At 45.4% G+C, this 118,050-nt stretch overlaps 4 protein-coding genes, 1 long non-coding RNA gene and 7 pseudogenes across 5 annotated transcripts; 6 read left to right on the plus strand and 6 right to left on the minus strand.

The window, feature by feature from the left end:
• The first annotated feature begins 758 nt into the window (after positions 1-758).
• Positions 759-2,044, plus strand: LOC105714434 (beta-1,3-galactosyl-O-glycosyl-glycoprotein beta-1,6-N-acetylglucosaminyltransferase-like). The gene is given in 2 exon segments (XM_021671280.2): positions 759-873; positions 876-2,044. Coding segments are annotated over 2 exon segments (1,284 nt in total).
• Positions 2,045-14,327: 12,283 nt separating this feature from the next.
• On the plus strand, positions 14,328-15,266 carry LOC105714461 (olfactory receptor 1D2). Its single transcript, XM_012448408.2, has one exon. The coding sequence runs from the start codon at positions 14,328-14,330 to the stop codon at positions 15,264-15,266; it is 939 nt and encodes a 312-aa protein (XP_012303831.2).
• A 2,961-nt stretch (positions 15,267-18,227) lies between these two features.
• LOC105714459 (AN1-type zinc finger protein 5-like) lies at positions 18,228-19,013 on the minus strand (annotated as a pseudogene).
• Positions 19,014-20,458: 1,445 nt separating this feature from the next.
• On the plus strand, positions 20,459-21,620 carry LOC105709349 (centromere protein U-like; annotated as a pseudogene).
• A 363-nt stretch (positions 21,621-21,983) lies between these two features.
• LOC105714458 (SH3 domain-binding protein 5-like) lies at positions 21,984-23,935 on the plus strand (annotated as a pseudogene).
• Positions 23,936-25,323: 1,388 nt separating this feature from the next.
• Positions 25,324-34,764, minus strand: LOC105714433 (L-lactate dehydrogenase A-like 6A; annotated as a pseudogene).
• Positions 34,765-36,218: 1,454 nt separating this feature from the next.
• Positions 36,219-36,552, minus strand: LOC105714431 (heat shock protein beta-6-like; annotated as a pseudogene).
• Positions 36,553-40,258: 3,706 nt separating this feature from the next.
• LOC105714457 (collagen alpha-1(XVIII) chain-like) lies at positions 40,259-41,212 on the plus strand (annotated as a pseudogene).
• Positions 41,213-42,825: 1,613 nt separating this feature from the next.
• On the plus strand, positions 42,826-47,204 carry LOC105714430 (B-cell CLL/lymphoma 9 protein-like; the record flags this gene model as incomplete). The annotated part of the gene is given in 7 exon segments (XM_064378088.1): positions 42,826-44,356; positions 44,359-44,973; positions 44,976-45,456; positions 45,458-45,725; positions 45,727-46,519; positions 46,522-46,998; positions 47,001-47,204. Coding segments are annotated over 7 exon segments (4,260 nt in total), but the record flags the coding sequence as incomplete, so codon positions are not given.
• A 5,854-nt stretch (positions 47,205-53,058) lies between these two features.
• On the minus strand, positions 53,059-63,082 carry LOC105714392 (FH1/FH2 domain-containing protein 3-like; annotated as a pseudogene).
• Positions 53,059-81,152, minus strand: LOC105714393 (putative coiled-coil domain-containing protein 144C). Its single transcript, XM_064377998.1, has 7 exons — positions 81,027-81,152; positions 80,848-80,930; positions 80,250-80,405; positions 78,788-78,989; positions 72,737-72,779; positions 66,992-67,130; positions 53,059-63,737 (listed from the first exon to the last, which is right to left on the minus strand). Exons 1-6 carry the CDS (start codon positions 81,138-81,140, stop codon positions 66,994-66,996), a joined length of 735 nt encoding a protein of 244 aa, XP_064234068.1. The 5' UTR covers positions 81,141-81,152; the 3' UTR covers positions 53,059-63,737; positions 66,992-66,993.
• A 60-nt stretch (positions 81,153-81,212) lies between these two features.
• Positions 81,213-108,149, minus strand: LOC135275711 (uncharacterized). The gene is made up of 2 exons (XR_010343280.1): positions 107,973-108,149; positions 81,213-81,312 (listed from the first exon to the last, which is right to left on the minus strand). It is a non-coding gene; the product is annotated as an uncharacterized LOC135275711 (long non-coding RNA).
• Positions 108,150-118,050: the final 9,901 nt, after the last annotated feature.

Raw genomic sequence — 118,050 nt, forward strand, 5'->3', positions numbered from 1 at the left:
AAATATTTAAGACGATATATATATCCCAATGACATTGATTTGATCTTGACAAATTTTGTGAAGATATTAAGTTATCACATATACCTCTATTATGTATCATATTTAAAAATTTCAACCATGCTGAGATACCACTATACTCACCATCATAGCTAAAATGAAAAGCATGAAAAATACTAAATCATGTTAAGGTATTTATTGAGCAACTAGAACTCCCATACACTGCTGGAGGTAGGGAAAATGTATGAATACAAGTTCAGTACTTGGAAAAGTGTTTAGCACTGGCTACAAAAACTACACATAGGCCTGTCACATGATTCATAAATCCAAGAGAGATGTGTGGCTACCTGACTCAAAGCCAAAAACCAGATATTACTTATGCCCATAAGTGAATTTTTAGTGGTATATTCACACAATAGAATACCATATAGCAATGAGCATGAAAACTCTACAACCACATACAACCATGTGGCTGAATCTCACATATACAATGAGTGAAAAACACAGAGGGCTGCAGGCGCAGCTCCCCAGCGCCTAGAGCGCTGGCGGGGCGGGAGCTTGGCGGACGAGGAGCGGCAGGGCATCTTCCTGCGCCTCCAGCCCGGACGCCCACTCCAGTGATGTTCTTAATTTCAAGATGTCATTGCAGTTCTGATAAATGCAAACTGACAACGTTCAAGGCCACAACGGAGGAAAAATCATGGGTGCTTGGAGCGTAGAAGACTGCCCTTCACAAAGGAAATCCCTGATTATTGTTTGAAATGCTGAGGAAGTTGCAGCGAAGGAGACTTTTTTCTTATCCCGCTAAATACTACTTTGTGGTTCTTGTTTTTTCCCTAATCACCTTCTCCGTTTTAAGGATTCATCAGAAGCCCGAATTGTAAGTGTCAGACACTTGGAGCTTGCTGAGGAGAATCCTAGTAGCGATATTAACTGCACCAAACTTTTACAGGGTGATGTAAATGAAATCCAAAAGGTAAAGCTTGAGATCCTAACAGTGAAATTTAATAAGCGCCCTCCGTGGACACCTGATGACTATATAAACATGACCAGTGACTGTAATTCTTTCATCAAGAGGCGCAAATATATTGTAGAGCCCCTTTGTAAAGAAGAGGCAGAGTTTCCAATAGCATATTCTACAGTGGTTCATCACAAGATCGAAATGCTTGACAGGCTACTGAGGGCCATCTATATGCCTCAGAATTTCTATTGCATTCATGTGGACAAAAAATCCGAGGATTCCTATTTAGCTGCAGTGATGGGCATTGCTTCCTGTTTCAGTAATGTCTTTGTGGCCAGCCGATTGGAGAGTGTGGTTTATGCATCGTGGAGCCGGGTTCAGGCTGACCTCAACTGCATGAAGGACCTCTGTGCAACGAGGGCAAACTGGAAGTACTTGATAAATCTTTGCGGTATGGATTTTCCTATTAAAACCAACCTAGAAATTGTCAGGAAGCTCAAGTTGTTGATGGGAGAAAACAACCCGGAAACGGAGAGGATGCCATCCAATAAAGAAGAAAGGTGGAAAAAGCGGTATGAGGTCATTAGTGGAAAGCTGACAAACACAGGGACTGTCAAAATGCTTCCTCCGCTGGAAACACCCCTTTTTTCTAGCAGTGCCTACTTTGTGGTGAGTAGAGAGTATGTGGGGTGTGTACTACAGGATGAAAAAATCCAGAAGTTTATGGAGTGGGCGCAAGACACATATAGCCCTGATGAGTATCTCTGGGCTGCCATCCAGAGGATTCCTGAAGTCCCGGGCTCACTCTCTGCCAGCCATAAGTACGATTTATCTGACATGCACGCTGTTGCCAGGTTTGTCAAGTGGCAGTACTTGGAGGGTGATGTCTCCAAGGATGCTCCCTACCCACCCTGCGACGGGGTGCACGTGCGCTCGGTGTGCATTTTCGGAGCTGGCGACTTGAACTGGATGCTGCGCAAGCACCACTCGTTTGCCAATAAGTTTGACGTGGATGTTGACCTCTTTGCCATCCATTGTTTGGATGAGCATCTGAGACATAAAGCTTTGGAGACATTAAAACACTGACCATTACAGGCAATTTTATGAATAATATGAAGGATACACAAAACGTACCCTTCTCTGGTTCCCCTTCCCTGTCATTAAGCGTCGGGAAGATGGTATGAGGTCCATTTTGGGGCAGGGACTCTAGGTCTTCTTGTCAGAGATGCTGCATGGTTTCTGCAGAGCACCATTGGCTAGAAAGGTGATAGCATGAAATGTTCATCTAGAGTTAATGGTGGGAAGAGTAAAAGTAGCCTCGAGGCCAGGGCAGGTAGCAAGGCATTCTGGGGAGAGGACCAGGCTGTCTGGGGAAGCGCCTGATGCATAAGGTCAGCCTGTTCAAAGCGCTCAGGGACTTCGCAAAATGAGAAGATGTGACCTGTGCCAAAACTATTTTAAGAATTTTAAATGTGACAATTTTTCTGGTATGAATAAACGTATAGCAACAGATAATCAAAGATACAATTAATTTGATGATATATTTGTTGAAATAGAAATTTGATTTTACTCTAAATGATTTTTGTAAATTATTTTCTGCTCTAATACTGTACTGTGTAGTGTGTCTCTGTATGTCATCTCAGGGAGCTTAAAATGGGCTCGATTTAACATTGTTTTGTGTTATTTTTGCTTGCAACAATGCACCTTCCAAAAACCAAAAAATAACAATTTCTAATTTAGTGAATTTCCACAAGTCATCTTAGGTTATTAGCAAAGTTAAGGCATCTTTTTTAAAAAAAATTATTATAGCTTCTACAAAGAGAAACACTCATTTTTTCTAGAGATTTGCCTCTATCTTCCTTTCCTCAGTCTCCCAAGACTCTGCTATCAAGCTGTGTTACTTTCACTGGACCCTAAATTATTGTCTGTGCGATCTGACTGCCAGTAATTAGTGCAGAGAACTAAGAGAGGATGCCACAGGTTTGAGGGGCCGGGGAGTGGGAGGGGGAGGAAAAGAGTTTATTTAAACAATTTCTGAGGCCCATAATGAGTTTAAAAACCAGCAATTGACACTATTCTCAAAATTAAGGCTGTTGTTCATTAAATTCACTTGTGTCCCACCTCCCAGGATTTTTTCATCCTAATGTCACCTGTGTCTTCATTTAAACGGACCTGGCCCTGTCCTTGGGTCTTCCCGGTATCTGCCCCTGAGTTGTAAGTTTCTCAGTCTTCCATGAGGAGGAAGGAAGTGTGCAGTCATTCCATGTGACCCGTTGGAAGACCTGGGAAGGGAACTTCAGGTTTGGGACAGATTTTTCTTGTTGGTGGTATCATTCACACCATACGATTTTTACTCCCTCCATTTTCACCATAAGCCAGATAATTTGGGGATGCTGTAGTGCTGTCTCACATCTCAAAAAGTAAATTCAAATCTTAAAAAGAAAGTCTTGTAATTTCGCCGTGTTGATACTGTTCCGCCAACAAGCTACCAGGGAACTGTGAGGCCTTGTCTTTAGCGTTAGACTTTAAACAAGAATTAAAACCACGTGCTGTATTTTTAAAACATAGCCAAATTAAATGGTACATGAGAAATTCAGAGTATTAGACAGTTTTAAGGCATTCAACTGGGAAAACCTTTTTTATTCCTCAAAGTCGGAAAACATTTTCATTTATCAAGAGATGCGTTTTTAAACTTCATCATTTGTAAACGTGGAAGTTGGTGGATTGCTGTGTTTTTGCACGATTAGCATGGGAGTTTGTGTTGGAGCAGGAGGAACATGTTTGTTTTGAAAACTCAAGAGATGATATTGATGAGGGGGTACATGCAGTGTGTTCTCTCTTTATTGGCTTCTAAACCAGTTTTTTCCTTTAATGCATGTCAAATATTTCTCCCACACTTCTTTCAGCAGAAAAGTTTTTTGCCTATAAGACAGGGCACTTTTTAACTCTAAAACTAGTGATACTCAGTGACATACACTTTGTCTTATAAACATTTTTTCATTTTTTATGTTAAAAAATTGCTAATCTACATCAAAAGTAAAACAGCAGTAGAGCGAACAGCATACAACCCTCACCTGGTGTTAACATTCTGCCCTATTTGCTTTAAGTTGTATGTATTTTTGAATTTAGCAAAATTGGAAATTAAATGTTTTAAAAAAATTACAAATATACAAAGTTATTTATCTCAGCATATTTATTACAGTGTGACTGCATCTGATTTATATTTAGATTGTCAGGTTTTGAGGGTTTTCTTCTTCCTCATAAATGTAAAAATAGGATTTTAGAATCTATTTCCCCAAGCCTCACATTAAAACTGTAGACCTACTATCCTCTATGTAGCTGTGATATCTCATCTTTCTAGAATGACACTTGTTAAGAAGTGTTCGAACGCTCTACCTAATGCCTGTGGCAGAGATTATATACGATCCATTCATTGGGGCTCAAAGTATCTCACTTTTAAACTTTTTAGAATAATTTACAGCAAATGAGACTTATGATGCTGTGACAAGAAATTTAAAGAATCAAAACGATGGTTTGAAAAGGAAGCCTGTGAGGCAGGAGAATTGCCTGAACCCGGGAGGCGGAGGTTGCGGTGAGCCGAGATCGCGCCATTGCACTCCAGCCTGGGTAACAAGAGCGAAACTCCGTCTCAAAAAAAAAAAAAGAAAAAGAAAAGGAAGCCTGTGATACATGCAGAAGAAGCAAAACCCAAGTGATTTGTGAGAAATATAGAAATTATCTAAATTACTTTCTAGTAATTATTAAACACTAATTTATTTGTACTGTAAAAAAAAAGAAAAAAACACAAAATAGTACAAACTGTATATGTCCATTTAAATAAAGTGTGAAAATAGATAAGCCAACTTTATGCTATTAGCAGTTAGGATAGTGAGCACCCATGCAGGAACAGTGACTAGAAAGGAATACAAGGTGATTTCTGTATCAGGGTCAGTAATGTGTTTTTCACTGGAGTGCTGGTTACTCATGCCTGGTCTGTTTGTAAAAACTCCTGATAAAATTTTCAGGCTTCATTTTATTTCCTAAAGCAACATGAGCATCATCATTTTCCATCTATGTCTAATAACTGTATTATCTGGAGTCTCTATATGTCTCCCCTCTGTTGGTTCTTGCTATTGGAATCTTCCTTCCTTGTGTATCTTTTTTATCTTTGGGTTTATGTTGAATATTGTGCCAGAAAAATTATTAAGAGAAATAATTTGAGCTCTAAGGTGACATTATGTTTCTCCAAATAGGATTTTTTTTTTTTTATTGCTTTTGCTTAGTACTTTGGGTCATAGAAATCTGGATTCATTCTAGTTGAAGTTTAATCCTTTAAATTTGCCAGAGCTCTTTCTAATCAAAGCCATCTGCAATATATGTAGAGTCAGCTTTAGCTTTGGCTGTTACTTTGGCTTCCTGTTATACATATATATATATATGTATATATTTATGTACACATGTACATATGGAGACTCCATCTCAAAATGTGTATATTTTGGCTTTCTGTTATACATATACATATACATATACATATACATATACATATACATATACATGCTGGAGTGCAATGGCGCCATCTTGGCTCACTACAACCTCCACCTCCCAGGTTCAAGTGATCCTCCTGCCTCAGCCTCCCAAGTAGTTGGGACTGCAGGCATGTGCCACAACACTCAGCTAATTTTTGAATTTTTAGTGAGACAGAGTTTTGCCATGTTGGCCAAGCTGGTTTTGAACTCTTGACCTCAGGTGATCTGCCTGCCTCACCCTCCCAAAGTGCTGGGATTACAGGTGTGAGCCACTGCGCCTGGCATTCCTAGGTTATGTTTTAGGATAGCTGCACAATAAGGAGCTGGTCTACTTCTTGTAAATAAGACTCATTTCCCAAGACCCTCACCTCTAGGGAATAACATTGGAGCAATTATCCATATTCATCTCAAGAAACTATCTTGGGATTGCATCCCCAAGTTACCTCCACAATGGATAAGCAGACCTGATGCTCTCCCTGTTCAGCCCATTTCTTCATGAATCTAGGATTCAAGACTTGGTTCTCAGATCCCACAAGTCTCATCACGGCATAAATAGCCTTAAATCCTGTCTCCTTTTTTACAGAAACTGAAGACACAGGCAACAAGTTCTCTGCTCTGTACCTTTAGCCAAGAGGATGAGTCTCCACGACCTATTCAGAAAATAATGCATTATAGACTTTTATGTCCTGGCTGTGTTTTCATCCTATAGAGCTGGAACGTGGAGGAAGCAAAACCAGTGAGCTCCGAGAGCAGCACAGAGCAGTGGGTAACGTCTGTGCGTCTCAGCCTCATGCTATCTCTCTTCTCTCTTCCTTATCTTCTCTCTTCTCCATTTTCTCTTTCACACAAACATACTCATGTAATCTCACCTCTTAGTTTTTAAAGGTAATATAGCAATCCTTTGAATCTTATAAGCATGCCACACTTTTCAAAGTACTTTCACATTCTCTGTTGCATGTAATTCTCACAACCTGTGGGAATGGCTACCTAGGTTAAGAAGAGGGGATCTAGGCAGGTCGTGTGCCCTACTCAAGTCATACAGCTAGGAGGTAACAGAAGAGGTACAGAGCCCAGTGTTTCCCCTGCAAGCTCAGAGCCCTTTTCCATATTTCCCCTACAATCTCCCCCCTTACACCCCAGCAACACAACAGAGGGGTTTGTGTCTCCGCAACCACCTGACCACACCAGGGTTCAGAACCCACTGACTCTTACAAACTCAGAGCAGTTGCCCAAAGTGTAGCATCGAAACTGCTGCATGCTTGCTAAAAAGAACTTGGTTTTCAGAACAGAACTAGGACTTCAAGAGAGCGAGTCAGAAAGTCAGCTTTTTGTTTTGAAGCATCACAGGTGATCATGATGTGCACGGTGCTGGAGAGGCTTGCCTTGTGGGTTAGAAAGCAGAGGTATCAATTTCTCTGGGAGTCTTCTGGCTTTCCTCATCTTATCATCGGCAGGTGTCCCATAGAGTCCAAGCTATGCGAACCAGAATATGGAAGGAAGTCATTTCTGATGGGGCCTTGAGGAGGTGGCAGGACTTTCTTTCCATGGCAGAAACAGAGGTGGTGGCTGAGTGCGCTCAGGGTTTGGGTCCCCACAGGGAGTCATCACAGCACTTTTTTTCATACTCAGGTTACTTAGGGGGTCTTGAAGTGGTCTTGGGGATGAACCCATCGGCTCCCCTTTCTTTTTCAATTCTTCATTTTACTAGGTGGCAAGCAACACCCCTTTTCTTGACCCCAACTTTCCGTGTTTTCTCCTTCCTCTCAGCGGTAGCCTGACACAAACATACAGCCTCATGGATTTGTCTTTGCCATCAAATTGCACTATGACTTTGAGCCGATCTTTCTGCTCAAAGCTGCACATAAGCACTCTGAAAATAAATGAGCTAATTCATGGTATAGAACCATAGGGGAACTATGTGGGTAACAAATAACAGATGTGGCAAGCTGGGCACACAAGTCATCTCTAGAGCATGTCCTAAAGGTTACTCTAGGTTTCACTCAAAAGCCAAAAGACTATCACATAGTTACTATGTCATTTTGTTTTGAGATGGAGTTTTGCTCTTGTTGCCCAGCCTGGAGTGCAATGGCGTCATCTCAGCTCACTGCAACCTCAACCTCCCTGGTTCAAGTGGTTCTCTTGCCTCAGCCTCCTGAGTAGCTGGGATTACAGGTGCCTGCCACCACACCTGGCTAATTTTTATATTTTATTTCTCCTTCACTTATGAAGCTTAGTTTGGCTGGATATGAAATTTTGGGTTGAAAATTCTTTTCTTTCAGGATGTTGAATATTGGCCCCTACTCTCTTCTGGCTTTTAGGGTTTCTGCAGAGAGATCTGCTGTTAGTCTGATGGGTTCCCCTTTGTATGCAGCCTGACTTTTCTCTCTGGCTGCCCTTAACATTTTTTCCTTCATTTTGACCCTGGAGAATCTGATGATTATGTGTTCTGGGGTTGATCTTCTTGTGGAATATCTTAGTGGTGTTCTCTATATTTCCTGAATTTGCATGTTGGCCTGTCCTGCTAGACTGAGGAAGTTCTCCTGGATAACATCCTGAAGTGTGTTTTCCAGCATGTTTCCACTCTTCCTGTCTCCTTCAGGTACTCCAATAAATCGTAGGTTCAGTATTTTTATGTAGTGCCATATTTCTTGAAGGCTTTGTTCATTCCTTCATATTCTTTTTTCTCTAATCTTGTCTGCATGCATTATTTCATCAAGGTGGTCTTTAAACTGATATCCTTTCTTCCACTTGGTCAATTCAGCTATTGGTACTTGTGTACGCTTCATGAAGTTTGCATGCTGTGTTTTTCAGCTCCATCAGTTCATTTATGTTCCTCTCTAAACTGGTTATTCTAGTTAGCAGCTCCTCTCGCCTTTTATCAAGGTCCTTATCTTCTTTGCATTTGGTTAGAACATGCTCCTTTAGCTTGGAGGAGATTTTTTATTACCCATCTTCCGAAGCCTGTTTCTGTCAATTCATCCATCTCACCCTCCATCCAGTTCTGCTTCCTTGATGGAGAGGCATGGCAATTATTTGGAGAAGCAACAGCACTCTGGCCTTTTGGGTTTTCAGTGGATTTTTTTGTTGATTCTTTCTCATCTTCATTGTTTGTCTAGTTTTGATCTTGGAGGCTGCTGCCCCTTGTGGGGGCTTTTTGTCATTGCCTTCTGTTTGTTTTTCTTTCAACGGTCAGGTCCCTCTTCTTTAGGGCTGGGGGCTCATTTCAGGCCCTATTCATCTGATTCACTCCCGTGCCTGGAGATGTCACTCAAGGAGGCTGGAGAATGGCAAACATGGACACCTGCTCCTTCTTCTGGGATCTCTGATCTAGAGGGGCACCAACCTGATGCCAGTAGGATCAGTCCTATACAGGGTGTCTGACAACTCCTGTTGGAGGGTCTCACCCAGTTGGGCGGCATAGGGAAAGGACTTGTTTAATGAAGAACTTTGACTGTCCTTTGGTGGAGGGGTTATGCTTCACTAAGGGAAACACGCTTGTCTGGGCTGTGTGGATTCCTCAGAACTACCAGGAGGAAAAGCTAAGTCAGCTGGTCTGCAGAGACTGAAGCCTCCCCTCCCACTAGGTGCTCAGGCCCAGGCTGGAGTTGTAGTTCCTGCATTGAAGCCCCACCTGATGGGTCAGGGTCAGGCCTGAAGAGGCATGCTGGCCACAGTCTGTCATAGCTGATGTGTTGGGCTATGTGGGACACCTCTTGGGACCAAGTCAACCATCCTCCCTGGCTCCAGCAGGGAAAAAGTGCGGCCTGGAGCTACAGAGATGGCTGCTGCTCTTCCCCTACCCAGGGAGCTAGGCAGGTATCGGTCCCAATGTTGGGTGCTGCCCCTCCCGAAAGGAGCTCAAACAGCTTAGACAGCAGGCAGCTGCAACTGTGCTGCCAGTTGCCCCTTCCCCCAGGAACTTAAGCAGATTCTAGCTGAGAGGCTATTGAGAATCTGCACAACTCCAGGGTTGGTACCCCAGGCCCCAGTGGTGTGGGTTCATGCGTAGAATCTTCTGATCCATGGGTTGCACAGTTCTGTGGAAAAAGCATGATTTCCCTGGCAGGGTAGCATGCTCACTCGCCACCTCCTTCATTGGGGGGTGGGGACTCATATTAGGGTTTTCTAGGCATACGATCATACCATTGGCAAACGGCACTAATTGGACTTTCTCTTTTCCGATTTGGATGCCCTGTATTTCTTTCTCTTATTGCTCTGGGTAGGGCTTCTAGTACTATGTTGAATAGAAGTGATGAGAGTGGGCATCTTTGTCTTGTTCCGTTTCTCAGTGAGAATGCTTTCAAGTTTCTTTCAAGTCCACTGTAAAAGGGACACCACAGAAATGAAAGATCATTCAAGACTACTGTGAACACCTCTATGCACACAAACTGGAACATTTAGCAGATATGGATAAATTGCTGGAAGAACTTTCTTGGAAGTATAATCCTCCACAATACGGAAATGAAGTAACATATGGAAATGAAACATGTTTTTCAATTTTTTCTGCTATTCATTGCTAATTTCATTCCATTGTAGCTGGAAAACATACTTTGTATTTTTTCTAGCCTTTTAATATCATTGCGGTTTATGACCTAGCATATGGTCTATCATAGAGAATGTTCCAGTGACACTTGGAAATAATTTTCTTTTTTTTGTTGTTGTTGGGCAGAGTGTTGCATAGACATCTGTTAGGTGCAGTTAATTTACAGTGTTGATCTTTATTTCCTTGTTGATCTTTTGTCTAGTTGTTCTACCCATTATTGAAAGTGGTGTATTGAATTCTCCAATTACTGTTGTTGAATTACGTATTTCTGTCTTCATTTCCATGAGTTCCCTTCATGTATTGGGGTACATATATGTTTGTAATTGTTATATCTTCGTCATAGATTGATCCACTTGTCGTTATAAAATGTCTCACTTTATCTCTAGTAAGACTTTTTGACTTAAACTCGTTTTTACTAGATGGAATCCTCGCTATGTTGCTCAGGCTGGTCTTGAGCTCTTGACCTCAGGCAGTTCTACCTCAGCCTTCCAAAGTGGTGAGATAACAGGCATGAGCCACCAGGTCAGTGTAAACTCTATTTTAATCTTTAAAAGGCATTTTATATTTTAAGGCTAAAGTGTAGCCATTCTGTTTTTCCTGTGGTTCCTGATTGCATATCTTTTCCCATCTTCTTGCTTTCAACCTTGTTGTATCTTTGAATCAAGTAGGTTTTCTGTAGAATGCATATGAATGGATCATGTTTTTACCCACTCTGACAGTCTCTGCCTTTTGAGTGAATTGTTTTATGCAGTCACACTTAATGTTACGATTGATATCATTAGATTTATGTCTGCCATTTTACTTTTTGTTTTCTGTGTGTTCCATGTCCTTTTGTTCCTTTATTTTCCTTTACCACCTTCTTTTCCATTAGGTGGATATTTTCTCGTGTTGCATTTTAATAATTTTTTCACTCTATTCTTGCAGGTGTATTTTAGTGGTTGTTCTATAGTCTACCTCACACATCTTATCAGAATCAGCTTCAGGTTTCTAACAACTTAAGCCCAGTGATATATAGGAAAATGATTTCTATATAATTCTATTGTTTTCTTTTTGTAGTATTATTGTTACAGATGTGACATCCATTAATCCTGATAATGCATGGTTATAATTCACTACTCTACCTTCTGTAGTCATTTTCTTAGTCCAATTCAACTTTGCCTCCGCCTAGCTCCTTTATGCTGTAATTGACAAACATATTATACATATATTTCTATATGCTGTAGCCTCAACAGTACATCATATACATATTTTATATAATTGGTGTTTAAGTTATAAGAAAAAACAAGAAAATATGCATATATATTGTCATATTTAATAGATATATGCAAAATATTACTTAGAGCTTATATCAATATATGTGATTTTTTACATATTTACACACATTTATACCATCACCTTTTCATACTTTACCACTGTTCTTTGCTTTTTGTGTGTGCGGATTCGAATTATCATCTGAGGTAACTTACTTGCAACCTAAAGAAATTTCTTTAGTAGTTTTTATAAGATAGGTCTGCTAGCAAAAAATTCTCTTTGTTTTTGTTTACCTGAGATAATCTTTATTTGGCCTTCATTTTTTTAAAGATACTTTTGCTGAATATTAGACTTTAACTTGAAGGGTTTTTTCTTCAACCATTTTGAATGTTATGCAACTGTCTTAGAGCCTCCTTAGTCTCTGTTGAGAAGTCTGTTGTTCCTTTTATTAGACTTCCCTTGTAAGTAAAAAATCTTTATCTGCTGATTTCAAGATTTTCTCCTTGTCTTTGCCTTTTAGCTTTTTTACTGTTTGTATTTATTCTGCTTAAAGTTTGTTGAGTTTCTTATATGTAGGTTAATTTCTTAAAGAAATTTGCCAAGTTTTCAGCCATTCTTTGAAAAAAAATTTTTCCTGATTTTTCTCTCTCCTCTCCTTCAGCGTTTCCACTCTGTGTGTGCTGGTATGCTTAATGGTGCTCCAGATTTTTCCGAGTCTCTGTTCATTTTTCTTCATTCTTTCTCTTCCTCTCTTTTTCAGCTTACATAATTGATATCAATTCAAGATTACTATTCTTTTTTTCTGCTAGTTTAAAACTACTATTCAGCCCCACTAATAAAATGTTCATTTCAGTTATTGTACATTTTGACTGCAGGATTTCTATTTAGCTCTTTTTTATACGTTCTATCTTTTTATTGATATTCTCCATTTGACATGACATTGTCACTATACCTTCCTTTACTCCTTTAATCATGCTTTCTCTTCGTTTTGTGAAAATATTTTTAATGGTTACTTTGAGATCTTTTCAATGAAAGCTGACATCACATCGTTCTCATAGGTAGCTTCCGTTGCCCGATTTTCCTCACATGTGGATCATACTTTGCTTCTTTTCATGGTTCACAAATGTTGTTGGAATATGGACATTTTAGGTAATTTCTTGTAACAACTCGGGGTACTAGTCTCCCCTAATGCGGCTGGCTATTGTTATCTACTTGTTTGCTGAGTTCCCACAGTCACTGAGAACCGTCAGTAGTATTGGGAGAGATCTTACTCTCTTTCCCTGACCACATCCAGCTGTTTTACATATGCTACATATTTTTTCATATTTTACATATATGCATGTTTCTTTATTTTTTGGACTTTTTTTTTTTTTTTTTTTTTTTGAGACGGAGTTTCTCTCTTGTTACCCAGGCTGGAGTGCAATGGCGCAATCTCGGCTCACCGCAACCTCCGCCTCCTGGGTTCAGGCAATTCTGCTGCCTCAGCCTCCTGAGTAGCTGGGATTACAGGCACGCGCCACCATGCCCAGCTAATTTTTTGTATTTTTAGTAGAGACGGGGTTTCACCATGTTGACCAGGATGGTCTCGATCTCTTGACCTCGTGATCCACCTGCCTCGGCCTCCCAAAGTGCTGGGATTACAGGCTTGAGCCACCGCTCCTGGCCCTATTTTTTTGATTTTTTTAAACATTTTATTCCATGCACATCAAGCTTTTGAAGAAAAAAGGCACACGATAGTATTTTAATTTTTAGCATGTTTTAAATGTGTTTGATACAAAATATTGATCAAACTAGTCCTCCAAAAATAATTATGCAGTCATCTCAATGTGCAATTTCTTGAATAATGCAGACTTTACCTGCTAATATAGAATGCAACCATGTAGAATTTACCAGCTAATATAGAGTGCACCATATTAACTGATCGAGTTCCACCTGTTTTTGTGTCTGTGAAGTTTCTACTGATGTGTTCATTCCAACGTTACTATTGTATTCCTTTAGAATTCTTAGTGTTTGATAGAGCAAGCATCGCCTTGTTACTCTTTTATTCAACATTTTTTCCTGGCTTATCTACATACTTATTTTTGGGTGAAATTTAGAACAGCTTTATTTCTTTAAAACCCTGTTATAATTTTGATATCCAGTAGATTAAACTTTCAATTAATTCCAAAGAATATATAGCTGTGCAACATTTGTCTTCATATTGGAAACCTTGATATGTTTATCAATTTATTTTTCACTTTGTTCCTCACTGGAGAATTTGAAATTTTTTTCTGATTCTTGTTAACATCTCAGTGCCATGATTTATTTGTTGACAGTGGGGATTAGATTGTTTCGCATTGTATTTGGACATTTTTCCTGATTATTGTTAAATATAACAATAAGGGCAACATTTCTGAGTGCTAGTTGTATGCCAGCTTCTTGTGTTAGGCACTTTATTACTTCATTTTGCCCCACCCCACAACTGATGTTTCACACGAAGAAACTGAGTCTTAAAGAACTCCGGTACTCCACCTGAGGTTTCACAGCAAGTGGCAGTGCTTACTGTCTTACTAGCTGTGAAAGACTTGATTTCAAGTATGCCAAACTCTCTTTATTTCTAATAGTCTTTCAACTGATAGTCCTACTTTTTCCAGATAGATCATCATATCCACAAATGGTTCGTACTCCTTTCAAATATTTGTGTTTTCTCCCTTTTATTTTTGAACTGTTTCTTATACTGCATATATCTGTACTAAACATTATTTTAAAACATATACAGAAGATAACATGCTAATCACTAAAAACTTCAAGAATAGTATGGCATAATTGAAAACAAGAATTACACATTACTCCTTTAACATTGAGTATACCAGCTTTGAAGTTACAGAAATAATTACATCGCATAAAAACTTTTTTTTTACTTTCTTATTTTCAAAAATTATAAAATTGGGTGTAAGATATTCTTTCTTAATTCTAAGAAAATGTTGATTTTGCTTATCTTCTTGTTTTTATTCAATTAAGGACACTTGATAAATACTTGTTGGTGTGAATGCTGCAGAGAGTTGGGGAAATGGATGGAGGTAACCAGAGTAAAGGTTCAGATTTCCTACTCCTGGGGATGTCAGAGAGTCCTGAGCAGCAGAGGATCCTGTTTTGGATGTTCCTGTCCATGTACCTGGTCACGGTAGTGGGAAATGTGCTTATCATCCTGGCCATCAGCTCTGATTCCCGCCTGCACAATCCTATGTACTTCTTCCTGGCCAACCTCTCCTTCACTGACCTCTTCTTTGTCACCAACACAATCCCCAAGATGCTGGTGAACCTCCAGTCCCAGAACAAAGCCATCTCCTATGCAGGGTGTCTGACGCAGCTCTACTTCCTGGTCTCCTTGGTGGCCCTGGACAACCTCATCCTGGCTGTGATGGCTTATGACCGCTATGTGGCCATCTGCTGCCCCCTCCACTACACCACAGCCATGAGCCCTAAGCTCTGTATCTTACTCCTTTCCTTATGTTGGGTCCTATCTGTTCTCTATGGCCTAATACATACCCTCCTCATGACCAGAGTGACGTTCTGTGGGTCACGAAAAATCCACTACATCTTCTGTGAGATGTATGTATTGCTGAGGCTGGCATGTTCCATCATTCAGATACATCACACAGTGCTGATTGCCACAGGCTGCTTTATCTTCCTCATTCCCTTTGGATTCATGATCATTTCCTATGTGTTGATTGTCAGAGCCATCCTCAGAATACCCTCAGTCTCTAAGAAATACAAAGCCTTCTCCACCTGTGCCTCCCATTTGGGTGTGGTCTCCCTCTTCTATGGAACACTTTGTATGGTATACCTGAAGCCCCTCCATACCTACTCTGTGAAGGACTCAGTAGCCACAGTGATGTATGCTGTGGTGACCCCTATGATGAACCCTTTCATCTACAGCCTGAGGAACAAGGACATGCATGGGGCTCTGGGAAGACTCCTAGATAAACACTTTCAGAGGCTTACATGAGGGCAATTTGGAAAGAGAGCTTTAAAGTGGAGACTGGGAATATCCTTCACCCTGTGTAAGGGATCGCCCTTTGTGTTATACAGCAGTGACTGGGATATAGCTCCAGCTCAGAGAGAGCATATATACATGTGGTGATAAAAAAGACTTATTTGTAACCTGGTGTCCCCCAGGTCTCATCAGCCTTGGCTATAAATAAGGTCACACTAATGCCAATGCTAGAATGTTGCAGGGTCAAATTATTCAATGTACTTGACTGCAGGACTACATTCTTGGTCTTATCTGACTATATCCAGTTAAAACCTAGAGATGTGTCATCTAGCACACATCCAAAGTAAAGAAAGTAAATAGTAGCTGATAAGAAAGTTAGTCACTTGGCTGTGGTGATTTAAAAGAGATTGCAATCATATATAGTTGAATCAGCTGAGCCAGCACTTTACATAGACTTTGATGGGGGTGGGGGTGGTGGGCAGGGAGGAGTTCAATTCGTTTGACATTCATGCAGCCATTAATCAACTCATTCTATTTATAATGAATGTCTACAGAGGCCTCAAACTGGGTTACAAACATGAGGTTATAATCTACTGGGGGAAGTACATAAATTTACATTAAACATAAATGGACATAACTCATCAATTAAAAGGCAATGTTCAACATACTGATTAAAAAATAAAATATAGATAGATGTATTTAAAGAGACATCCTGAAAGCACAGGAATATACAATGCCTGAAATTAAAAAGAGAAACAGACATATTTGGAAAATACTAAATATTTTAAGTGAAATATTGCTGCAATGACATCAGGTAAAAGGGACTTCAAAACAGAGGTGAAAGGAGTGATGTCAACAAGATGGTGGAACAGACAGTTACATCTCTCATCCACCAACATACAGACTAATTTATCAACCATCCACAGATGAAAATACCTTTGTGAGAGCTCCAGAATCCAAATGAAAGTTTACAGCACCCTGGGAGTGCACAGAAGTGAAAAAAAAAACAACAACAACAGCAAAACACTGTATTGGACATTGTAGAAAAAAGCTCTTATGTTACCTGAATCACCCTTCACCCAAGACAGCATAGAACAGCACAAAGAGAGATCCCCTCATCTCATGTGTTCTTGCATAAGTAAAAAAGAAAATGAAACACATATACAACTTCTCCAGCCTTTCAGGATGCTAGCCAAAAGGACCACTTCTATCATGCTTCACTAAGAATATGGAAGGAATCAACATGGGCAGACCCCTCTGAGTAGCTAAGAACAAAAAAAAATAATAATAATAAGAAAATGGTTGGGAGCTCTTAATAGTCAGTGTGTGTATTTCAACAACTGGAACCTTGCACCCTATAGTGGGCCTGTGCATGGTGCCCAGAAGCTGGCCCATCCACCCACATTCCCAAGCACCAGGCCTGCCTACCCATAGACCCTGCCAACTGGCTAGCCCAGAATATCTGGCTAAGCTGACTGGTGAAGAACATTTTCTATCAAATTGGACTTTAACTATCAAAACCGGCCTATAAAGACTCAAAGAGATGAAGGCTTCTTCAAATGTGCAAATACAAATGTGAAGCTACAGGAAACACAAGGAATCAAGGAAACATAACAACACCAAAGGAACAAAATGAAGGTTCAGTAACCATCAAAGAAATGGAGAACTATGAACTGCCTGACAAAGAATTCAAGTAATCATTTGAAGAAACTTCCAAACTCATTCTAGGAGGCCAGAACTACCCTGATGCCAAAACCAGACAAAAACACATCAAAAAAAGAAAAACCACAGGCCAACTTCTCTCATGAATATTGACACAAAAATCCTCAACAAAATACTAGCAAACCAGAAAGATCATCCATTATGACCAAGTGGGATTTATCCCTTAGATGCAAGGATGGTTCAACATATGCAAATCAATCAACCTGATACATCATATCAACAAAATGAAGAATAAAAACCAAATGATCATTTCAATGGATGGTGAAAAAGAATTTGGTAAAATTCAACATCCCTTCATAATAAACACCCTCAAAAAACTTGATATAGAAAGAGCATATCTCAGCATAATGAAAGCCATGTAAGACAGATCCACAGATAGTATCATACTGAATGGAGAAAAACTGAAAAAGCCTTTCTTCTAAGATCTGGAACACAACAAAGATGCACACGGTCACCACTGTTGTTCAACACGGTCCTGGAAGTCCCAGCTAAAGCAATTAGACAAGAGAAAATAATAGCACCATCCAAATAGGAAAGAAAGAAGTCGAATGATCCTTGCTTGCTGATGATATAATCTTATATTAGAAAAACCTAAAGTCTCCACAAGAAAACTGTTAGAACTGATAAACAAATTCAGTAAAGTTACAGAATACAAAATCAACATACAAAAATCAGTAGCAGCCGGGCGTGGTGGCTCACGCCTGTAATCCTAACACTTTGGGAGGCTGAGGAGGGTGGATCAGCTGAGGTCAGGAGTTCAAGACCAGCCCCCAGGGGAGACGCTGCGCCGCCGCCGCCGGGAGATGCTGTGCAGGATCAGGACTACGACTACCTCAGGGACCCTGGTCTTCTTCCCCGACTCCCTGCTCATCGTAGTTGAGGACATTGTCTCAAAGGTCGTCCTGGGGGCTCCCCAGAAGCCCCTTGCCCCGAGACTGCTGCTGGAACCGTGCCCGGAGCGCCACAAGCAGGACTAGCAGCAGCAGCAGGAGGACGCTGGCCAGCACGATGACCAGCGCGCCCAGGCTGACGCCCGCGCCCCCCGCCCGCAGGGCGGTGGCCCCCGGCAGGCAGACACCATCCTGGCTACAGCGGCACACGGTCACGTTCAGCGGCTGCTCGCCTGCTGGGGCGGCTGCCCGGAGTCCCGGGGCAGCAGGTTGAGGCGGTGCAGGCCTTCGGGGACCTGGTGTCGCGGCCGCAGGCGCGCGTGGCTCACGTTGACCTGGCTGAGGCTCCAGTTCCGGCTGAGCTCTGGGAGCCTGGGGCTTAGCTGGAAGTTTTTTGTTTGTTTGTTTTTGTTTGGGCCGTGCATCTGCTCTTTAATGTTTTCCTACGATATATTAAAATAAAAACAAAGTTTCAGTCTCTTCACAAGTAGTAATTTATATTCTCTGAATTTTTTCAGCCACAACAACTGGATTCTCTTTTCTGATTTTTGCTGCAGCTTCTGCTTTGTAATCATACGGACAGTTGTGGTTGTCAGAGTAACGGTGAAGTCCACAAAACAAATTTCCACATCGGCAGTCAAACCCTGTAAGACCAACTTTCTTTCTGCACATGAAACATCTGTTTTTCTTTGGTTTGGGCAATTCAGGAGCTTTTTCTTCACTCTGAGAAGTACTGCGCTGAGAAACTGATGGGCTGGGCTGAGTGACAACTGGCTCTGACACCTCCGTTTTCGGGATATTTTGTCCTCTCTTGAAATGCTCATTTCTGTCCTTTGCTGAGTTACAGGCAAGGCAGCCACAGGCACATTTCTTGATTTTTCAGATGTGCTGCCAGCAGCACCTTCACAGCTGTTTAAGCTAGTGTCTGCTCTTTGTACAGATGCAGAATCTGAGGTAGGACTGTTGGAACCACTAGCTGTCCCCATTGGGCTCATTCTGCCACTATTCTGCTGTCTCTGAAGATGTTCTTTGTAGCAAACTGAACACATTCCATTTGTCCTAGGATTTCCATAAAAGCCACATCCTGTGCTACACAGCATGGGCCCCGGGGTCTGGTTAGTCTCCTGAGCCATATTTTCCTGCCTGCGGGGCCCCAAATGCGAAAGCCGGGTTCGCGCGCGAAGCCGGCACGGTGAGGCCGGGCTGAGGCCTCCGGGGAGGCTGAGCCGGGCGCCCTGGTGCCGCCGCCGCGGGCCGGGAGCGGGTCGGAGCCGCAGGCGGAGGTGGCTCTGCCGCTGCCGCCGCGGGGTCTTCCTTTGTTCCTGCAGCAGCGACGAGCGTGGCCGGGACACGCCGGGACACGCCGGAGCTCGGTAAGTGGGAGGAGGGAAGCGGGGGGTGGAGGCGAGGAGGAGCGGAGGGAGGACCGGAGGCCGCAGCGGCTAAGGCTTAACTAGGCGCTCGCCCGTCGTCGTCTCACGCCCCCACAGGCGGCAGGTTGGGCGGACAAGGGGGAGCGGAGCGCGCGCCGCGAGGCCTGGGGCCGTAAGAGCCCGCTGATGGCGCTCTACGCCGCCTCTGCCACTGCTGGGGAAGCTGCGCGGCTCCCGGGAGCGAACAAGCCCGCGTAGGAGATGCGCACAGCTTCGCGTCTCGGCCGACTAACGCGCTCTTTGCAGGGAGTCCTTCATCACTTGGAGTGGACTCCAAATAATTGGAGTCCCTCTGATTATTTCTCTGAATAATTCTCTGTCGCGCGGAGTTGGGAGGTCCGTCCGGGAATCGGGTGGGCAGCTCCTCCGCGGGGCAGCGGGGCAGGGAGCAGAGACGGGGTCTGTACAGTCCCCCACCCGAGACGGGGCGGCAGCCGCCTGCCTGGTTCTGCAGGAGGAACGGGCCTGGCGAGGGCACGACTGGGCAGCCCCAGCAGAAAGCGGTGCCGGCGTTCGGGAGTGGGACGCAGCCGGCCCGGGGTCGTTGCGCTTGGGGACCCGGCTAAGGGAGCCTTCAACCCAGGGAGCGAGGAGGAGGCGCAGGGGCGCGGCGGGGAGAGGGGCAGGTCATCCACCGGGGTCTTGGGGAGGGCTGGGGTCCACGGGGGAGGGAAGCCCGGGCCGGGGCGCGGTGACGCGGCGCGATCACCGCTTGAAGCGGTAGGTGATGGGCAGCAGCATGCTCTTCTTGAGCGCCTGCACCTTGAGCGTCTCATCGTCCAGGACCAGGAAGCAGCGGCTGGAGTACTCGAGCAGGCGCTCCTTGGAGGGGTCGAACTCGCCCACGTCGGCCAGCTTCTCGGGGGCCACGATGAGCAGCTCGGCGATGGGCGTGGTCAGCGCCACAGTGTTCCTGTCCACGCGGTGGTGCTCGAAGGCCCGCGATATGCTCTTGAGCTTCTGGAAGGTGCCCAGGATCTGGGCAGAGGACCCCATCAGCGTCCTTCACTGCGGGGGGAGGTGGGGACACGGAAGTGAGGGGCAGGGGGCAAGACACGGGGGGGCGGACACGGGAAGGGAAACGGCCATGGGAAGGGAAACGGCCATGGGAAGGATCCCGGCGGGTAGAGGCACGGGCCGGTGCAGAACAGGAGGCCGAGGAGAGGAGGGGAAAAGTGCATCAGAATTTGGACCAGTGGGAAGTGAGAAGAGGCAGGCCCAGGGAAGAGGGTGAGGAGAGAAAATGAGCCGAGAGACTGAGTTACACCGACAGGGTCCCAGGCCCGGGCGGCGCCCTCACCCTGGCGATCTTGTCAGAGCAGGACATAGTGACCAGCTGCTCCCCCAGCAGGACGCCATCCCAGGTCTGCACTGCACTGGAACCGCGCTGCCAGGAATTGATGTAAGAAGAAAAGTTAAATCAGCAGAGAAAATAAGTACACAGCGACATGAGGCTGTTCCAACTACAGCATCTTCAGATCTTTTAGAGAAGCCAGTTGAGTCGGTCGCTTCTAGAAAGATAGGACCCCTTAGTGCTCAGCCTTCTGTTGAAAAAGAACTTGGCAATAGAAAGTCAATCGAAAACTCAGAAAAAAGGGAAGATGTCTTATGACAAGAGGAAGAAATCAGGAAGTGACGCCATAGATTCAGATACTTCCAACACTATACACGTGTCTAGACGGAAAGAAAACCAGTGACATCATGGAGATGAATGTTGTTTTGCCTGAATTTGGGAAAGTCCACCAAGAGTATGCAAGACGAATAGACTCTAAAATTTATAAGGCAACCATGGACACATTTATTATAATGTAAAAGAACAAATGACCAAATTGCTTCAAGAAAGCCAGATGTTGAGCAATCTGAAAAGGAAGAATGCTAAGATGATTTCAGATATCGAAAAGAAAAGGCAGCGTATGATTGAAGTCCAGGATGAACTGCTTCGGATGGAGCCACAGCTGAAAAAACTACAAACCAAATATGATGAACTTAAAGAGAGAAAGTCTTCCCTTAGGCATACAGCATATTTCTTATCTAATTTAAAACAGCCCTATCAAGATTATTCAGATGTTCAAGCGAAAGAACCAAATGTAAAGGAAATGTATGATTCATCCAGTCTTCCAGCTCTGTTATTTAAAGCAATAACAGTTCTGGGAGCCGAAAGCCATCTGCAAAATATCAACCATCAGTTAGAGAAGCTCCTTGACCAGGAATAAGAAGAGCAGTCTACTAAAACGTGCCTGTAGGAAGACTAGTCTCATGCTGTTACCTTCTGAAACTGTATTTTATTAAATAGTTTTGCGAAGCAGTTAAGGCCTACTTACCAGAATCTAAAATTTGTTATTCAAATTAAATGGTTGTGAACAATGTTAAATGCCATCAATAGTTTGAGGCCATAATCTTTTCTGGTTAATATCTTCAGTAATAAATTTTAAAATGTTGACACCTTGTTTAATCAGCCCCAGATATAAGTTGTAATAAACTTGTAAAATTTAAAAAAAAAAAAAAAAAAGGCTCCGCCACGGCCGGAGGGATCCGCATCGGCGAGCTGCGCCTCCCGCGTGTCGGCCCCGGCGGCTCCCCCACAGTGCCCGGCTGTGGCGAGGCGGCTCCAGCCGAGCCTGTGGCGGCCGCGATCCCCGGGGCGCTCCGGAACCCAGGGCGCGGCGCGCGTGCCGGCTGCCCGCATGGACGCGGCGCTGAAGCGGAGCGGCTCGGAGGAGCCAGCCCAGCTTCTGCCGCCTGCCCAGGACGAGGAGGAAGAAGAGGGGATGGAGCAGGGGCTGGAGGAGGAAGAAGAGGTGGACCCCCAGATCCAGGGAGAACTGGAGAAGTTAAATCAGTCCACAGATGCTATCAACAGACGGGAGACTGAACTTGAGGATGCTCGTCAGAAGTTCCGCTCTGTTCTGGTTGAAGCGACAGTGAAACTGGACGAACTGGTGAAGAAAATTGGCAAAGCCGTGGAAGACTCCAAGCCCTACTGGGAGGCATGGAGGGTAGTGAGGCAGGCTCAGCTGTAAGCTCAGAAAGCCACACAGGACTTCCAGAGGGCCACGGAGGTGCTCCGCGCCGCCAAGAAGACCATCTCTCCGGCCGAGCAGCGGCTGCTGGAGGATGACAAGCAGCAGTTTGACTCCGCCTGGCAGGAGTTGCTTAATCACGCCACTCAGAGGGTCATGGAGGCGGAGGAGACCCAAGACCAGGAGCGAGCTGGTGCATAAGGAGACGGCGGCCAGGTACAACGCCGCCATGGGCCGCATGTGGCAGCTGAAGAAACTCAAGAGAGCCATCAACAAGTCCAAGCCTTATTTTGAACTCAAGGCAAAGTACTACGTGCAGCTTGAGCAACTGAAGAAGACTGTGGATGACCTGCAGGCCAAACTGACCCTGGCAAAAGGGGAGTACAAGACGGCCCTGAAGAACCTAGAGATGATCTCAGATGAGATCCATGAGCAGCGGCGCTCCAGTGCCACCGGGCCTCGGTGCTGCAGTGTTGGGGCTGAGGGTAGCAGCACATCTGTGGAGGATCTGTCAGGGAGCAAACCTCAGCCTGATGCCATTTCTGTGGCCTCGGAGGCCTTTGAAGATGACAGCTGTGGCAACTTTGTATCTGAAGATGACTCGGAAACCCAGTCTGTGTCCGGCTTTAGTTCAGGACCAACAAGCCCGTCTGAGATGCCTGACCAGTCCCCTGCGGTTGTGAGGCCTGGCAGCCTGGATTTGCCCAGCCCTGTGTCCCTGTCAGAGTGTGGGATGATGTTCCCAGTGTTGGGCCCCTGAAGTGAATGCAGTGGGGCCTCCTGCCCTGAATGTGAAGTAGAACGAGGAGACAGGGCAGAAGGGGCAGAAAATAAAACAAGTGACAAAGCCAACAACAACCGGGGCCTTGGCAATAGCAGCGGCGGTGGTGGCACCAGGAAGAACCACAGCGGCACCTCCCCTGAGGGCCAGGCCTCGGAGAACCAGGAAGCAGCTCTCCCTACAGCGCTCAAAGGGAAGAGATGGGATTATTGCTGACATAAAAACGGTGCAGATTGGCTGATTCATCCTGGGCCCTGCCCATGTGCATATCAACATTTATACACGGAACTGGAGAACATTGTGCCAGTAATCATTTAATATATGCCAAATCTTACGCGTCTAAACTGCACTAATGAAGTTTCGGTGACCCTGAGGGCTGAAGATTGTCCTGGGTAAGAGCCTTGAGCTGGTTTGTTTTTCAGAGCAGAGTTGTCGCAGGCAGACTGTGACCAGGTTCACAGCCTTTGTGGAACATTCCGTGTAACGGCACTGTGCAAGCAATAACTAGTTCTTATGAAAGAACCAGAGCTGGGAGGATGGCTGGGAAACTAAGTCAAAGTGGGGCCAACAGCTGGCTTCTCTTTCTCTTCTCACCCTCAATTTGTGTGGGAAAATGGAGATGTTCTCTCCACTGTTACCCCATGATATCTAAATGATAAGGAAAACCCACACGCAAAGCAAAAACTCAAGTATTGAGAGCACATTTTTGACCCGGTGGAGGCTTAAAAAAATCCAAGAACACAACTCATTTTCATCACTTCTGGTGTTCAGAGGGGGCTTTTTTAAAAGCGTGTATACTAAAATACCCATTAAAACCATTTCTAGAAAGGCTACCATGAACTGCACTTTTTGGGGGTGGGGAAGGTGAATGCCAGTGGGGATGGGGGGTTGAGGGTAGGAGGGACTTACCATAGAAGGGAATTTGTGGCTGTGGGGGAGAAGGTTCTACAGCATAAGCCTTATTCTGCCAGCTAAGGGGATTTATTCTAAGAGAAGTGCATGTGAAGAATGGTTGCCACTGTTATTAGATTGACAAGGTGTTAATTTCTCTGTAGGTTGTAACTTTAAAAATAAGCGAAATTATTTAAGGGTTATGCTGCACTAGTATTGTAAGGTTGGCCAGGTCGTGGAGAGTTCGGACACGCCTCCTCCCCTCGCCGGGAGCTCGGACACGCCCCCTCCCCTCACCGGGAGCTCAGACACGCCTCCTTCCATCCGGGTCCCACTCCCCTCCATTTTGTCCCACCCACTTTGGCCACAGCCAATCGGATGCCTCCACTCCCTATAAAACCCCGTGCCTGAGAGGAGTCCGCGCGACTTCTCCGGCCCTTCCTGTCCGGACCGCAGAACCTCGTCCGGGAGCCTGAATAAATTCCCTTGCATTGGATTATTTTCGTGCTGGCCTCAGTTTCTCTGTTTCGTCTTCGGTGAAAACAGACCTTACAAGTATTCCTTAGAGGAAACTCTTCTTTAAAGCTAGGAAAGGGAGTAGGCGTGTGTCGGCAAAGGCTGTTAAATAGAAGCAATGGAGTCTGTTATGTTAATAGTAGTAAGTGTTAAGACTGCTTTTCTTTAATGTTTTCGTGGTAATGCATATTTAGAGCGCTGTATTTTTGTCTCGTTTTGTTAAGAAAATATAGCATTTCTAAAAAAAAAAAAAACCCTTTCAAATTGTTAATTCTGTCACAGCCTGTATATTTTAGTCATTTGTAAATCTCTTCATACAACAGTGACTTCTCCTTTTTTGACTGATATAGTATCCTAATTACAAGGTTATTTTGTACTTGTCTTAATACATTGAGTGTAATAAAAACCGCTTGAGAAAAAAAAAAAAATGTGACTGACAGCAAGGCGGGAAGGAACGCTAGGGCGAGCGCCCTGGAGGACGAGGTCCGGACACTGTTTGTCAGTGCATTCAGCTGCTTTTTCTGAATCTATCTACATAATTGTTTTTGACCCCATTATATTTTAGCATTTTAATTCTCTCCTCCTATTTATTGACTTTGACAATTATTCAGGTTTGAGAAAAAGGAAAAAAAGAAAACAGCAACAGTTTCTTCCAGCCAGCACGGGTGTAATGCACCAGTTTGTCCATCCTGAGACGGCGAGGCTGTCAGTGTGCGGACAGTTTCCGGTGGGATTTTGAACTGGTCATTAATGTGTCCACTGAGTTGGAGCTCATTCTCTTTTCTCTTTTGCTTTTTGTTTCTTAAGGGCATATATATATATATATTCCAACTTTTAGAATTCAAATTTATTCAAAAGTTTGACATATACAATTCCATAACGACTATTTCATCTTCAATCTACAGAATGATAACTTTAAGCAACTTTAAAGCTTGAGCTCCTTCTGAATTTCCCAAAGTATTTCTGCACTCTTTTGCAAGCAGGCCTGCTCTTCAAGGGTCAGTTTTACTTGTATAAGGTCTGCGATACCATTCTCTCCCAGGATACATGGGACACTAAGGAATATTTCTTCATTTATTCCATAGAGGCCCTGGAAACCACTTTTTTGTGGACATTTTCCCACTGCTCGGGATCTTTATCAGTTCCTATATCTGGGTTCAGATCCTTCAGAGGGACACCGGCAATGTTCACACCACTCCACACAGGAACACTTGAGTCGCCATGCTTTCCAAGGACCAGCCCATGACAGCTTTCAGAGTGGACGCCAAGCCTTCGCCCAATAAAGTAACAAAAATGAGCAGAGTCCAGATTACAGCCACTTCCAATAACACCGTTTTTGGGAAATGCACTCAATTTCCAGGCTACGTAAGTTAAGATATCCACTGGATTAGTAACAATAAGCAGTTTGCAGTGAGGACTGTATTGGGTAATACTGGGAATTATTAATTTAAAGTGTCTGGTAGAGAACTTTTGGCCTCGTTCCCCAGTCATGCAGAAAAGGCCTAATTCCCAATAAAGGAGGCCCTTCCTCCCCCGCAGGGAGGGTCCCTTATCTCACTCTATCCTGGCCGGGCCCAAGGCCAGCAACCTTTCCGCCCAGCAACCCCCCAAGCCAATCACCATCCGCCCCCGTAGCCTCTCGTCCCACAAGCTCCTGCCCGGCAGGTTTTCTGCCCAGCAACCAACCCAGCCAATCGCTAGATCAGCTGTCCTACCGCTTTTCTGCCCAGCAACCAACCTGGCCAATCGCTGCCTGCCAGGTCAGCCTTCCTACTGCCCCAGGCCCTCAGTCCCTATAAAACCGACCGAACAAAGCAAGTGCGCACGATTCCTCCCTTCCCGCTTGAGTCGCCCGGAGATCCCAATAAAGCTGGTACCGGTCACCACGCATCCTGCCTCGTGTCTATCGCGTGCCTGCCTCCGTGGGTCGGGGTCCCACAGCCGGGGTTGCACAAGTGGTGCCGAAACCCGGGAGCACGGGCTGCCGGCCTGGCGGCAGCCCCCTCCTCCAGCAACCCTTTTGGATTCGACATCTCTACACTCCGAATAAGGTAAGTTCATTTTTTTCTTCTTACCTTTCCTTCCACGTGGTGTGCACAGTAGTCCCTCCCAACTCTCCGGACCCCTCGCCTAGCATCGGCCGACCCAAGGAAGGTCCTCCGTTCCGGCTCCAGGAGCCCTTCCGGGAACTGCCAGACAGGGGACGCCCTCTCTGACTCTTCCCTCTGTTAATTCTCTGGGTATCGGCAGTGCTAGGGGGACGCCTCTTCCTGCATCTGCCCAGCCGTTGGCAGGGAACCACTGCTGCGCACACCATGGGGAACACGGAGTCCAAAATACCCCCTAACACCTCTCTTGGGTGTTTATTGCAAAACTTCTTCAAATTGGGATACTCGCAAACCTTGAGGCGAAAGAAACTTATTTTCTTGTCTCAAGTGGCATGGCCTCAGTACCAGCTCGATAACCAGTCACATTGGCCCCCGACTGGCACTTTCGATTTCAACATCCTTCGTGACCTTGACGATTTCTGCCGCCGTACAGGCAAAGATCGCGAGGTGCCTTATGTACTGGCTTTTTGGGATCTCCGTACCCACCCGGACCTTTGTTCCACTTGCTCTACTCATCAGATTCTTTTAGCTCAGGTCCCTCGCAACACCTCCTCCACTATCTCCATTACCTCTCCCCTACCTTACTCAACACAGGAAGAGCTGCCTGAACATCTGTCTCCTCCCCCTGCACTTCCTGCCTCAGAGGCCTCGCCTCGCCCTTCCCCCACTCCCCCTGCACTTCCTGCCTCAGAGGCCTCGCCTCGCCCTTCCCCCACTCCCCCTGCACTTCCTGCCTCAGAGGCCTCGCCTCGCCCTTCCCCCACTCCCCCTGCACTTCCTGCCTCAGAGGCCTCGCCTCGCCCTTCCCCCACTCCCCCTGCACTTCCTGCCTCAGAGGCCTCGCCTCGCCCTTCCCCCACTCCCCCTGCACTTCCTGCCTCAGAGGCCTCGCCTCGCCCTTCCCCCACTCCCCCTGCACTTCCTGCCTCAGAGGCCTCGCCTCGCCCTTCCCCCACTCCCTCCGCGCCTCCTCCTTTGGAGACCGCACCCTTAAGATGGCGGCAGCTTTCTATTTTTAACTCTACTTTCTCCTGCTTTCTATTTTTAACTCTACCATCTCCCGCTTTCTACTTTAACTCTATTTTTCTCCTTTCTTCCTAATTCTGGTGTGAGGGAGTAAGTTTATGTGTAGTCCCATGGCCTAACAGCTATGGGGCTTGTGTGGGCCTCAACCCGCAGTTCCACAGGGACGTGGCCGGGAAGACATCACACTGGTCTCCCACCTGGGGGGCACCCACCCTTTGTCCGTCAGTCTTACATGTGGTGCTGTCTTTATTGTAGCCTCTAATTTTGCCATGTGGCAAATAGCACTAGCCCTATCTCTTTTTATTTTCTTCCTTATTATAATCATTATAGCCTGCAGGTTTTCTCAGCCACCCCCTCCGGGAAAGGAACTCTTCTGCCCGTGTTGGGTGTAGTACTTGTTCCTATTCCTTCCTCGCCTCCGACTGACCCACAAAAGTCAACTATGGGGAACCAGAAGTCCCGCTTAGATCCCAAGTCATCATTAGGATGCCTAGCCCAAAACCTACCCAAACTAGGGCTTTCCATACAGAAAAGAAAAAAATGCCTTCTTTACCATTCCTCTACACTCTAAGTCTTACTTTCTCTTTAAAAATCCTTCAGTCAACTTGGCTACTTTGTTTCCTCTTCCATCCCATTCCCCCTCCCCAGCCCATTCCTGTCCTAAGCTAATGGATACATTTGTTACACCTTGGGAGGGCCTGTCTAATCTTTCTCTCTCTAGCCCAGACCTTGTGTTTTTGTAAATAGTTCAATAGTGACAGCAGAGGGGTAGCGAAAAGCGGCCTATGCAGCCTATGCAGTAGTTACAGATTCAGCCACCCTCAAGGCACATCGCCCCCCCAGTGGACCTACCGAATAAGGCCACCTTAGCTAACCAACTCGGGCCCTTGAAATGAAGGTGACTGTTAATAATGGTGCTGGTAATGAAAGTGGTAATGATGATGAAGGTTATGGTAATGGTGATGATGGTAACGATAGTGATGGTAAAGGTGATGATGCTAAAGGTAGTAATGATAAAGATTGTAGTAATGACAGTAGTAATAATAAGGGTAATAATAAAGGTGCAACAATCCCCCCCAGTTCCTCCATCTCCTGAATCCAACCTAGCCTCTCCCGTTAGTGCACACACCGGCTTGCGCAGTGCTCCTAGCGATGAAGCCTCCCTCCTTTGCCCCCTCCGCGAGGTGGCCAGAGCAGAGGGTATTGTCTGAGTGCACATTCCCTTCTCCCTCTCTGATCTGTCAGCCATTAAGAAACGCCTAGGATCTGTCTCCACCAATCCTACTACTTACACCAAAGAATTCCGCTACCTTACTCAAGCATATAATTTAACCTGGCATGACACATTTGTAATCCTATCCTCCACCCTTACCCTAGATGAGCGTGACCGGATTTTTACAGCAGCCTGGGAATATGCTAATCAGATACATCTGACTAACAACCAGATGCCAGTAGGCACGGCAGCGGTCCCCGAGGCCGACCCTAACTGGGATTATCAGGACGGTCGGGATGGCCACCGCCGTCGAGACCAAATGCTACAGTGCCTCCTGGCGGGCATGCAAAGTGCAGCCCAAAAGGTAGTCAATTATGATAGGTTAAGGGAAATAACTCAGGGACCCGATGAAAACCCATATGATCCTCCATACCCGGCTGGATCCGGCCTCCTTAGCAGGAGCTACAGTCCTAGCCACCCACTTTATCTCCCAGTCAGCGGCTGACATAAGGAGGAAGCTTAAAGAAGCTGAGGAAGGCCCCCAGACTCCCATACGAGACCTGGTAAACATGGCATTTAAGGTTTTTAATGCCCGAGAGGATACGGCGGAAGCTGCACGCCAAGCCTGCCTAAAGCAGAAGGTGACACTTCAAACTCAGGCCCTAGCGGTGGCCCTGCGGCCTGCAGGGCCCCAAAGGCTCAAATCTGAACCCCGCACCCCCCCGGGGGCCTGCTTTAAGTGCGGGAAGGAGGGTCACTGGTCTAGGGTCTGCCCCCAGCCACGGGCCCCAATGAAGCCTTGCCCTATTTGCCAACTCGAGGGACACTGGAAATCGGACTGTCCTAACTTCCCCAGGGTACCGGTTCCTCAAAACCAGTGCGTCGGGCGGAAGCAGTCGATGGCCGTCCCCGGATGGGAGACGCCTGTAAGTCAGGAGTCTACCTCTGGGGAGTCTCCACTTCCCCATTTGATGGGCCTGTTGGACAATTAGTGGGGCCCTGGCTCTTTAACCCCAGTTACCCTCGCGGAGCCTAGAGTCACTCTACAGGTAGCGGGTAAAAGTGTCTCCTTCTTGCTGGACACGGGGGCTACCTTTTCTGTCCTCCCCTCTTTTTCGGGCCCCATTATCCCTTCCCAGGTCTCAGTCGTGGGAGTTGACGGAACCCCCCAAGTCCCTAGCCAAACTCTGCCACTCACATGCTCTTATGGCTCTATTCCATTTACACACTCCTTCCTGGTAATTCCAGCCTGTCCAGTGCCCTTACTAGGACGGGACATTCTCTCCAAGCTAAATGCCAATATTACCCTCTCCCCCACTGCCCAGTATAACCTCCTTCTTTTAGCACATGTCCCAGAGCACACACCCACAGCGGATTTGGCCACACTACTCCCTAAAGTAAGTCCCCAAGTCTGGAATATCAACAGCCCCACCGTGGCCGCCCACCATCGGCCTGTTAAAATTTTCCTCAAGGAATCCGCTCCCAGGTTCTTATCTCGTCCCCAATTCCCCATCTCCAAAGCCCATTGCCTCGGACTCCACCCTATAATTGAACGGCTCAAAAGTCGAGGCCTTTTAATCCCCACCAATTCCCCATGCAATGCCCCCATCCTTCCTGTCCGCAAACCTTCAGGACAATATAGGTTGGTTCAGGACTTGCGTCTCATTAATGAGGCAGTCATACCTATACATCCAGTCGTTCCGAACCCCTATACACTACTCTCTCATGTCCCTCCAGACACCACGTACTTCTCAGTTTTAGATCTTAAGGATGCTTTTTTTTACCATTCCTCTCGACCCAAGCTCATACTTTATCTTTGCCTTCACTTGGGATGATCCCCTCACAGGCGTTTCCCAGCAGCTCACGTGGACAGTCCTCCCCCAGGGATTCCGGGACAGCCCCCACTTGTTTGGGCAAGCGCTAGCCTCAGACCTACTCAACTGTAACCTCACACCCTCTTCTGTCCTCCAATATGTAGATGATTTACTGGTCTGCTCCCCCAGTCACCCCGAATGTATATGGGCCACCACCATCCTCCTCAATTTCCTACATGACAAGGGGTATCGAGTGTCCCCTAGCAAGGCCCAGGTAGCCTCATCTTCAGTCACCTACCTAGGCTTACAGCTCACGCCTGGGAAAAAATCCATCACGGTCGATCGGGTACAGGCTCTTAAGGCCCTCCAGGTCCCACAGTCAGCTCAGGAGATACTTTCCTTTTTGGGACTAGTTGGGTTCTTCCGCCACTGAGTCCCTAATTATGCCGTCTTAGCCAAGCCCCTATATCAGGCCACAACCGAAACCCCTACGGGACCGCTCTCTTCCCAGGGTACAGTTAATCAGGCCTTCCGGGCACTCCTTAAAGTTCTATGCGCATCCACCAGCCTGGCTTTGCCCAACCCCAACCTACCCTTTCATCTGTATACAGATGAGAAATCTCATACCGCAATAGGGGTCCTAGCACAACCAGTAGGAGGCACTCTTCTACCTCTAGTCTACCTGTCCAAACAACTAGACCCCACTGAAAGGGGGTGGCAGCCTTGTCTCTGTGCCTTAGCTACAGTGGCTACCCTCACCACTGAGGCCCTTAAAATTAATCTGCAGCTTCCACTTTGGGTGTTCTCCACCCATAAGCTTACTGAACTTCTAACACACCGATCTCTACCTCACCTGGGACCGTCTAGAGTTCAATTAATACATCTGCTTTTTATTGAGAACCCCAACATCACACTTTCACACTGCCCCGCCCTAAACCCTGCCACCCTTTTTCCTTGCCCAACGAGCCCTGTGTCAGAACACCATTGTCCAGAAGTACTAGCCGAGACACAAACACCCCGCTTTGATCTACAGTCTCAACCTCTGCCGTTGGCCCTCATCTTATTTGTCGATGGCAGTTCCATCTCACACCCCTCCGGTCCCCGAACAGCTGCCTATGCTGTGGTTACACAAACTGACATTATTGAGACCCACTCCCTGCCCTTAGGGACCACCTCACAACAGGCTGAACTGGTAGCACTTACTCGAGCCCTAATATGGTCTAAGGACAAGGAAGTTAACATCTACATGGACTCCAAATATGCCTTTCTCATAGCCCACTCCCATTGTATGATCTGGAAGGAATGGGGTTTCCTCACTACTAAGGGCACCCCTGTTCTAAATGGGAAACTTATTGCTGACCTTATTCAGGCTGTCCAACTCCCTAGCAAAGTTGCCATCATCCACTGTAGGGGACATCAAACCATTGGCTCCACAGTGGCTATGGGCAATGCCTTGGCAGATAGAGTGGCAAAGGACACAGCAAGAACTCACCCACCCCCTGCCTGCCTCTATTTCCTGTCCAGGTCATACAAACCACGTTACTCAGACCTAGAAAAACAAACTCTCCAAAGCACCCCAGGAGTGACGTTCAAAGACGAATGGGCCTTTAAGCACAACCTTCTCATTCTCCCAAAACAGCAACAAACCCAGATAATCCGGGATATTCATAACTCTCTTCACATTGGGCCTAAGGCCCTGCTCCACTTCCTTAGTCCACTCCTACATCCAGACGGCCTTTCTCAAACCATCCATAAGGTCCATACAGAATGTCTCACCTGTGCCAAAGTTAACCCCCAGAGGTCCTGTCACCCCCACAAACATCTCCATCAATTACGGGGATTCCTCCCCGGCCAAGACTGGCAAATCGACTTCACCCATATGCCAAAGCATAAACAGTATCGGTATCTGTTAACCATTGTTGATACCTTTTCAGGCTGGATTGAGGCTTACCCTACAGCGTCAGAGTCTGCAGGAACGGTGGCCACTCATCTTATCCAAGACATCATTCCGCACTTCGGATTGCCAGCCACCATACAATCTGACAATGGTCCAGCCTTTATTTCCAAAGTTACTAACAGTGTTTGCACTTCCCTAGGAATCCAGTGGAAACTACACGCGGCCTATCACCCGCAGTCCTCGGGTAAGGTAGAGAGAGCCAATGGCCTCCTCAAAGAACATTTAACTAAACTAATGCTTGAGCTCCGCCAATCCTGGGTTACTCTGCTTCCCATCGCCCTCGCCAGACTGAGAGCCAGCCCTCGGGGCCCCTCACAGCTTAGTCCATTTGAGCTGCTGTACGGTCGCCCTTTTCTGCTCTCAATCCCACCACCTCCTGGCGCTGCTCCTTTAGAAGGATACCTCCCCTATTTCACCCTTCTCCAAAGCCTTCTTCCTGAGCACGCCAACGTCTCTCTTCCTCATCCCACACAATCTTCTGAAAACCCCCCAGCAATTTCCCCCAGAGACTCGGTTCTCATTAAAAATCTCACCCCAAAACCTCTCACTCCAAGGTGGGAAGGCCCGTACACGGTCATCCTCACCACCCTTTCTGCCATTAAAATAGCTGAGGTCTCGTCCTGGATTCACCTTTCGTGGGTTAAAAAGGCTCTCCATGGCACCCCTCCCAGCTGGAGGGCCACCCCTACTGGCCCTCTATCTCTTAAACTTACCAAAACCTAACTCTCTCGTCAAGTAATTAATTATGTTAATCTGTTCTCATTTACCATTCAAGTTGTCCAGGACCAGCTTAATTCCCTTGCAGAAGTCGTCTTACAAAACCGCCAAGGTCTGGACCTGCTCACGGCCGAAAAAGGAGGCCTGTGCCTTGCCCTACCAACCGGTCGGGCACCGTCAGGGACAAAATCACAACTCTCCAGGAGAACTTGGCCAAACGACAGAAGGCTCTTCAGGATAACCCTCTGTGGAGCGGACTTAATGGACTTTTCCCCTACCTCCTTCCTCTTCTTGGACCCGTTCTCAGCCTCTGCCTAATTCTGTTTTTTTTTTACCCTGTCTCTTCCAGTTTCTTCAAAAGCAGTTCCAAGAGCTCACTAGAGCTTACTAGAGTCACCATCCATCAAGTGATGCTCCAACTGATGCCTAACCTCCATTGGCCGGAATACCATTATACACCTCTCCAGACGGCCTAAACTCCTACCCTCTCCCTTTTGCCGCCCCAAAGTCAGCAGGAAGTAGCCAGAAAGACTGCCGCCGCCCTTTTTCCTTTTTAAGGAGTTGGGAATGTCTGGTAGAGAACTTTTGGCCTCGTTCCCCAGTCATGCAGAAAAGGCCTAATTCCCAATAAAGGAGGCCCTTCCTCCCCCACAGGGAGGGTCCCTTATCTCACTCTATCCTGGCCCAGCCTGAGGCCAGCAACCTTTCCGCCCAGCAACCTTTCCGCCCAGCAACCCCCCGAGCCAATCACCATCCGCCCCCGTAGCCTCCCGTCCCACAAGCTCCCGCCCGGCAGGTTTTCTGCCCAGCAACCAACCCAGCCAATCGCTAGATCAGCTCTCCTACCACTTTTCTGCCCAGCAACCAACCTGGCCAATCGCTACCTGCCAGGTCAGCCTTCCTACCACCCCAGGCCCTCAGTCCCTATAAAACTGACCGAACAAAGCAAGCGCGTGCGATTCCTCCCTTCCCGCTTGAGTCGCCCGGAGATCCCAATAAAGCCGGTACCGGTCACCACGCGTCCTGCCTCGTGTCTATCAAGCGCCTGCCTCCGTGGGTCGGGGTCCCACAGCCGGGGTCACACATAAAGATGGACACATTTCGCTGGACTAAATCAAGGCATGTTTCTCCTTTTTTCTGGCGTGTACCTGCCGTGATAATTATTAGATTGGAGTTTGCACTGACCAGGTAATCTTTGCTGGAGACAATTTTTGGCATTTTCATAAAGGGGCCGCCATGTTGAAGATCCATCGTCTCACCCTTCAGTTTGCCTTCATCATCAGTGCCTCAAGTGGTGGGCTGAGGTACTGCCATTTGACGTAGTCAATTTGGGTAAAAAAGGGTAATCACTTCCGGATTGTTTTTACCCATCTTCTGTTTAATATTACTTTTTTACTTTACCTCACAGTAATCATCAGGCATCCTCAATAACCCTGTGAGGTTACTCAGACATTAGCTGATATTTTCTATTCACATTTGTCTTTTTCAAGCCACATCTTCCTCTAACAAATCTCTCAGTATGCAACTGGTCTCAAGTAAATATATCACAAGGATAATTCGGAGGAAGGAAAAATTGGTGCCAGTTGGAATAGGACAGAGAAGCTTCCCAAAATAGATGATGGAAGGAGGGTCTTGGAGGAGACAAATAATTTATATAATGTCCTTATCACTATTTAATACATAGAATACTATTTGATACATTTACCAGGCATTGTCTGATTTCCATATATTGTCTTATTTACTCCACTCAACAACATAAGGTAAAAACTACAATTATCCCTATTCTGTAAATAAAAACAGTTCTTACTTGAAAAACTCCTTTTTCAGGAGAGAGTTTGGTTAAGCAGCATAGTGAGTAAGTGAGGGTTATCATGGTTGGCTCAGGCACCTCTTTTATGCCAATAATTGTGCTTTTTTTTTTTTTTTTTAGAGCTCCAGCAAATTTATTGGGAGAGTGAGCCTGGGAAAGTGACACAGTGGTGGCAGGGAGAACGGCTGTGGGGAATCAGAGTGGGTGCTCGGTTGGGTCTCAAAGGAGAAGAGGAGGGTGGGAGGTGGGTTGCCAAGGAGATTTCGTGTTGGAGACTTGGAGATCAAGACAAAGGGATGGGGTGGGGGGATCTAGTCAGAGTTGGGGAGGGGGCCTAGGACATCCATGCAGAGTCTGGGAAGGTTGAGGCAGGAGAGTCTGTACAATTTGGGGTTGGATGTTCTGGTTGGCCTGGGATAGGTGTCCAAGAGTTGGGGCGGTCAGAAAAGAGTTCCAGAGCCTGGTGTGGCTGGCTGGAGTTTTATGGCAGAAAATGGGCTGGAGGGGCCAGTTGTGGATTGCCTGGTTGCAGGGGAAGGATTAGGTCTTGGGAACCAGGCCCGGATGGTCTGGAGGAGTGGGAGGTCTGTGCAGTCCGGGACATTTGTGGCATGGAAGGATTGTGCCTGACTGTCCTGGGGTTGAGGGAGAGCTGTCTACACCATAATTTGGTGTCAAAGTAGGGAAGGGATGGAAATGTGGTACCCGGATATCTTTGTAGAGTACTCGGAAGTAGAGCAGCGGTTTTAAGTGGGGCTATATGCCAAGAAAGTGGGTCGGTGGGGCTGAGACTGTCCGTCGAGGGTTAGGGGAGTGCTGGTAGGGTCTGGAAGCCAGGGAGGTGTCGGTGTGAAGTCTGAAAGCTAGAGGGGGTGTGACAGTGAGGGTGTCAGAGGAAGGGGCTAGGTTATCAAGGTAGTATCTAGGGTGGAGGTCAGGGCAGAATCCAGGAGTGGCTGAGAGGACAGTCCTGGGCATGATCAGGACATCTGGCTGGGCGGAGTCAGATCAGCTTTAAAAGAGGGAGCCTGAGGAAGCTCCCAGGGTGCAGGCGTGGCCCCGCCCCCTACTTGGCGGTGGCCAGTGGCGGTAATGGGGCCTGGGCCGACACTGGTGTGACCTGGATGGACAGGACGCCCTCGGGGGACAGCGCGGACGTCACGGCAGCCGGATCCACGCCAGGCGGCAGACAGTAGCGGCGGTGGAACTCGCGTGAGATGAATCCGTGCTCATCCGGACGCTTCTCGTCATGCCTCCACGTGTTCGCCCACCACTTTGACAGCGATTTGCTCCAGCGAGAAGTGCTTCACGTCTAGCAGCACCGAGATATGTCCGGGGTCCGTCGGCACCTGGGCAACCGGCAGCGCCACGCTGGGTGCGTGCAGGTAGTAGGGGTCAGGTGATCCCCAAGACGGTGAGGGTTAAGCAGATCCAGTTGGAGCAAGACAGTGGCAAAAGCCTCCATGACAACCTGAGATCTCAGACGCTCCCCAGAGTGACGGGGAGTCTATATTAATTTCCCAGGCATTATTCCTTCACCTCCCCAACATCCCACTGAGCCCTTCCCCCAAATAACGGCACAGTCAACTACACCACCCACACGCAGACCAACAAGACGTCCAGCTTCTGCTGCAGCGTGCGGCGCCAAGCAGGGCCCCCTTAACCGGTGACCATCATTGCTCTGCCGGGCCACACGGGTGTCGCTTGCTCTTGCCACCAGTGCCTCAGCAGCAGCAGAACTGTCCCCGTGTCAGGCCACTACTGCCACTCCATGACCAACCTCCCTGCATACCCTGTCCCCCAGCACCCCCAACACGGGACCACTTTTGTGTTTGGGACGCACCAGGCCTTTGTGCCTCACTCTCCGGAACCCGGTCTGCGCCCAGGCCGAACACCACCAACTCCTGGAGCGCGGCCCCTCCCTCCCTGGGGAGCCAGCCCCTCTACCACTCCAGCCTCTCCCACCTGGGACCACAACTCCTGCCCCCGGGATCGTCCACCTCCAGTGCGGTCAGTGCCTCCTTCCCCAGCAGTCCCTCGAGCAGCCTGGGAAGCATCCCTGCCACCGTGCCCGTGCAGATGCCAAAGTCCAGCAGAGTCCAGCAGGCGCTTGCGGGAGGTACCCCGAAGCCAGAGCCAGAGCAGGTCATAAAGAACTACATGGAAGAGCTGAAAGTGCCCCCAGATGAGGACTGCATCATCTGCATGGAGAAGCCGTCCGCACCTCTTTGTGTCTTTGATCTAATTAAACCTACTCGGCTGTGTTCATACGCATTGCTTTCTGTCATCATACCAAACAATCTCTCAAGACTACTTTGTGCTGCTAGTGGGCCGAGGACTCTCACCAGTGAATTGTGAAGTCTTTGCCTTCATTCTGACCAAGAACAGGAAGCTCAAGTATCTGAACGTATCCTGCAACCACATAGATGAGGGCGCGCGCCATCTGCGTGAAGCCCTGGGCCGCCCAGACATGGTCCTGACGTGTGATTTATGCTCATTGTAGAAAAGCTGAAAAATGAATAAAATAATGCTGTTATTTAATTAGCCAGTGATAAACTAGTAACAATTTGTGTGTTACCTCTTAGTATTATTGTTGCATTAAAATGCATGTACTTCAATAAATGTATATTGTATACTGCAAAAAAAAAAAAAAGGTGGTTGACCTTCGTGCCTTGACAACCTTTACTCCATTCTCTTTCTTTACCTCTTGAGTGAGTGGCCATGAGCTGGGCTGCAAGTGTTCTGCGGAGCAGCCAGGGAGCGGGCGCTACGGGAGCGGATTGTTTTTGCCCAAGGATAGCTCCGTGTCTCTGCCAGGCGGTTTCCAGGATGGCAACTGTCAAGGGTGAACTTATTAAGAATGTCGCTGAAGAGAAGGCCATTCATCACAATAAGATCTCCATTGTAGGAAGTGGATCGGTTGGTGTGGCTTGTGCTATCAGCATCTTATTAAAAGGTTTGAGTGATGAACTCGTCCTTGTGGATGAGTTTTTCCATGGTTGCTTTCGCGATTAGGGAGACTGTCCCACATCTGGCTGTCTGCAAGCTGGAGCCCAGTGGGGTCGATGGTGTAATTCTCAGTCCGAGAGGCAGGGCAGAGTATAATCAAGGGCCCCATGGTGGCAAAATCAGCAAGGACTGCAGAAATTCAGAGGTAATTTTTTTTACTTTTTTTCTTTCTATTTTTGATTATTGATTAATAATTCAATCACTTCCTCAATCCGGAAGTGATTACCCATCACTTCCAAAAACGGAGAAGGACAGCACAAAAGAGGAGGCACCCAAGAAGGAGGCTCCAAAGCCTGAGGTGGAGAAGAAGGAACCTGCCGTTGAAAAGCCCAAAGAATCCAAAGTTGAAGCCAAAAAGGAAGAGGCTGAAGATAAGAAAAAGGCAGCCACCCCAGAGAAGGAGGCTCCTGCCAAGGCGGTGGTGAAGGAAGACGCTAAACCCAAAGAGAAGACAGAGGTGGCCAAGAAGGAACCAGATGATGCCAAGGCCAAGGAACCCAGCAAACCAGCAGAGAAGGAGGCGGCCGCGGCAGCACCGGAGAAAAAAGACAGCAAGGAGGAGAAGGCCACCGAGGCCAAGAAGCCTGACGAGAAACCCAAGACAGAGGCCAAAGCCAAGGAGGATGACAAGACCCTCTCAAAGGAACCCAGCAAACCGAAGGCAGAAAAGGCTGAAAAATCCTCCAGCACAGACCAAAAAGACAGCAGGCCTCCAGGAAGGCCACAGAAGACAAAGCCGCCAAGGGGAAGTAAGGCAGGGAGGAAGAAACGTCCGGAGCAGCCAAAGAAACTCAGAAGGGTCCCAGAGCTCAAGAATTAGAGTAACATAATTTTCACTTTTTTCCCCCTTGAGGTACTAAAAAGTGATCAAATCATCACAGATGAAGGTGCCTGTAACAAGACATCTGGTTCCAAAGGGACCTCAATGAAGGTCAGAGCTAACCATGCTGGGGGGTCTGAGTCTGTCCACCCTTGCCCCCGGAGGGCCAGAGGGAAGCATTCATCAGGACGTCGTAGGTGCAGTCCTGTGAGACACTCCCTTATTGCACTTAGAAATGAGTAAGGCAAACAAACTGACAAAAACATATCCCGGGCCAATAATCTCTGGCTTCTCCATTCCTTAGCCAATCAGAAAGACGATAGCCATCATACATCGGACTTGATGATAAAGGAACGCCTGGCCAGTCACTTCAAATTGACACCTGGGGCTCATTGAGCTCTAGTTCAGGATGCGAGATGTATACCTCAGCCTGTGGGACTGGGAGAGAAGGCCAGGAAAAAAAGGCAGCTCCCTTCCTTGAAGAAACCTGTGATGTATTTTGAACTAATCCCATAAACAAATGCAGGATTCAGCATCTCCAACAAGACTCTAGTTAGCCACCTCCTGACCTTGCGTACGTAGCTATGTCAAGCTGCTATTCAACACAGAGAACTCAACTTTCATGTGATGAATTCCTGAGGCCCAGGGGAAGTGTTGTAAGTAATATTGAATTAAGAAATATAATTTGGGCTGGTCGTGGTGGCTCATTCCTGTAATCCCAGCACTTTGGTAGGCCAAGGTGGGCGGATCGCTTGAGGTCAGGAGTTTCAGAGCAGCCTGGCCAAAGTGCTGAAACCTTGTCTCTACAAAAGTTACGGAACTGGCCAGGCGTGGCGGTGGTCGCCTGTGGTCCCAGCTGCTCGGGAGGCTGAGGCAAGAAAATCACTTGAACCTGGGAGGTGGAGGTTGCAGTGAGCCGAGATTGTGCCACCTCACTCCAGCCTGAGCAAGAGAGTGTGACTTCATCTTAAAAAGAAAATCAAGAAAATGCGGAAACAGCAGTCAAAGGGAGGCTAGACTCTTCTAGTGGTCACTCGGGGAGCCATGAAGACAAAGGAAGACTGGGGTCCTTTTGCTGCTGCCTGGGACTCTCCAAACCCACTCTGCTCCTGGGCTCTGGCCACGCTGTCTCAGCTTTGGACCCTTCCAGACATGCTTTTTGCCCTTCTGCCTCCTACCTTTGCTCACACAGTTCCCTTTTCCTGCGATGCCTTTCTAGCCCATGTCTGCTCATTAAAATATACACATTCTCCCTTTAAAATGGGCCCCCTGGAACCATGGGTGCCTCCTCAGGGGTGAGGCTCTGGGCCACGTGCCAGGCTGTGCTGGGCCAGGTGCCTGAGGTGCCCAAGGGCTGGCTCATCTTTGTGGCTGAGGAGGAGGAGCTCTACGTCCGTGTGCGGAATGGTTTCAGGAAGGTCCAGCTGGAAGCCCAGACTCTACTCGCACGAGGAATGGTGGACAACGAGGTGGCCGCCTTACAGCCCCCCATGATGCAATTGCATGTCAGCAACCCCTACCCCTGGAGGGATCACCCCCATCCCACTGCACGGCCCTGGCGGGCAGATGACATTCTGGCCAGCCCCCCTCGCCTGCCCAAGCCCCAGCCGTACCCCAGAGCCCCACACCATGGCTCCTATGTGCACCTGCGGCCGGTGCACCCCACGAGCCTGCCTGCCCACACCCACCTCAATGTCCAGCCTCTGCTCCACCTGGTCGCACTCAACAGCCCACTGACGGGCAGCATGCAGGGCATCCGCAGGGCCAACTTCCAGTGCTTCCAGCAGGCGTGGGCCGTGGAGCTGGCAGGCACGTTCCGTGACTTCCTGTCCTCGCGGCTGCAGGACCTGTACAGCATCGCGCGACACGCTGACCACGCAGCCGTGCCCGTCGTCAACCTCAAGGACGAGCTGCTGTTCCCCAGCTGAGAGGCTCTGTTCTCGGGCGCCGACGGCCTGCTGAAGTCCGGGGCACGCATCTTCTCCTTTGATGTCAAGGACATCCTGAGGCACCCCACCTGGTCCCAGAAGAGCATGTGGCACGGCTCAGACCCCAGCAGGCGCAGGCTGACCGAGAGCTACTGCGAGACGTGGCGGACCGATGCCGCTTTGGTCACAGGCCAGGCCTCCTCGCTGCTGGGCGGCAGGCTCTTGGGGCAGAATGCCGCCAGCTGCCACCATGCCTACATTGTGCTCTGCATCGAGAACAGCTTCATGACTGCCTCCAAGTAGCTGCCGCCTGGATGCGGAGGCTGGAGAGGACGTGCCTGGAGGGAGCCCCCACTGCGGGCAGGGAGCGGCCGGCAGCCCCCGCCCCAGGACCTGGCCGGCATACTTTCCTGTAGAGTTCACGTGTCATATAATCCTCCAGAAATAAAAGGAAGCCAAATAGTGTATTTTTTAAAAAGTCTAAAAAAAAAAATTGTTAAGCACAATTCTAAAAGTGACTATATAATTGGAAGTAATCCCTTCATCCTCCGCCCAGGCCTCCCGCTCCTGAAGCTGCAGGCTGCGCCATTATGCCCGCAACCGACGTAGGTTCCGCCGATTCATCCCCCGGCCTCCCCCAGCTGCCCCGCCACCCATGGTTGCAGAGGTTCCCTCGGCAGGGACAGAACCTGGCAGCGAAGGGCAGCGGGCTGAAGACTCGGGGCAGCGGCCCAGATGACGCCACCCTTCTTCTACCGAAGGCGGTTCGTGCGAGGCCCTCAGCCCCGCAACCAGCAGTGGCCTATAGAGGGCACTGATGGGGTAGAACCCAAAAAGACGGCCCCATTGGAGGGGTGCTTCCCCCTTTTTTTTTAATCACCACAAAAAATTTTGTATGGTATTTTTTGTTTTTTTTTTAAGTACATACAAAAGTTGCCCCCTCCACACTTGAGTTCTGCCCAAGACTTGGGTCCTCCCCTCCAGGAAGGAGGCTGCCCCAGGCCCTTGGGGTCAGGCCCAGTGACCTCAGGCTGCCTCTGCAGGAGAAAGACTGTCCCTGGCCCGGTGGTCCCATCTGGTTCCTGGCTCCAACCCTCACGGGTACCCATACATGTCTGCCAGCCGGGTGAAGTGGGGCCCCCAGGATGCCTATGACATCAGCCAGCTGCGTCACCTGACAGCACTGAGCCTGCCTCAGGGGCTGCCGCCACTTCGCAGAGATGCCCCACAGGGCCGCCTGCACCCCCCAGCCACTCCGAGCTCTGCCCACCAGCCCCCTGGACACCACCGCCAGGGGGAGACGCTGCACCGCCGCTGCCACTGGCCCCGGCCCCGGCCCTGGCCCCGACCCCGCGGGGCTAAGAGCCGCCCGGGACCCAAGCCCCCTCCCCTGCTCCACGCCTCCTTTCCTCTCCCCCACTCCTACCTCCAGGGACTGAATGTGGGACTAGTTGGTGTCACTTCTACTTTGACCTAAACATTCTCATCTGTTTGGGTGGCAGAGATCATTTTTGGAAAGTTCTTCTGTGTCCTGATGTAGAAGAAATAGCAAATTGGACATACTGAAAGACGAGGGTCATCTTTGAAAAGGGGGTTCTTGGACGCCTCACCTCCAGGATGAGCACTGCAGTGTCGTGACCCTTGGGGTTTTGCGTGCCCTGGAGATGGGAGATTTTCCTTTGGCAGCAGGAGGCACGCCCCCGGAGAATGCTGGAGCTGCAAGGGGAAAGGACCCACTTCCACAGCGAGAAAAACAAAGAGGAAAAAGACATACAGGCAGCCAGCACTAAGAGACGTGCCCTGCAAGCAGTGGGCCTGTGCCACTGCCCCTAGCAGCTGTTTCTGCTGCAGCCCCAGAGGGACTCAGTGAGCCTGTCCCGTCTGTGACTGCAAGCTCAGGATTTCAATTAGTGCATACCGGTAACCCTAAAGTAAGGAACTCTCCATCAGGAAACACACAGAGTAGCCCTAAGTCAAAGCAGGAGGTAATGGTCTGTCCTCCTACAGTGATGTCCCCATCTGGAATCCCCCAGCTGGATTCCAAATTCTCCAATCAGGGTAAACAGGGGGGCTCAGCCAGCCAATCCCAGCCATCCCTCTGTGACTCCAAGAGTGAGGGGCATACCCCTAAAGCACTCCCTGGCCCAGGTGGGAGCATGGGGCTGAAGAATGGGACTGGAAATGGTGCCAAGGGCAAGGGGAAAAGGGAGTGAAGTATTTCCGCCGACTCCTTTGATCAGAGAGATTCTGGGACTCCAAACAATGAGTCTGACATTAAAGAATGTAATTCTGCTGACCACACAAAGTCCCAGGATTCCCAGCACACACCACACTCGATGACCCCATCAAATGCTACAACCCCCAGGTCTTCCACACCCTCCCATGCCCAAACTACTGCCCCAGAGCCCACACCTGCTCAGAAGACTCCAGCCAAAGTGGTGTATGTGTTTTCTACTGAGATGGCCAATAAAGCTGCAGAAGCTGTGCTGAAAGGCCAGGTTGAAACTATCATCTCTTTCCACATCCAGATCATTTCTAACAGCAAGACAGAGAGAAGCACAGCCCCTCTGAACACACAGATATCTGCCCTTCAGAATGATCTAAAACCTCTCCCACAACAGCCCCCAGTTCCAGGCAACCAGGACCAGAATTCTTCCCAGAATGCCAGACTGCAGCCACCTTCACCAGTTTCGGCACCAGCACCCAAGCCTGCCACACCCCCACATCCCCTGGACTGGGAGAGTCCTGGGGTAGAAAACAAACTGATCCCTTCCGTAGGAAGTCCTGCCAGCTCCACTCTACTTCCCCCAGATGGTGCCGGGCCCAACTCAACGCCCAACAATCGGGCAGTAACCCCTGTCTCCCAGGGGAGCAATTGCTCTTCAGCAGATCCCAAAGCCCCTCCGCCTCCACCAGTGTCCAGTGGCGAGCCCCCGACCCTGGGAGACAATCCCAATGGCCTATCTCAGGAGCAGCTGGAGCACCGGGAGCATTCCTTACAAAGTCTCAGAGATATCCAGCGCATGCTTTTTCCTGATGAGAAAGAATTCACAGGAGCACAAAGTGGGGGACCCAAGCAGAATCCTGGGGTATTAGATGGGCCTCAGAAAAAACCAGAAGGGCCGATACAGGCCATGATGGCTCAATCCTAAAGCCTAGGTAAGGGACCTGGGCCCTGGACAGATGTGGGAGCTCCATTTGGCCCTCAAGGACATAGAGATGTGCCCTTTTCTCCAGATGAAATGGTTCCACCTTCTATGAACTCCCAGTCTGGGACCATAGGACCTGACCACCTTGACCATATGACTCCCGAGCAGATAGCGTGGCTAAAACTGCAGCAGGAGTTTTATGAAGAGAAGAGGAGGAAGCAGGAACAAGTGGTTGTCCAGCAGTGTTCCCTCCAGGACATGATGGTCCATCAGCATGGGCCTCAGGGAGTGGTCCGAGGGCCCCCCCTTACCAGATGACCCCTAGTGAAGGCTGGGCATCTGGGGGTGCAGAGCCATTTTCTGATGGTATTAACATGCCACATTCTCTGCCCCCGAGGGGCATGGCTCCCCACCCCAACATGCCAGGGAGCCAGATGTGCCTCCCTGGATTTGCAGGCATGATAAACTCTGAAATGGAAGGGCTGAATGTCCCCAACCCTGAATCTAGACCAGGTCTTTCTGGAGTCATTTGGCCACATGATGTGCCAAAAATCCCAGACGGTCAAAGTTTTCCTCCTGGCCAGGGCATCTTCAGTGGCCCTGACCAAGGAGAATGCTTCCCAAACCCCCAAGGATTGTCTGAAGAGATGTTTCAGCAGCAGCTGGCACAGAAACAGCTGGGTCTCCCCACAGGAATGGCCATGGAAAGCATCAGGCCCAGCATGGAGATGAACAGGATGATTCCAGGCTCCCAGTGCCACATGGAGCCTGGGAATAACCCCATTTTCCATCAAATACCCGTTGAGTGCCCTCTGAGTCCTTCTAGGGGAGACTTTCCAAAAGGAATGCCCCCGCAGATGGGCCCTGGTCAAGAACTTGAGTTTGGGATGGTTCCTAGTGGGATGAAGGGAGATGTCAGTCTGTCAACATGGGATCCAACTCTCAGATGATACCTCAGAAGATGAGAGAGGCCTGGGCGGGCCCTGACGAGATGCTGAAATTATGCCCAGGTAGCTCAGACATGCTGCCTGCTCAGCAGAAGATGGTGTCACTGCCATTTGGTGAGCACGCCCAGCAGGAGTATGGCATGGGCCCCAGACCATTCCTCCCCATGTCTCAGAGTCCAGGCAGCAACGGTGGCTTGCAGAATGTCAGAGAACCAATTGGGCCCGACCAAAGGACTAACAGCCAGCTCAGTCACATGCCACCACTACCTCTCAACCCTCCTAGTAACCCCGCCAGCCTCAACACAGCTCCTTCGGTTCAGCACGGCCTGGGGCAGAAGCCCTTGGATATATCTGTGGCAGGCAGCCAGGTGCATTCCCCAGGCATGAACCCTCTAAAGTCTCCCACGATGCACCAAGTCCAGTCACCAATGCTGGGCTCACCCTCGGGAACCTCAAGACCCCCAGACTCCATTGCAGCTGGCAGGCATGCTGGCAGGCCCAGCTGCCACTGCTTCCATTAAGTCCCCCCCTGTTTTGGGGTCTGCTGCTGCTTCACCTGTCCAACTCAAGTCTCCATCACTTCCTGCCCCATCACCTGGATGGACATCTTCTCCAAAACCTCCTCTTCCTAGTCCTGGGATCCCTCCAAACCATAAAACACCCCTCACCATGGCCTCCCCCGCCACACTGGGGAATGTAGAGTCAGGTGGCCCCCCAACTTCCTGCAGACAGCCAGCCTGCCTCTGTGAATATGCCTGGAAGTATTCCCTCTAGTAAACCTTACACCATGCCTCCAGAGCCCACCCTGTCCCAGAACCCACTCTCTATCATGATATCTCGAACATCCAAGTTTGCAATGCCCAGTTCCACCCCATTATACCATGATGCCATCAAGACTTTGGCCATCTCAGATGATGACTCCCCTCCAGCTTGTTCTCCCAACTCGCCATCAATGAATAATATGCCAGGAATGGGCATTAATACACAGAATCGTCAAATTTCAGGTCCAAACTCCATGGTTCTGATGCCAACCCTCAGCCCAATTGGAATGACCCAGCCACTTTCTCACTCCAATCAGATGCCCTCTCCAAATGCCATGGGACCCAAAATACCTCCTTATGGGGTCCCAATGGGGCCTGACTTGATGTCACACAATCCTATCATGGGGCATGGGTCCCAGGAGCCACTGACGGTACCTCAAGGATGGATGGGCTTCCCCCAGGCCTTCCCTCCAGTACAGTTTCCCCCACAGCAGGTTCCGTTCCCTCACAATGGCCCCAGGGAACACAATGGTCAGGGCAGCTTCCCAGGAGGGATGGGTTTCCCAGGAGAAGGCCCCCTTGGCCGCCCCAGCAAACTGCCCAAAAGTTCAGCAGATGCAGCACTTTGCAAGCCTGGAGGCCCCGGGGGTCCTGACTCCTTCACTGTCCTGGGGAACAGCATGCCTTCAGTGTTCACAGACCCAGATCTGCAGGAGGTCATCCAACCTGGAGCCACTGAGATACCTGAGTTTGATTCTCCCGCATTATTCTATCTGAGAAGCCCAGCCAGACGCTGCAGTATTTCCCTCGAGGGGAAGTTCCAGGCTGTAAACAGCCCCAGGGTCCTGGACCTGGGTTTTCACACATGCAGGGGGTGATGGGTGACCAAGAACCCAGAATGGGACTAGCACTACCTGGCATGGGAGGTCCAGGTCCAGTGGGAACTCCAGACATCCCTCTTGGTACGGCTCCATCCATGCCAGGCCACAACCCCATGAGACCACCAGCCTTTCTCCAGCAAGGCATGATGGGACCTCACCATCTGATGATGTCATCAGCACAATCTACAATGCCCGGCCAGCCCACCCTGATGAGCAATCCAGCCGCTGCCGTGGACATGATTCCTGGCAAGGATTGGGGGCCTGCTGGGCTCTACACCCACCCTGGGCCTGTGGGCTCTCCAGGGATAATGATGTCCATGCAGGGCATGATGGGACTCCAACACAATATCATGATCCGCCACAGATGAGGCCCTGGGGCATGGCTGCTGATGTGGGCATGGGTGGATTTAGCCAAGGACCTGGCAACCCAGGAAACATGATGTTTTAAGCTGCTAAGATTGGATGTGCCGATCCTTGTCAAGATGAGATTCCAGGTCCTGAGAGCTGCTTTGAGGGAGTTCCAGGAGTACTTAACTATTGGTCATGCAATAGGAGAACAGAGAGACCCAAGGGCTGCTGTGGGGGAGGGGGGAACTTGAAAACGTATGGATTTACCTGAAAGCCAATTATTCATTTAATCAACAGGTGTGTTTTTTTTAAGATTTATTTTTTAAAAATTATTTTTGTGGACTTGGGTTTTCGATGATGGCACCTACTTTTGCGAATCTGTAGCCGTGCTTTGAGAATGGCCATCGGTCATATGTTGCACCATTCCCCGTATGTTTACATCCTTTGGACTGGCTTCCCCCAGGATTCTTTTCTGTTTTTGTTTTTTGATTTGGGCTTTATTTTTTTGTGTACTGTACTATATTGTAAATGGGATTTTAGTAAAGACTTTAGTAGAGACTTTAAATTGGGGCAACAGGAGAACAGGAATGCTGGGCTGTTTAGGTGGAGAATCCATCTCCAGACCTTTGGAATATTTTCATTCAATGCCAGTGTATAGACAAACCAAACAATGACCTCAGAGAAGAGTATTAACGAAAAGCACAAATAAAGGAACTAAGTTCAGCGAGGGCTGGGGGGCGGGGGGGAGGTTTTACTTTTTAAAAATAATGACGCTTAAGACATTTGTTTTTCAGTTCTAGTGCTCTTCAGCACTGTCTGTCTCCCCATATACCAACCCGCTGGCACATTTTTCTGTTTTTTCTCCCATGTTGCTGTCTCCTCAGTTAAGTGTTTCCTTCCCTTGTGCCCCCCGCTGGTGACCCTCTGCTTCCCTCTCTCTTTCCCTTTGGCAGCTGCAATACACGGTGTTAATTTGGGGGAAATAAATCTAGCAAAGCCTTGCCTTCTGTGCCAAGCGTCCTCCTGGCTCTGGGAGGGAAAGGTCTGTCCTTGGGATGCTCTCTGATCTTTTTTTCCCCTGAGTCTTTCTCTTCCCCATCGTACCCTTCCCGACCCACCTTCTTTCTGTTCTCTTTTTGTTAGGAGTTCCTGAGTGAATTTTTATTAATGTGGGAGTGGAACAGATGCTAAAAGCTATCCAGGATTTTGTTTCTGTTTGTTTTAAATTTTATGCTTCCTTCCCTTTCCTCCCCGTTCCATGCGTAAGACGTTCTGTGTAACCTCCATTAAATTTGGTACAAAACCACTCACCAGAGCTGTGGCATCAGAAAAATAAAATATATTGTTTCTTACAAAAATATATATATATCAGTAGCATTTGTATATGCCAAAAATCAGTGAACAGTCTGAAAAATAAATTTAAAATGTAACCCTATTTACAACAGCCACATATGAAAGCAAATACCTGGAAATTAATTTAACCAAAAGAAGTGAAGGATCTCTATAAGGAAAACTTTATAAAACAATGATGAAGGAAACTGAAGAGGACACCAAAGAAGGGAAAAGTATTCCATGTTCATGGATTGGATGAATCCATACTGTTAAAATATCTATTATACTTATTCAGTGCAATCCATCTCAAAATACTAATGACATTCTTCACAGAAATAGAAAAAATAATCCTAAAATTTATGATGAACCATAAAAGACTCAGAAGAGCCAAAACTATGCTAAGCAAAAAGGGCAAAACTGGAGGAATCACATTACCTGGCTTCAAATACTACTGCAGAGCTAGAATAACCAAAACAGCATGGTACTGGCATAAAAATGGACACACAGGCCAATAAAACAGAATAGAGAGTCCAGAAACATATCCACACACCTACAGTGAGTTCATTTTTGACAAAGGTGCCAAAAACATACACTGGGGAGAAGACGGTCTGTTCAAATAAATGGTGCTGAGAAAACCGGATATCCATGAGCAAAAGAATGAAACCAGACCGCTATCTATCACCATCTACAAAAATCAAATGAAAATAAACTAAAGACTTAAATCTAATATCACAAACTATGAAACTAATACAAGAAAGCATTGGAGAAAATCTCCAGAACATTTGGTCTGGGAAAAGATTTCTTGAGCAATATCCACACAGGCACAGGCAACGAAAGTAAACAAATGAGATCACATCAAGTTAGAAATCTTCTGCAGAGCAAAGTATAAAATGAACAAAGTGAAGAGACAACCCACAGAATGGGAGAAAATATTTGCAAACTACCCCTCTCAGAAGGAATTAATAACCAGAACATTTAAGGAACTCAAACAACTCTAAGAAAAAAATCGAAGACAGGCAGTAACAAATGCTGGCAAAGGCATAGAGAAAAGGAAACCCTCATACATTGTTGGTGGTAATGTAAATTAGGGCATCCACTATGGAGAACAGTTCCCCCAAAAAACTAAAAACTGAGCTACCATATAATCCAGCAGTCCCACTGCTGGGTATATACCTAAAAGAAATAAAATCAGTATATCAAGGAGATATCTGCACTCCTATGTTTGTTGCAGCAGTGTTTACAATAGCTAGAATTTCGAAGTAATCTATGTGTCCCTCAACAAACAAAGAGGTAAAGACAATGTGATACATATAAACAATGAAGTATGATTCAGACATAAAAAATGAGATCCAGTCATTTGCAACAACACAGATGGAACTGGAGATCATCATGTTAAGTGAAATAAGCCAGGCATAGAAAGACAAACATCGTGTGTTCTCACTTATTTGTGGGATCTAAAACTCAAATCAACTGAACTCATGGACATAGAGAGTGGAAGGATAGTTATCAGAGGCTGGGAAGGATAGGGGGTGAGGGGAGGTAGGGATGGTTAATGGATAGAAAAAAGTAGAAAGAACACAAAAGATCTATTTGATAGCGCAATAAGGTGACTACAGTCAATAATAATTGTATAAATAACTTTTAAAATATAATTGGTTTGTAATTCAAAGGATAAATGCTAGAGGAGATGGATACCCCTTTCTTCATGATGTGCTTATTTCACATTGCATAACTATATCAAAACACATCCTGTATCCCATAAATATATACATTTGTGTGCTTACTATGTGCCCACAGAAATTTCAAAAAAGAAAAATTCACAAAGCTATTAAAAGGTGAAGAAAAATCAAGAAAAAATGATTTCAAAATGAATGCCACAACAGTCTCCTGTGGTTGACATTATTCTTAGTTTTACCATGAAGTCTAAATATATCCTTGGGCCCCTGGACTAATATGAGCTTAGTATACCCTAGAAAATTGAAGACTAGTAAATGCAGCAAAACTTACAAAACAGAAGCATATTATCATATAGGGCTCTCGTGAAGTCTGCTAAGATTTAATGTAGTACCTGTCATAGAGTGAGCCCTTAACTGTTGTGGGATGTGGTATAGCATAGTACTGAACAACTTTACAACTGGGCCATGCTTTTAAGGGCTTTGCCTTTGATTCTCATTACATTTAATTTAAAAATCTGCATGCTTATTTTAACTGTGTAATTATTCACCACCATATTTATTGTGTAACACTAGCCAATCAACAATAAGGGATGAGAATCTCTGCTAATTAAACAAATTACCCTCCTATCTTTTGGAACACAATTGAGTCAATTATTCACTTTTTTTTTTTTTTTTTTTGAATTTAGGAATAATTTCTACTACTAATTTATTCTCAGTGGAATTTGGCATTCAAATAAGAAATCAACAATGATGATAATAATTGGAAAGTGTGAAATTTAACAATCCTTCCTTTTTGATCAGTGAGGATTTTTTTTTAATTTTACTTAAACATTTTAGATTTAGCCTTCAGCAATAAAATTAGTTAACATAAGGAATGCTTACTAACACAGGCATGTGCACACGCACAAGTCATGCCCATATAGAAATGCTAGTTTTAGCATGCCTATTGAATATTGATCAAAATTGCCTGAAATTATCAGGAAGAAAAATATATATATATAAATAAAACTTTTGGAAAGTTTAAAACTGTTTCACTGTATCTTGTGTATAATCTTCTACCTCTCTTTTCACAGCAACATCTCAGAGGCGAAGAGGGTCAGTGTTTCTTTGATGAGTTTCTCTAAAGGTGGCAATAAAATGAATGCCTTGCAGTGTCCTACTTTGAAAGCCATATGCCTAGGGAGACTGAGAGAATCATGGCATCCCCAGAACACTTCCTTAGTAGCCAAGGACAGCATTTCACCTAGAATGAATCCTCCTTGCTGGGGGAAAAATATAGCAGGCATAGAGAGATATTTGTCATTTGGTGACGCCTCTGAGTGGGAATGTCTGAAGCTCTAATGAAGTGCAAGGTCCATTTCTAAACAATAGAAACATCTTACTGTAAAAGCACATGGTATCAGGAGTTAAGAATTCTGATGACACCACATAGGAAAACATGTGACAATGTGATCACCAGTCTTCTTAGATGACCTTGCAGATGGCTATTACTGTACTGCTGAAGTCCAGTGCCCGTGATTTATGTTTCCCCATTGTGTTATCAGCTGAAAAATGTATTGCCACAATTACAGCTAAAGGCACTAACAGAAAAATTATCTTCTGGTTGGATGCACATATTTTCAGTCTCAACTTCCAAAAATTGGTCATTGAGCAGTGTGAGTTTCTGTCTTTCTGTCTCAGCTTTCACCTTTATTTCATTGTAGACATCTGAGGTGTATAGAATGAATACCTCAGAGTTCTAGTTGCCCTTGTGAAGTTGTTGTCACACACCATTTTAATAAGAAAGTATGCCTGGCTGGGCACAGTGGCTCATGAGTATAATCCCAGCACTTTGGAAGGCAGAGGCGGGAAGATCACCAGGTCAGGAGATAGAGACCATCCTGGCCAACATGGTGAAACCCCATCTCTACCAAAATACATAAAATTGGCTGGGAATGGGGGTGTGCATCTGTAGTCCCAGATACTTCGGAGGCTGAGGGAGGGGAATTGCTTGAACCTGCGAGGCAGAGACTGCAGTGAGCCAAGATCGTGCCACTGCACTCCATCCTGGAAAACAGATTGAGACCACATCTTAGAAAAAAAAAAAGAAAAAGAAAGTATGCCTAATATCAGAAATCAATTTTGTCCCCTGATATATATAGATTTCTGGGTAATTCTTCCCTTTACATTTAATAATAGCTTGTGCTAAGCTTGCAATGTCCTGTGGGGTTCTATCACTAATATGTGTCATCTGAAATGTGACACATGGCACTTCCATCAAGGAGGTTTCTTGTCATGCCTAAGAGATCAAGTCCTGGATTGATGTAATTCACATTTCTCATTGTTGTGTAACTCAACACTGTCAGAATAATTGGCATTTTCAAACCAGAAGGCCAAAATAAGTTGATGAAATGCTTCCCAGTACTTTGTTAGATATTTAAAAAGTGTTCCTGGGATCTCTTCATTAAGTTTTTTAATTCCTCACATGAATAGAATATGATTGAATTCCTTGGTTTTTCATCATAACACCTACTGTCATCTCAGAATCTTGACTTCTTGTTTCTGATTCCTGAAACTCAATATACTGAGAGTCATAAGGTAAATATTTATTAAGCTGTTCAGCTATTTCAAATGCATCAGCAAGAACTAGTAATAAAGGCACTTCATCAGGGTTCTCAAGCACTTGAATCATATTTTTTTTGGCATTAAACTCTATTTATTAGTTGAAACATGGTGTACATTTATCGATTTCTATAAATATTTGGTATTCTAAAATCAACAACTTTTAAACAATCTGTGCTTTCTTTTGTGTACAAGTTTGGGGTTTACATCTGGTTATTTTGGTGTTGTGGAGACTCAGTCTGTGAGGCTAATCAAATTGCCTCATATTACCGTAACAACTGTGAAGGAAGTCTTTTGCTCCTTAAAGGGGCTGTTCCGTACCCAGAAAAGGTGTCACACTTTTGAATTTGAACTAATAAACCAGTTGTGTCACAGAATCAAGACAAAAACAGCTGACATGATGGAGTAGGTGTAAGATTTCTCATTGAGTTAAAGGAGGAAACAGAGACCGGAGTAAGGAAATTAAAAGCCAATTTACTCAACTCTTGGGCGAGGTTCTATGGTCCTGGAAGGGGGACAAAGACGTCATGCTTCTCCTTTTGGGGCATGGGGTTTTATAGGGAGTGGAGGTAGCTGATCGGCTGCAGGGAAACAAAGAGGAGGTAGTTTCATTGGATATGAAGGGACAGCACGGACGAGGTGAACAAAGCAGACGTAGTTTCATTGGTTATGAAAGGACTTGGCACTGGCAAGGGGCTGGTTGAGGACGTGCGGGACAAGTTGCCATAGGGTAGGTCTTTGCCGGGATTTTTAAAAATTTTGGCAGAGGCAGGGCAGAGACTGGAATGCGGAAACGGGTACAGTGAGCCAACATGGAGAGGGCAAATGCTGAGTAATGCGCTCAGAATGATAACGTAGTTTTAAGGAGTGGAGAGAGAAGGGAGTTTCCATTCGGCTCCCAGCTAGGCAACCGGCCTTACACTCCAAGCTTTTTGATGATATAGGGCATCACTTCTTTTCTGGCTAATTCCTGCTGAACAGGGGCAAAGTGGGGAGATCAGTTAGCCGGTGCCTTGGTCGGGAGTCGGACATAGGGGTGAAGTAGCATTTGATTTACAGCCACTCTGGAGATTTCTCTCATGCAAGCTTGTAAAAACCTAAGAAAGAACGGGGCTAACATTAGTAGAAGACACACCGCGATGAGGGGAACGATAACAGGAACTACCCAGGTAAATATGGGAGAATGCCACCAGTTAAAGGAAGAGCCCGGTGTATTGTTTCCTTCGGAGGTCTTCTTGGAGGCGGTAGAGATTATTGACATTTTCTTCTACTAGGCCTGTTTCGTTGACGTAGTAGCAACACTGTTCCTGGAGAAACAGACAGGTATCCCCTTTTTCTGCCGTTAACAGGTCTAGGTCCAACTGGATTTGGAGTTACCTGAGCCTGTGATGATATCTGTCACTGGAGGAATGCCAGAGAGCCAGCTGATGCCTCAATGGCCACACGGAGCTTGTCCTCCAGTTGAGCGATCGAAGTGATGCTGCAGCCGATGGCTCCACTTCCTATTCCAGCTGCTGCTAGAGAGGATGCTAAAGAGAGGCCTATTACTATTGGGAGGAAGACTGCTCGTTTGTCCCGGTGATTAGGGGATAGCGTGAATAGGGACAGGAACTCAGCTTGTCCATACAATTCTAACTGTGGGACTAGGGTGACAGGCACACAGGGGAACATGAAGGATGTTTTGATAACTTTCGTTAGGGTTCCATTATACCGAAAGTATCCTCCTGGAGGCGCATAAAAGGAAGATTTTATGTTTACCGTGCTGTTGCACCTGAGGCTGGGTTGTTAGCTGTCCCGTAACATACAGAGACTGGGAGTGTATTTTGAATAAGGGGATTCCTGTTAAGGTGGCGTCAGGTCCTGTGGGCGTTCGTGAAAGTTTGAATCCGGTCTGGAGGGGAACTGCGGCTAAGGGGGGTTGGTTAAAGGAGGGACATAGAAAATAATCTGTGAAGATTTTGGCTTCAGTTAAGCTTAATATGTTAGCAACTTGCCGTACTAATGCTATCCATGAGAAAGGCTGGGTTCCTCCAGGGCTCGATTTGGTTAGTTAAGGTGGCTTCACTTTGTCGGATGGTGTTGCTCAATGAGTTAAGTCAGTCTATTTCTATGAGCAGAGTGCGAGTATAGGTCCAATATATTGGCCACGTGCCACTGGGGTGGCTATTTTGAAACCAGGAGTATATTCTGCCTGCAATGCCCTTTTCCCAGCAGATGTTCCAGGGATCGTCGATAATAAGGGACACTTTACCTTGGTTGTTGGCGAAGAGCATTTCACTTTTCGGGGTAGTGTCTGTTCTGAAGGTTGTGTACATAACACAAGATGCATACGGGCATCCACCATAGGTCTGGTTCCATAAAAAACAAGGGTCCTGGGTTTACTGATATAGAAAACAGAGGGCAAAGGCATCTCTAGAACTCCTAAGTGTTGGACTTGGATTGCGGGAATTTGAACTTTATAGCTGATTGGTACCCCGTGGGTTGTCAGTCTGCTTGGGCGAGGCAATGAGTTTTAGTGGTGGGGTCATCTGTCCAGGATTCTTGAAGGTAGAACGACCAGACGTGGTAGGGACTGGCATTAAGTGGACGGACTAGAAGAACTGTAATGAGAAAGGTTTGGAGGGTCAGCGGGTAACAGGCAGGGGCAACACATGAGGTGAAGGCAAGTGGGGCCCAAAGTTTTGGACCTCCACTGGTAATTCTCGGGGGCCAATTTGAGGCGGGACACATGGTACCAAGGGGTGTGGCCTAAAAATTTGGCAGCAGTTGGGGTGGTCAGGACAACGATGTGGGGTCCTGATCACCTGGGCTGCAGAGACCGTGGCTTGAGTTCCCGAGAGAACGCTGTCATCTGGCTGGAGAGGTACTGCCAGATGGGAGTCCTCCATTACTGGAACTATGGGGAGAGTGTGGTCCGGAAGTTCCCTGTGTAAGTGGCAGAGGAGAGAGAGGTAGGGGAGGTAGGAAGCCAGGGGAGGTGGTTGTACAGGGAGATTGTGAGAAACCAGAAAAGGCCTGCCATACAGCAACTCAAAGGGGCTGAGACCCGTTGGCTCCTGTGGGGTGGCTCGGACCCGGGTCAGAGAAAGAGGTAGGAGTGTGGGCCAAGACAGTTTTGCCTCTACGGTAAGTTTGTCCAGATGGTCCTTGAGGATGCCGTGAGCCCGTTCAACCTTACCCGATGACTGAGGGTGGTAAGGGATGTGCAATTTCCAAGAGATGTTAAGAGACTTGGCGACCAGCTGGACCACTCGAGTGATGAATGCTGGGCCGTTGTCTGACTGGATGATTACAGATAGGCCAAAGCGAGGGATGATTTCCTGAATTAAGAGGGAGGCTACCGTGTCCGCAGTTTCCTTGGAGGAAGGGAAGGCTTCAATCCATCCAGAAAATTCATCTTCAAAAGTTAGGAGGTAGCAAACCTTTTTGTGACAGGGGATATGGGTAAAATCAATTTACCAATCTTCGGCTGGTAACTTGCCCAGCATCTAGTGAGTAGGGAACTGTGGCCTTAAGCCACCCTAAGACGAGACTTTAGAGCAAGTGGCACATGCTTTGTGTACTTGCTCAATTGTCTGTTGTAAGCCCGGTAGGGAAAAAGAGGGGCTGTACCAAGCAATATAACACATTGGGCCCTATATGCAACAATTGGTGTACTTGAGCAATTATTTTTAAGGCCTGTTCCTGGGGAAGGGCGATTTTGTTATTTAGGAAAATTCAGCCCTGTTCCGACTTGTTCCCCCCTTTTAAAATGAGGGCCTGTTTTTTTGATGACGAGTAAACTGGCAGCATGGCTGTGGCAAGGAAAAGGAACGGGGTGGGGGTTGGTCTGATATTGCTTAAGGATTTAGCTGCTGCATCCACCCGTGTGTTGCCACGGGAGACAGCATCCTGTTGGGGCTGATTCCCTCGAAAATGAATGACAGCAACATCTTTGGGCAGCTACAGGGCTTTCAGGAGATTAGAGATTTGAGCAGCATTGACTATGGGAGAATCTTTTGTAGTGAGGAATCCCCGTTCTTTCCAGAGGGCAGAATGACAATGGGTAATAAGGAAAGCATACTTTGAAGAAGTATAAATATTCACTCGCTTTCTCTGTGCAAGCACGAGAGCTTGAGTTAAGGCAATGAGTTCCACTTTGTGTGAGGTGGTTCCATCAAGAAGTCGGCAAGCCTCGAAAGTGGCTGAATCTTTGACTAATGCATAAGCTGCTTTTAATTAACCCTCAGCTGTTGTTATGGAACTCCCATCTACATATAAAGTGAGGTCTGGATTAGGTAGAGGAAGGTCGGTTAGGCCTTCTCTGGTTTTGGCAAATGTGTCTATGAGTTCAGGACAGGAGTGGGCTCGGGAGGGAGAGTGAGACAGAAGAGGAAGCAAAGAAGCCGGGTTAAGGTGGGAAGTGGGATGGAGGCTGACTGAAGGATTTTCAATGAAGAGTAGATGAAACTCCTGTAAATGGGAGGGTCCTAGATGTGGGAGAGATTTATGAGAAAGAAGGTCACATAGTCAATGAGGAGACAACGCTGAGATGGACTGGCTTTAGGGATTCTTTGGTCAGCTCTGTTGCCACTCCTAGGGCTCGCAGACATGGCTGCCATCCTCCGACAGAGGGATCGAGCCGTGTAGACAAATAGGCTACAGGAAGATAGGTGGGGCCTAGGGATTGGGTTAAGACCCCCACTGCCATTCCGTTTTTCATCAGTGAACAAGTTGACAGGGTGTGTAATATCCCGCAATTGAAGAGGAGGTGCGTTGACAGGGCAGCCTGCAGAGTTTTAAAGGCTTGCTTTACATCCCCTGGATGGGAGAGAGGTCCCATGGAGGTGTCTTTCGCTGCTGCATACAAGGGCTTAGCTAGAGTGGCGAAATTAGGAATCCAGTGACGGAAAAATCCCACAAATAGAAGGGAGAAGATTTCGTCAGCAGTTTCCGAGGGCTGCAGTGCAAGCAGTGCCTTCCAACGGTCTGTCAAGCCCTTAGTTTGGGGAGTAAGGTGAATACCTAAATAGATCACCGAGGTGACTGACAGCTGTGCTGTTGAGAGGGAAACCCGGTATCCCCTAGACTCAAGGAAATTAAGGAGAGCGGCAGTATGCTGTTGTGACATGGAGAGTGAAGGGCTGCAAAGCAGCAGGTCAACCACGTACTGTAAGAGGAGACTGGGCTGAAGGGGGCAAGAGGTTAGGTCACCCGCTAATGCTTGTCCAAATATGTGAGGGCTGTCTCTAAAGCCCTGGGGCAGGACAGTCCAGGTCAACTGTTGCGAGAGGTTAGTGTCTGGATCGCTCCAAGTAAAGGCAAAGAGGAAATACGAATCTGGGTGTAGGGGAATGGTAAAAAAGGCGTCCTTGAGGTCAAAGACTGTAAAATGAGAGGTATTGGAGGGAACATAGGATAAAAGGGTGTAAAGGTTGGGAACCACTGGGTAGAGGGACACCACTACTTCATTAATTAGGCACAGGTCTTAGACTAGCTGATAGTCACCAGATGGCTTTCGAAACGGTAAAATAGGGGTGTTGCAAGGGGAACTGGTGGGGATAAGGAGTCGTTGGGTCAAAAGTTGAGAAATTATAGGTTTCAGGCAGTGGTTTTTTGAAATGTGGAACTGAGGACGGCAGGGAAAATGGGTGGGGTCCTTGAGGAATATTTTAACTGGTGTGTGATGTGTGGCAACTATAAGCTTGGAAGTATACCATACTGAGGGGTCAACTATCTCAGGAGAAATACAGGGTTGAAGCGAGGTGTTGTGACTGGGCGTTTTGCCATTTAAAGTCAATACCAGGAGATGGGTGGAGGATGGGGTAGACAGTAGGCAGTGAGTTGGAGGGTAGCCCCTAAAGGCTGGAGGATGTATCATCCTAGAAGGGGGACTGGGCATGAGAGTATGATTAGGAAAGAGTGTGTGAATGGATGTCCCTCGAGGTAAAAGGTTAACGGATGGGTCCGGTTGGGATAGGATTTTCTGTCAATTCCCACGACTGAGAACTGCGAAGGTATTCTTGGTCCTGAGTAGGAAGGCAATACAGAATAGGTAGGCCCCATGTCAATCATGAAAGAAATACACTTACCCGCTACCTGTAGAATCACCCTGGGCTCGGCAAGGGGGATGGGGTTCTCCGACTCCGAGCCACATCAATTGTCTATGAGACCAAGGAGTTCAAATAAAGGGACTGCATCCTTTGGACCGCTCTGCCCCTCACATGGAGGTGCAGTGAGTGAGCCTGTAGTTCGGGACGGGCAATCTACCTTCCACTTTCTGGTTTGTTTGCAGATAGGACAGGGTCCAGGGGCCAGACACGGACGTGGGCACAATCAGGCCCAGTGACCTTCCAGGCAGCATCTGAAGCAGGGCCTGGGTGGGTCTTAAGGGAACCCTCCGGCGGTCGGTCTTAATGAGCCCGCTACACCACACGCTTGGTAAGCTGCCGGCCGCAGAGCTGCTACAAGAGCTTGGGTTTGGAGGCTCACCTGTTGCTCTAAATGGGCCATGTGGGTGGTCTCAGCCTTTTCCTCTAAGCCATTAAAGACCTTAAGTGCGACGTTCACCAGGTCCCTTATGGGAGATTGGGGGCCCTCCTCTGCCGTTTTGAGTTTCTTTCTAATATCTGGTGCTGACTGATAAAATGGGTTGCCAAGAGGAGAGGCCCTGCCTCAAAGTCAGGGTCTACCCGGATATGGAGGGCCATAGTGTTACTGAGTCGGTCAAGGAAGGCAGCTGGGTTTTCAGTGGGACCCTGGGTTATTTCCCGCAATTTATAATACTTAACTACCTTTTCAGACGCTTTCTGCATGCCCAGTAGGAGGCACTGCAGCATCTGCTCTTGGCAGTGGTACTCATTTTGGCCAGTTTGATAGCTCCAATTAGGGTAGGCCTCAAGGACTGCCACCACACCCACGGGCATCAGAGGATCAGTGAGAAGTACCTGATCACCATGGGCCGTGGCTGCCACAAGAATGCAGGTGCGCTCATCAGGAGTAAGGGCAGAGGACAGGATTACATAAGTGTCATGCCAGGTTAAGTCATATGCATGGGATAACGAAATTCCTTGATGTAAATAGAAGGGTTGGAAAAGAATGACCTTAAGCATTTCTTAATGGTGGACAGATCAGTAAGGGAGAAGGGAACATGCACTCGGATAACACCCTCTGCTCTGGGCACCTTTCAAAGAAGACAAAGGAGGGAGCTTCCGCCGCTGGGAGAGCTGTGTGAGCGAGTGTGGGCAATAACAGGAAAGGCCATGTCAGAACTCGGAGGAAGAAGAGGAAGAGGTTGGGGACAGCCTGAAAGAGGAGGAGGAAAGGGGGGTTGGTACCAATTTGAAGGAGGAGGAGGAGGAGGAGGGGGTTGGGAGGAACATGAAAGGAGGAGGAGGAGTAGGGCGTTGTGACCAACTTGAAAGAGGAGGAGGAGGGGGTTGGGTGTTGGCATATGGCAGGGGTTTCGTGGGTCGAGTGGGAGGTAGGGAGACTTCTACAGCCAGATTGGGGTCGGAAAAAGGAGGAAAAGGAGGTCGGAGAATGGGCCGAGGGCAATGCGGGAGTGTCCTTGGCCAGGAGTAGCTAGGCGGTACTGCAAAAAGAGCAGAGATCAGGGTGGGAACAGAGATGCCAGAAAGTCTGAATATAGGGAACCTCTGCCCACTTGCCATTCCTCTGGCAAAAGTTATCTAAGTCTGTTAGGACACAAAAGTCAAGCATGCCAGCCGGAGGCCACTTGGACTGGTTATCCAGAGGATACTGTGGCCAGGCTACAGTGGAGAGGAAGATTAGCCTCTTCTTTTTTATAGAGACCTAGCTTGTGTAAGTTTTGGACCAGGCACCCTAATGGTGACTGGGGGTCTGGGCAGGATCCCTGATTACCCATATTTTATGCTGTTAGGTGGCCTAAGGGTGCGAAGTGGACATGGAAACAAATTATACCAAACACAAGCAGAAAAGCTGTTTTCCCAGAGGGGGTGGGTTAGAGAACTTCCACGCAGCAATGATAATGAGAAAAAAAAAAAAAAGGGACAGGGCTACAGCTATTTGCCAAATGGAACAGGTAGGGGAAGTGAAAGGGGTAGAGCTGGTAAGTGGGGTTTCAGTGGTAGAAGAACAGCAGAAATAAAAAGGACAACAGAGTTATTTCCAGAAGCAAGAATTCAGCGAAGGTCCCCTCAAGCCAATAGTCAGTCACCCACTATAGAATATGTGCTGCCTCAGGGGAGGCAGGCCTGAACCACCATACATTGGCTATGAGGAGTCTAACAAAGTTCGTGAATCAACAGTAAAGACACAACCACATGTAGAATTGATGAACAAAGGGTGAGTGCCCCCCAGATGGGAGACGAGTCTGATGCCTACCAAGTCAAATCCCCAGAGAGATGTTTGAGGGGCATATTAGCTAAGGTGTACCCATATAAACCCCGGGCCTGGTCACATCAGAACTTGTGATCCTGAGGTAAATCACCGTTATGCCTTATGACATCCCCGTGGAACCGCAAGTAGAGGCACACGCAGCCCCGTAGCCGTTAACCCATGGAAATACATATAAACTGAGTAACACGCACTCACTTGGGAGGAGGAGGAAAGAAAATTACCTAGGTGGGAGCAGGCTCGCCAAAGAGCCATTTGAAGATTTAGACCCAGAGGTTTAAAGGAGCTACTAATTACCTGAATAGCCGCTGCTGTGAAGATGACCAGTAGGGTGGCTCAGCGTCCTGGGCCGTCCTACTAAACATCTCAGACTACAAAAGGGTCCAGGAAGGTGGCGACGTCTCCCTCAGAATCCTGAACCTGAGAGACTCCTCACAGGGAGAAGACAAGAGTGCAGGGATGTCTCCGCTACGGGGATCTTTGGAACGAGGCCAGCAGGGCCCTGGGAACAAGGCAAAAGAGAGGAGGGGGAGTCCCTCACAAGGCCGCATTTACGAGCAGGGATTCCACAGAGCAGGCAGTGAGAAAAGTTATGGGCAACAGAAATGTTACCTCGAGGTGAAAAGCTCCTGGTCTGGCGGAGATTTCGGCACCAAATTTAAGATTTCTCGTTGAGTTAGAGGAGGAACAGACGGGAGTAAAAAAATTAAAACCCAAATTATCCAGCTCCCGGGCGAGGTTCTATGGTCCTGGAAAGGGGTGAAAGAACTCGCGCTTCACCTCTTGGGGCTGGGGGTTTTATAGGGAGCGGAGGTAGCTGAACGGATGCAGGGAAACAAAGAGGAGGTAGTTTCATTGCGTATCAAAGGACTAGGCACGGACGAGGTAAACAAAGCGGACGTAGTTTCACTGGTTATGAAAGGACTGGGCACTGGCAAGGGGCTGGTCGAGGACATGTGGGGCAAGTTGCCATGGGGCAGGTCTTTGGTAGGCTTTCTCAAAATTTTGGTGGGTGCAGGGCTGAGACTGGAATGCAGAAACAGATACGGAGAGCCTGCGTGGAGAGGGCAAATGCTGAGTAGTGCGCTCAGAATGATGATGTAGTTTTCAGGTGCAGAGAGAGAAGGGAGTGTACATTCGGCTCCCAGCGAGGCAACCGGCCTTACAGTAGGTATGTGCAGGGGACTTCTGGAGATCCAAGTCAATGCATAGCAGGAAACACAAGCTGTGCAGTGACAGTGGGAATTCACTCTCCCTTTTCAAATCATCGGACGTTAATGTGAACTTTCCCCAACCTCACCTGGAGGGGTTTCATCTGGGAAGAGATTGCCTTCAGCTCATCACACTCCTGGGGAGAGTTTCACAGCTGCAACTCCGAGGTGCCAACCAAACCCAGGGCTATGGCTTCTTCTACTATCAGGCCGCTCTTCAGGGTTCTTCGCAAAGATTTATGGTTGGCTCGAGATTATTTCCTCTCCCTTGGCACCAATCGCTGACTGGTCACTAGCGTGGCTGACTTGACAATGCAATCCATGATCTCATCAGCTCCATCATCTGTGACACTGGTTGAATCATCAGGTCCTATAGTCTAGGAACTAGTGGATCCTCAGCTTGCTCAGCTGTGTGTACAAATCCCCATCATAGGGGTGCCGTGCTCCACAGAGGGGGACAGGGTTTTCAGCACAGCTTTCATGTTCTCATGCTCAGCTGCATCCTGTGCATAGCTAGGACCCTGAGGCTGCTCGGAGTTGCTGGAGAACTGCTGGCGAAGTTGCCGGAACTGATGATCATCTTCCCTCTGGTCTTACTTCTCTCTATGGTTGGCCCGTTTCTATTTCTGCTACAAAACCCTCTCCCCGGTTGTACGATATTCTAGTGCAATTGACTAATGATCGCACATAATTTATGTTCACTTCCCGAATTGCGTAAAGTGGATGATACATAAAGAGTAAAAAAGAGTGGAATCTGTTGCTTATCCTTTTATGGACAATCTTTAAAATTAAAACACACTCTGCACAGTATTTAAGGAACTCTGACAGCCATTCTTTTAAAACTGGCTTCATTTCATGTTTTGCAATTGCCTTGACGTGATCCCATGATTTCCAGAAGCAAGTTGTCATTAGATTGTGTTTACTATATGTAAACACAATCTCTTCTTGTCTTCATTATATGGTACTATATTGCAAAGAGCCCAAACATTTCAAAGTAGTTTTCTGTAGATTTTATGAACTTCATGTATGTACGTATTTACCTTGAACAACCTGTTGGGACCTGTTTTCAAACCTTTAAAAAAGAATGGCCAGATGTGTCCAAATTCAAGTAGGGGATTTACAAAATCAAAAAGTCTCAGACTCTTTCTTTGGTTGTAAAGAGGAGGACATTACACTTCTCCACCTAAGATTTCCATGATGTTTCTTTGGAAGGCTCTCTTAAGGGTTATTTGAACAAACAATGCATTTTTTCTTCTTTGGTTGCAGTTGTAATAGCCTAGATGAAAGCAACTGGCTGTCAAATTACCCTGGACCAATATCTGCCAGTAGTATAACCTTTGAAAGTGCTTTTTCCTGTCACATTGCTGCAATCAGTTGCATATTGGGTTCCCTCCTCATGATACTTCTAATGCTCTCTTCAATGTCTTTGAACACCGGATCCATCGTATAGTTCACATAGCTGTGATAAGCTGCTGGTGCTGATGAGATGTACATTAAGCATGTTTTGTTTCCTCAAACTCCTGAACCAGCTCTTCATGACACTTGGCCATAGCTTCTTCCCCTCCTGATGGAGTACAGGAAACAAGATTGTTAAAGGCTGCACTACACACCTTTTAAAAGGACCCAAGAGCCCTCAGGATTTCTGCTCCGGGAACCTCAAAATGCTCAAAAGAATAAAGTCTATTTTGGAAAAATTTAAATCAGTCTCTCCAATAAACTGCCTTTCACAGTAAAAAGTGGTCTCTTGTGGTTCTCACATACTTTTCACTATGTTTACCATAATATTACAAATTTAAATAACACCATGTAAATCACTTGAAGTCCCATGAGTCACACAAAATGGATCCCAAGAAGTAAACTTATGACAATACAAGGAAAAGTTCAATTGCTCAATATGCACCACACACTGAGGCGTACAGCGGTGGTTGCTCACCATTTCAGATCATTCTTAATCTTTTTGAAAGAGATGATGTAAACTCACGGCATCAATAATTACAACATGGAACTATAAATAGATGTCCTCTTCCTTATGATTTTCTTAAAAGTTTATTTTATCTAGGTTACTCTGTTAACTTTTCTTTTAGGTTCAGGAGTATATATTAATTTTGCTATATAGGTAAATTATGTGTCATGGGACTGTTGTGTACAAATTAAATTTTGTCACCAGCTAATAAGCATAGGACCCAATAGTTTCTCAATCCTCACTCTCCTCCTACCTTCCACCTCAAGTAGACCATGGTGTTTGCTGTTTCCTTGTGTCCATATATAAGTAAACTTTAGCTTCCACTTATAAATGAGAACATGTAGTTGGATTTCGATTCCTGCATTAATTTGCTTAGAATAATGGCATCCAGCTGCAACCATGCTGATACAAAAGACAAAATTTCAATCTTTTCAGTGTCTGTATACTATTCCACAGTGTGTATGTACCACATTATCCTTATCCACACTACCAACCATCAGCATTTAGGTTAATCTAATGCCTTTTGCATTGTGAATAACACTGTGTGAACATATGCATACATGTGTCTTTATTTAAGAATGATTAATATTCCTTTGGATATGAATACGCCCAATAATGGAAATGCTGGGTGAAATGGCAATTTTGTTTTCAGTTCTTTCAGAAATTGCCAAACCACGTTCCACAATGACCAAACAAGTTTAAATTCCCATGAGAAGTTTTGTGGGAAATCCTTTTTCTCCATACCTTGCCAGCATGTTATTTTTTTGCCTTTTAATAATAGCCATTCTGACTGGTGTGAGATAAGTGTCTCACCGTGGTTTCGATTGGCATCATGAAGAAGAGCTAGTGGATGCTGGGCTATTATTAATACCTACATGATGTGATGATCTGTACAGAAAACCACCATGTTACATATGTAACAAACATGCACATATTGCACATGTACCCCTGCACTTAAGAAAAAAGATGGAAATAAAAAATATTAATTGCAGGTCACGTGACAGAATGCAGTAAGATGATTATGGGATCACTTCTGTGATACTCTTGCCAAAAGAAAGTTTGATCTAAATCTTGTCATAATAAAACTCAGAGAAATCCAATGGAGGGACATTCTGTATTACTGAACTTTACTCTTCAAAAGGCAAAGTCATAAAGGTCAAACAAAAACTGAGGAACTGTTTCAGACTGAGAGAGTCATGACAACTATGAAGAACATTATAGACAATTAACAAAACTTGAAACTGAGAATAAAATGATGGATTGTATTGAAGGTAACTTTCTGATTATGAAGTACTTATATAAAATGTCTTAACTGGCAGGAATACCCACTAAAGATATCAACATGTGATGGCATGTCAGCAATTTATTCTCAAATGCTCCCCAGGGGGGAAGTTCTATTTCCTAAAATGTAGAACCTTTCTCAAATTTTAAGACTGCTTTCCAAAAGTTAATCAAATAAAAAATTAAAAAATCAATAGAAAAAGCAAAATGCCTTAGGCAAACCTTATTTTTCCATAAGGAAAGATCTATATGAATCAGTGCTCAAAATTAAAATTATGTAAGTTTCATTGCACTATAACAATCATAATACATCTGAACAAGGACAATATCGACAGTTCCAGTATAATAAAATGACGCCTGTCTAAACTTATATCTATCAATACACATAAAGATAAAAATTATAGAATATGAACCACCCATCAGTTGATTCCACTAAACCATTCATGGCAACTTCATTATTTTGCTGTTTAAACAGCTAAAATTTTGGCAGGTAGAGTATGTAAAATTCGATAATATTGATTTTCATTTGTAAAATCCACTGAAAATTTAGCTGAAGACATGAAACATTTTTTTACATACTACATAAATTCTAATCAGACTTGCATAATATGAAATACTTCCCTTTAATAAAAATATTGGCCAGGAACAATGGCTCACACGTGTAATACCAGCATTTTGGGAGGACAAGGCAGGGTGATCACAAGGTCAAGAGATCGAGCAGAGGCTTCGCTGAGCTGCTGTGGGCTTCGCCCAGCTGCCATGTGAACTTCCCTGCAGTCCTGTTTATATGAGTGTAGTTAGAACTGCCTCGGAAATGTTGGCCCATCTATGTAATAACGGACTCTCTCTGTAATGGCGGGTTGCGTCGGCAACAGCAGGCTGCCTCTGGAATGGCCTCCGTACTGGTGAAGTGCCTCAATAATGGCAGATGCCCCTCTCCCACTGAGCTGGACCATCCCGGGTTCAGCTGTGCTTGCTGTGAAACTGTCAACCTAGAGCGTTTCCAATTGCTGTTTTTTTGTTTCTGTTTTTGTGGGGGTGGGACCAGGCGGGCCTGATCACCTGGCTCCCTGCCTCAGAGCCTTTTGTTTTTTAGTTGAATAGTCGGCTCTCTCCCAGGTGTCCTGGTCGCCTGTTGAATAGGCGCCACGATCTGTGTGATTTCCCATGCTGCGACCCACTCTGCTGGCTGAAACCACGGCTCTGAGATTCGTGGCGCTTTTTTGCCCAGGCATCTCCCGGCCCGGCTCTGTGGTTCAGCTCCCCTTGCTGGCTAAGTGGGGACACAGTCCCGTTTACTCTGCACTGGGAACTGCAGCGCCAGGGCATAGGAAAAACAGCCACACTGCCCAGAAGGGTCAGCCTGGCGACCCGTGGGGCTCCTCCACCTGGGAATCTCCTGGTCTGTGGGCAATAAAAATCCGTCTGTAAATGCGGCGTCCACTCCCCCTCTGCACTTTCACTCGGAACTGCAATCCTGAGCTGCTCCTAACCAGCCATCTTAGATCTTCCCCCATATATTTAATGGGAAACAAAATAACATCTGAACAGCCCAGAAATAAAATTGCCTTTACTTTCAGATCTTGTATTTTCTGCACAAAATCTCTGCATATTCTTTTGCAGCTTCGAAAACTGATTCTTGCTTCTCAATTGCCTCGTGTACAAATCCTAGATGAGAAGCTATACAGGATCCAGGTTCATATTCAGTAGGAGCTGAAAAGAAAAAGCAAGAATTATATTATTATTATTATTATTATTATTATTATTATTATTTATTTCAAGAAAGGGTCTTGCTCTTTCACCTATGCTGGAGTGCCCTGGTATTATCACCGGTCACTGCAGTCTCTTCGTCCCAGGCTTAAGCAATTTTCCCACCTCAACCCCAAGTACTTGAAACTACAGGCATGAGCCACTGCACCTTGCAAGTTTTTGTCATGTTGCCCATGTTGCTCTCAAACTTTGGGCACCAGTGATCTGCCCGCCTCAGCCTCCCAAACTGTTGTAACTGCAGGCGTGAGCCAACATTCCAGGCCAAGGAATTACATTCTGTGTATTTCATAGGTAACTAAGTGTTAAGTCAGTAAAACAGAGCTGAGAACTTTTTCAGTGTTAATACGAATAAAACATATATATGACTACAATGCTAAGTTATTATTAGATAATAATTTGCCGATAGTTGCACACTGAATTAATGATCACTGCGGTTGAGTATTACAGCTTCTGGTTTTCTCATTCTTCACTCATTTATTCAACAACCATGTGCTAAGAAGGTACTAGACTATGAAAAGCCCTGGAGTTACAAGATCAAGATAATACAGTACACCCCTCAGCAATCGTATGCTATAAACTTAAAAAGTAGACCAACAGGCAGTTTCCATGCCAAGTCATAGACACCCTCACAGGTATAAAACAGGGGACTATTAGAACATAGGAGGGACACCTATCCCAGTTTTGTCTCAATATTGTAGGCTTTTTGGTGGAGGCATGATTAGTGGATGCCTGAAGGACATGAAAAAAAGACTGGCACATAGAGCCAAGAAGAAAACACGAAGAGCTGGAGGTGAAGGAAGAGCACCGTGTAGTTCTGCGCAGTCCAGTTTCGCTGGATGCTAGAACAAAGGGGCAGAATACAGTAAGTGGTGAGAGATATGCCTAAGGAACCTGACAAGAACCAAATGAACATGGGTGTTTATATTCCACAATAAATAATTTGGAACTTTTCCTGAGGGCAAAAGAAAACCAATGAAACTGTAAATGACTGGGGATTTAAAGTGTTAACTTCTCAAGCGACTGCTTACAAACTATAACTGCCTGAGGTTAAAAGATGAGACTGGGGTGTTTTGGTCTTAAAAATCACTACCATTGGCTGGGCATGGTGGCTCATGCCTGTAATCCCAGCACGTTGGGAGGCCAAGGCTGGCAGATCACCTGAGGTCAGGAGCTCGAGACCAGCCTGACCAACATAGAGAAACACTATCTCTACTAAACATACAGAATTAGCCAGGTGGTGGTGCATTCCTATAATCCCAGCAACTTGGGAGGCTGAGGCAGGAGAATCACTTGAACCCCGTAGGCAGAGGTTGTGGTGAGCCAAGATTAAACTTCAGCCTGGCAACAAGAGCAAAACTCCATCTACAAAATAAATAAATGCTTTTCTCAGTTGGCTATGGGTTTGTGGTGCTCCCTAAGTAATCTGTCCTGTTTCAAGATGCTTCAAAGAATTATTAAACATATGTGGCTCCCCATGAAGCCCACTATATCCAAGTTTACCAGATTTGGGTAGGAAGGGGGCTGACAGGCTTCATCATTTATCAAATCCCACCCACTGACAAAAGCAGTAAGGCTGCAAAAGCTTCAGCTGCTGCTCATGGTCACTAACCAGCTTTATTTGGAGTACATGTGAAATAAAACATCATTCTGCCTGTAAATTTGAGCAAGCTGTGTTAGATGGGGAGCATGGAACATCACTGTACACTTCAACTGTTTACTTCATGGCATGAATGAATGCAACTGTGAGATGCACAAAAAAAGAGAAGTGGGGCTAGATCTAAAATCTATACCCTATTGTCAAAATTAAGAGAGCTAGGGGAGCAAGATCAAATTCAAAAGCTAGCAGAACACAAGAAATAACTAAGATCAGAGAATAACTGAAGGAGACAGCGAAACAAAAAACCCTTCAAAACATCAGTAAATCCAGCAGCTGATTTTTTGGAAAAGATCAACAAAATAGATAGACTGCCAGTGAAACTAATAAAAAAAGAGAGGAGAATCGAATAGACGCAATAAAAAATGGTAAAGGGGATATCACCATTGATTCCAGAGAAATACAAACTACCATCAGAGATTACTACAAACACCTCTATGCACATAACAAGTAAACCCAGAAGATTTGGATAAATTTCTAGACACTTATACCCTCCCAAGACTAAACCAAATAGAAGTTGAATCCCTGAATAGACCAATAACAAGGTCTGACACTGAGGCAGCAATTAATAGCCTACGAACCAAAAAACCCCGGTCCAGATGGGTTCACAGCCAAATTCTACTACACGTACAAAGAGGACCTGCTACCATTCCTACTGAAACTATTCCAAATAATACGACAAGAGGGAATACTCGCTAACTCATTTTATGAGACCAACATCATCTTCATCCCAAAAACTGGCAGAGACATAACTAAAAAAGAAAATTTCAGGCCAATAACCATGATGAACATCGATGCAAAAATCTTCAATAAAATACTGGCAAACTGAATTCAACAGCACATTAAAAAGCTTATCCATCATGATCAAGTAGGCTTCATCCTGGAGATGCAATGCTAGTTCAATATATACAAATCTATAAATGTAATGAATCCCATAAACAGAACCAAAGACAAAAACCACATGATTATCTCAATAGATGCAGAGAAGGCCTTTGATAAAATTCAACAGCCCTTTACACTAAAAACTCTTGATAAACTAGGTATTGATGGAATGTATCTCAAAATAATAAAAGCTATTTATGACAAACCCCTAACCAATATTATACTGAATGGGCAAAAACTGGAACCATTCCCTTTGAAAACTGGCACTACACAAGTGTGCCCTCTCTCACCATTCCTATTCAACACAGTATTGGAAATTCTAGCCAGAGCATTCAGGCAAGAAAAAGAAATAAAGGGTATTCAATTAGGAAAAGTGGAAGTCAAATTGTCTATTTGCAGACGACATGAATGTACATTTAGAAGACCCCATTGGTTCAGCCCAAAATCTCCTAAGATTTATAAGCAACTTCAGTAAAGTCTCCGGATAAAAAATCAATGTGCAAAAATCACAAGCATTCCTATACACCAATAAGAGACAAACAGAGATCCAAATCACGAGCAAACTCCCATTCACCATTGCTATGAGAATAAAATACCTAGGAATACAACCAACAAAGGATATGAAGGACCTCTTCAAGGAGAACTACAAACCACTGCTCAAGGAAATAAGAGAGGACACAAACAGATGGAAAAACATTCCATGCTGATGGCTAGGAAGAATCAATATCGTGAAAATTGCCATACTGACCAAAGTAATGTATGGATTCAATACTATCCCCATGAAGCTACAGTGACCTTCTTCACAGAACTGGAAAAAACCACCTTAAACTTCATATGGAACCAAAAAAGAGCCTGCATAGCCAAGACAATCCTAAGCAAAAAGAACAAAGCTGGAGGCATCACGCTAACTGACATCAAACTATACTACAACACTACAGTAATCAAAACAGTATGGTGCTGGTACCAAAACAAAGATATAGACCAATGGAACAGAACAGCGGCCTTGGAAGTAATGCCACACATCTACAACCATCTGATCTTTGACAAACCGGACAAAAGCAACGGGAAAAGGATTTGCTATTTAATAAGTGGTGTTGGGAAAACTGGCTAGCCAAGTGCAGAAGGCTGAAACTGGACCCCTTCCTTATATCTTATACAAAAATTAACTCCAGATGCATTAAAGAGTTAAACAGAAGAACTAACACTATAAAGACCCTAGAAGAAAACCTAGGCAATATCATTCAGGACATAGGCATAGGCAAGGACTTCATGACTAAAACACCAAAAGCAATGGCAACAAAAGCCACAACTGACAAATGAGATCTAATTAAACTTAAGAGCTTCTGCACAGCAAAAGAAACAATCATTAGAGTGAACCAGCAATCAACAAAATGTGAAAATATTTCAGCAAGCTACCCATCTGATAAAGGGTTAATATCCAGAATCTACAAAGAAGTAAAACAGATATACAACAAAAAATGCCAACCCATCAAAAAGTGGGCAAAAGATATGAACAGATACTTTTCAAAAGAAGACATTTATGTGGCCAAAAAACACATGAAATAATGCTCATCATCACTGGTCTTTAGAGAAATGAAAATCAAAACCACATTGAGATACCATCTCATGCCAGTTAGAATGGCGATCATTAAAAAAATCTGGACACAGATGCTGGAGAGGATGTGGAGAAACAGGAACACTTTTAGACTGTTGATGGGAGTATAAATTAGTTTAACCATTTTGGAAGACAGTGTGGCAATTCCTCAAGATCTAGAAATACAAATTCCATTTGACCTAGCAATCCCATTACTGGATATATACCCAAAGGATTATAAATCGTTCTATTATAAAGACACATGCACATGTATGTTCATTGTGGCACTGCTTACAATAGCAAAGACTTGGAACCAACCCAAATGCCCATCAATGATAAACTGGATAAAGAAAATGTGGCACAGATACACCATGGAATACTATGAAGCCATAAAAAATAATGAGTTCATGTCATTTGCAGGGACACAGACGAATCTCAAAACCATCATTCTCAGCAAACTGACACAAGAACAGAAAACCAAACACCGAATGTTCACTCATAAGTGGCAGTTGAACAGTGAGAGCACGTGGACACAGGGAGGTGAAGATCACACACCAGGGCCTGTTGTGGAATGGCAGATTAGGGGAGGTATAGCGGTGGGTGGGGAGGTCGGGGAGGGATAACATAGGGAAAAATGCCAGATGTAGGTGATGGGTGGGATGGAGGCAGCAAACCACCATGGCATGTGTATACCTATGTAACAATCCTGCAAGATCTGCACATGTACCCCAGAACTTGAAGTAAAATTAAAAAAAAAAAAAGAAAAGAAAAAAAATCACAACAACAACCCTGAGAATTTGATGATGCCTTTGTTTTCTAAGGACAGTTTCTGTGTGCTGGCTGATAGTCCCATAGGGATGGCAAAAGTAAACTGTAGAGCCTGACTTCTCGAGCTTTTTTTTCAAGCTATGGAAGGTGATAATTGATGAGGCATAAGTATGCTCTTCATTATATATGTTCAAGTTTTCACATCGTTCAGTAGATGTGTGTAAGAAATAATATTTAATGTAGTACCTATTAACCAAAGAATGAAAAGAGATGTCATTTGCAGTTTATTTCACACATATATTACTTAATCTAAATCCAATTTATAAATTTTGGTAATGGCCAGCCACGGTGGCTCATGCCTGTAATCCCAGCACTTTAGGAGGCCAAGGCCAGGGGATCACGAAGTCAGGAGTTCAAGACCAGCCTGGCCAAGATGGTGAAACCTCATCTCTACTAAAAATACAAAAACTGGCCAGGCAGAGTTGCAGGCGCCTGTAATCCAGCTACTTGGGAGGCTGAGGCAAGATAATTGCTTGAACCTGGGCAGCAGAGTTTGCAGTGAGCTGAGATCATGGCACTGCACTCCAGCCTGGGAGATAGGGTGATACTCTGTCTCAGAAAAAAAAATTTTTTTTTCTTTTGGTAACATACCTGCTACTGCTATAGATATATCATTTTCCAACTTCTGCCGCATCTGAAATAAGTCAAATATTATTTATAATGTTTAAGAAGAGACCTTATTATGGTAAGAAGTATCAATTACAAAACATGGCCTTTAAATAATACTTTCAGAGACTAGACCTAACTTGAACATTGCTTAAAAAAAAAATCACATAAATTCATATTTTAAGTTTAGATAAAGGAGAACATATATGTGTTATGCTGTTTAATCTCATAAAAGCACAATTAATATTGGTCTGTTGGACAATGTCATTTCAAAAGTGTGAGGTTTTCCCTTATTAATACAGAGGTTAAACAATTCAACTCATATTTTACAATGAGTGCATTACTTTCCAATTCTTATCAACACTCTGCCCTTTAGAAAAGTCTAATCAGTTTTTCATTTTAATGAATAGTTCCTTAAAATGAACTCTCCATTCTCCACTTGTATAAAATAATAATTTTAACGTATGTCCTTTACTATTAATTCAGCACAGAATCTTTAATACACACTTGAAGAAAGCATTGTTGTTGTGATGGCATATGAATATATTCCACTGGCAAAAGATTAAAAATATTATACTATTATGGTTAACATTTCTTTATTCATATGGACACAAAGATTTCAGAAAATTTACATGAAAACAAGAACAAAAATAGGTTAGAGCCAGTTTTCAATATTAGTTTCATTGACACATTCGTGTCTAGAATTACAAACTAGGAAAACAATATATTTATTTAACTACAACGCTGATTTTGCAACTTTGATTTCTTTTCAGAAATTAGTACCCAGTTTTGAAGCAACTGACAAGTTATAGCTATCTACTTAATTATGAAAGGTGTGGGAATATTTCAAACCTACTGTCAATGTCTCTATCTAGAGTGCTCTCATTTAAATCTTATGTAGAATAGGCACTCTCTCACTAAAGGCCCAGACAGGGTCTCAGATGGTTTGTGGCAAGAATGATAATGATATTTAATACCTTTACAAATTCTAGGTGTCAATTTTTCTTTTGACTAACAGGTTCACCAATATTTTGAGCCTCTTTTCCATAACATTTCTGTGACAAAATCATCATAAATAGGCTTTACAGAGTAAGTAACACTGTTACATGGTAAAAGCCCCATAAAACTGCATACCTAAACTACACCTCAGCTTTCTGTTGAAACTGCTCCCTGTAACCCTGATGTGACAGGCAAGCAGTCCAAACCCATGCCATGTTGGCCTCTGCAAGTTGCAATAAGTAACTAAGGTCTGTAATTTCCACCCTACCCAGACAATGTATAAACTAATGCTTAACTTCTGTGAACCACTTAAGTAACAATCGGAATGTCCAAAGCCCCTCACCCTCACCCTCACCCCCACCCAGTAGGTGGTTTACAGAATATCCAAAGTCCACCGGCCCTGAGAACATCTGAAGCCCCTCGCCCCCATCCCTGCCCAGGAGGTGGTTTATGGGCATAAAAGGTCTTGACACCCTCCTTTCAGGGCCACGGGTTGAAGAGACGTGAGTCCTCCTCCGTGGCCGCCGGCAATAAAGACCCTACAATTTGGCATACTTTTGTCTTGGTGTTAACTTCCTATTCTCACTCTGGTATAACAACCTGACAACAGCATTACCAGCCAGGCCTTATAAAACAAGTAAGTCAATACCAGATAAAGGGGGAAGCCTTTCTTCAAAGAACCACTAGATATTGCCACTCATAAGCATTATGTAAAAGTACATTTTTACATGACTCAAACTAAGACACTACTACTGTAAAGTTATCTTTCCTCCCAAAACTCTTCTGCTAAATATTACCAGTGTCACAGATTTTATTATTTCTTTCTACCCCATTCACAAACACTTTCATACTACCTCAATTCTGTTAACATAAAAATGAGATACTCTCCTTAACAAATTGCCTACTTTTATACTGAAGAAATCGTAACTCCATAGAGAGAGAATACTTTTTGTATAACAGCTTTAAATAAAGGTCATTTTCTCTTCAAACTCTTATAAATAAAGAGTACATGGTAGAAGTCTCTGCCCCTTTCCACTCCCAGAGTGGCTACCCACTGTACCAATTCTCTTCCAGCCTTTCCCTGACCCTTGACTATTTCACCACATAAATGGCAGTGGAGGGCAACTGCCTTTGGGAAAGAGATCCCAGGTCAGATGTAAAAGCAGAGGGAAAAGGGACAGACCCAGGACACAGGGAGGGAATGCCTCTGGGACCCAAAGGCTTAGGAAAGGGATCTTGAGTGTTGATGACTCCAGTTTTTTCCTGGCCAGTGAAAGGCACCAAAAAATTAAGAAAAAATAGTTCCTAAAAAATCTTCCCTTGCATCAGATCTGCTTTTTATACTCTCTCATCACCATCTTGTAAAATGACAATTACCTCATTTTTCTGGTAAGTACTGTGAAAAGAAAAAATACCTTGGGCCCCAAAATAACTAAGCTAAAAGGAAAACTCAAGCTGGAAATTGCTTAGCGAAAACCTGCCTCCCATTCTGTTCCAAGTTATCTCTCTGCTCACTGAGATAAATGCGTATCTGACTGTCTCCTTTAGAAAGGCAAAGCAGAAACTCAAAAGAATGCCACTGTTTGTCTCTCACCTATCTGGAAGGAAGCCCCCTCCCAACTTTCAGTCTTCCTCCCTTTACTTCAAGTAGTCCCACCTTTCCAGACAAAACCAATGTACTTGTTACATATATTAATTGATGTCTCCTGTCTCCCTAAAATGTATAAAACCAAGATGTGCCCCAACAACCTTGGATACATGTCATCAGGATTTCCTGAGGCTGTGTCATGGCATGTGTCCTCAACTTTGGCAAAACAAACTTTCTCAATTAACTGAGGCCTGTCTCAAATTTTCGGGTTTCACAGTACTAATGAGAACATTATATTTGCATCATGCTTAACAATTTACAGACATATTTAACATTCATTTTCCTTTTGTACCCAGTGGTACAATTTCATGACTGAAGCATTTGGACACTAATCATCTTATTTATTTATTTTATTATTATTATTATTTTTTTTCCAGAAAAATAAAACCTAAGCGGACAATATGATTAAAAATCTCAGCTAGCTGGGCTCCTGAAATCTATGCATTAAAACAGTAATTTAATGCATTGCCTTTTAAGCTATTTGGCTGCAATGCTGTCTAAGAAACCAGAGATTTGCTCTTCTGTGATATGTTAAGGACATGAAATAGCCAGGTAAACACAACAAGGTCGAGGCCTCATTCAATGTGGGCCTATGCTAATTTTCTGTGCATTAAGGAGATCATAAAAACACCAAAACTAAGCCAGGCATGGTGGCTCACGCCTGTAATCCCTGGACTTTGGGAGGCTGAGGCAGGCAGATCACGAGGTCAGGAGTTCAAGACCAACCTGGTCAATATAGTGAAACCCCATCTCCACTAAAAATACAAAAATTAGCTGGGTATGGTGGTGCACACCTATAATCCCAGCTGCTTGGGAAGCTGAGGCAGGAGAATCCCTTGAACTCAGGAGGCAGAGGTTGCAGTGAGCCAAGATTGCACCACTGCACTCCACCCTGGGCGACAGAGCAAGACTCCATCTCAAAAAAAAAACCCAATAGGCTGGGCATTGTGGCTCACACCTGTTATCCAAGCACTTTGGAGGCCAAGGCGGACGGATTACCTGAGGTCAGGAGTTCAAGACCAGCCTGACCAACATGGTGAAATCCCGTCTTATATATATATATTAAAAAAAAAAAAAAAAAAAACCAAAAAACAAAATAACAACCAAACCACTGAAACTATAAGCCAATGTGCATTGACTGAAATTTAAAAAAAAATATATATACACAAAGAAAACTATTTATTTACTTTTTTGCTCATACAAATGTTTTATGGATTTTGTAATTTTTATAAGAGGCAGAATCTTGCTATGTTGCCCAGGCTGGAGTGCTACAGTGCTACAGAACAATCATTACACACTGAAGCCTTGAACTCCTGGGCTCAAGTGATCTTTCTGCCCTCAACCTCAGGTGTAGCTGGGATTACAGGCGTGTGCCACTATGCCCAGCTTTCATAATTTTCCACCAGTTCAAAAATGGACAAACGTTAGACAAATACCTTAATCTGAGTTAAGCACAGTTGAACTCCTTCTTTTTTCCTTTACCAATTCTATAATTGAAACAGCTTGTCATTCTTGGATCCATTTTGAAATCCCCAGAAATAGACTTACTCTGAGTGAAACTGTTGTAGTGGAGCGAGCATAGAAAGTCAACACCAAGAAAAAAGTATGCCAGATTGCAAGGTCTTCATTGCCGGCAGCCACGGAGGACTCACGTCTCTCCAACCCGCGGCCCTGAAAGTAGGGTGTCAAGACCTTTTATACCTGTACAACCACCTCAGGAGTGAGGGTGAGGGGCAGGGGTGGGGGTGAGGGGCTTCAGACATTCTGAGGGCTAGTAGATTCTATAACTCACCTCCTGGGCGGAGATGAGGGTGAGGGACTCCGGACATTCCGAGGGCCAGGGGACTTTTGACATTCTGATTGTTACTTAAGCGGTTCACAAAAGTCAAGATAAGCATTTGTTTACACATTGTCTGGGTAGGGTGGAAATTACAAGTCACAGGGGCCAAGATGGCATGGGTTTGGACGGCTTGCCTGTCACATTTGAGTTACAGAGAACAGTTTCAACAGAAAGCCGAGGTATGGTTGAGATATGCAGTTTTATAGGGCTTTTACCATGTCACAAAACCACATGGTTGAACTAAAAGCTTCCTGTTACCGGTCCAGGGAAGATGTCCATGTGCAGCTTTACATGGAATTTGGGGTAGAAAGAATAGAAATGATTCTGTTTGGTCACATTTGCTACTGAAGGACTCTAGATATCACTGCCATCTTGTCATCAAGTTATGGCTAGGTAGAGAGACATAACTGAGCATGGAGATTAAAACGCTGTAAGAGCAATAGCAATTACAGGTGTACTCATGTAAGAAAATCATAAAACTTTTAACTTAAAGAATAGAGATTAATCAAATGTTGCAGGTGTATACAACGTATTAGAAGTATTCACATGGGATCTTTTTAAATAATAAACATCCATGTGTGGTTAGTGTGTGGATACCAATCATTCACATATGATGAGGGGTAGAAAATCTGAGATTGAAGCAGGATTGGCCTCGAGAAACAGACCTCTCAAACACCGAACTGTGAAGGAAGAGGTGATTTTTTTATTATTATTATTATTATTATTATTATTATTATTGCCGGGAGCCAGGCGACAATTTGTCTAAATGACCACACTCTCCTAACAAAGAGAAACTCTGCCTTTATATAAGCTTATACTCTAGATATTACACATGAAAGAATCTTAGGTTTACAGCCTTAGAAATTACAAGTGAAAGGGTCTTGGGTTTACAGCTTTAGAAATCACATATGAAAGGATCTTGGGTTTACAGTTTTAGAAAGCACATATGAAAGGGTCTTGGTCAATGGAGGAGTGGGATGGGGTTTTGATCTTGTTTAAGTAAAAGCAATGTCTTCTGGAGAGATTCCCTCACACCATACCTGCTATTTACAGTAACGTAATTTAGGAAGCCAGTCGGCCACCCTTTTTATCTAATGAAATGCAGTGTGGAGGTCAAGGAGAAGGTGATCCTAGATGCCTGGGTCTCCTTGTCATGATGATGCAGAAAAACTTTAAAAGTGACCCCAGGCACACTAAACCCTTTAAAAGTGAACCCCAGGCCAACATAAAATCAATTAGTAAGACAACGCACATCAAAGTATACCTTTGTTAAAATCTAACTTAATTGTAGTTTTTAAAGAAATTTAAAATGTGTCAGTTTGGTTACATTTACTGAATAAAGTTAGCAAAGGAGTTATCTCCTACGAATGAGAGTTCCAGGGATTTAAAAATAACTAAAATTTCTGTCTCCTCTCTTTATTAACAGAGATAATTATTACCTTTGCTTACCAAACACAACACAATTAAACAACTGAGTATTTCACCAAATAGCATACCAGAAGTATATCAGAAATCTAAACACAAAAGGAAAAATGATAACATAACTAACCCTCAAAAAGCAGCTGTCTATGCTCTCATCTGAAGACCTGCTTCTCCTTCGAATATGTATTCTGTTCAGACTGTCGCTATAATTAAGATTTCCAACAAAAGGTGACTCTAGGACTGGCCTTGTAGTAGAAGCAGTGGCTGGATATGTCTTCTCTTTCTCCACAGTAAGCTGGGTACTGAACTCTGCTATCCTCTCATTGGCTCTATGAAGATTGCAAAAGACAAACGCTTAGGATTTCATTTTTTCCTAAATGATTCCTAAATGACTTCAAGTGTTCTAAAAGTTGCCGTAAGAGTAAATGGAATATACTATAAGTCATATTTTAACTCTGAAAATGTGTTAGAGAACGCCTACTGTATCCAATTACAGTTTTAACACTGTTCTAAAGAAGTACATATATTTTTAGGGGGAACAACTACTTGTTTGTTGGAAATCCCCCTAGAAATCATGTTGTACTCCTTAAATACATACAATAAATCATGTTGTACTCTTTAAATATATACAATTAAAAAACCAAAAGAAAAAAATAAAAGCTAGAAATACTTGTATTTAGTAAACTAGTTAGAGATTTTTAAAAAACTATCAGTCAAAGACATTTTCAAACAATTGTTTTTACCGCCCTTGTACATTTCACCCATTATCTGGAAAAAACTGAGCATTTGGCATTTAGGAATCATTCGAGGAGACTTTTCCTAGGGGAGAATAAGACAGCTGAGATCCAAGACAGCTAAAGCAGCATCACCGACAATCAGCTCCTAACACTGTGGCCCACGCCATCAGAGGTGGGGCCTGCCCTTTCTGTCTTCCACACACTCCCTCAGGCTGACCGAGGTGCTTTTTTATTTTTATCACTTAGTAAGTGATACGTCGCTTCAACCCTATGTTAATCATTCTGTACTTCATAAGTGTGTCTTTACGTGGAGTGGAAAAACTATACAGGACATTTCTTCTCCAGGCGCTCTCTAATGATCACAATCAAGGAAAGTGAATTTACTAAGTGCCAGAATGTGCCCAAAGTAGTCATACTTGACCCAAGGTTTTCAGCTGTCCTCTTTCAAAAATTAATCAAATTCATCAATATTTTGAATTAAGGGAATATTGACAATTTTTATCATGATATCACTGTCGAAATTATGAAGCTTCACAAATATTTAGCTGAAACCCTAATAGATCAGGTTAACTATACAAGAATATTAAGGGGTTGGGGGAAGCCACGTAAAACCAAAAAACAGGAGCGACATGAACTGTCCTGTACTAAGATTTTAAAGGTTAAGTTCATTTACTATTTTCAATTTGACTTAAAGTTTAAGTTCATTTACTATTTGTAATTTACAATATTCAAAAATTGTACAATCTAGTTAGCTTTCACTTCCCACAAATCTCATGAACCTGTCTCATTAGAAGTTATCTTTGGAAGGCAAATTAACGAGCTTATTTGCTATGATTCTGTATACTGACTTACCTTGTAACTTCATTTGACAAGGATCTTAAACCTTTTACGTTTTCTAGGGAGAGTTCCTTATAAGTTTCCAATTCGATTTTATAATCAGCTTGCGAAGTTTTTATTCTGGAGAGTTCAGATTCCAGATCTTTGAATCTGAGTTCCATCGAGTTTTTGCTGAAGTATTATCATTCACCTTTTGCATTAACTGTTCTTGAGATGCTGCTAGAGTCTAAAATAAATTAAAAGGGAATATTTTTAAAGTAATTATAAACCTGAATAATTACTGTGCATTTGTTTCCTTTTGTTTGGAGTCAGTTATTCAGAGAACAATTTTAAGTATGTGAAGAAAGAAAGAAGCTCAAGGTTAACATATTTATCATAAGGATCAACGGAATTAATAATTGAGTCTGAGTTGTACAATTCTCCAAAGAATGACAGAAACAAGTTAAAATTTTAAAAATGGAACAATGTAACTTAAAAGCAGTTCAAGAGTATGGTATAATTTCTCAATGACAATTTTTTTTTTTTTTTACTTTTTCTATTAGTCTTCTAAATGCATACTGGTCTTAGTAATCAATGATTTTCTAGTGAGAATTATTATTATGGAAAATCAATTTAGTTATAAGAATGATGGAAATTAAAATATTTAAAGGGAGAAATAGATATCACCTTCCTTCTGGAAGTCTGCCAAACAAATTGCTGTAAGAAAAGTAGAGAAAACATATACGATGTATATATCTAAAATAGAATTTGCAGCGAAATGAATGAAAGCACATTACAGATAAATAAACCAACCTGCAAGAGGAGACTGATTCCCTTTAACTTTTCTACTACCTTCTGTCTTGATCTTTCTTCAATCAGCACTTCACACTGTTCAGCTTCACCACGTTCTGGCATATTTCTCTCCATATAACTTTTGAGATTTACCTGTTTCAGCCGCTTATACTTCTTCTGTAGTGTTTCACATTTCTTTTCTATTGCTTTGATAGAGAATAATGTCTGCTGAAGAACTTCATTCTCTGCGTCCAGTTGTAGACATTGTGAAGGTGCAGTTTCCTGGGCTTCTAGAAGTAAGGTCATCCTGCATGAGTCAAAAAACAATATAGTTTGGTAATGAAGGAGGTAGACAGAGGCCGGGTGTGGTGGCTCACACCTGTAATCCCAGCACTTTGGGAGGACGAGGCGGATGGATCACCTGAGGTCAGGAGTTTGAGATAAGCCTGGCCAACATGGCAAAACCCTATCTCTACTAAAAGCACAAAAATTAGCTGGGTGTGGCGGTGGGTACCTGTAATCCCAGCTACTCAGAAGGCTGAGGCAGGAGAATGGTTTGAATCGGGGAGGTGGAGGTTGCAGTGACCAGAGAGAGTGCCACTATACTCTAGCATGGGCAGAAAAAAAAAACGGATAAAGTAGACTGAGAATGGTCTAACACAAAACTAATGCACTTTTGAAATGAATTAAGTTGCAATAAACTATTATCTATACTGTTGTAGATTCATAAAAAACAGACCCTTGGATTACTCCGAAAATTAAAAACAAAGTTAAAACCACCAGAATTCACAAAAATATATTCTTTACTTTCATCATTTTTTCCACATAACATCTGGATTTGATCTTAGACTTCTGTTTCTCTATGATCATTTCATGCCTTTCCTCCTTAAAATGGCTCTAAGTTACCCCCTTAGCACAAATCTCTTATTCTTTTAACCCACCGTCATTCTCCGTAATTTGCATGGACGTTTTCGGGGCATCATATTAAATTATTTGGGCCTCAGTCAAGAAATGGCTCCCATAATAAGACTCTGAAAATAAGACACTAATAAATAGTGAAAAAAAGTGGATTCCAGCACCACAAGCCTCTTGCTGAACTGCAAGTGTCTTAAGTTAATTTGAATTCCACTTCAAGGAGTAATGATACTTGGAATTAAGAAGCAATCATATCTCCCAGTATAAAATTTGAATGGCATGATTCATACCACTTGTCTCAATAAAAAATGCCTTAATTTAGTAGCACAATCTTGTAATTCATTGCTGCTTTACACGAAATAAGAGAGCACATTAAACGATGACAACAAAAAATCTCAGTGAAATTTCAATGGTGCTGAGTTGGAAAGAATGGCTTTCCTTTAGGGGAAATGACTATGACTTTTTTATTTTAAAAAGGTGAGTGAAGTGGTGGTTTCGAAACTTCTGCAAATTGCTTGCCACTTCTCCCATGACATTCCCTCTCCTGAATACAAGCTGGCATTAATAACTGGTTTGTCGTGAACATAATGTGGCAGAACTGCTGTGTGACTTCTAAGGTTGGGTTACAAAATGTCATGCAGCTTCCACCTGACTCTCTTTCTCTAGGGACTCTAGTCCTTAAAATGTAGCCACCATGCTGTTAGAAAGCCCAAACTATATGGCGAATCCTCATGTAGGTAGGTGTTTTAGTTGTCTTCCCTACCTAATGTCCCGCCAAAAGCAGCTTCCAATGCCACAAAGGTGAATGAACAAGCCTTTAGATGATTCTAGTCCCCAGCTTTAAGTCACCTCAGCCGATGCCAAGTAAAGAAAAAGTGAGCTGGCCCCACTGAGCCTTGCTTATAACTGCAGCTTATGAACAAAGTAGATGTTGTTTTGAGACATGACATTTTGTTACATACCAAGAAATAACTGATACAGATACGGACACTACATATAGATTGCATAACAACAAAAACTACTAAAACATGTAGGATTACCACTGGACCAGGAGCTAAGCAGAAGATAAAAGGACCTACAGAAGAATAAGCATGAAAACAAAGAGTTTTAAAGCGACTGTGAGTGGAAGCCTGATGGTCCTCGAAGAGGCTGGTAGGAAGGGTTTTAAGGATAGTGAAGAAAATGATACTGGAACCCGAAGGAAAGGACACTGTTACTACACAGCTGCTGAAAGTAAAACCAATGCGAGAGATAAGCTAAAGAAAGACTACTCCGTATAAAGGAACCAGGACGTTCTGGGTTTAAGTATGTTTCCTTTTTATACCTTTCCACATATCAGAGTCCCAAATACAGACAGTCCTTGACTTAGCATGGTTCAATTCAACATTTTCTGACATTTTATAATAGTGTGAAAATGATATGGGTTGAGTATACCACTTAGCTTAAGGGAGTGGCTGCATAAGAATAAAGTCACTGTAAATGGAATTTACTGTAAACAGAAAACCTACCCACAAATTCTGATATTTGCAATTTATAATGGTCCACGAATTGCAAATATCCTACATAACAAATGCAAATGGTATCCAGACATAACCTCATCCTAACTTGAGGAGCACCTGTATTGCTGAGATAAACGGTCTCTGGGATAAAATCAAATCCAGGGTGCTGCCAGAGAACACCATCTGAAGGTGAAGCCAAGACTGTGACTGTAAGACCCTTTCTTTGGAAGGTTCCTCAAATTCCCTTAAAGATCTTAAGGGTGTAAACATCTGAAGGCACTATGTTAGCCTCACAGGAAGTGCAAGGTGAAGTGCTTATCTCAAAGAGATCTGGACATGTGGTTTTTCCAATGACAAGAACCCAAGTAAAATTCACAGCACTCTTAAATATTTAAGAGAACTGTAGTAACAATAGCACTGCTTGCTAGCGTGGATTAAAAGACATCAAGACAGTAAGAATGAAAAGAGGCCTTAGAACCTAAGAAGTTCTATGGGGAGGAAGCTGGCTGAGAAAACTACTTAGCTGAAAACCCAGGTCATTGCTTAAGAAAGGATATAACAAAGAGCCAAGAAGGTACCGTAAAGAGCCACAGAGGATGGCTCCCATGAAGTCCAAATCAAAGAAGTAGCAGTACACAACAGTCTGTATTTCAGAATTGCTGTGGTCTAGTATTTCCTTTGTGACTCCCATTTTCTTTCTGTTCAATAGGAGGGTCCATGGCAGTTTAGGAGAATGCTGGGTGGGTGAGTGGTAGATAACTTGCCTCTTTAGTTCTTAAGTCTTCGTGTTGACAAGAAATGCACTCAAGGGGTTATACCATAGAAACCACAACCCCAGGGTGAATCCCTACCAGATGTGGTAAAGACAGGATCTTGCGCTTCAAGCCTGAACCTGCTGCCATATTAACTGCGATGTGTGTGCGGGGTGGGAGGTGATAAATTAGAAATGAGTGTGTTTTTCAAGTGGTAGAAAATTTTAAAATTACAGGGTCAATTGCGCATGTTTTAAAACATGGCTATACCTTCCTTAATATGCATAGCACAGACAGAGACATCATCGAGAAGGCTGACTGGGAACAGCCAGCACTCACCTTCGTCAAAAAGAAAAACCAAAACAGCAAGTAGGTAAACATAACTTGAGGAAAACATCAAAGAGAACACACTGGAATTCAGCAGGAAATTGATGGGGATCCTCTGAAGACAGGAGGAAAGAGAACTGAGGTAGCCAGCCCAGCCAGGGTTATCTCAAAGCCAGGACAGATTCCCCCAAATCCCTTGCCTCACAGCACCCTATACTTGTGGAAATAGGTGGTCACCTAATAGTCCACCAGCAAAACTACTCTAGGTCAAAGGGATCCTAAGTGGGTGCTCTCCAGAGCCTGGGAGCCACCTGACTGCCACCACTGCCACCAACAGCAAGCCTGTCCTCTTCAGTGGCAGTGCTGTGCATACCTGGGTATACCTTTAGGAGCCCCGAGGACTGACCCACTTAAGTGTACCATGCCGGAGCCTGAGAACAAGCCTGCCAAACCCACCAGGGCTGGTGCCCATGTGAGCCATATGAAAGCCTGAAGACAAGGTCACTTTGCTTGCTGCTGCTGTTGTTGCTGCCAGTGCTCACATACACTGTCCAGGGCCCTGAGAAGCAGCCCACCCCACCCAGGCCTCCGTGCATTTACCCAGGCCCCGTCTACCACTACCACCAAGGACAGTCCCACCGCCCCACCGGTACCTGCACATGCCGGCCAGGAGCATGAAGACAGGGCTGCCTCAACAGCCACTGACAAAGGCTCTTGCACGTGCCTTCAGTAAGCCTGTGGACAAGCCTGCTCCACACACTGCCATAGGAACCCCCCCAAACTTTCCTCATAGAGGACCAGAGAGAAACGCCCACACAGCCTGCTTTCATCACTACTAGTGCCCATGCATGCGACCAAAGAATCCAAGGTCGGGCCCCAGCTGCTACTGTCATCTCCAGTGCCCATGTCACCAAGGTCCTTTGGGCTGGCCCATTACTGCCACTCTGATCCCAGCACACACCACCTGGAGGCCCAAGGGCCAGCCCACTCAGGCACTCCACTGCCACCAAAAACTGGCAAGCCTGGCCTAGTGCTGCCAGTACTAGTACTTTGTGTGTGCCACCAATGTGCCCGAGGGCTGGTCTGCTATCCTCCCCATCACCATCAAGGCCTCACCGCAGCATCCCCCATGACTAACAACCACACCATAAGCCACCGAGGAACTTACAGATACTGATGCTGATTACAGCAGAAGAAAGCATAAGTATATGGAGACTACACCAATGCACCCACCCATCATCAATGCCAGAGCACCATACTTAACCAACAACATAGATACATCTGCAGAAAAAAGTCAACTCCTAAAACTAGATTAAGTGACTGTTACACCAGCTGCACAGTTATCAACATTTGAGGACACAAGAAGCATGAAAAATCAAAGAAACAACATACCTCCAAAGGAACACAGTAATTCTCCAGTAACAGATCCCAAAGAAAAGGAAGCCTATAAAATCAAAACAATGAGCTTAAGGAAACATAGTGAGATACAGAATAATATAAAGGAATCAGGAAAGATTCTTGATGGGAAAGATAGAAAATACAAAGGAATCAGAAAAACAATTTATGATCTACATAAGAAATTCACCAATGAAAAAGATAGCATTAAAAGGAACCAAACAGAAATCCTGGAACTGAGAATTCAATACATAAAATAAAAACAACTGAGAACGTTGGCAATAGACTAGATTAAGCAGAAGAATGAATTTCTGAACTTGAAGAGAGGTTTTTATATGAGGCCAGACAAATAAAAAGCAAAAAAAAAGTAAAAAGAATGAAGACAAGCCAGGCATGGTGGCTCACGCCTGTAATCCCAGCTCCTTGGGAGGCTGAGGCGGGCAGATCACCTGAGGTCAGGAGTTCAAGACCAGCCTCACCAATATGGTGAAACCCCATCTTTGGGGGGAAAAAAAAAAAATATATATATATATATATATAAAGGAAAAAAAAGAGTGAAGACAGTGTGTGTGATATATGGGCCATGATGAGCCAAAAATTTTTCGAATATTGGGAGTTGCAGAAATAGAAGAGATGAGAAAAGGCACATAAAACCTATATAATGAAATAAGAGCTGAAAAACTCCCAAGTCTTCTGAGAGATGTAAACATCTAGATACAGACATCTCAAAGATCCCCAAAGAAATACAATTTTAAAAGTCTTCTCTGAGGCACTTCAGAGTCAAATGTCAAAAGTCAAAGACAAATAACAAGAGAAAAACACCAAGTCACATAAAAGGGAACTCGTATCAGACAAACAGCATGTTTGTCAGCAGAAACCTTAGCGGAAAGGACACAATCAGATGATATATTTAATATGTGGGAAGAAAAAGATGGCCAGTCAAGAATACTATATCTAGTGAAGCTATCCTTTAAAACTGAAAAAGAGGGGTCAGGTGCAGTGGCTCATGGTGTAATCCTAGCACTTGGGGAGGCCAAGGTGGGTGGACTGCCTGAGTGCAGGAGTTCAAGACCAGCCTGGGCAATAAGGCAAAACCCCGTCTCTACTAAAAATACAAAAAATTTAGCCAGGCATGGTGGCTCATGCCTGTAGTCCCAGCTACTCAGGAGGCAGAGGCATGAGAATTGCTTGAAACTGGCAGGCAGGCGGAGGTTGTAGTGAGCTGAGACCATGTCACTGAACTCCAGCCAGGCCAACAGAGTGAGACTGTCTCTCCACAGCCAGGCCAACAGAGTGAGACTGTCTCTCCAACAAATAATAAATAAAACTGAAAAAGAAATAACATCTCATGCAAGCAAAAGTTGAAGGAATGCATCACCACTAGACTAGTCCTACAAGAAATGCTCATAGGAGTCCTCAATCTGGAAGCAAAAAGACAGTGTCTACCACCATGAAAATAAAAAAAACTCTAAGACTCACTGGTAGAGCAGGTACAGAAAAGCAAAAGAGAAAGGAATCAAACATCACTACAGAAAACCACCAAATTATAGAGGTAAACAGTAAAAGAAGAAGAAAGGAACCAAGGATAGATACAACAATCACTAAACAATTAATAAAATGAAAGGAGTAAGTCTTCACCTATCAATAAAAACCTTGAATATACATGGTTTAAATTCATCCAACTGAAGATATAGATTGACTGAATGGATTACAAAAAAGACTAAACGACACATTGCCTACAAGAAACTCATTTCACCTGTAAAGACCACAGACTGCAAGGGAAAGGGTGGAAGGATATTCCACACAAATGGAAACCAAAAGCATGCAGGAGTAGCTATATTTATATCAGACAAAATAGATCTTAAGTCAAAAAAAGAGAAAGAGGAGGCCACTATATAATAATAACAGGATCAATTCAGCAAGAGTATACAACAGTCATAAAGGTATCTGCACTTAACACCTGAGCCACAGATATATAAGGCAAACATCACTGAAACTTTAAAGAGACAGATAGTCCCCAGTACAATAATAGATAAGGACTCCATCACCTGACTTTCAGCATTGTGAAGATCATCTAAACAGAAAATTGACAAAGAAACATCGAAATTAACCTGCACTGCAGACCATAAGGACCTAGCAGACAATTACAGAACATTTCATTAAAAAGCTGCAGAATACAGATTCTTCTCATTAGCACATAGAAAATTCTCCAGAATAGACCATTTACTGAGTTTAAAAACTCCTAGGAATCAAGTATCTTCTCAAACCACAATGGAATAAAAATACAAATCAGTAACAGTGGCAAAAATTTTGGAAACTGTACAAACAAATGGAAATTAAACAGCATGCTCCTGAATGAACAGCTGGGCCAATCAATAAACTAAGAAAAAAAATTTTTAATATCTTGATACAAATGAAAATGGGAAAAAAATCAACCCCTTAGAAAGTGACAAAAGAAGCACTAAGAGGGCAGTTTATAGCAATTAACAGCTACATCTAAAAAAGAGAAAGACTTCAAACAAGCAACCTAACAATGCACCTCAAGAAACTAAAAAAGCAAGAACGGACCCGAAACTCAAATGTAGTAGAAGGAAAGAAATGATAAAGGCAGGGCAGAACTGAATGAGGTAGAGTAAAAAAACAAAACAAACAAAACATCCTTCAAACTAGAAGACGGTTTTGGGAAAAGATAAACACAACTGATAAACTGCTAACTGTATGAAACAAGAAAAAAGAGAAACAGAGAAGGAGATATTAAAACTGATACCAAAGAAATACACGGGGTCACGAGAGACTATTGTGCACAACTATATGCCAACAAACTGAAAAACCTAGAGAAAATGGATACATTCCTGGAAATGCATAACCAGCAAGAATGAACCAAGAAGAAATGGAAACCTGAACAGACCAATAAAAGGTTATGCAATTGAATCAGAAGGAAAGTTTCCCAACAAAGAAAAGTATAAAACTGCATTTTAACTTTACTGATGAATTCTATTAAACTTTTAAGGAAAAACTTAACACCAATGTTTTGCAAATTATTCCAAAATCTTCCTAGTTTATTCTAAAGATCACCATTACTCTAAGGCCAAACCCAGACAAGGACACACACAACAAAAGAAAACTACACGTCAATATTCCTGAAGGACACAGACACAAAAATTGTCAAAGAAATAAAGGGGATCCAAATTGGAAAACAGAAAGTCAAACTGTCTCTGTGCACATAAAAGAATTCAGCAAAGGTGCAGGCCACAAAATCAGCATACAAAAAATAATGCCAATAGCACGTGTAACCTTTCTATACACGAATAATCAACCAGTCTAAAAAGACATCAAGAAGGCAGTCCAATTACGCAAGCTACAAAATAATAAAGTATCTCGGAATAAAGTTAACCAAAGAGATGAAAGACCTCTACCAAAAAAACTATAAAACACCGATGAAAGAAGTTGCAGCGGATGCACACATGGAAAGATACTGCACGCCCATGGACTGGAAGAATATTGGTTAAATGGCCTTATTACTGAAAGCGGTCTACAGATTCAATGCAAACTCTATTAAATGCCAATTTCTGATGTTTTCAGGGGGAGACAAGATGGTTACCACATGCAGCCAGGAATATCAAGTAAATTATCACACTTCGAGCAGGTCTTTGGAGAGAAAACAATGAAATGTGGTAAGTAATGCAGGCATCAACGCTGAAGAAGAAGAAATCTGGGAAGCCTGCACAGGGTCACCAAACACTAGGACTACTCCCTCAGCAGTTCAAGACCAGCCTGGCCAAAATGGTGAAACTCCATCTCTACTAAAAAAAACTTTTAAATTATCTGGGTACAGTGGTGGATGCCTGTAATCCCAGCTACTCAGGAGTCTGAGGCAGGAAAACCCCTCAACCCTTGAGGGGAGGTTGCAGTGAGCCGAGATCGCACGCCACTGCACTCCAGCCTGGGCAACAAGAGACAAACTCCGTTGTTAAAAAAAAAAAAAAAATTACCTCCAAGAATCTGGGTGGCTAATCACAAACCTCTATTATTTCTCCCTCACATTTTTAACTGAGTCCACCATTCTGTAGCTGCGCTATCCAGTACTAGAGGCTTTCCTGGTCAAAAAAGCAAGTGAAGAACCAGGAAATCACTTTTCGCTACCTCAGTATACTTATGCATACAATTTCTCCTTATATTTTATTGGCCGAAACAGCTCACCTGGCCTTGTCACATTTCCCAACAAAAGGCTGGGGAAGAGGGAAAGCAGTATGTCTCAATATGGCCCCTCAAAAAGCCAATTAAACTGTACTTTTTATTTTTGAGACAGGGTCTCACTATGTCCCCAAGGCTGATGTGCAGTGGAACAGTCTAAGCTCACTGCAACCTCCCGCTCCGGGATCACTTGAGGTCAGAAGTTCAAGCACAGCCTGGGCAACATGGCGAAACCCCGTCTCTACTAAAAACATTAGCCGGGTGTGGTGGTGCACACCTGTAATCCCACCAACTCGGGAGGCTGAGGCACAAGACTTGCTTGAACCTGGGAGGTGGAGATTGCGGTGAGATGAGATCCTGCCACTACACTCCAGTCTGGGCAACAGAGCCAGAATCCGTATCAAATTTTAAAAATCTCATGTTTTTTGTTTGCTTTTTATTTATGTTTTATAGAGACGGGGTTTCACCATGTTGGCTAGGATGGTCTCGATCTCCTGACCTCGTGATCCACCCACCTCAGCCTCCCAAAGTGCCGGGATTACAGGCGTGAGCCATCATGCCCAGGCCTTTTTTGTTTGTTTTTAAAACTCAGTCTTACTCTTGTCCACCAGGTTGGAGTGCAATGGTGACCTCGGCTCACTGCAATCTCTGCCTTCCAGGTTCAAGCAATTCTCCTCCCACAGCCTCCCGAGTAGCTGGGATTACAAGCACCCGCCACAACACCTGGCAAATTTTTGTATTTTTAGTAGAGACAGGGTTTCACAATGTTGGCTAGGCTGGTCTCAAACTCCTGCTCTTAATTGATCCACCTGCCTTGGCCTCCCAAAGTGCTGGGATTACAGGTGTGAGCCACCAGGTCCAGCCAAATTAAATTGTTTTTATGGGTGTGTGTGTGTGTGTGTGTGTGTGTGTGTGTGTGTGTGTGTTGTGGGGGGTGTAGTATGGAAGTTTGCTGGGGAAAAACTTACAAGATAATACTTTCTAAGGAATTTACCAGGTGGACATTCACTTAAAAAGGAATCATCACAGAAAATGTTTCACTAGATTTACACATGTGAAGCACTCTTCAGTTGGATACTTCTGACCTCATGAAACCACTGAGGACATTTCTGTAGAAGGCTGACATATGAGAATCTTCAGGAATTGTGCTGCTTTAAAATCATCTGATTAAGCTTGGACAACCTCCAAGCAATGAATAAAATCAGGCAAGCTTCACAATGGCAGTCTCTATGGGGACTGAATTAAAAAAAGGAAAAAAAAAAGCTTGATGATCACTATGCATAGTCAATTCACAGATATTTCAATGACAATGAACATTCTCCTTTATTAATTTCTAAAAGGTCCAAATACCTTGCTAGTGACATGAGTACTCCCGTTACTATTCAGAAACATAAAGATGGAGCAAAACATTTTTTTCTAAAACAATTATCATGCACATTCTCTATCACACTGACAAATAATCTAGGAGGCATCAGTTCTGTACCATAAAGCATGTCAAGAAAACCTGATTCAGATGATTTTAGGAGCAATACTACTAGTTTACCATAAAATGAATTCAGTATGGGTCAGGCACGGTGAGAGTTGTGTCTGTAATCCCAAAACTTTGGGAGGATGAGGCAGGGGAATCACCTGAGGTCAGGAGTTCAAGACCAGCCTGGTCAACATGGTAAAACCCCATCTCTACTAAAACTAACAAAAATTAGCCGGACATGGTGGAGTGCACCTGTGATCCAGCTACTCAGGAGGCTGAGGCAGGAGAATCGTTTGAACCCGGAAGGTGGAGGAAGTTGCAATGAGCTGAGATCTTGCCATTGTACTAGAGCCTGGATGACAAGAACAAAACTCCTTGTCTCAAAAAAACAAAAAACAAAAAGAAAAGAAAACAATTCAGTATGATCCCCAAAACATTTGGTAGTTGGTTGATAGAGCCGATCAAATTACATTCTCAGATGGCTAACCTGACTTACATTGGTTTTTAAACATTAAATCTCTCCCCAAATTTGGCAATTTTAATTTTATAATTAATTCAGCTGCTTGAAGACTGTACAAAGTTTGTGATGTCATCACTGTAAGGTTGATTATTTACACTCATGTCGGGTGTGCTTCCAAATCATTTAAGAGCTCTATGATATGCTTAAGATTTTACATGGCCTCACGCCTGTAATCCCAACACTTTGGGAGGCCGAGGTGAGCAGATCATTTGAGGTCAGAAATTTGAGACCAGCCTGGCCAACATGGTGAAACCATATCTCTACAAAAAAATATAAAAACTAGCCAGGCATAGCGGTGCTTGCATGTAATCCCAGCCACCTGAGAGGCTGAGGCAGGACAATCACTTGAACTCAGGAGACAGAGGTTGCTGTGAGACGAGATCGCGCCACTGCACTCCAGCCTGGGTGACAGAGTGAGACTCCTTCTCAAAAAAAAAGAAAAAACTAGCCGGGCACAGTGGCACATAAGTGTAGTCCCAGCTACTCTGGAGGCTGAGGTGGGTGGATCACCTAAGCCCAGGAAGTCAAGGCTGCAATGAGCTGTGAAAACACCACTGCACTCCAGCCTGGGCAAAGAGAGCAAGACTCTGCTTCAAAAAAAGATTTCATATATGCAAAACTTGTAACTCACATGATGAAAAAAATTATCAAGTACTTTAATTCTAATAGTAAATAACATGGAAAGAATCTAAGAATGGAATAAAAATGTCAAATCTGTAGCTTGAGGAGTCTTTAATTCATATTTTCTTAGGAAGAGTCATCACGATGGCTGGGCGCAGTGCCTGACACCTGTAATCCCAGCACTTTGGGAGGCTAATGCAGGCAGATCACAAGTTCAAGGGTTCGAGACCAGCCTGACTAACATGGTGAAACCCCGTCTCTACTTAAAAATATAAAAATTAGCCAGGCATGGAGGAGCAAACCTGTAATCCCAGCTACTTCGAGACTGAGGCAGGAGAACTGCTTGAACCCGGGAGGTGAAGGCTGCGGTGAGCCGAGAGCATGCCACTGCACTCCAGCCTGGGCAACAGAGCAAGACTCCGTCTTAAAAAAAAAAAAAAAAAAAAAAAAAAAAAAGAGTACAAAACTTAGCTGGAGTGATGGCATGCACCTTGGAGTCCCAGCTACTCAGGAGGCTAAGGCAGGAGAATCGCTTGAACCCAGGAGGTGGAGGTTAAGTGAGCAGAGATCGCATCACTGCACTCCAGCCTGGCGACAGAGCTAGACTCCATCTTAAAAACAGAAATAGTAATCACTAGTTCTCTTCAATTAAAGTGAGCAACAGTACTATGGGATGTATCCTAGAGTGTGTTACAAAGAGTTATGAAGGAAGGAATAACTTGGGTAAATAGTTGGACAAGATTTAGGAAACACACCTGGGACTTGTTTTAAGCAAAGATTTAAAATTGTGTAAAATGAACAGGATTAGTTAGTTGACATGTAAATTATACTTTGTGTTCAGTACTGTGAAATAAAGAATGCCATAAACAGAAAATAATGGAAGTACGAAGAAGCTTCCCTGAAGAGGTCATATTCTAATCCAGTAACTTTGACTAATCTTGCAGTGCGCACATACGACTTTGCGCTTTTATTAGACAAAAATGACACACACTTTGAGAAACAGCAAGGAAGGTACCACCACAGCACAGCACAGAAACCACAGTTAGAGAAAAAAGATTCAGAGTAAAAAACTACCTTTTTTTTTTTTTTTTTTTTGGAGACAGAGTCTCGCTCTGTTGCCCAGGCTAGAGCGCAGTGCTACGATCTTGGCTGACTGCAACCTCTGCCTCCCGGGTCCAAGAAATTCTCCTGCCTCAGCCTCCCAAGCAGCTGGGATTACAGGCACCTGCCACCACACCCAGCTAATTTTTGTATTTTTAGTAGAGACAGGGTTTCACCATGTTGGCCAGGCTGGTCTCAAACTCCTGACCTCAGGTGGTCCTCCCACCTCAGCCTCCCAAAGGGCTGGGATTACAGGTGTGAGCCACTGCGCCTGGCCCAGACTAGGTTTTCATTCCTGCTTATTTACATGCTATTTAACCTGAAGCATGTCACTTAACCTCTAGGAGCTTGTTCCTCAACTATAACATGGAGGATATCCAGCCCTCACTGAGTTATGAGAGTTTAAAATGAGACTGTGTAGAAAATTGTCTGGCATATAATGTGAATCCAATTATACGTTTACTTCCTTCTCTTTGCCTCACTTCCAAGATTAAATAACAAAAAAACAAAACAAGAATCCAACGGGGTGGGAGTGTTAATGTGCCTGATGCAGTAAAGAGCTAAATAAAGAAAACACAGCTTAGACTCTAAGTCTAATAAAGCCTTTTGTATGATATAGCTCCATTTTTTCTAACCCAGATTTCCATTCTTATGTCTATGTTTAATCCCGTATCTGGTAACATATCCAAAGAACCTCACTCTCCCACCATCCAAATCTTACCCCCCAAGTCATGTCTCATCTATTATCACTCAAGTTTTCCCTAACGACTACAGCACACAATCCCGTTCTCCACAATTCCTGTATTATACAACTTGGCAATCAACATTCTTGTTTCTAGACACAGTTTCCCTGATTAGACTGTAACTCTTCAACAGTAAGAACTGTAAGTAATCATTTCATTACTCGAAAGGGGAAAGTTGTTCCCAAGACATGCTAAATAAATACATACTGATTAAAAGGCCTAAGAGGCCGGGCGCTGTGGATCATACCTGTAATCCCAGCATTTTGGGAAGCCTAGGATCACTTGAGGTCAGAGTTCCAGATTGGTCCGGCCAATATGGCAAAGCCCCATCTCTACTAAAAACCCAAGAATTACTTTGGGTGTGGTGGCACATGCTTGTAATCCCAGCTACTTGGGAGGCTGAAGCACGAGAATTCCTTGAACCTAGGAGGTGGAGGCTGCAGTAGGCTGAGATTGTGCCACTGAACTCCTGCCTGAGCAACAGGGCAAAACTCAGTCTCTAAATAAACTAACTCAAAAAATAAGTAAATAAAAATAAAAACAAAAGGTCCAAGAATGCATTTGAAGAGGGGAGGGAAATTCCAAACTATCAACTAATCGAACGTAACAGAAAAACACTGAGGAAGGCCGAGCACAATAGCTCAGCCCTGTAATCCCAGCACTTTGTAAGGCCAAGGTGGGCAGACTGCTTGAACTGAGTTCAAGACCAGTCGGGGAGAAACGGCGAAACCCTGCCTCCTGAAAAAAAAACTACACCCGGGAGCCGTGGTGGCTCGGGCCAGTTGTCCTGGTGCTTGAGGAGGCAAGGCTATGTGTTCAAGGCCAATCTGGGCAATATGAGAACCTATTAAAAAAAAAAAAAAAAAAAAACTACAACACACCTATAATCCCAACACTTTGGGAGGCAGAGACAGGCAGATCAAAAGGTCAGAAATTCGAGGCCAGAGTGGCCAATATGGTGAAACCCCATCTCTACGAAAAACATCAAAAAATTAGCTGGGCAAGGTGGCATGTTGGAAACAGATGCTCGGTGCTGCAAAGAAAAATTAGCACTGAGACAAAGGATCTTTCAGAAACGTAATTTTTACTTCTAGACTGCAGGAGGGGTACCCTTGCTAGCCATCATGCCACGAGAGTAAAACGAACAAAGGAAAACAGGCTAATTTATCCCTTACGCATTTGGGGTTGTCCTTACTGCTATGTCTGATATCCGCTGGTTGGAGCGAGACCTCACAGTCTAAACTTACGCCTGATTGGTTAATAACTGAAAACTTTTATGAACAGGTAAACCAATGGAGAGCTGGGACATGCCTGTGAGCACATCCAGCACAAATATCTTGGTTAAAGTACAAGGACATAGAAGGTACTACATGCCTGTAAGCATGGCATGTCTAACAGCTACATAGGATAGGGCTTCACAAAGTTATTATCACTTACTCTTTAGCAAGAAAGGAAACTTTAAAAAGAAACTTTTCTAGTTCCCACATGGCACATGCCTGTAATCATACCTACTTGGGAGGCTGAGGCAGGAGAACTGCTTGAACCTGGGAGGCGGATGTTGCAGTGAGCCGAGATGGCACCACTGCACTACAGCCTGGGCAACAAAGCAAGTCTCCAAAAAAAAAAAAAAAAAAAAACTTGGCCAGGACTGGCGGTGCACACCTGTAGTCCCAGGCATGGGACTGAGGTGGGAGCATCACTTAAGCCCGAGGTCAAGGATGCAGTAAGCCAAGATTGCGCCACTGCACTCCAGCCTGGGCAAGAGAATGATACTCTGTATCAAAAAAAAAAAAAAAAAAAAGGAAAAACACACACACATTTATAGATAGGCACTGGAGCAAAGAAGTTCTCAAAGAAGACAAGTTACTTCTACCATGAAGTAGTAGTTTTCATTACTTGATATGCTTTGTACTGCTGACTTTACACTTAAATTCATCTTTTGCAGTAAGAAATGTAAAACAGGCCAGGCGTGGTGGCTCACACCTGTAATCCCAGCACTTTCAGGAGGCTGAATTGGGCAGATCGCCTGAGATTTGAACAAGAGACCAGCCTGACCAACATGGAGAAACCACGTCTCTACTAAAAATACAAAATTAACTGAGAATGGTGGCGCATGCCTGTCATCCCAGCTACTCGCGAGGCTAAGGCAGGGCAATCGTTTGAACTCAGGAGACAGAGACTGCGGTGAGCAGAGATCTTGCCATTGCACTCCAGCCTGGGCAACAAGAACAAAACTCTATCTAAAAACAAAATGTATATATGAGGGAAAAGAGTGTATTTTAATATTTTAATACTTTAAATCATATTTTCTCGGCAGGGCATGAGGGCTCATGCCTGTAATCCCAGCACTTTGGGAAGCTGAGGTGGACCTCATGAGGTCAGGAATTCAAGACCAGTCTGGCCAACATGGGTAAACCCCATCTCTACTCAAAGTACAAAAACTAGTTGGGTGTGGTGGTGCATGCCTGTAGTCCCAGCTACTAGGGAGGCTAAGGCAGAAGAATCACTTGAACTCAGGAGATGAAAGTTGCAGTGAGCTGAGATCACGTCCACCGCACTCCAGTCTGGGCAACAGAACGAGACTGTCTCAAAAAAAGAAGAAAAAGAAAAGAAAAATCACATCTTCTTGTGATTAGTGAGACAAATCTACTTGCCAATCTATCCAGACTTGACCTGAGATCTCTAAAATAGTTTCAAACTAAATGTTCCCCTTACCTATCGTCAAAGTCATAATGAAGTAGACTGCCAAACAGAATCCTACTGAAGTCTCAATATTCTTTTAGCTTTTAAAATGGACAAAATTGGAAAACAATACTCGTGTAGTATAACAGACAACGAAAAAATGTAAAGATAAAACGAATGAACAAATGTTGGCAGCATTCTGAAATGAGAAAAGGTAAAGAAATCTACAGCAATACGATAAAGAGATAGAGACCATATTAATGATGTCCATTTAGTATTTGCCAAGAAGATGAAAATTTGCCAGCAACTGCTCTAGAGGAAAACATCAAGGTCCCCCGTGGTCATTCCCCCAGGCCTCCCAAATACATGCCTAAAAAGTCATCTACTGAAAAGCTACACAAAGAAAAGGCAGAACAACCCCGTCATTTACTGAGTTCCTAGGGCTTCTTATCCAGCCATCTATAAAGCTTTAGTCCGATCCATCAGTGGTCCCCAACCTTTCTGGCACCAGGGAGCAGCTTCATGGCAGACAATTTTTCCACGGACTAGTACAGGTGCATGGCCCGGGCACTGGCGACCCCTGCCATATATCAAAGAGTTAAAAACAATGTAAATTTTTCAGAGAGTGAGGGGAAAGAGGGAGGAAAGGAGGAGGGAGGATGGAGATGGCCCACTCCTAAATTTAATGACTCCTATTCCACTGCTAGTTCTATTATCTGTTACCTGGAAAATACACTCAACCTATATTCCGTTCTGTGTTCGTCATATGTGAAGCTAAGCCAAAGATTGCTATAATTCCAGCACTTTAGGAGGCCAAGGCAGGAGGACTGCCTGAGTCCAGTCGGGAGACCAGCCTGGGCAACATAGTGAAACCCAGTCTCCACAAAAAAGGCGGGGGGAGCAGCGAAAGAAATTAAAGCCTCAAGCAGTTTGGACTGATGTTTACACACAAGAAATACTGAACTGGAAGGAGTACCAGCTTTGCAGAGCAACCGACTTGGCAGAATATCAGTGTCGTTTCACATTTGTTGTCACTTTTCCTCAAGTACTTAATCCTTATCTGTAAAATGGGTAGTACACTTTGCATGGTATATAGTTTGGATGACAAGTGAGAGAAATCGCCAACTAACAGTAGATGGTACTGTTACAGGGTTTGATCATCAGTCAATGAAAACACTTTAAAGAGGTTCTTCAATTTGTTACTACCATTTTACACCAGTAGTGAGTGAAGAAAACACTGAGCTTTCTACAGTCTTTAATATGGGACAACAACCAGCACCTGATACAGTACCCTGCATCTAGTGAACACCACTCTTTATCAACTAATCCAAATTAACTCATCATTACACACAGTTTAACAGAATAACTCTGAGAGCAATTATGCATTCACTAGAACATAAAGCCCTTGAAGAGATCTTTTGTCTGTTTTGTTCACTGATGAATCCCAAGTGTCTAGAACAGTGCCTGATACATAGTTGGCATTCCTCTGCATGGTAAATTTTCCCTTCTGTCTCAGTATTTGGGGTAAGGCTGTGCTCACTTTGGCAGCAAATATGCTAAAATTGGAATGACAAAAAGATTTAAAAAAACAAAAAAATCAGCGCATATACTAACATTGGAATGATAGATTAAAATACAAAAATAAAAATATTGGGGGTAGGGGAGTAATCCCTTACTCTATCAGAATGGGACATCTCCTTTCAATTTATGAGGACACTCCCTTGTAAACACATTTGGGTGGAACAGTGCGAAAAAGGTGAAGACCCAGTGAAAGCAGAGGTGGAAAACAGAGAGGCTGCAGAAATGGATGACCTAAAACACTAAGGACAGGAAGAAGAGGTGGATCAAAGCATCAACCTTTTTTTTTAAATATATAAGATGGGGTTTCACCATGATGGCCAGGCTGGTCTGGTCTTGAACTCCTGACCTCAGGTAATCCACCCACCTCGGCCTCCCAAAGTGCTAGGATTACAGGCGTGAGCCACCACACCCAGCCAAGCCTCAATCTTTTTACAATTTTTATGGAATTAGAAAAGACACTGAAACAAAAAATACTTTAAAACTCTATTTTGGAATACTCAGGAAGAAAATGACCATAAATAGCTATACATTCAGATTTTATAGAAGTTTGACTTGTTTTCTCAAGTCGTTGAGAGAGTTAAGGGGTTTTTTTTTAGTGGTGGGGGGCGCAGGGGGAGACAGAGTCTCACTCTTGCCCAGGCTGGAATGCAGTGGCACAGTCTCTGCTCACTTTGGCATCTGCATCCTGTGTTCAAGTAATTCTCCTGCCTCAACCTCCCGAGTAGCTGGGATTACAGGCGCGCACCAACCCACCCAGCTAATTTTTTGTATTTTTAGTAGAGACGGGGGCGGGGGGGGGGGGGGTGTCTCACCATGCTGACCTGCCTGGTCTTGAATTCCTGACCTCAGGTGAACTGCCTGACTCGGCCTCCAAAAGTGCTGGGATTACAGGCACAAGCCACCACTGCACCTGGCCTCTCTTTTGTTAAATAGAATCGGGAATTGCAATGTTACCCAAGTTGGTCTCAAACTCCTAGCCTCAAATGATCCTCCCACCTTGGCCTCCAAAAGCACTGAGATTACAGACATGTAAAGTCTTTGATGAGCTAAGAAACCCTCATCAAAATATCAACACTTTAATAACACATTTAAATGTTTAAGTATTATACTCTGCATGAAGTATTTCATACTCATGAATGTGTTTCTAAAAATCTACAAAATTGTCGTAACCGTCATACAACAGTGACAATGTTTTCTGGTCAAAGAATGTTTTTGAAAATTTCATGGTAATCCTATCATAAATATTTAATAATTATTAATTAGACCTATTATAATCAAATACAACTCATTAATCCCACGAAATCTTTTTTTTTTTTCCTTGAGACAGGTTCTCACTAAATCACCCAGGTAGGAGTGCAGTGGTTTCATCATGGCTCACTGCAGCATCAACCTCCCGGGCTCAAGCAATCTTACCACCTCAGCCTCCCAAGTAGCTGAGACTACAGGCACATGCCACCATGCCAAGCTAGTTTTTTTACTCTTGTTGCCCAGGCTGGAGTGTGGTGGTACAATCTCAGCTCATCACCACCTCTACTTCCTGGGTTCAAGCAGTTCTGTCTTAGCTTCCCAAGTAGCTGGGATCACAGGCATGCGCCACCATGCCCGACTAATTTTGTATTTTTATATATTTATTTTTTTTGAGACGGAGTTTCGCTCTTGTTACCCAGGCTGGAGTGCAATGGCGCGATCTCAGCTCACCGCAACCTCCGCCTCCTGGGTTCAGGCAATTCTCCTGCCTCAGCCTCCTGAGTAGCTGGGATTACAGGCGCGCGCCCAGCCTAATTTTTGTCTTTTGTAGTAGAGATGGGCTTTCATCAATGTCGGCCAGGCTGGTCTTGAACTCCCAACCTCAGGTGATCTGCCTGCCTTGGTCTTCCAAAGTGCAGAGATTACAGGTGTGAGTCACTGCGTCAGACCAGTACTTTTTTGTTGTTGCTGTTGTTTTTCTAAAAGAGGTGAAGTCTACAAAAAAATCATAGTTTTTAAGAAACTATGTTAATACACATTCTGAGAGCATCTAAAATTCCCTTCATTTTAATTTCACTGTGCCTTGAGATGGGATTTTGTCTCTGAAAGAAAGCCATCAGGTTTCCTTAAAAAATGAAAAGATTATTTTGACTACAATTCACCATGGATATTAGTCATCATAAACACCAAAATGTGAATTATTATTTGAATTGTTAAAGAACAAGCATACCCTACTCACCCCCTGCTCCCCTAAAAGGCAACATCTTACTTCAACATAGGTCTCTTGTGAATGGTTAAGGAGAAAAAGTGTACCAGTCTAAAGGTCAGCAGACACATAAGTTCTGGCTTGACCATTTAATAACTGATTAGCCATATGATTATAGAAAAGTCACTCACTCTCTCAAATTCACTTTTTTGAACAAAAAAATGGGAGTACACTCTGCCTGCTTCGATTTTGTTTCATAAAGTAAAAAAAACTTTTGTCAAAGTGGTCTGTGAAATGTGAGGTGCTGCATAAATGTTACGTACATATATGTAATAACATAAAGTTCAGGCCATGGGCAGTGGCTCACACGTGTAATCCCAGCACTCTGGGAGGCCAAGGTGGAAGTCCAGGAGTTCAAGACCACCCTGGGCAATATAGATAGACCCCATCTCTAAAAAAAACACAAAAATTAGGCAGGCGCAGTAGTCCCAGCTCCTTGGGAGACTAAAGTAGGAGGATCACTTGAACCCAGCAGGTCAAGCCTGCAGTGAGCTGTAACAGCAACAATGCACTTCAGCCTAGATGAGAGAGCAAGACCCTGTCTCAAAAACCAAAACAAAAAAACAGACACAACGGCTCACTCCTGTAATCTCAGCACTTTGGGAGGCCAACGCAGGTGGATCACCAAGTCAGGAGCTCAAGACAAGCCTGGCCAACACGGTGAAACCCCATCTCTACTAAAAATACAATAATTAGCCAGGCGTGGTGGTGTGCGCCTGTAGTCCCAGCTACTCGGGAGACTGAGGCAGGAGAATCGCTTGAACCCGGGAGGCGGAGGTTTCAGTGACTCAAGATCTCAACATTGCACTCCAGCCTGGGCGCAGAGCGACACTCTATCTCAAAAAAAAAAAAAAAAAAAAAAGTTAAGTTTAAAAATTTAGCCTTCCTATAAATATAGATGCCTAATAGGCTGGGCGTGGTGGCACATGCCTGCAGTCCCAGCTACTCGGGAGGCTGAGGCTGGAGGATCGCCTGAGCCCCGGAGTTTTGGGCTGTAGTGCACTATGCCGATCTGGTGTCCGCACTAAGTTCGGCATCAGTATGGTGACAGTCCAGGAGCCGGGAACCACCAGGTTGCCTAAGGAGAGGTGAACCGGCCCAGGTCAGAAATGGAGCAGGTCAAAATTCCCGTGCTCATCAGCAGTGGGACTGCACCTGTGAATAGCCGCTGCAGTGCAGCCTGGGCAACACAGCCAGACCCCATCTCTCAAAAAAAAAAACACCTAATTTGTACCCACAAAAATTAAACATTTAGGTCAGGTGCAGTGGCTCACCCCTGTAATCCCAGCACTTCAGGAGGCTGAGGTGGGCGATCATCTGAGGTCAGAAGTTCAAGACCAGCCCGGACAATACAGTGAAACCCTGTCCCCACTAAAAATACAATTAGCCAGGCGTGGTGGCGGGCGCTTTAATTCCAGCTACTACTCAGGAGGCTGAAGTAGGAGAATCGTTTCAAACCAGAAGGCGGAGGCTGCAATGAGCCAAGATTGTGCCACAGCACTCCAGCCTAGATGACAGAATGAGACTCCGCCTCCAAAAAAAAGAAAAAAAAAATCAATGCTTTCACATCAGCTTCTTGAAGCATTTAAAACGTATTTGTAAATGAAATATATTAATCTATGGGGCTGAAATTTCACTTAGTATACCAGGTTAAAGGCAAGAAATTTTTTTAAATTTCCTATTCCTTTGACTAAGCTATAAAATAATTACGAAAAGCCTATTTGTATGGCTTTTCTATACTGTATTCCTTTTTTTTTCTTTTTGAGACAGTTTCACTCTTGTTGCCCAGGCTGGAGTGCAATGGCGCCATCTCAGCTCACTGCAACCTCCGCCTCCAGGGTTCAAGCGATTCTCCTGCCTCAGCCTCCTAAGTAGCTGGGATTACAAGCATACACCACCATGCCCGGCTAATTCTGTATTTTTAGTAGAGACAGGGTTTCTCCATGTTGGTCAGGCTGATCTTGAACTCCTGACCTAAGGTGATCCGCCCGCCTCAGCCTCCCAAAGTGCTGGGATTACAGGCGTGAGCCGCCGCGCCCGGCCAATCTTGCTTTTTTAATACTTGCCATTAGTGTTCTTTCCCACACTGTTTTAAGAGTTCAAACTGAAACCTTTCCATATAAAGGTGAAAAAGGTGCCAGGCAGGTCCACAGTGGGTAAGAATTTACACTTCACAGCCAGGCGTGGTGTCTCACGCCTGTAATCCAAGCAATTTGGAGGCCAAGGCGGGCAGATAACCTGAGGTTGGGAGTTCAAGACCAGCCTGACCAACATGGTGAAACCCTGTCTTTAAATTAAAAAAAAAAAAAAAAAAAAAATTTACCCTTCACTGCAAATTGCAGTGATTCTTGATTTCATTATATCCCCAACTTGTGAAAGACAACTAAATAGAATGAACTATGCCAGATATATACAATACTATACAAAAGCCTAAAGAATACATGAAAGAGCATCTGCTTTAAATATACAGGCTAAGTGCTACTTGCAGAAGGGATTTTTTTTTTTTTTTTTTTGAGGGGAGACAGAGTCTCATTCTGTCACCTAAGCTGGAGTGCAGTGGCATAGTCTCAGCTCACTGCAACCTCTGATTCCCAGGTTCAAGGGATTCTACTGCCTCAGCCTCCCGAGTAGCTGGGACTAGTAATATTTTTGTATTTTCAGTAGAGACCTGGTTTCAACTGTGTTAGGCAAGATGGTCTCAATCTCCTGCTCTCGTGATCCACCTGTCTTAGCCGCCCAAAGTATTGGGATTACAGGCGTGAGCCATGGAAGGGATTTTTAACACTACATTGCCCAGTTCTGTCTATGTATCTAAGTACGAGAAAACCTTTTCTCCAAAAGGTAGTCCATTAACTGAAATGGCAATGGAAAATTACTGGCCTACAGTCAAAGAATTGGTAGTTAATCTAAAAGCTTCTAAATTTATTAACAAAGTTAATTCACTACTACCTATCTTTTCCCTAACAAGACTGCAGTAAAAAGTTCATTCCACACATGCTCCCTCTCCATTCTTCACTAATTAGCAGAATAAGCTAGCTAGAGGTGAGGTTCTGGTATTTTCACAGGACAGCTCTCAAGTGACTCAACAGATGCACTCCTAGTGAATCAAAAATGACCGTCAAACTTCATCCTACCTCCCATGCGGCCAATCTTGACAGGGAGATTAGGAAAGGACAAAATCAACAGCGCCGCACAAGCCCAAATGCAGTTTATGTTGCCCCTCTGCTCCCCAAACTGGGGAAACTATTCATTTTACCCCTCTATATTGTCCACCTTTTTTTTTTTTTTTTTTTTTTTTTTGAGACGGAGGTTCGCTCTTGTTACCCAGGCTGGAGTGCAATGGCGCGATCTCGGCTCACCACAACCTCCACCTCCTGAGTTCAGACAATTCTCCTGCCTCAGCCTCCGGAGTTGCTGGGATTACAGGCACGCGCCACCATGCCCAGCTAATTTTTTGTATTTTTTTTTAGTAGAGACGGGGTTTCACCTTGTTGACCAGGATGGTCTCGATCTCTTGACCTCGTGATTTACCCACCTCGGCCTCCCAAAGTGCTGGGATTACAGGCTTGAGCCACCGTGCCCGGCCAATCCACCTTTTTTTTTCCCCGAGTCTCGCTCTGTCGCCCAGGCCGGACTGCAATGGCACAATCTCGGCTCACTGCAACCTCCACCTCCAGGGTTGAAGCAATTCTCCTACCTCAGCCTCCTGAGTGGCTTGCCTGGCTAATTTTATTTTTGTAGAGACGGGGTTTCACCACATTGGCCAGACTGGTCTTGAACTGACCTCAGGTGATCCACCCACCTCGGCCTCCCAAAATGCTGGGATGACAGGCCTGAGCCACCACGCCCAGGCTATTCTCCACGTTTTTGTACTAATTCATATATGGGACCGTAAGACTTGTTTGAGAAATGTTAAGAAATGATGGACTTGGCCGGGCGCGGTGGCTCGCGCCTGTAATCCCAGCACTTTGGGAGGCCGAGGCGGGTGGATCATGAGGTCAAGAGATCGAGACCATCCTGGTCAACATGGTGAAACCCCGTCTCTACTAAAAATACAAAAAATTAGCTGGGCATGGTGGCACGTGCCTGTAATCCCAGCTACTCAGGAGGCTGAGGCAGGAGAATTGCCTGAACCCAGGAGGTGGAGGTTGCGGTGAGCCGAGATCGCGCCATTGCACTCCAGCCTGGGTAACAAGAGCGAAACTCCGTCTCAAAAAAAAAAAAAAAAAGAAAGAAAGAAATCATGGGCTTGCTTAATGTGGTTTTAAACGATGTAAAAACTATTCCTTAGACCACTGGCTTGTTAAAGTGATGAGATGCTAGGTGTAATCTTCAACTCCTGGTCCCAAACTTCAGTTACTTCCTGTGACCCAAAATTGTCCTTTTCCTGAACACAGCTTAGCTCTTCCTCCCGTACCATTAAATAATCCATATAAATTGATTCCAGTGCCCCAGGACAGAATTAAATCAGGCTACAAAGAAGTTTAGGCACTCGTTTAACACAGCAAGCAAAATAAAATAAGCCTACTGCAGTACAGGGAGGGAAGAGCGAAGGACAACTGGAAAGCCAGCACTTTCATATGAGCATCCAGAAAGAAATCCTGCCAATACATTGTCTTAGCTTCTTCCACCCCCCACCACCCCCCCACACACACACACTTGATCAATTCTGTTTGGTGACTAGAACTAAGGGAAAAACTTTTTGTCACCAGAAACAAAAAAATATTGCCCTAAATAAAGGAATGGACAAAGGTAGAGGCCGATTCCTGGCGTCTGTCTCCCACCTCCTTTCCACTGAGTCCTTACCTTAGGCCCCAAGTCACAGAAATAGCTCCTCACCTTGGAGATCTATTTTCCTACCGCTTTAGATGCTGAAGGGGACACCTAACATTAACAACCGTAATAATGTAGCCTTACGTTCAAAACCCAATAAAGGCTCTGGTCAGAAATCCTCACGCGAAAATATAACTACAATAACCTGTAATTTGTTTGGAAAACTACAATCATAAGCTTTCGAATCGGTTTTTAAAACGAGTTTTTTAAAAAAAACAAAAAACCTCACATTCTTTCTAGTTACCACAGCAAGTTTACTTAAAGCCCCAATCCCCACAAAACAGAAAGCATTCAAGTATCATTTGTTTCCTGCCGAGAACACTAACAGATGAAGAGGGGAACATCTGGAGATGAGGGCAGAGGGGAGTCTTCCAATACAAGCACATCTGTATCTGTCTGATTTTTCAACACTGAAATAAAGACAGAGCTGACCTTGAGCTATACTTCCCCATCTTATCCCTTCCTTCCCACAACAGCAACCTTGTTCAATACAAATAATTAAAGAATTTACAAGAAATTTAGTTCAGCGTATTTCCTACATTTGAGCTCTAGAGGCCTTGTCTTATTTTCAAATCCCTGAATCCTCATTTCTGATAACGGGGACCAGCCCTGAGATTATTCACATGACCAAATCGGCATTTCCAGGAAAGCAAGGGCCCTATGAAACATTTTGAAATATAGGTACCTTAACCAGGAAAAATCTCAGATCAAGGACACTAGATTCCAACCATGTCTCACCCTACCCTACCATGCAAATGCATGAAAACCACAGCACCCGCATACAGGACTTCTCGTTTCGGTAATACCACAGTATCGCAAAATTCTAAATGGGAGGGTAATTCAAGTCTACAGGTCAAAAAAGGTGGATGGCGGGAGGATGAAGAAACTTCCTGGCAGACACAATGGATATTTCGATCAAGTTCTGAAAAGGGACAATGAACAAAGAGGAACTACTCAAATTCCTGCATAAACCCACTTATTTAAAATAGGAAAAAAAAAAAAAAGAAAAGAAAAGAACAGGACCTCCAACCTTCGTAACTTAAAGACCCCAGGCCCAGCCGAGTGCCTGGAAGAGGCTAAGGTCACCCACGAAGTACAAACCCGCATTCCGAGCCTGCAGTCAACCAAAATACAGTTACTAAACGCTACTGGAAATGACTTTATTTCAACAGGTCTTTTTTCCATGTGTCAGGATGCGCACAAACTGTAAAGTCATCGTTTTCCCAAACGGGTGGACGGAGGCTCGAACCCAGAGTCGCGCAGCCCCCTGGTCTCCCGGTTCCATCCATCAGAACCCGCCGCTGACGGAGCCAGAAAGGTTATAGGAACTTCGAGTTCGGCCATTTAGAGCGAGGAAAAGGGGCGGGAGGCCGGATCTTCTGGACCTCCCCGGAAGGCGGCGAGGGGGAGAAGCCCGAAACCCCTCACTCTGTGGCGCCGGCGGACGCGAAAGAAACCCGACCGCGGCCCTGCAGCCCGCCACCGCCCAGGACCCAGTGCAGCGATGCCCGCTCCCCGCTCCCCGCCGTCACCCAGGGCCGCCCCCCGCCCCAGGCCCCAAGAAGCTCATAGCGCTCCACGATCTCCTTTGTGAGACTCCACGGCCGCCGCCCCACACGGGGCCTCCGGGGAGAAGCCACCGCCCCCACCCGCCATATTTCCCTGAAAGGCGCCCGCGCTACAGCTCCCGGTCTTGGCGCTCTCCCGTGTGGCGGGTGCTGCTTCCCCCGTCACCCCACCCAATCGTTCTCCACCTCCCAAGGCCGTCCCGGGAGCTCCCCTTGAGGTGGCCGGTTCGGAGACAGCGCCCGCCATCTCCTCCCCCTCCCCCTCGGCCGCCATTTTACAACCAACTCCTCCACCCCGGCGCCCCGGCCTCCCGGCCCGCGAGGTGTGTGCAGCTGATGGCGAAGGGGTCACATTCCGGGGCACATGGCCTCTCGTCGCTCCGGGAGCTCCCAGGCCAGGTCCCGCTCCCCGAACCCAAGCCCCCGGGCCAGGCTCGCGGACGATGCCGCCATTTTGTCTCCTGTTCCCGGCCTCTGTGGGCGGCGGCAGAGGGTCCGAGAATTCCAGCCCCCCGTTGCCCCCGCAACTCACCGTCGTATCGCTCATCCTGCTCCGCCAGCTTCGCCTGGTACACCAGATTCTCCCGATCATCCATAGCGGCAGCGGCTCCGGCAGGGTCTGCGCGACGGATGAAAGCGGATGGTGTCTCCGACTGTCTCAGCCTTTACCTCCGCGACCGGTTAGCAAAAATGGCTGCGCTTCAATCCGGGACTTCCGCCTGCGCATGCTGGACAACTGCTCAGCTATGGCAACCGCTCCCTGGCAACTGGCGCGGGGGGCGGGTCCTGGAACCCGCGCCGGAGCCTAGAGGCGGGAACTGCGACTGCCACGGGGGAGCGGCCCCCGGGGAACGCGGTGGCGGAGGCCAGGCCGGCCCGGGCTGCTCCTGAAAACCGCGGGCGCGAGACCTGGACCAGACCGACGGCCGAGACCCGGCCTGCGGAAAACAACAACGGAAGGTGAGACGGTTTCTGTTATCATGGCAGGTCTTCCTGCCTGAAATCAGCGCTGTCGCTACTGCGCCCTTGTTTTCTTTTTCCTTTTTCTTTTTCTTTCTATTTTTTTGAGATGGAATTTCACCCTGTCGTCCAGGCTGGAGTGCCATGGCGCGATCTCGGCTCACTGCAACCTCCGCCTCCCGGGTTCAAGAGATTCTCCCGCCTCAGCCTCCCGAGTAGCTGGGATTACAGGCATGCGGTTCCACGGCCGGCTGATTTTTGTATTTTTAGTAGAGACGAGGTTTCTCCGTGTTGGCCAGCCTGATCTCGAACTCCTGACCTCAGGTGATCCGCCCGCCTCGGCCTCCCAAAGTGCTGGGATAACAGGCGTGAGCCGCCGCGCCAGGCTAGCGCCCTGTTTTTCTCCGCCAAGCCTGGTCATGGGCCTTTTTCATACACTTTTACCCTCGGGGTAAAGAACTGGGCCCTGGCCCGGCGCGGTGACTCACGCCTGTCATTCTAGCACTTTGGGAGGCTGACGCCGGCGTATCACTGGGGTCAGGAGTTCAAGACCATCCTGGCCAACTTGGCGAAACCCGTCTCTACTAAACAATGCACATATGAGGTGGGCGTGGTGGCGGGCGCCTGTAATCCCAGCTACTCCGGAGACTGAGGCAAGAGAATCAATTCAACCCGGGAGGCGGAGGGTGCGGTGAGCCAAGACAGCGCCATTGCACTCCAGCCTGGTCAACAGGAGCAAAACTCCGTCTCAAAAAAAAAAAAAACAACAACAACACTGAACCCTATTACAGTTGGCAGGGACAGGGGAGCTGCAGTTTTCACGCCTCCACGTTGCCCTCACACTCATCTTTTTCTTCTCCTGTTTAACCTTTTTCCCCCAGAGGCTGCCATGAATGGGAGCAGGGAATTTGTTAGAAGAGGATGGTGTGGAGTACATGGTATAGAAGAGTTGAACTGAGATCAATTTAAGATTGAGGAGGCAGGGCCGGGTGCGGTGGCTCAAGCCTGTAATCCCAGCACTTTGGGAGGCCGAGGCGGGTGGATCACGATGTCAAGAGATCGAGACCATCCTGGTCAACATGGTGAAACCCCGTCTCCACTAAACATACAAAAAATTAGCTGGGCATGGTGGCGCGTGCCTGTAATCCCAGCTACTCAGGATGCTGAGGCAGGAGAATCACTTGAACCCGGGAGGCGGAGGTGAGTTGAGATTGCACCATTGCACTTCAGCCTGGGCAAGAAGATCAAAACTCGGTCTCAAGAAAAAGAAGAAAAGTTATCTCAAGACTCATGTAGATTTTGTTTGAGGCTCTTCTAAATTTATAGATTAATTAAAAGAGAATTGGAAATATTTTTTCTTTTTCTTTTTTTTTGAGACAGAGTTTTGCTCTTGTTGCCCAGGCTGGAGTGCAATGGCATGATCTTGGCTCACTGCAACCTCCGCCTCCCGGGTTTAAGCGATTCTCCTGCCTCAGACTCCCGAGTTCCTGGGATTACAGGCCTATGCTATCATACCCAACTAATTTTTTGTATTTAGTAGACAGGATTTCACCATGTTGGTCAGACTGGGCTCAAACTCCCGACCTCAGGTGATCCAACCGCCTCAGCCTCCCAAAGTATGAGGGTGACAGGCGTGAGCTGCCAAGCATAGCCCAAGAATTGGAAATATTTTCTTTCGTTTTTTTTTTTTTTTTAAGACAGGGTTTCACCATGTTGGTCAGGCTGGTCTTGAACTGCCGACCTCAGGTGATCCGCCCACCTTGGCCTCCAAAGTGCTTGGATTACAGGCTGAGCCACCAAGCCCGGCCAGAAATATTTTCAAAAATGAGTTTTCTCAGGAAAAGTCTCCAATTTTATTCTAATCTCCTTGTTGACATGGTCTTAAATTCGGTTGTATAGTTAGATGTTCAGAGGTCTTACGTATTTCTAGGTAATTTTGTTCCCAGGTATTTAAGAGGCTATTGATGTTATATATGGCCTCTGTCCCCCTATTTTATATATCTGATTGATCTATACTTCCACTGATATATAGAAAAATCTTTTTTTTTTGTATAGACGGGGTTTCGCCATGTTACTTGTCTGTTCTCAAATGCTGGGGCTAAAGGATCCACAGGCCTCAGCCTCCCAAAGTGCTGAGATTACAGACGTGAGCCACCGCGGCTGGCCACAAATCAATGATTTTTTTTTTTTGAGATGGAGTCTCGCTCTGCATCCAGGCTAGAGTGCAATGGTGTGATCTAAGCTCACTGCAACCTCTGCCCCTGCCTCCCAGGTTCAAGTGATTTTCTCCTGCCTCAGCCTCCCGAGTAGCTGGGATTACAGGCGCCTGCCACCACACTCAGCTAACTTTTGTATTTTTGATAGAGACAGGTTCCCCCATGTTGGCCAGGCTGATCTCAAACCCCTGACCTCTTGACCCACCCACCTCAGCCTCCCAAAGTGTTTGGATTACAGGTGTGAGCCATCATGCCCAGCCGATTTTTCGTTTGTTTGTTTTTGAGATGGAGTTTTGCTCTTGTTGCTCAGGCTGGAGTGCAGTGGCACGATCTCTGCTCCCTGCAACCTCTGCCTCCTGGGTTCAAGCGATTCTCCTGTCTCAGCCTCCCGAGTAGTTGGGACTACAGATGACTGCCACCACGCCCAGCTAATATTTTGTATTTTAGTAGAGATGGGGTTTCACTGTGTTGCCCAGGCTGGTCTCAAACACCTGAGCCTAGGCAATCCACCCACCTCAGCCTCCCAAAGTGCTGGGATTACAGGCATGAGCCACTTCACCTGGCCAGTTCTAATTGTTTTTCAGTCATTTGATTCATTGGTTCATTTTGAGACAGGGTCTCACTCTGTTGCCTGGTTTGGAGTGCGGTAGCACAGTCGAAGCTCACTGCAGCCTTGGCCTCCCCAGGTACAAGCAATCCTCCCACCTCAGCCTCCAGAGTAGCTGGGACCACAGGCGTGGACATCCACACTTAGCTACTATTTGTGTATTTTGTAGAGTTAGAGTTTTGCCATGTTGCTTAGGCTGGTCTCAAACTCCTAGACTCAACTGATCCTCCCTCCTCGGCCTCCTAAAGTGTGTGAGCTACTGTGCCCAGCCTTCAGTTATTTCATTTAGTTTTTTTTTGTTTGTTTGTTTGTTTGTTTTTAAACAGTCTTGCTCTGTCACCCAGGCTGGAGTGCAGTGGCACAATCTTGGCTCACTGCAACCTCCGCCTTCTGGGTTCAAGCGATTCTCCTGCCTCAGCCTCCCGAGTAGCTGGGATTACAGGTACCCGCCACCATGCCCGGCTAATTTTTGTATTTTTAGTAGAGACAAGAGTTTCACCGTGTTGGCCAGGCTGGTCTCAAACTCCTGACCTCAGGTGATCCGCCCGCCTCGGCCTCGGTGGGCATGTGTCACCATGCCCAGCTAATTTTGTATTTTTAGTAGAGTTGGGGTTTCTCCCTGTTCGTCAGGCTGCTTTCCAATTCCCGACCTCAGGTGATCCACCTGCCTCTGCCTCCCAGAGTGCTGGGATGACAGGCATGAGCCACCGCGCCCGGCCATATGGCTCTTACTTAATTCTAACTTCTTTCTGCATAGATTTGGAACTTGAGAGAAATAGTAAATCAGAGAGATAAAAATAGGCATTATTGAATTCTGTTGATTCTTGATTTTAATGAGAATGTCTCTCGTATTTCACCATTGAGGTTTACTACTGGTTTCTGATAAACAGCTTTGTTTTGTTGTGTTTTGTTTTTTTGAGATGGAGTCTTGCTCTGTCGCCCAGGCTGGAGTGCAATGTTGCAATCTCGGCTCACTGCAACCCTTGCTACCCGGGTTAAAGGGATTCTCCTGCCTAAGCCTCCCGAGTAGCTGGGATTACAGGCTCCCTCCACCATACCTGGCTAATTTTATTTTGTATTTTTAGTAGAGATGGATGGGGTTTCACCATGTTAGCCAGGCTGCTCTTGAACTCTTGACCTCGCGATCCACCCGGCTCGGCCACCCAAAGTGCTTGGATGACAGGCATGAGCCACCGTGCCCCACCTGTTTCTGATAAATAATTTTTATCAAGTTAAGGAGATTCTGCTAATTCTAATTTGGTGAGATTTTTCAAAAATTAGTGTTCAGGCCGGGCGCAGTGGTTCACGCCTGTAATCCCAGCACTTTGGGAGGCCGAAGCGGGAGGGTCACCTGAGGTCAAGAGTTCGAGACCAGCCTGGTCAACATGGTAAAACCCTATCTCTACTAAAAACACAAAAATTGGCCGGGCGCGGTGGCTCACGCCTGTAATCCCAGCACTTTGGGAGGCCGAGGCGAGTGGATCACGAGGTCAAGAGATCGAGACCATCCTGGTCAACATGGTGAAACCCCGTCTCTACTAAAAATACAAAAAATTAGCTGGGCACAGTGGCGCATGCCTGTAATCCCAGCTACTCAGGAGGCTGAGACAGGAGAATTGCCTGAACCCAGGAGGCAGAGGTTGCGGTGAGCCGAGATCGCGCCATTGCACTCCAGCCTGGGTAACAAGAGCGAGACTCCATCTCAAAAAAAAAAAAAAAAACACAAAAATTACCCAGGGCTGGTGTCAGGCACCTGAAATCCCAGCTACTCAGGAGGCTGAAGCAGGAGAATCGCCTGAGCCCCAGGAGGCCGAGGTTGCAGTGAGCTGAGATCACACCACTGTACTCCAGCCTGGGCAACAGAGTGAGACTCCATCCTAAGAAAAAACAAAACAAAACCATGAGCGTTCACCTATTATTCCAGCTACTCAGAAGGCTGAGGTGGGAGGATCACTTGAGCCCAGAGGTACAAGGCTGCAGTGAGCTATGATTGTGCCACAGCACTCCAGCCTGGACAACAGAGCAAGACCCTCTTAAAAGGAAAAGAGGCCGGGCGCGGTGGCTCACGCCTATAATCCCAGCACTTTGGGAGGCCAAGGCGGGTGGATCACGAGGTCAAGAGATCGAGACCATCCTGGTCAACAAGGTGAAACCCCGTCTCTACTAAAAATACAAAAAAAAAAAAAAAAATTAGCTGGGTATGCTGGTGCGCGCCTGTAGTCCCAGCTACTCGGGAGGCTGAGGCAGGAGAATTGCTTGAACCCAGGAGGCAGAGGTTGCGGTGAGCCGAGATTATGCCATTGCACTCCAGTCTGGGTAACAACAGCAAAACTCCGTCTAGAAAAAAAAAAAAAAAAGAAAAGAAAAAAGAAATAGAAAACAAAAATGAGTGTTGACCTTTATTGGATGCTTTTTCAGGCTCAATTTTTGCAAACTATGGTTTCTTTTTTTTGGCGAAGGGAACAGAGTCTTACTCTGTAGCACGATCTTGGCTCATTGCAACATCCACCCCCACTGGATTCAAGTGATTCTCCTGCCTCAGCCTCCCGAGTAGCGGGGACTACAGGCGTGCGCCGCCACGCCCAGATAATTTTTGTGTTTTTAGTAGAGACAGGGTTTCACCATGTTGACCAGGATGGTCTCGATCTCTTGACCTTGTGATCTGCCTGCCTTGGCCTCCCAGAGTGCTGGGATGACAGGCCTGAGCCACCGCGCCTGGCCCTTTCCTGCCTTTTTTCTTTTTCATGTCATGTATTTGAGACTCTGGGCTGTTTGTCCTGTAAAATAGCTCACACTCTGGACGTGTTTCCTTTCCTTTCCTTTTTTTTTTTTTTGAGACGGAGTTTCGCTCTTGTTACCCAGGCTGGAGTGCAATGGCACGATCTCGGCTCACCGCAACCTCTGCCTCCTGGGTTTAAGCAATTCTCCTGCCTCAGCCTCCCGAGTAGCTGGGATTACAGGCACGCGCCACCATGCCCAGCTAATTTTTTGTATTTTTAGTAGAGACGGGGTTTCACCATGTTGACCAGGATGGTCTCGATCTCTTGACCTCGTGATCCACCCGCCTCGGCCTCCCAAAGTGCTGGGATTACAGGCTTGAGCCACCGCGCCCAGCCTTCCTTTTTTTTTCTTAAAGGAATCTCCCTCTGCCACCCAGACTGGAGTGCAGTGGCATGATCGTGGCTCACTGTAACCTCCGCGTTCCGGGTTCAAGTAGTTCTCTGCCTCAGCCTCCCCAGTAGCTGGGATTACAAGTGCCTGCCACCACGCCCAGCTAATTTTTGTATTTTTAATAGAGGGGGGTTTCACCATCTTGGCCACATTGATCTTGAACTCCTGACCTCCTGATCCACCCGCCTTAGCCTCCCAAAGTACTGGGAGTACAGGCGTGAGCCACCGCACCCGGCCAGACAAGTGACAATATTTAAAGAATATGTTCCTTGAGACCGGGCGTGGTGGCTCCCAGCACTTTGGGAGGCCGAGGCAGGCAGCTCATCTGAAGTCAGGAGTTGGAGACCAGCCTGGCCAACGTGGCGAAACCCAGTCTCTAGACAGAGCGAGCCTCTGCCTGAAAAACAAACAAAGGATATGTTCGTTGAGATTCCATTTCCACACCATGAAGTCACCATTTTGACCATATGAGTCAATGAGTTTTAGTATTTACAGAGTTATCCGGCCATCACCACAGTCTAATTTTAAAGCAATTCCATTATACTAAAGTGAAACTTCGTGCCATCTGCAGGCAGTCTCCACTCCTCCTCCCAGCCCTAGGCAACCAGGAATGTTTCTTATCTCTATAGATTTGCCTTTTCCAGAAACAAATCATGTTTTGTGTGCTTCGTTTTCCTGGCGGCCTCTGAATTCAGTGTAGACACGTGAAGCTCACCGAGTCCTTGTTTTTCCTTTGCTCCTGTTGTTTCAGTTCCTTGTGGATTTATTCCGATGCACTTCTGCGAGCTGTGGCTTTAGTTCTGGGCTTGCTTCATTTTCCTGCGTCACGTACTGGGTGCCCGCGCATATCCCTCAGTAACCAGTGCTGGGCTACCTTCGTTTCAGTACCAGGGCCCTGTGGCCTCAGAAGGACTTTTTTTGTCGTTTTTGTCTTTTTTTGAGACAGAGTTTTTACTCTTGTTGCTTGAGCTGGAGTGCAGTGGGGCGACCTTGGCTCTCCGCAACCTTTGCCTCCAGGCTTCCAGCAATTCTCCTGCCTCAGCCTCCTGAGTGGCTGGGATTACAGGCATGCACCACCATGCTCGGCTAATTTTTTATACTTTTAGTAGAGACGGGGTTTCTCCATGTTGGCCAGGCTGGTCTCCAGCTGCCGACCTCAGGTTATCCACCCCGCTCGGCCTCCCAAAGTGCTGGGATTACAGGTGTGAGCCACCGCGTCCGGCCAGGAACTTTTATGGGACTCATTAAAAAAGATACCCCTACCAAATAAATGCCCTCATGTGAATTAAAAATTATGATTCTAGCAGGCGTGGTGGCTCACGTCTGCAATCCCAGCAGTTTGGGAGGCTGAGGTGGGCTGATCACCTGAAGTCAGGATTTCGACACCAGCCTGGCCAACATGGAGAAACCCCGTCTCTACTAAAAATACAAGGAGTAGGCCGGGCACGGTGGCTCACGAGGTCAAGAGATCGAGACCATCCTGGTCAACAAGGTGAAACCCCGTCTCTACTAAAAATACAAAAATTAGCTGGGCATGGTGGCGTGCACCTGTAGTCCCAGCTACTCGGGAGGCTGAGGCAGGAGAATTCCTTGAACCCAGGAGGCGGAGGTTGCAGTGAGCCGAGATCGCGCCATTGCACTCCAGACTGGGTAACAAGAACGAAACTCCGTCTCAAAAAAAAAAAAAAATACAAGGAGTAGCTGGGCATGGTGGCGGGTGCCTGTAATCCCAGCTACTTGGGAGGCTGAGGCAGAGAATTGCTTAAACACAGGAGGCAGAGGTTCCAGTGAGGCGGAGGTTGCAGTGAGCCAAGATTGCGTCACTGCACTCCAGCCTGGGTGACAGATTGAGACTGTCTCAGAAAAAAAGATGATCCTTCCCATCAGTTAGGGAGGCTGAGGCAGGAGGATTGCTTGAGCTCAGGAGTTCTACACCAACCTGGGCAACATGGTGAAATCCCATCTCTACAAAAAACACAGAAATTATCTGGGTGCAGTGGTGCGCACCTCTAATCCCTGCTAATCTTGAGGTTAAGGTGAGAGGATTATTTAAACCCAGGAGGTTGAGTCTGCAGTGAGCTGTGACTACACCGCTGCACTCCAGGCTGGGTGACAACATGAGACCCTGTCTCAAACAAAACTAAACAAAAACGATGATCCCTCAGGCAGACAAAGCCAGGACCACGTCCAATCTGTGGAGAGCAAAGCACCAATCAGCACCACTCCTCCCTGCCCACCACCCTTGGTAAGACATCAGCTTCCTATCACCGGCAGCAGCACTGCAGTAAGACCATGTGTTCAGTTCTCCTTTACAATCTTCTTTGCAACACTAAATAGAGGTCAGGTGCCACGGCTCATGCCTGTAATCCCAGCACTTTGGGAGGCTAAGGAGGGCGTATCGCCTGAGGTCAGGAGTTCGAGACTAGCCTGGCCAACATGGCGAACCCCTCCTCTCTGCTAAAAATACAAAAATTAGTTGGATGTAGGGGTGGGTGCCTGTAGTCCCAGCTACTGGGGAGGCTGAAGTAGGAGAATCACTTGAATCCCATGAGGTCAGGAGTTCAAGACCAGCCTTGCCAATATGGCAAAACTCCGTCTCTGCTAAAAATACAAAAAAAAATCATGCCTGGCCTGGTGCGGTGGCTCATGCCTGTAATCCCAGCACTTTGGGAGGCCAAGGCGGGCAGATCACAAGGTCAAGAGATCTAGACCATCCTGGCCAACATGGTGAAACCCTGTCTCTACTAAAAATACAAAAATTAGCTGGGCCTGGTGGTGTGCGCCTGTAGTCCCAGCTACTGGGGAGGCTGAGGCAGGAGAATTGCTTGAACTTGGGAGGCGGAGGTTGCAGTAAGCCAAGATCGCACCACTGCACTCCAGCCTGGCCACTAGCGACAGAGCAAGACTGTCTCAAAAAAAAGAAAAAAATCACACCTGTAATCCCAGCACTTTGGGAGGCTGAGGTGGGTGGATCACCTGAGGTTGGGAGTTCGAGACCAGCCTGACCAACAAGGAGAAACCCCATCTCTACTAAAAATACAAAATTAGCGGGGCATGGTGGTGCACGCCTGTAAGCCAGCTACTCCGGAGGCTGAGGCAGGAGAATCACTTGAACCCGGGGGGTGGAGGTTGCAGTGAGCTGAGATCACACTACTGCACTCCAGCCTGGGCAACAGAGCGAGATTCCATCTCAAACAAAGAAACAAAAAGGAAACAGCTGTTGACTATCATTCACACCGTGCCTTCAGCAGACCTTGTCCATATACAAATCGCTGGTGACGCTGCAGACGAAGCACAGTGGAGAGCCTCTTCATTCATGGCAATCCTTCCCCACGTGCCTTCCTTACCCCATGGCCCAATGCCAAATGTCTACTCTGATAGCAGCTAAAACTTACACTCAGACACGCAAAACTTTCAGTGAGGAAAAGCTGAGCACGTGGGTATTAACTAACCCGATGATGATGCCTCTCAGTTATCTGTGCTGCGTCACATTGTAGTCAGTTTCTCTGCTTATTATGGGGTATCTGCGTAGCTGGCTAAAGTGAGCACAGTCGCTAACTCTTCCTGTACCCACACTGCTTTGCAATATGACCTTACAGACCCTCCCATAAAGAACTGGATTCGATCTCCTTTCTCCTTGAATCTGGGCTGGCTTT

Source organism: Aotus nancymaae, unplaced genomic scaffold, assembly GCF_030222135.1.
Source record: "Aotus nancymaae isolate 86718 unplaced genomic scaffold, 86718_ANA_hifiasm-v0.15.2.pri h1tg000018l, whole genome shotgun sequence".
NCBI lineage: Eukaryota > Metazoa > Chordata > Mammalia > Primates > Aotidae > Aotus > Aotus nancymaae.

Excerpts from the sequence above, each read along its gene's own strand:
- LOC105714461 (XM_012448408.2), top strand. The coding sequence starts at position 14,328 with ATGGATGGAGGTAACCAGAGTAAAGGTTCAGATTTCCTACTCCTGGGG.
- LOC105714393 (XM_064377998.1), bottom strand. The coding sequence starts at position 81,140 with ATGGAGAGAAATATGCCAGAACGTGGTGAAGCTGAACAGTGTGAAGTG. Across the intron at positions 80,406-80,847 it reads TTCCATCATTCTTATAACTA|CAAAAACTCGATGGAACTCA; the intron begins AATTGATTTTCC and ends ATAATACTTCAG. Across the intron at positions 67,131-72,736 it reads TATATCTATAGCAGTAGCAG|CTCCTACTGAATATGAACCT; the intron begins GTATGTTACCAA and ends TTTTCTTTTCAG.